The sequence below is a fragment of the Urtica dioica genome, chromosome 12, assembly GCF_054948205.1.
Source record: "Urtica dioica subsp. dioica isolate 48M chromosome 12, U.dioica_male_clone48M_v1_H2, whole genome shotgun sequence".
NCBI classification, from domain to species: Eukaryota; Viridiplantae; Streptophyta; class Magnoliopsida; order Rosales; family Urticaceae; genus Urtica; species Urtica dioica.
The window spans coordinates 19,807,283-19,929,178 of NC_142767.1; the positions used below are offsets into that span (position 1 = coordinate 19,807,283).

Sequence of the window (121,896 nt, forward strand, 5' to 3'; positions counted from 1 at the left end):
TCCGCCAAAAAAATTAAAATAATAAATTAACTGGCCAATAACTACCCACTCATATAATTCTATATTTAAAATACAACTTCAAAGTAATATTGGACTCGACCGGTTTATGATTATTTTCATTTGGTTTTATGCATGTTAAAATAAATGTGTGAGACTAATGACTTATTCATGGCGTGCTTAATATGGCGAATCATGGGACCAAGCTTAGCAACGTGACCTAGTCTCTAAAGACAAATTTGCTCATTGTCTTTTATTGGGACCATGGTAGTTTGGATTTTGAATGACTAAAAAGACTCCAGTACTATCAACGGTTAATAATATTACAACTTAATTGCATATCATATTCGAAGCAAATAAACTATACATGTATAATATCATTATGCTCTTTTGACCCATTTGAGGCTCCAGTCGTATACATGGCTTCATCTGATTGGGTATTGGAAATAATAAATGGAGTTAACTACGAGTCAAAAGTTAATGGTTTTTTTTTCCATCTTTTAAAGAAAATTAAGACCAAGTCTTGGAGTATTTGGAGGGTCCAACTACTGTGGCTGCATATAAATTATTTTTGGTATCCAAGTTTTTGTCTTTTTTTCACGACTATAGATTCTTCTATTATCTTTTTAGTGTTGTAATCCTATACGTTATCTACTTATCTTTACCGTGTTTAATATGTAAAAATTATAATATTGATAGAGAGTTTATAGATCTAATCAAGCTAATTGGTATTAATGGTTATGGCGTTTATTTCAATCAATATCATTAATCGTACCATGTTTTAGGAGTGTTGATGGACGATGTTAAACGTTAGTTCACGGATTAATTTATGAAACATATTGATTTAATAACGTTGATCATTTAGAGAAATATAATTTAAAAAAAACATATAGTGAAATGACTTTCTCAATTAATTATATTATAACTAATTATTCAAATATTAAAAAAATAGCTATCTCAATATTATTTAAATATTAATATCTCATTTAATATTATAACTATCTCAATTCATGTCTATGTCTTACATTGCATTTGCTTGTTTTAATTCTACTAGAATTTTAACACATAAAATCTATAAGATCTGAAGTGACCGCATAAATATTATCCCATTTAATATAAACTTTTAATAAAAGTAAAAAAATTTCCCAATAATAACTAGTCATTAACCATTTATTCTTCAATATTGATGCTGTTCACTTCAAATAAAAAGAGACTTTTCATTAGATAAACATAAAATATCCAAAAATACATATTTCAAACATCAATCCACAAAGAAAGGTTGATCTTTAAATGGAATGGGATTCAAAATTAGAATCGATGGATGACGCATTGTGTGTAAACAATCATAGACACTACATTTAGAGCAACTTCATGACTCGTTTAATAAATCCTGCAAAGTTAATTCAAACACCCAAGAGCCACCCACCACGAGAAAGGGTGTATGAACACCTGTGTGGTCAAACATCGAGTAGAAAAATCCGAAACAAAAAATCCAAACACAATAACATCAAAAAAATGATCAAAGAAAAAAAAATATAAATATTGTACTTGTTGAAGCTATTTTTGGCGACTCGGGTCGGGTGAAGAAAGCAATTGTGGGAACAAAATCACAATCTCATGACAGTCATGCATATCATAGGAAAAAAAAAAAAACAAAAAAAAAACCTTTTAAACTCCTTAAAAAAAAGAAGATCACAAACACAACCACAATAATACAACCAAATTAGTGGGTTACCAATCTTTTCAGGTGACAAGTATCACCATTTGTCGTCGATTGTGTTCTAGAAGAACTTGCACGACTGAGATCAACGCCCAACAAAATAAACCATATCTTAGATCTACAGTTAAAATATAAAGAACATAATTTAAAATCACACTGATCTAAGATCTGATGGTATCAAAGTCAAATTCATGTCTGAATTATTGAAATAAATAATAAAAATAAAACACTCCATTAGAGACATAGTCCACCGATGTTGGTGCGCACGACGGACGGGCCCGTAGTTGTGGGGATGACGGCGACTCCATTATTATTTAAATTGAATCCTGGCCCTTGTGGAATATAGGCACTATTGGAGAACCTGAGATACAAAAAAATGTGAAATTGTGTTAGAGTTGTTCAACTAAGTTGGTGTGACCACTTGTTGAACAACTTATTGATTTTACCAGTATTAATTAAATTAACAATCAATCAAATACTAAATTGAAAGTAATAAATGACACACGAAATTAGTAATCATGTTCGGTGAAATAACACACTCAGAGGGACTGATACGTCAGGAGTGGAAAACAATCTGCTAACTCAAATAGTCAAAGATACATAAATATTATGTTTGACGACTCTCTTCTGTAAATACCTTTGTCTTTGACTTTCTCCGATGGATTCTGCATCTAAGCTTCTCTTAGACTTGAGCTCCTTCTCATTTTCACCCGATCTTCTCCCGAAGATTGATAAGCACATCAATGCAAAAAATACGCTCTCAAACACTTAATACGATGGGACAAAAGTTGCAAGGATCCTTGAGTTCGTTGTCGATGATGATCTTCAAGGCAGATAGACGAACAAAGAATGGTTCCGTGAATTAATCAACAGAAAATAAGTGAATAAAAATAAAACTCTAGGTGAGTATTTATATGATTCACTGCTAATCTCTTCTAATCTCTCGCAAAATCTAGTAAGTCGGATTCTATAAACAAATTCGATCTTATTCGTCCATAAAAATCGAAACTAAACAACTTGTTTAGTTTCTTTTTCGCGCGGGAGAAAAAAAGACTTAAGTATCCCAAATCTTTAATTTGCTAGAACAATTTTTTGAAGTTTTGATTCAAACAATTGTTATAATTTGTTTTACCAAATAAAACCTATGCCACCGAAGATCTAATAATATGTATGTCATTGAAACGATTATGCCCTTTCAAAACAACCAATAAAAGAGAGAGAGAGAAGAAGAAAACGTTATTTAACTCTGATCAACATATTTTATGTTGGCAACGATGAAAACTTTTTGTCTTCATCCAAGTTATCCCGTTTCAGTCCTTTAGCTAAGCTCCAAACTTTACCAAATAATTTGATTCTGTTCACTTATTCTGATCAATAAGTCAAGCCACCATGTATATAAAATTATATTTATTAGGGTTAGCTATGGCCTCTTAGTTTCATCTTTTATGCATCTTTGACGTATTGACTCTTTTTTTTTTTTTTTTTTGGTCTATAAGCACATGCAGTTTTGAACTTGAAAATTTAGTAACCGTGACTCTGTTGTTAAATTTTTTTTTATCAATTTATTATCAGAATTTGAAGGGTCTGATTTATGTGATCTTATTTTTAATATAGAATGATCGGTCTATAGTTCATAAAACACTCCATTAGAGACATAGTCCACCGATGTTGGTGCGCACGACGGACGGGCCCGTAGTTGTGGGGATGACGGCGACTCCATTATTATTTAAATTGAATCCTGGCCCTTGTGGAATATAGGCACTATTGGAGAACCTGAGATACAAAAAAATGTGAAATTGTGTTAGAGTTGTTCAACTAAGTTGGTGTGACCACTTGTTGAACAACTTATTGATTTTACCAGTATTAATTAAATTAACAATCAATCAAATACTAAATTGAAAGTAATAAATGACACACGAAATTAGTAATCATGTTCGGTGAAATAACACACTCAGAGGGACTGATACGTCAGGAGTGGAAAACAATCTGCTAACTCAAATAGTCAAAGATACATAAATATTATGTTTGACGACTCTCTTCTGTAAATACCTTTGTCTTTGACTTTCTCCGATGGATTCTGCATCTAAGCTTCTCTTAGACTTGAGCTCCTTCTCATTTTCACCCGATCTTCTCCCGAAGATTGATAAGCACATCAATGCAAAAAATACGCTCTCAAACACTTAATACGATGGGACAAAAGTTGCAAGGATCCTTGAGTTCGTTGTCGATGATGATCTTCAAGGCAGATAGACGAACAAAGAATGGTTCCGTGAATTAATCAACAGAAAATAAGTGAATAAAAATAAAACTCTAGGTGAGTATTTATATGATTCACTGCTAATCTCTTCTAATCTCTCGCAAAATCTAGTAAGTCGGATTCTATAAACAAATTCGATCTTATTCGTCCATAAAAATCGAAACTAAACAACTTGTTTAGTTTCTTTTTCGCGCGGGAGAAAAAAAGACTTAAGTATCCCAAATCTTTAATTTGCTAGAACAATTTTTTGAAGTTTTGATTCAAACAATTGTTATAATTTGTTTTACCAAATAAAACCTATGCCACCGAAGATCTAATAATATGTATGTCATTGAAACGATTATGCCCTTTCAAAACAACCAATAAAAGAGAGAGAGAGAAGAAGAAAACGTTATTTAACTCTGATCAACATATTTTATGTTGGCAACGATGAAAACTTTTTGTCTTCATCCAAGTTATCCCGTTTCAGTCCTTTAGCTAAGCTCCAAACTTTACCAAATAATTTGATTCTGTTCACTTATTCTGATCAATAAGTCAAGCCACCATGTATATAAAATTATATTTATTAGGGTTAGCTATGGCCTCTTAGTTTCATCTTTTATGCATCTTTGACGTATTGACTCTTTTTTTTTTTTTTTTTTGGTCTATAAGCACATGCAGTTTTGAACTTGAAAATTTAGTAACCGTGACTCTGTTGTTAAATTTTTTTTTATCAATTTATTATCAGAATTTGAAGGGTCTGATTTATGTGATCTTATTTTTAATATAGAATGATCGGTCTATAGTTCATAAAACACTCCATTAGAGACATAGTCCACCGATGTTGGTGCGCACGACGGACGGGCCCGTAGTTGTGGGGATGACGGCGACTCCATTATTATTTAAATTGAATCCTGGCCCTTGTGGAATATAGGCACTATTGGAGAACCTGAGATACAAAAAAATGTGAAATTGTGTTAGAGTTGTTCAACTAAGTTGGTGTGACCACTTGTTGAACAACTTATTGATTTTACCAGTATTAATTAAATTAACAATCAATCAAATACTAAATTGAAAGTAATAAATGACACACGAAATTAGTAATCATGTTCGGTGAAATAACACACTCAGAGGGACTGATACGTCAGGAGTGGAAAACAATCTGCTAACTCAAATAGTCAAAGATACATAAATATTATGTTTGACGACTCTCTTCTGTAAATACCTTTGTCTTTGACTTTCTCCGATGGATTCTGCATCTAAGCTTCTCTTAGACTTGAGCTCCTTCTCATTTTCACCCGATCTTCTCCCGAAGATTGATAAGCACATCAATGCAAAAAATACGCTCTCAAACACTTAATACGATGGGACAAAAGTTGCAAGGATCCTTGAGTTCGTTGTCGATGATGATCTTCAAGGCAGATAGACGAACAAAGAATGGTTCCGTGAATTAATCAACAGAAAATAAGTGAATAAAAATAAAACTCTAGGTGAGTATTTATATGATTCACTGCTAATCTCTTCTAATCTCTCGCAAAATCTAGTAAGTCGGATTCTATAAACAAATTCGATCTTATTCGTCCATAAAAATCGAAACTAAACAACTTGTTTAGTTTCTTTTTCGCGCGGGAGAAAAAAAGACTTAAGTATCCCAAATCTTTAATTTGCTAGAACAATTTTTTGAAGTTTTGATTCAAACAATTGTTATAATTTGTTTTACCAAATAAAACCTATGCCACCGAAGATCTAATAATATGTATGTCATTGAAACGATTATGCCCTTTCAAAACAACCAATAAAAGAGAGAGAGAGAAGAAGAAAACGTTATTTAACTCTGATCAACATATTTTATGTTGGCAACGATGAAAACTTTTTGTCTTCATCCAAGTTATCCCGTTTCAGTCCTTTAGCTAAGCTCCAAACTTTACCAAATAATTTGATTCTGTTCACTTATTCTGATCAATAAGTCAAGCCACCATGTATATAAAATTATATTTATTAGGGTTAGCTATGGCCTCTTAGTTTCATCTTTTATGCATCTTTGACGTATTGACTCTTTTTTTTTTTTTTTTTTGGTCTATAAGCACATGCAGTTTTGAACTTGAAAATTTAGTAACCGTGACTCTGTTGTTAAATTTTTTTTTATCAATTTATTATCAGAATTTGAAGGGTCTGATTTATGTGATCTTATTTTTAATATAGAATGATCGGTCTATAGTTCATAAAACACTCCATTAGAGACATAGTCCACCGATGTTGGTGCGCACGACGGACGGGCCCGTAGTTGTGGGGATGACGGCGACTCCATTATTATTTAAATTGAATCCTGGCCCTTGTGGAATATAGGCACTATTGGAGAACCTGAGATACAAAAAAATGTGAAATTGTGTTAGAGTTGTTCAACTAAGTTGGTGTGACCACTTGTTGAACAACTTATTGATTTTACCAGTATTAATTAAATTAACAATCAATCAAATACTAAATTGAAAGTAATAAATGACACACGAAATTAGTAATCATGTTCGGTGAAATAACACACTCAGAGGGACTGATACGTCAGGAGTGGAAAACAATCTGCTAACTCAAATAGTCAAAGATACATAAATATTATGTTTGACGACTCTCTTCTGTAAATACCTTTGTCTTTGACTTTCTCCGATGGATTCTGCATCTAAGCTTCTCTTAGACTTGAGCTCCTTCTCATTTTCACCCGATCTTCTCCCGAAGATTGATAAGCACATCAATGCAAAAAATACGCTCTCAAACACTTAATACGATGGGACAAAAGTTGCAAGGATCCTTGAGTTCGTTGTCGATGATGATCTTCAAGGCAGATAGACGAACAAAGAATGGTTCCGTGAATTAATCAACAGAAAATAAGTGAATAAAAATAAAACTCTAGGTGAGTATTTATATGATTCACTGCTAATCTCTTCTAATCTCTCGCAAAATCTAGTAAGTCGGATTCTATAAACAAATTCGATCTTATTCGTCCATAAAAATCGAAACTAAACAACTTGTTTAGTTTCTTTTTCGCGCGGGAGAAAAAAAGACTTAAGTATCCCAAATCTTTAATTTGCTAGAACAATTTTTTGAAGTTTTGATTCAAACAATTGTTATAATTTGTTTTACCAAATAAAACCTATGCCACCGAAGATCTAATAATATGTATGTCATTGAAACGATTATGCCCTTTCAAAACAACCAATAAAAGAGAGAGAGAGAAGAAGAAAACGTTATTTAACTCTGATCAACATATTTTATGTTGGCAACGATGAAAACTTTTTGTCTTCATCCAAGTTATCCCGTTTCAGTCCTTTAGCTAAGCTCCAAACTTTACCAAATAATTTGATTCTGTTCACTTATTCTGATCAATAAGTCAAGCCACCATGTATATAAAATTATATTTATTAGGGTTAGCTATGGCCTCTTAGTTTCATCTTTTATGCATCTTTGACGTATTGACTCTTTTTTTTTTTTTTTTGGTCTATAAGCACATGTAGTTTTGAACTTGAAAATTTAGTAACCGTGACTCTGTTGTTAAATTTTTTTTTATCAATTTATTATCAGAATTTGAAGGGTCTGATTTATGTGATCTTATTTTTAATATAGAATGATCGGTCTATAGTTCATAAAACATCACAATATAAATTTTCAAACAAAATTTCAAATTTGCGAACTACAATTTTTGTTGTTGAAAATTTGATATTGACTTTTGAACACGAGCTAATTATATTTTACTTAAAAAAAATCACGTTAAGTGGCACACTTAAAGATTTTGTCAAAAAATAAAATAAAAAACAGTGCGAGGAATTCGACAAAAAGGCAACAATATCAAAATTTTAATGTTCATAGACTACTGATGCAAACAAAAATGTACGAGTCAAACGACTCAATATGCTAAACAAGTGCATTCAAGGACTACAAACATGATATCATACAGGATATTCATTATTTTCCACACAATAATAAACTATTTTGTCCGTGTATTTGGTCGAAAATATTGTTACAAAAATGCTAAATCATTTAACTAATTAAACGATTGGGTTTGATACCTTATCCCCACATCCATTAATAATAATCTTACAAATAATTTAAAAACAATAATAATTGGTTTTGTTTTAGAGTTTAAGACGTACAACTGAAATATAAATAATTCCATCGACGACTAAAAAGTACGATGGCTCAACGTACAACTGAGATCATAATATCTTTCTCTTAGAAGAACACAAGGTATACTTACTACGTGTACACATAATACATTCTTGTTAATAAATTTAGCCAACAAACTAAGCGATTGCAACAATCTAACTTGCTAGTTGTTATAGAACAGATATACTTACAAGCTAGAGGTCCTATAAATCGGATAATTAAACAAAATTTGTCAACGCCCAGACGATAGCGATGCTATTAATTAGGTAACTTGCTAGTTGCACTATCCAAAATCTTAATATAATATATAAAATATTTCTAGCTCCTCACCAGCTTAGGATTTATTTTTTCCACATCTGGTGATAATATATGGACAATAATATAACTGGATTTTTGTGTCTTGGTTCATAAGGTAAATTATTGATTAGTGCATATTTGTCAACAGGGACCGGCAAATTAATTACTGAATTGACAATTATAATATTGTTTGGCAGAGAGACTGGAAATATATATTTACAATAGTTAATTTCTCGTACTACTGCTACATGTATATGCCTATCCACCTAGCTTCAATGTTAGATAATTGTTACCTATTTTGTGAAAGCGATTACATATATATTTTATAAATGGCTCTTCAAAGATATATATGAATAAAAGTTAAAGAAAAAAAAAAAGCAAAAGAAATTAAAAAGTTGTACCAAATATAACAAAATAATCTGTGAATTATATATATATATATATATATATATATATATATATATATCCGTTTATGCAAGTAACAAGTCATTATCATATTACTACACGAATCACGAGCGGAACCGTCAGTCTTCGCCTGTTACAAATTGCGGTTTTAAGGGTTTTGCTTGACTAAGATCCAAGCCCAAATAAAATCATATCTTAGATCTTAGATTCATATATAAATAAATATTCAAAATCACTCCAATTAAAGATCGAGCGGTACAAAAATAAAATATAATTAGTCTAAATTATTGAAACATAATCAAAAGAAAAAGGCAAAACATGAAAAAGAAAATAAAAATAAAAAGTATTTTAACTTAGGTCAAGAGTCCTCCATTGGTGGAGATCACCGGAACCGGAGTCTCTGTATTTCAGGAGAGGCGACGACACTGGAAATTAAAAGTTCAAATCTTGATTTTTCGGGGAAAAGAGCGCGACGGCTAGGGTTTGAGAGAGAGCCGCCCGAATTGGAAAAAACGATTACAAATTAATGACATTTATTGATTTTATTTACTAATTACTATCAATTGCTCGGCAAACTCTTTCAGGTATTAGTTTCAAATATATTATCCTACATATTCTTTTAGAGTTTGGTGACCTGTATAGGTTTGGTCAGGTTCTAAAAATCCGCAACTCTAACAAATTTAATTTTCACCAAATTCAATTGCGAGTTGAAGAATTGGGCCAATAGGATATAAGTGGTCCTTGTGATAGCAGTTTATGTTCTCACCAATTATGATATTTAGTTTTAATATATCGAAATTCTTCTCACCTGTCTGTAGGGTTTTTTTTTTTTTTTCGCTTTGAATTTTTAAGTAAACATGTGTTATTGATCGTATTCCTTTTCATTTTTAATACGTCATCGATTGCACTTCTCAAGTAATTACGTGTCGTCGTCCATTTCATGATTTAGTTAACACAATTTCTTTTGGGCGTGAAATGGAAAAAAACAAGGACCATCTTGGCATTAAGGATTAGGAAGCACATCTCATTATTATTGGGTGATCAAAGTATATGTGGCCACGGATATATATAGATGTATGCCATTACATTTTCACTTCCACAATATATTTTGTTAGTGACCATACATGTATATGTTGTGGTCCACTAATATTCTCTCAACAACGGTAACCGATCATTGGCCAAATAAATTTCAAATCAAGCTATGATTAGTGCCAGCCCCTAATCCTATTATTTTTGGCTCTCCTTGGAATTGTTATTTTCAATATTCACATTAAAATTACGTGCGGTGTTACAATACTTGTTATGGTCCTTATGGATTGCAATACCGCTCGTTTGGTGATAGCAATGACCTATAACCAGTTGTAGCAAGAATAAAAAATTAATAAAATTATGAGCTATATATAGCCACTGTAATTCGTTCACCATGAAATGCTCACGTGTATGCACTAATACGCCCTAATCATATAAGTTCGAGCTCGAATTGATGCAAATTATCGAGTATTTTTTTTTTTTTTTATAAATTTTCATATGTTTATGATAATTTATAAATTTTGGGAAATATCTTGATGTTTATGATAATCACCACGCTCATTTTGTGCACTGGACAGAGTCGCTGTAACCGCAGGCCGCGAACATGGTAATGCAATAACGCAAATCAATATTAATTAATTCTCAATATTGACCTTTAGAAAGTGACCTATAAAAAAAAGGATGGGTTGAATTTTGAACTTGCGCAATAAGATCAATTGGATCAACCTCATCTAAATAGGACGATACTCAAACCCTTAGAAAAATAAAATATATATGCATTTAAATCTTTTTAATTACACAAAGACTGGGTCTGGTTCGAGCCTAGGCGAGAGCTGACGTAACGTTTCGAAGAGGAGGGCCTAGCCCACGCCTATTATAAAAAAAAACAAAGGGAAAGTTATAAAATAGTATTTTTTTAATATATAATGGTTATGTTTGACTCGGTTTATTAAGCTTTGTTTTAGTTTTTTTTTTTAAGTTAAATTATATTTAAGTGTTTGATAAAATTATTTTTTCTGAAAACTAAAAAGTGTTTTTGAATATTTTAACTAAAAAATTAAAAACTATATTTATAAAATAATTAGTATTCTAAATCCGTTCAAAATAGTATTTTTTTTTAACGGTAAATCATTATTTTCCTTATAATGAAATTGTAAACAATAATATAATTAAATAGAGTGTGAAGTTATAAAAAAAAAAAAAAAAACTGTAAATATATATTAAAAAAAAAAAGCCAAAATAAAGGCGTGGGAATCTCTTATTCTGTAGAGTCTGGAGACTCTTAACTGTAGATAATTTATTTATAAAAAAAAAAAAAAAAAAAAAAAAAAAAGTTTAGCACGTGGCCACGATCTTTAATGCATGAGTTTTTGGTGATGCAAAGAAATCAGAGTCTCTGAATGAAAGGCGTGAAAGAGCTTCACGCTCATCTCATCACATCAAACCGCCACAGAGACTCGCACTCGATCTCTCAAGTCATCAGAGCCTATGCACTTTCTCTGCCCAATCTCGGCAAAGCCCGTTCGGCTTTTGACCAAGTTGACCGACCCACACTGCTGCTTTTCAACCATTTGATCCGTGGACTGTCTCAGAGCGACCAACCCAGCGAAGCCATTCGTCTCTACCACCATATGATTGGCCAAACCACGCTTCTCGGTGATAACTCGACCTTCATTTTCGTTCTCAAGGCTGGCTCTCGAGTCCCCGATGTTTCAGTTGGACAGAGTGTTCACGTTCGTGCCTCGAAACTCGGGTTCGAGCGATATCTTTACGTCTCTAACGCGCTGGTTCATTTCTACGGCTGTTGTGGGGTTTTGAATATGGCGCGGAAGGTGTTCGACGAAATGCCCCACAGAGATTTGGTTTCTTGGAACTCCCTGATTTGTGGGTACACGAAGTGGAACATGTTTAAGGAAGTTTTGGGCCTCTTTGAGGCTATGCAAGAGAGTGGTGTGAGGGCAGATTCGGTGACACTCATGAAGGTCATCTTAGCCTGCAGTTATCTACGCGAGCATGAAAAAGCTGACTTGTTAGTCAAATACGTAGAGTCGAATCGGATCGAGCCGAATGTTTACTTGGGAAACACGATGATCGACATGTACGCTCGACGGGGTTTGGCGAATCTCGCTCGCGGAGTGTTCAACAAAATGCGAGAGAGAAATGTGGTTTCGTGGAACGCGATGATGATGGGATACGTGAACTCCGGCGATCTATCCGAGGCGAGATCGATCTTCAACGAGATGCCCAAAAGGGACGTGGTCTCTTGGACTTCCATGATCACCGCTTACTCTCAAGCTCACCGACACAGCGAGGCCGTGAAGCTTTTCCAAGAAATGATGGCGCGTAAAGTAAAACCCGACAAAGTCACGCTAGCCAGCGTTCTCTCGGCCTGTGCCCACTTGGGTTCCCTCGAGATCGGAGAAGCCATCCACGATTTCGTGACCAATCACCAAGGCGTGAAATCCGACATGTGCGTGGGAAACGCTCTGATCGACATGTATTTCAAATGCGGGTCGGCAGAGAAGGCTCTGAGGGTTTTCGGGGAGATGAAAGAGAAGGACGACGTGACTTGGACTTCGGCGATCTCGGGGTCGGCCGTGAACGGCTTTGCGAACTCCGCGATCGAACTCTTCTCTCGGATGCTGAGAGAAGGAACGAGGCCGAGCCACGGGAGCTTTGTCGGGATTTTACTCGCGTGTGCTCACACCGGTCTGGTCGAAAAAGGGCTGTCCTATTTCGAGAGCATGGAAAAGGTTTACGGACTTAAACCGGAGATGAAACACTACGGCTGCGTCGTGGATATGCTGGGCCGATCGGGAAATCTGAAGAAGGCGATCGAGTTCATAAACAACATGCCCGTGAAGCCGAACGCTGTAGTTTGGAGGACTTTGTTGAATGCTTGTAAGCTCCACGGGGACGTGGGTTTGGCCGAGTTCGTCACGAACAAGCTTCTCGAATTCGACGCGTGTAATAGCGGGGATTACGTTCTTTCCTCGAATGCTTACGCGGGCGTGAATAGATGGGACGACTCGGCGGAGATCAGAGACCGAATGCACGGCAGCGAAGTTCAGAAGCCGCTTGGTTTCAGCTTTACTCAAACCAAAGGCTGACATTGAATCAGATAAAAAAAAAAGCCATAATTTTTAACTGGTCGAATATCTGTGATTGAATCAGATAAAGCCGCAATAGATTGAGCCTGAATTTGTGCCGGAATATTCCAATCACGTTGACTTATATGTTGTCTTGTCTGTTTAGAGGAACGGCCATATTGCTCTGAGCTAGTCCGGTCAACTCAGAGCCGCACAGTTAAGCTCCACTTCCTTGCTCAGATCGTATCCAAGATCACAGTTTTAAATACCTGTCGATATTTCAGATCATAAACTGGTGAAATGAAATCTGTGTTGTTGAAGCCAAGACAGCCTTATCTGCAACGAGTCTCGGTAACCAACGCTCTCAAACATTGTGCCTTTCTTCAAGCTCGCGGTTTCTGGTAACTTGTAACACAAGCCTTCCAGGCGAACCACCTGAAATTTAAAAAAAAAAAAAAAAAAAAAAACTCATTAGTTAGAGGAGAGACGAAAAATCTCATCTTGGGGCAGAATTGTAGCGACTGCTTTCGCAAAGACTTCACATCGGTTTAGCTTTTATTTCTGATTTCTTACATATATTAATCATTGTAGTTAAAAAAAAACCTCTAAATTTTGTTTTCATTAATTTATAAAATCATTTATTCTTATTAACTATATTTTTACCCTTATATTTTCGACTAGAAAGGCAATATTTCCTCTCTAAATTTGACATCATAGAAAATGAGCATAAATTACGCAAAACGGTATATCTTGGAAGAAAAAAAAAAGTAAAAAAAAAAAAAAAAAACTGTTATACGATGCGAAAACGATGGGTATAAAATATAGAATTATAAAATCACCAGCAGAGGTGATAAGGATGGATAGTGATTGTATTTGGATAACAACAAACCACCTCAGCAACAGTCAGAAGAGAAGCTGCCAGATGTTTTACAAACACTCACTCCTTGTCACTATGGAAATATTTTTTTTTAAGGATAATCACAAACAACCAAATCTATGTTCAATATTTTTTCTTTATTTGATTGATACTCCTCAGTCCTCACATAGATAACACCGACAGAAATTAATATTTTTATATATATTGTTCAGCTATCCACAATAATTATTATTTAATAATAAAATAAAGAAAAAAATAAGGTGCTTGGCTGCTTGGCTGAAAGAATCAGATTTGGTGAAAAGGGTTTTGAATTGAAGAAGAAAGAATCGATGGGTAAGGGAGGGAAAGATGTGGGCGATTCTGAAGAGAACATGGCTGCTTGGCTTCTTGGTGTCAACAATCTCAAGATTCAACCTTTCAAACTCCCACCTCTTGGTACGGCATTTTTTAATTTAATTTCATTAATAGTATTATTATATGATCTCAATTCAATACATTTACGCATGTTGATGATGGTTTTTTAGGACCCCATGATGTTAAGGTGACGATGAAGGCCGTTGGCATTTGCGGCAGCGATGTTCATTACCTAAAGGTAACAAGTAAAAAAAAAAAAAAAACCAAAAATCAAAACATGGTGTGCGTGTGAATCAAGTATCAATTTTGTGTTTTTTTTTTTTTGGCAGACGATGAGATGTGCAGATTTTGTGGTGGAAGAGCCAATGGTGATAGGGCACGAGTGCGCTGGGATCGTAGCCGAAGTGGGTTCGGAGGTGAAGAGCTTAGTTGCCGGCGACAGGGTGGCGCTGGAGCCCGGAATCAGCTGCTGCCGGTGCCGCCTCTGCAGAGACGGGCGATACAATCTCTGCCCCGAAATGAAGTTCTTTGCCACGCCGCCCGTTCACGGCTCTCTCGCCAATCAGGTCAAATAACAATCTCGTGTCTTTTCGAATAACGAATTCGGAGAGAAGAAGTTGACAGATTGTAGTTTAGTTACAAGCTAAACTAGGATGTATGGTATCGTTCATTCAAGACTAGAGAGCAATGTCTCTGAATTGGCTGAGGTTTCTCTGTGCTTTTCTCAAAGAAGCTAGTTTGGCCATCCAAAATGACCGGCTGTCAAACAATGAATCCGCGGCTAGTTTAGTTATAAGCTAAACATATAGTACCAATTACCGTGTCGTTCATCATACTCGTTCAGTCGATACTACAGAGCATTGCCTCTGAATTGGCTGAGGTTTTCTCTGTTCTTTCTTTGTGTAAACGCTGTCGAGTCCCTTTTGATTAATTTGACAGATCGTACATCCGGCGGATCTATGCTTCAAGCTGCCCGAAAACGTGAGCCTTGAGGAAGGGGCAATGTGCGAGCCCCTGAGCGTCGGAGTGCACGCGTGCCGCCGGGCCGAGATCGGGCCGGAGACAAAGGCGCTGGTCATGGGGGCGGGCCCGATCGGGCTCGTCACCATGCTGGCGGCCCGGGCCTTCGGTGCGCCCAGGATCGTGGTGGTGGACGTGGACCAGGACCGCCTCTCCGTCGCCAAGGAGCTCGGCGCCGACGAGATCGTCAGGGTTTCTACACATCTTCGGGTACCTAACTAGCCATGTACAAACTCAAATTTTGATAAATAGCCAATATTTTGTTAATTTTTCAAAAATAGCCATTAACAAAAATTATCCGTATACAAATATCCAAAATATAATAGAAATTAACTTTGCCGCGTAGGATTTTGTGGCTATATTAGAAATTTATTTGAAACGTTGGTTAAATATCAATGTTAACGTTTCAAGTGGCCTAGTCTGTTATATAATATATATATATATATATATATATATATATATATATATATATTAAGGTCTTAGATGGTTTTGTGTGTGTGGCAGGACGTGGAGGAAGAAGTGGTGCAGATACGGGAGGCTGTTGGGGAAGTCGGAGCGGACGTGAGCTTCGACTGTGTCGGGTTCGATAAAACGATGACGACGGCTCTGAGCGCGACTCGGCCGGGAGGGAAGGTTTGCCTCGTCGGAATGGGTCACGGGGTCATGACCGTGCCTCTCACTCCCGCTGCTGCCAGGTATACATTTCTCGAAATTCAATCCCGAAGCCGCAATGAGAAACATTGTTGGACTCTATTCGACATGCCTTCGGGCACACTCATTTGAACTTTTGCGGCTCTATTACATCTCAAAAAAACCTTGTTTTGAGTCATTTGGGGTGTTTAGAGAAGGTGGACAAAGGTGATTTTTTGATATGTTATTTTGGTGGTTGGTTTGATTAGGGAGGTTGATGTGATTGGAATATTTCGATACAAGAACACATGGCCGATATGCCTGGATTTCTTGAGGAGCGGCAAGATCGACGTGAAGCCGCTGATAACGCACCGCTTCGGTTTCTCTCAGAAAGACGTCGAAGATGCCTTTGAGACCAGCGCTCGTGGCGGCACTGCCATCAAGGTCATGTTCAACCTCTAGGCTTCAACAGCTACTACAAAGTTTAATAAATATCTTAATAAGAATAGTGTGGTGGTTAATGAGAGTGTTTGTAAAATCACCCACTTTTGGAAGTGAACTTTTAGTATAAATTAATATATATATATATATATATATATATATATATATGTATATATGTATATGAGGAGTTTGGGGTTCAACTTTGAAGGAAAAACACAGATATCATGGAAGGGTATATGTATGCTGTGAGATCAACATACAAGTTTTTGTCGTGTTATCTTTCAATCGAGGTCAATGAGTAGATGAGATGACAAAGTTTCAATGTATGAATACAAGTCTGCCATATTTCTGACATAGACCAAGTCAAAAGTTGAAACAACTGAATGCTCAAAATCGAACAATTTTGAGAACCACTTAAAGAAGAAAAACCGCCAAGTATTTTGAAACCACCAAGCAGCAAAAGTATGCTACATTTATAAACGTATGATACAAGTCTTCTAAGTACAAGTCCTCAAAGACCATAATTTCAAATTTTACGTTCTAATCTAGAGTAATTTGTCAGTATTAAAATTTCCTTTTGAAGAAATGGACCAAATTTCAAAACTAGACCCAGTAATGTATCATTTACAAAATTAGACCTAACTTTATAATTTGAACCAAAATATCCATTAACTTTCAATATTTCATCTTCAATTCTATTTTTACCCACAATCTCACTTTTATGTACTCTCTTTTGTCTATCATTTACTTTAAAAATTAAATAATCCCATTGAAAATCCACTTTCAAACATTTTAAATTAACAATTAATTTTTTTTAAGTCCGTTGAAGATACATTGCCGAAGTTGAGGCTGAGGTCGAGGTTGCGAGCTTAGTTCCTGTGAGGATTTGAGTCCTTCGAGCTCGGGGAGAGCGACGAGCTGACTTTCAGTTTTGAGGCTTTCTATGAATATTTCAACTAATTTTTCGGTGTGTTTGAGATGTTTGTAGTGATCATAGTATGAGCGAGCTCAATGGAAACTTTTGTCGGTAGTGGCTCGAGCAGACTTTCTTCATTAGTGACGAGAGTTGATGGTTCCGAGATCAAGATTGGTGAACTTAATTTCTCCCATCATTATTTTACTTCCACTTTCTTCATGTTTGACCGTAACAAAGGCAACTCTAAGAGACGTTAGACGCTTCATATTCAGAATTCAACCTCAAACTTGTTTGAGCTCCGCGATCTTGGTCTCCACGATCTTGCAGTGGAGATTGACATCATCTAGGTAGCTACATTGATAATGATCATAGAAGTCTATTCTCAGTCGAACTTGTGTGAGTGTATTGAGTGAGTGAGAGTGATTGACGAGTCATCTTAAGTCGTGGTGGAGAGTACTTTCGGTCTTAAACAATTATGATGCATCGTTTGAGAAAATCTCTTTAGTTATTTAATTTATTGTTTTATCTGTAATCTTCTTATTTTATCTTTAAATATATAATTTATTTCATACCGTCCCTTATACAATTTTATCCTTAGTTGAACAGAATGCAAACAAAATTAAATAGTACCAACATAATAAATGTTTGAAGACAAAATTCAAGGATAAATCTGTTAAAATTTAAAGATTTTAATTAACACCCATTGTATTGTAAATTTGTTCCAACACAATTTGTAATTTGTATCCCCTAAAAAAAAAAAACCATTTTCACCAATTGTATATTGCGCAATGTTATTTAGATATTTAATTTTTTAATTGAAATAATATTTGTACGTGGAACTCATAAATAAATATTACCTCCGGTTAATTTTCCGTTTTCTTCTAAAATTTCCAAATAAAAAAAAATTGTATATATACAATTTTTTTTTTACCCCACCGAACACTTTTCCTTTCTCTTCCTTTCACTTCCAAAAAAAAAAAAAAAACTTTTATCTTTATATATATTATTCGACAGAATCCATGTTCCGAACCGGTGCTAAAAAGAACTAGGTTTCAAGATTTACCGAGCTTAGGGTTTTTCCGATCAGAACTCCACAATCTCAGGGCTTTCGATTCGTCACCGGAAAGAGCTCGACCGGATCGGCCATGGACGTCGACGGCGGTGCCGGAGGATCGGGGCACAGCAACAAGCGAGTCTTCCATCGCCTGACCGTACCGCCGAACGACTCTTCGTATTCCTCGTCGTCTTCGTCGAGAAATCAGAACCAGAGAGTCTGTTATCATTGGAGAGCCGGGAAGTGCAATCGGTTCCCTTGTCCTTTCCTCCACCGCGAGTTGAATCCACCTCCGCCGCAAAATCAACAACAGCCTAACGGAATGGCTTCGTCTTCCAAGCGCCACCACGCATTCACCAGCGGCGACGATCACCCCGGTCCTCAGCATCGTCGCGTCCCTGTGAATTCGAGTTGGGGACGGTCTCACGGCGATGGAGCGAATACCAGCGCTCACAAATTCGTGAGGAAGATGGATAAGGTCTGTCATTTCTGGACTCAAGGGAAATGCAGTTACGGCGATAAGTGCAAGTTCGTTCATACGTGGACCTCCGGGGAAGGGTTTTCGCTCCTGACGCAGCTCGAAGGCCATCAGAAGGTATTTTTTTATTTTTATTTTGGTTATTTCAGACTTGATTTTGATGCTGACTTTTTACGTGAATAGGCCGTTACTGGGATCGCATTGCCTCCTGGTTCTGATAAGCTATATACTGGAAGCAAAGACGAGAACGTGAGAGTTTGGGACTGTCAATCTGGTCAGGTTAGTTGTTTTTTTTTTTTTTTTCTTTCTGAGTTATGATTCTGAAAGAGTTCTTGTTTCGGTTTCGGACAATTGATAAACTATAATAGAGTACAAGAATTTTGTTAGTGAATTCAAATTGCAGTAGGTTTCGATAACCCGAACCGAACCAGAAAAAAGGTCAGCCCTTGCAAAATCTCGAGTTATTGTTACTTTCTGGTTTTGGAAATCGGTAGTTATTGTTTTGATTCTTGACGATTCCTAAAAACGTACAAGCTCCAAGTAGTAACTCCAATTGCAATAAGTGTCTTGATTACTAGAAGTTTAGAACCAGGTGAAAGTAAGTCCTTGGGTCGTGCATATATTGGGAATTCTCGAGATAATGTAACATTATATACTAGGAGAAAGTGGTGTATGAAGTGAAATCTGATAACTGTTTGCTCTTACAGCTGTTTTTCAATTTAACATAAACAACATCGAATAAGTGGTAATAAAGATCCTTATTTTAAGACACCGTATATTGTATTATGTGCGACTTTCTATGTGTTCCAGCTTCCAGTTTCGATGCCTAACTGTAACAGTTATTCTATGTCTGGATCTGGAAACTACTGTGAAGTGGCTGTCGAAATAGACCTTATTTTGATCCTAAAGCGAATTACTTGATGGTCTTTACCTGTGTTGTCAATGAAGATCAACCACCTGAAAATCTGTAGGGATTTCTCTAGCTTGAGATGATCTTCTTTGCTGCTTGAATATTATACTAGGTTGCATGTGAAAGAGAATGCACATACTCTAATTTAGATATAATAGCAGACTTTTGCCACATGGTGAAATGGATAGTACACAAATAAATTTAGTTTCATTATTTATCCATGTGTTGATTGATTGTGCTGTTCATTTTAATTCTGGCAGTGTACAGCAGTGATTAATCTTGGCGGTGAAGTTGGATGTATGCTCAGTGAAGGTCCTTGGATATTTGTTGGTATACAACATATGGTGAAGGTAAGTGGTACGAATGAATCTCCGGGCATTTGTTTTTACATGTACATGCCATGGTAAAGCTATATAAATGCGAATTAGGTCTGAGCAGTAAGAGTTGAATGAAATTCTGAGGTACTCGTCCTTTTTGTGACAGGCATGGAATATCCAAACTAACATGGAGCTCAGTCTTAGTGGGCCTGTTGGTCAAGTTTATGCTCTTGTAGTGGGAAACGATTTGCTTTTTGCTGGTACACAGGTAAATTCCTCTTCAAAGTTACTTCTTTTTTTAGTCTTATATAATACTTTGTGCATACTTATCATTTATTTTCTTCGGTTACAAAGTGAGTAAAATATCCAAAGGATAATTCAAAGATAAAACCTTTCATGGCTGGTTTTTGTTCATTAATTGGGCAAAATCTTGATCGCTGGCAGAATAACATTTTAATCTTATGATGTTTGTTATCATAGCATATGATCTGATCTCCGTATTAGCGCTAAGAAATTCCTCTTCTGCAGGATGGATCTATATTGGCATGGAAGTTTAACGCAGCTGCGAATTGCTTTGAACCGGTTACATCACTTAAGGGTCACACACACGCGGTGGTTACATTAGTAGTTGGGGCTAACAGACTTTACTCTGGCTCAATGGACAACTCTATAAAGGTAAGCTAAGTAGCAGTACTAAAAGCTTGCCATATTTGCGAGTCAGTCCATTGCTTTAGGTCTTTTGATGTCTGCCTCAACTTTCTTGTTTCTTACTATACTCAAATCTTCAGGTCTGGAGCCTTGAAACATTACAGTGTATACAGACTCTCAGCGACCATACGTCAGTTGTAATGTCTGTTCTTTGTTGGGATCAATTCCTTTTATCGAGTTCTTTAGACCAAACAATAAAGGTGCGTGCTTTTGCCCTTTGTTTTTCGTATAGTTCTAATATTTCAAAAAATTCAATTATCTTTGTATATGGTGTTTTATAACGGTGTCTTATTTTGTTTTGCAGGTGTGGGTTGCTTCGCAGAGTGGAAGCTTGGAAGTAACTTTTACACACAACGAAGAGCATGTAATTTTTTATTTTTCTTTTTCATCTTCACATATTAGTTAAAATGGTCTGGGAATCAAGAAAGAGCTGTTGTAGAAAGAATATATGATATTTAAGTAAAGTTCCTCGTCTGTATTTTTGCAGGGCGTGCTTGCTCTGTGTGGAATGCATGATCCGGAAGGCAAACCGGTGTTGTTATGCGCTTGTAATGACAACTCAGTTCGCATATATGATCTACCTTCGTAAGTTTCCGACAAAACCTTAATTTGTTAACGTGATACTGATGCTTCTACTTTGATACCCGTTGCGTTGTGTCAGATTCGCTGAAAGAGGAAAGGTTTACTCAAAACAGGAGGTACGGGCAATTCAAACGGGACCTGGGAGTCTATTTTTCACAGGCGACGGAACAGGTCAAGTGAGAGTTTGGAACATGTTAGCCGAACCAGCTTCCACAGCCTGATACAAAGAAACCCCAAAGCTAGCTATTGCTGCCCCACATTAATGTATCGTTGTTTTATTAGTTATATTTGTTTCTTCTCTACATTTTCTAGGATCCTTCGTGATGTGTAGTTTGCACAAGGATTTTTTTTCTTCTTTTTCTTTTTCCTTCACTGTTGAGTCTCGAGGTTTTGGGTATCTGAAGAGAGAGCACTTTGGCCATAGATTACAGACGAGCATATTTGCTCTGTCTCGAGAGCTGTTTCTCCAATACGCTTAAAGAATAAGCTAGTTGATTTGCTTTGAATCTCGCGTTCTGGTATGTAATTGTGTAGCAGGGATCGAATATACAGAGGGGTATTTTCAGTGATATTCACTTCCATATTGACATTCCTGTTCGAATTGTAGTTATTGCAGCAATAAAGAGAAAAAAATCCTGTTATTTATTTATTGTGGAAGTGTCACATTCATATCGTTTGATTTTGCGCTGGTGGTTTGCATTATAAAGGTGCCATCTTTATCTGCAATTTTTTATTGTTAATTTAAGGGAAAATATCACATTTATACCCTGTGTTTTAGTGAAATGTCGAGTTTAACCCTCGGTTTTCAAAAATGTCGAGTTCATACCCTCTGTTTAACTAAAATGACGAAATTATACTCTGAAATGAATAACAGCGTCACAAATCTCCCTTTCATTGATATTAACTCTTATATAAGAAAAACCAAATCAAATCTAAATCAGTGCCCTAACTTTCAAATTCTCAATTTTGAAATAAAAATAGCCTTAAATTGAAATTAAATAATAAAACTCATACCTCTTAAGAAATGACTTCATTCCGTGTTCGAATTGTAACTCTAAATTCTGGATTCTCTGTTCGAATATGCGATTTTGATGACTATCAACTATCGATGTTTACCCATTTGCCTCTTTCTGTGTTCTTCACGATTAAGATACTGTTGTTTATTTTTTAGTTTTTAAATAAATTACATATATGACGCGAATGAATAAAGATAATTGGTGTTTATATATACATATTATAGTCAACGTCAATGAAAAGTCAATAAAAAGAATATTCGTGACACTGTTGTCTATTTCAAGGTATAATTTCGTCATTTTAGTTAAACATGGGGTATAATTTCGTCATTTTAGTTAAACAGAGGGTATGAACTCGACATTTTTGAAAACTGAAGGTTAAACTCGACATTTCACTAAAATACACATAAGCCTTCATTAAAATTTGATGCAGACCCCAATCTACCTAAACAGCCTAGACGAAAATAAATCAAATTAAAGGGATAACACAAACTTGTATTCAATGTAATATGCTCTGTAAAAGCATTGTAGGTTTTAATATTGCTTCTTTCAGCTTTTTAACGGCTTTAAAGTTGTAGTGATGAATAAAAGATGTCCCTTAAAGGGAAGGTAAAAGAGCATACTTTGTAGGCGCTGGTGTTTGTTTGCCTGTGCTACGACGATTGACTTTTTATATTGAATTATGAAACTCTCTCTACGTTATATTTAGGACACGTTACTGAGGGAAAAAAAAAAAGATAAACTAGAATATTTCATATTATCTTAACTTGCGGAGTCGGCAATGTCTCTTTCTCATTCTCTCACGAGTTGGTCTTGTTTAGCAGCTAAGACATAAAGAGGATTGGTTTTTAAGATAAAAATTGGATGTTGAAAAAAGTTGTGTTTTTTTTTCTCTACACAATATTTTGAGCATAATTATTCTGGGGTGGCAATAAATGGGCATCACAAGCTTTTCAGATAGTCCTTGAGTGGAGAAATGTATGGTAGCGATTAGATCAATCTTGTTCTCTCGTTGACATTCTTTGCGCAACTTTATATTTTAAATTTACAGGGTCTTTGCCCTTGCTTTCTGCTTGGTCATTGGACTCTAATTTTAGGCACGTAGTTGGTGTAGAAATGAACATACATGCCTCTAGAAGCAATAAACAAATAAATCTTTGGTTTAATGCCATAGGATTCAATAACATGTAATCAATCTCTTCTCATTGATGAAAATCGGATGATCATATCATATACAAGACACAATTGCGAAAACCCCCCCAAAAATACAACTACCCCATTAGTTATCAGTGAAACCTCTTATGATTGCCATTATCACAACCCTAGATCTTTACAAGGCAAGCAAAAAAAGAAGGAAAAAAAAAACCCACCAAAGCCCATAACTTCGAGTCAAATCGGTAGGAATAGAGAGAGAAACAAACAAGAGTAGAAAACAAAAGTCCCGCAAAAAAAAAACGTGTGGTTTCAGAAGACAAGGGACGACTGACATGAAGTGGGAAAATGCGTACACGAAGACCATCGTATGATTGACTCCGACACGATGAGATCGATCGGCTCTCGTTCCCCGAGCCCGATCGTGCGGTTCCTCTTGCTGTGAATACCTGACGTCCTCGACCAAGTTGTTCCTCCGGATCGCTTGAACTCGCTTGCCTTGTCGTTGCTACTTAAATGCTCCGTAAAGCAAACCGATGAATCGTGAAGCAACATGTCCAAGCTCGTCTCTGCACACACAAAAAGAAAAGGATTCCGAGATAAATAAGACCGAGTTTAAAGTGTAAGAAGCGAAATGAAATCTCTTTGTTCTACCTTTGCCGACCGGCTCTACAAGTTTGGCGATCTCTGCTATACAATTTGTTTTCTCGGCGGAGAAGCTGGAGCTGAAGAAGGCAAAACTTGGCATTGATTGCACAGCGGAGGAACGTATTTCTGTGCCACCGATTGAGCCGCCGTTGCTACGAAATGAAAACCCAGCATATTCCGAGAAAGGAGTGAATGGTTCTCCTTGGAAGGAAGATGAAAATGACGATCTGCACGAGAACACGGGCGATTGGTTGTCGCAAGAAATCGCCGATGCGTTCCCGAAACTAATGTCCTGATTCCTCGACATAAAAGGAGTGGAAAACGAACTGCCGCGAGAATGGTCGCCCAGTTCTTTGCAACTTCGGTCTTCGCGTTGATTGAGTTGTTCGGGTTGCGATTCGCTTCTCGTCATCCATGAATGATCTGATAATAATAAATTAAAATTAAATTCATCGTCGTTCCCAAATGAGTACTAATGAGCCGAAACCTTCAAAAAGTCAACCTACCCAACACTTGCTGAGCGGTAAGCCTTTCAGAAGGATCCGTACAAAGCATTCTCCGAATCAAATCCAAAGCCGACTCAGAGACTCGGTCCCACGGGGAAGATGGGAACCTCAAGTCGGCCATCTTCACGGCATCGAATATCTTCGATTTCGTCTTTCCCCAGAAAGGAGGTGTACCGCTGAGAAGAATGTAGAGGATCACTCCCGCGCTCCAAACATCGGCCGCCTGGTTATACCCTCCCGCGAGCACCTCCGGAGCTATATAGAACGGACTCCCTACTAAACCCCGTAAACTCTCACCTGTTTTTTAAAGATTGAAATCGATCATTAAAAACCTTCCGAAGACAGTAAAAGCTATTACGAACTCGTATACTTTGTACTAACGAAAATATATACAAAAGGAAATACAAGGTAGATATCGGACGGACATTAGAGAGTTCCCACTAATCTCTCAAATAACCTACTAATCCCGCTTTTTTTTTTTTTTTTTTTTTTTTAACCTTGGTGTCCAAGTTAAACCCAACTCAGTATTCTATATCTAACCCCTATCTACTTGCTGTTATATTATTACCATACCTAAGTTCATAACACAGTGTTTTTTCAGGTAAATATTAAAACTATTACAGCATGAAAATTACCGGGCTTGATGTATGTGGCGAGCCCGAAATCGGCCACTTTGATGGGCGACGAGGAGGCTTTGGTAGCCAAGAGGATGTTCTCGGGCTTCAAGTCCCGATGAACGACCCCGTTTTCGTGGCAATAGAGGACAACCTGCATCAAATGCCTGAAGAGGACCCGAGCATCGGGCTCGGAGAATCTGCCGTGCTTCTCTAGCTTGTGGAAGAGCTCGCCTCCGGCGCAGAGCTCCATGACCAAGTGGACGTGATCTTCTTCCTCGTAGACCGCTTTGAGGTCGACGACGTTTGGGTGGCCCGATAACCTGGTCATGATCTCGATCTCGAGCCTGATGCTCCGAACATCGTCCGAGGTTACGAGCCTGTCTTTCGAGATCGACTTGCACGCCAAAACCTCGCCCGTGATCTTGTCGGTGCACGATCTGATCACGCCGAACTGTCCGAGACCCAATTGCTCTCCGAGGAAGTACTGATCTTTCAGGTTCGAAGTCCGGTCCGCTCCCACCAAAACGGTTTCGCTCAAGCTCGCGACTCTGTAGCATTTGCACGGCCTTTTCGAGGGTTCGGTGATGCTGTTGCTGAGGGCAACAACAGCCATAACAAGCTCTCTCTCTCTCTCTCTCTCTCTCCAAACGACCCAGAAAGCCTTCGATTTGAAAGTTGGTCTATGATGAAGACTTTTTACTCGGCGGAAGAGAAAGATGGGAGGCTTTTCTTCAAGTCAATATACTGACTATTTATTTTCTCAGAACCGAATTCACATAAATGGCCCAAAAACCAAACTAGGTCAAAGTTCAGAAATAGAGGCTTGTCTTCCTTGGTAGTTGTTCAAGTGGATAGCGGAATCAAATAGATCTCCTACAACATCAAGTTTTAACATTAAAAGGAGAAGCAATATATTTATATATAAAAAAGATAGGAACTTTCCTCAGTATACAAGTTCTTCTATGACTATAATGTAAATAGTAATATTTGGGAGTGGTTGAGCAAGTTGATTTCTTTTTACTCAAACAAAGTCGAAGTCGATTCAAAGTTTCACACACACTATTCTTTCTTGACGAATTCACACCAAAGCACAATTTGAAAAGGACTCTGAAACACGGATCAGCCGAAAATCTTAAGGAGAAGGACAAACCTTTGAGCAGAATATAGAAAACCCAGAATGCACTGGAATGGGATTTAAGAAGCAGTAACGAAAGACCCCATCAACTATAGGCTTCAAATTTGTGTGATAATTACTCAACTCCCGAGAAACCCATTAACTTTAAGAGAACACCCAGATCCAACGAAACAGAACAAAACAAAAAAGTTCCGGACCCCGATAAAGGAATAAAATTTGAACTGAAAAACGCGGAACGATCGAATTTCAAACACACTCAAAAGAGAGAGAGAGAGAGAGAGAGAGAGAGAGAGAGAGAGAGAGAGAGAGAGAGAGAGCAGTGAAAGGGAAGTTGAGCTCACCAAGGCAGAGTTTTCTGTGCCCTGAACTCTGCTTTGCCTCCTCTCCACTGTCTCTCTCTCTCCCCACTTCTAAGTTCTAATAAACCCACCAAATGCAAATGAAGAAAATGACTGGCTGGCTTTAGTTTCTCAAAAAAAAAATTAATAATAAATAAAGGACTGGCTTTTATTTCTTTTCTTTATCTTTCTGTTTAGGTTCTCTCTTTTTCGGTATTCTCCTAAATTGATATTTTAATAGAGGACAATGAGACGTCAATCCACAGTCTAATCCCGTTTAATTTCCAATACACTTCTTGGCGTTATTCCTACGCGCGGTAAAATCATACTCGCAGTCAATGTTTAAAATATCATATGATTTAAAAAAAAAAACGGTATCTCGACCTTATGTTTCAATATGCGCAAATGATAAATAATTTTCAATCGAATGACAGTATATAGGCGTTGGATAGCTTACTTTTTCAATATGCACAAATCATAAATATCTTTTAATTGAGCATCTCGAGGTTTGGGTTCGATTCACGAATGTGGTGGTATGGCATTTCAGCATGAATGAAGAATATTTCATATGTAGATGGAGTGGTTAAAGAAGATAAATTTCATAATATATTTTTTAATTGCAAAATGTTAAGGAATTAATTTTTTATCGAAAAACATACAAAAATATTTTTTCAAGACTTTTGAACTAATTTTACGATAAAACAAAAAAAAATTAAGATGAATAACAATGAGTTACGATGAAACAAAGAGTTACGATGAGCTATGATAAATTATAATAAGATACGATCATTTATAATAAGATTTGCTTTGAAGTTTGAATGGCATTTTTTATCTTTTTTTTTCAATTAAAAGTCAATTCCTAAATATTTGTAATTACGATGTCCATTATTGATATTTCTTTATTTAGGAGGTCTAGTTTATGAAATCTATCTTAGTGAATGGTGATAGAGTCATAATATGAGGTAGAAAAGATCAACAATGAATGCTTGGTGGTGCAAGCTTTGGTCGCTCTCGCTACTTCCCGAGAGAAGTTGCATGTGTGGAGTGTGCAAGGTTGGATTTCGATTCATGAAGCCCTTGCTTGTCGGAAAATTATCGTTTTGTGAATTTCATTCGTTGTTCAAATCCTTCGGGCTCAATTTCCTATGTGATAAGGGGATATCAAAAAATTCGGGAGATAGTTGGCGAGGTTCGGGGACATTTTTTCGAACATTCATACTTGAAAACGTAATCTAAGTGCTTGAATAACATGGGTTATAGTTTGTCATTACTTTGGTGTGCCATGTGTGGAACATTCAAAATAATGCGTGGATGGGTCATAAGGCGTGGAAATTCGCTAATTAAGTGGAGTGAGCAAAGATTTTCTTGAAAGAATTTAGAAATTCGACCAGAAAGTTGAAAAATTCGTGAAGTTGAATAGTGGAAAAAAGGCGAGAGTTTCGGTGCTGCCACCAATGGGAGTAGTGACAGTCAGTATCGATGCGACACTCGTCACAAATATAGTGTCATATGGTACGATGGGTGAGATCCGAGATCACATAGGGTGATACCACCTTTAGTGGAGGCCCCGACGATTCTTCACAGTGCAAAGTTGGGGTGGTAGCTTTGTTGGCAGAAGACTACTTTCCAATCAGACTTCTTGGAGGTTGTTACGTCTTGCTCTAATAACCCTAAACTCGAACTTATTATCGTAGAAATAAAAGTTATGACGGATTTTTCTTACTCATTTTGTTGTGGTTTTTTTGCCAAGTAATAAATGTGTTGCTTAAGATTTAGCCGAGTATGCTTTAAATTTTCGGGTGAATGCATGTTGGTTCGGAGTTGTCCCGCCATATGTGATTCATGAGGTTGTAAAAGACCAAATGTTTTCATGTTATCTGGACTGAACTGTTCCTAATTTTACTCAATTGTTTAAAAAGTCAAGAATAACTCATGATAAATAGATATGATTTGACTATTAATATTATTTTTAATTATATCTTTTTTATAAAATCTCACTGTGGTAAGTGGTAACCCTCAATATCTCAATACAATTTTTAAATTAATATGACTAATTTTTTTTTTTTTTTTAAATCGACGTCAATTTCCCGAAGTAGATGTTGCATGAAAGTGCGATGTTATCGGACATAAAATTCGTTGATATTCATTTTTATATATGTACATGCGGTTTAGCTACTTTAGACTTAACTTATTTTATATATTATGTCCGTTTCTTTGACACAACAATCCTCTTATTAGTATTTAAAGAAATTAAATTTCTACAACGTGAAAGCAACTAGTGGTTTACTAAAAAGCAACTAATGGGGTGGGATGATTATTACAATTTATATTCATACGTGTGATGTATTTATGATTGTCTTAAAATTGTATAAAGAACATTCAACACCCGTTAAATACTTTTATAAGCATATAAAATATATGAAATATCAAGTTATCCATTTGATAAGGTGCACAAGTAGAGGAGACGAAGCAAAAGACTTTGTGTACACCATAGTTAATATGCCATAATAAGGTCTGAAAGAATAACAACCCAAATTACGCCTATTGGCAATGATCGATGAGAAAAACTGGAACCATTTGTGTTGTTTTAGATTTCTTAATAGATAACGAAATATATATATACATATCTTGAAAAAAAAGATTTGTGGCTAGATTGTTAATTTTTACCAACCTCGATTTTAGTTAAAAATAAACATTTAATTTTGTTAAATGGAATGGACAATTATTATACATGTGTAGTCCTCGGTGGCATGTTTATTTGACACCTTTAGAGATATTTATATAGCACTGGTGACATGTAATAATGAGGACTGTGAACCCACTAATATTAAATCATCAGGTTTAAGTTCATACATATCGTTCCAGGTAAAAAGTAAAAACAAATAAATAAAGTTTCATACATACTGATCCGAACTTGTTTTTGGCTCAACTTGGCTAAATTTGATGTGGACTCGGCTAAACTATTTATAGAACTTACGAAGAAAATAAATAAATAAATATAAGGATAACATCTCAGGCTTTTTCAAGCTCTTTGATTTCACCGCCGCAAATTTGTTTGTGTGGACAAGTAATTCGGACCAATCATTTTCAAAACCTTCGAATAGGAACAACCTTAGATTTTCCATGCTGACGATCACTTCCGTGTTTGAAATGACACAATTTCCACAGATAGTCCAAAAAGATAAGGTTTTGAACTTGAAAACAGACCACAGCCACACATGCTTTGGCGTGGAATGTTGCAATATTCTCTTCTCATCACAACTCTGCTTCAGATACCCATTTTTCTATGCTCTAAAAATCTCGTTTTGAAAAGTTTCAGTAACAGGCTGTCACAAAATGGGGTCTAAGCTATTAAACCCCTCATCAAACCCTCTAACCCTCTGCAAACTCTCGACAAAAAGACGAAAGCTTTTCCCCAAAATCACAGCCTTCTCTTCAGCTTCAAAGAGCCAGAACACTCGAACCCAGCAGCTGAAATCTGAGGTTTACAGTGTCAAGTTCAAGTCTTTGAGTGATTGCAAGCTCGGAATCGCCAGATATCCAGACTTTGAGTACAATGCAGAAGGCGGGAACGGAACCGGGTCTGCTTCGAAAGCCACGGAAAGCGACTCGAGCGACGAAGTTTTCGTGTCCTTTGACATCGGCACGCTGTTTATTCCACCGTTGACGAGCTCGACAACTAAGTTCTTGGGCCTGCCTTTGCCGCCGTTTCTGAAGATCAGGATCGAGCCTGAAATCTTCAGAGGGAACATCAATCGAAGCTCCGGCAAAGTACGTGTAACGACAGACCATTTTGTAATGCCTTTCGAGATTAAACGCACCCGTGATAATGTATAGGTTTGTGTAGGTTGAGCTTGAATTTCAGGCCAAGTTTTGGTTTTCAGTGGGCTCGCTGTACAAGGCTCCGGCTCTGGCGGTGGCGACTGTGTTGACTTCGGAGGAGTCGGTGGGGAAGATGAGAAGCGGAAAAGGAGAGAGATTGGACGGACAAGGAAATTGCAGATTAGTGGGAGTGGCAATTGTTGATCCCATTGCTGATTTCCTCATGAATTCATTCCTCGGACTTCCCACTGAATGCCTTGCCAATCTCAATGCCGTTATCACCTTCTCCGAATCCTCTTAGACCTACTACAACATGTGTATATAACATTAGTTATGGGTCAAAGGGGAAGTTAAATTGCCTCTCAACAACAATCAACTGTTCGGTTTTTTATAGCCGGGAAACAAGATGGAAAAGAAATTGGAAGGCAAATGATTGACCAATTGTATGTATACTGGCATATGTGGCTTTATAAGCAATGTAAAGCAATTACAAATGACGACCGTTTCATTCATTTGAACTCGAACCACAAATTCAGTGGCTGCCACAGCCTTCGCTTGCGATTTGAAGTTGCGTTACTGACTGTACCTGTGTATAGCAAAGCGAAATACGAAAGTTAAAGTCGTAGCCCGATTTCAAGGGAATTACGGAACACAGAGATTTAAGGAATCGATTCGTGTATCTCACATGTATGCCAAATTTAATGGGGTTTTAAAAGCAATTGGGTTTTTGTAGAAAGCTTGGACATCACTCGAACGCCAGCCTTTGACTGCCAACAAGTGAAGCATATTGACCCCTCTTGGCCAGTAACTCGGAATGTGTTCCGAGTTCTGTGATCTTCCCATCGGAACAAAGCGCAATCTGATGGGCGTTTTGGACGGTGCTCAATCGATGTGCAATGACCAGTGTCGTCCTGCCCTTCATCAGGTGATTCAGAGCACCCTGAACCAGCCTCTCGCTCACCGTATCCAATGCACTTGTTGCCTGTACCGGTCACATTTATATCAGTGAACCGAATTCAATATTGACCACTTGGAGGTAAATAAATATTATAAACCCGACTAAATCCACGAGGCCCTGGCATTATCGACCGGGAGACTACCCCAGTGGCCCCGATTGCTTATCCTGGGGAATCAAACCGGGGACTGATAAGGTCCCAAGAATTGCCCTACTAGAGCAATCCCTTGGAGTTGAATATATATATATATATATATATATATATATATATATATATAGTATACTTGCCTCGTCGAGTATCAAAATGGGTGCATTCTTGAGCAGGGCTCTCGCAATAGCGATTCTCTGCAAAACGGGAATGTAAAGAAAAAAAGAGAGTAATAAATTGTCAAAAAATTGAAGTCTCGTTTGGATATTGTGTATCAAGTCCCATACCTGTCTCTGGCCTCCACTAAGAAGGCCTCCACGCTCACCAACTAGTGTGTCATAACCCTACGACAGTAGAAAAAATACTCGGTGAATAGGAATTATAATGAAATAATGCACACGTCAAAGCTTTCGAACCTGTGGCAAAGAAATTATGAAATCGTGAGCGTTTGCGGCTTTTGCTGCTTTTATCACATCATCCCTGGAAATGTTTTCATCTGGAAGCCCGTAAGCAATATTTTCTCCGACAGATACTGAGAAAAGAACTGGATCCTGTTGAGAAGAGCAAATACCAAAAAGTCAATATCAAGAGAGAGTACGCATTTGAGACATAGCGGGGATAAGAAAAAGTACTTGATTCACTATAGAGACAATGCGTGCCCATTCAGTCTTATCAAATGTTCGAATATCTTCCCCAGAGACTGTAATACGCCCATGGTTTGGCTGCAGTGCAAATTATACATATCACGATCATAGTAAGCATATATATAAACTTGTATTTCAAACCGGTATGTTGAATTAAAAAATTGCCTCATAGAAGCGCGCCAAAAGTTGAACTACTGTGCTCTTTCCTGCGCCACTTGACCCCACAAGAGCCGTTACGGTTCCGAACTTCAGAGTTAAGTTCAGACCTCTTAGAATTTCCACGTCGGGTCTCAAAGGGTAAGAAAAATAAACATCTGCAATGCACGATATCGTTGATTTAGATTATAAAAAAAAGAAGCCAACGTATACGTATTTTCATGAGGTAAATTGATGATTAGGGAGTTTGAGTGTCCCAAATAAGACAAATACCTTCAAGACAAATATCCCCAGACCTAGCCAAGCGATTGATATTAATAGCCGATTTGAGATTTGACATGTAATGTGCGTTCACGGACTTGTTTTTCTCATTGGAACTATCGACAAGGAAAAGTTCCTGGTTCTCGTCGAGCAATTTAGTTTGGGACATTTGTCTTTCCAGACCGTAAGCCAGGGATTCATCAATATCTACCCCGGACAACACAGAGTTAATCCTCTCAACAGCTGCAAAAGTTCCCCGGAGATCTCCAAATGAGTTGACAAGTCCTTGAACCTGACACAAAAACGCATTATAATTTAACAGCAAATAAAATGCGGTCCATAGAAATTTTATATAGCTGAAACAACAACTCACAGCAAATGTCAGTGTGAAAGTATATCCAATAAAAGAAGCCACAATTCCTACTGAGAGTTCGCCCTGCAAGCACATGATGAAACAAATGACCAACGTAAAAAAAATCCCCATATTGCCTGAATCTGCAATTTCTTGGGTCTCAAACTTAAATTTTGAAGCTTAATAATATATAGCTAATAGAATGTCCAGTGCTTTCACCAATATATCATATTTTGGAAGGCAGATATAGGTATACATACTGTCCTCGCCTGTTTTTTTTAATTTTTTTAATTTTTTTTAATCACTAATGCAGAAACAGTAAGTAAATTAATGAAAAGGTGATTCTATATGAGGGTTATTAAAATCAAAAGTAGTTTGGAAGAGTTGGGTTACAGTACCGCCTTCACTTTGCTCCCTCCAAGGCAATACAAAGAGAGCAGAGATATATAAACAGCAACTCTAGTCAAGGACTCGTTGATAGATTTAAAAGTTCCAAGCTTTATTCCACTGCCTTGGAAAGAAAGAACCTGCAAAACTTGATGCTATCAATGAGACACGCACTGAAAGAAATGCACATTTCTGTATACACAAACCAGTTTATTCTCTCTTACCTGGCGACCGAACATTAGCATTTGGCGCTTCTCACCACCAAATGATCTAACCTACATTGAAAAAAAAAAATACCACTGTTTCAATCATCAGCTGTTGAATACAAGATCGAACTTGAAAGGTTCCGCTCAGAATGACAAGATGCAATAATCTGTCTTAATAAACTTACAGTACGAATAGCAGAAAATGTTTCTGACACACAATCGGATATGGCTGCTTGTGCCAATCCATGAGCTTTAAAAACGGGCACAGTTGATCGCTTGTATATGGCTAGGGAAAGTATTGTCAGAAACAGGTATGAAACCATGAATCAAGAAACAAAATAAAACGCAATCAACTTATATTGGAGCCTTCATCCAGATTGCACACAAAGTTACAGGTAATTTCTTTCTACTAAGCCTGCACGTGAAATTGAAAATTTCCCAATTGTAGCGACTCAAAAATTATCCAAAGATAAAAACACTTACCAACTGAAATTGACACAGCCAGTATTAGCACGCCTAGAATCGGTGCAAGTTGAGGAGCCAAAGTAAAGAGTATGCAAACTGTCCCAACGACCTATTAGCACAAAGAAAGCAAGAAGCGATGATCACTGAATGATCAGACCGAAAAATGCAGCGGCGTGGAATTTTTTTTTTCCAGAAGACAGCTTGATTTCAGATAATTCATTTGGTATGCATGAAGCCATGAACTAGTATTTCTTAATGACTAAAATCCCAAACAACAATCAGTGAACATTGGTCCGACTTGTGGAATCTGAGTCTAACCCAAGAAAATCGAATCTATGTTGATGCTCAAATGTAGGCAAGGTAAAGCTCACTCGTCCTTATTGTAGAGTTTCTTGCCTCGGAAAGTGCTCGGAATCCACGGTCCCTTGACACATTTTCACTCACAACGTCTTTAAGGGAACCCAAATCGGACGTCAATAGACCCGTGAGTTCACCAACCTAAACAAAGATAGAATTCGGTAATTTTTTGGATCATCCTTAATCCCCTGAAGAACGTCAAGTCTTTGGGCGTACCTTATACCGGTCGAAAAATTCAACCTGCAATTCGGAAAAATCAAAATCAATGTCAAGTACTGCTAAGAAAATAAGAGACCAGATTTGTAAAAGACTGATCGTTTCATGTACAAGTGGAAGCACAGTCATATTATAAAGTAAAATAAGCACTACCAACTACCAAGTGACCAGTCCAATCACCTTCTGAATCAAAACCCTCCCGAAAATCTGAGCTCTGAGCGTCGACATGACTTTCTCCCAAACAGTGTTCATGTTGACGACGAATATGACAGTGAAAATCGGCTCCAATGCGTACAGAACCCCGACTTTGCTCAGTAACCGCCACAGAGGCTCCGGCCTCGCGCCGATCAGTACCTCGAAGAAGCGCCCTGGCCAAGAGAGAGAGAGAGAGAATTTCACAGCTTGACCTTCCGAGGAATCAAACAGTGAAATCGAAACCGGAATTTGGCTTCGTTACCTGAGAAAATAGGCATGGAGAGAGTGCACGTAGTGCCGCCGACGAGAGCCGCGGCGCAGAGAGCGAGTCTGAGCTTGTGCCTCGACAGAAGTCGCCACAGAAGCCCCGAGCTCACGGCGGCGGACGGCGGCGGAGGATCCGAGTCCGAATCTGTCTGTGGATTCGGGTCCGGTTCGGAGACGATCGGGTCAGAGGCCGGACCGGACACGTAAGCGAATGCGCTTGTGGTGCTGGGTTTGGGTTTGGGTTTGGGGGGTGTTTGGAAGCGGGGAAATGGCGGGAAAAGGGGGGTCGTTTGGGTGCGAATTTTAGGGAGTCGGAGAGAGTGTTTGGTTGAGAGGATACGACGGCGGCGAATCGGAGTTGGTTGAAAAGTGAAGAGAGTTGTGGCGACGGCGGCGGCGACGGCGGAGGAGCCCATCGCTGGTGGTGGTGACGTAATAATAACTATCCGGGAATGATAGGCCAATCAAAATATTTATTTATTTACCCTTTGTTTATTTAGGAATATAATATGAGGCTGAAATGTCTTTGCTTTTTTTTCCTTTCTTTTTTGGTTAAGTACGAATAATAACATAAATGTCACTATTTGTTGGAATTGGACCACATATCCTTATGGTTTTGGAAGTTAAAGATCATTATCATAACCAATATGAAGTCAGTAACTAGTCTATTGAAAGAGTGGAGATTCACAGTGATGGGAAGTGCAGGAGATAACTTCATCAACTCACACTTATTTATTTTTCCAGTGATGTTTTTGAAGTGTTTTTTTTTCTTTTAAATTGTTTTCGCGGATACAGGATAACTAATGTTTTTTTTTATATATATTAAATTTTGTCAACTTGTAAGACTAATATTTATTATTTTTATCATTTTATATATATATATATATATATATATATATTCCCTTAATATAAATTATTTTTTAATTTTTTTTATTATTAATAAAATTATACATACATGTAAACATACATAAAAAAATTTCTTGAGAAATTATCCAATAGTGATTAGACTTTCAAAAAAGATTAGAGTGAAAAAACTTATTTTCATATGATTATAGAAGATAATTTTTTTTCTTCGTATATTAAATGCCGTCAACTTGCAAGACTAATATTTATCCTTTTTTTTTTTTTTCATTTTACGTTTATTCTCTCAATAGAGATTTTACGTTTATTATTTTCGTATTCGTTTTTTTAGTATTATTATACATACATGTAAACATTGAGAAATGTTGCCTGTTTTCTTATTTTCTTCTTTTTGTTTAGTTTTAAGTTATAATAATTAATAAAAAAAAAGGTTACCATACAAAAATTATTTGTATTCTTATAAATATAAATGAATTAATTTTGTTTACATTTACTCACAAATATTTTCATCCAATTATATTAATTTATCGATTAGAAACACCCCTACGAAGAACATTGGGTTTTTTTCACAAAAGTATTAATATTTATTCCATCAAATAATTAAAATATTAATTATTCGTCACAACTTACATTTAAATAAGAAAAAAAATTTCCATATTGAGTCCTGACCTAACCCAAATCAAAATAATATATTGGAGAAATTTCATATCTTTAAAGTAAAAAAAAAAAAAAAACTAAAGAAGGCAAAGTAGTGGGGGCGAGCGAAGTAGAGAGAACGTCCACGCGTCATCACCTGGTGAACCACACGACTCGTCCATTCCTCAACTCACTCTCCTCTTCCGAGTCCACTCGTTCTGTTCTATTCTATTCTATTCCATGGAACCCAATCTTAAGTTTCCGTAGACCCTCACATATCCATTCCTCATTCCCTGGCCGTCGATTCCGTAAGCCGCGATGCCTCTGCTCCGTCGGATTCTCTTCTTATTGCTTCTCGCCGCCTTCGCTTCTCCTCTCGCCGTCGTCGCCACCACCGCCGGCGAAGCCGATCCCTTGTACAAGTCAGTAGTTTCAATTATTGATTATAGTTTTATTTTTTGTCACTTTCTTTTTTTATTTTTGTGTGAGGTTTGGCTATCGATTTGGATTTATTAGTAGTAAAACAAATTTGTAATTATTATTCGAAGGTGAACTCATTCATATGATTGAAATTTAATTTCGATTTGGTTAATTTTTGGAGAAGTTATTACACTCGTCTTAATCTTGCTTTTTTAGCATATATTCATCAGCTTTGGGTTTGCATAGACTTTAAGTACGGGATCGAATTTGACTTACTTATTTAGTGACTTCTGTCGTATCTATGGCTATAGTTTTTGGGAAGAAAAAAAATCTGTTTGAAAGATTGAACGGAATCTGTTAAGCTAAAGAATCTTAAGAGGACATCAAAAGGTATAAATCAGTAGAAGAGCTGAATTCTTTTTGGAAATATTTTTTTTAACAGAACAAAATAAAAAATGAACTGATTATTTTTTAAATCGGATTTCGGTTATCAACTAGCGATGGATAAAAGTAAATAAAAAAATTATCTTATATCGGTTTTTTCAGGTCTTGTGTTGAGCAGTGTGAAAAATCTGGGTGTGTTGGCGAGAGATGCTTTCAACACTGTAAATTCTCGTCGGATGGGAAGCCCATTGATGGGCCGTGGTATATGCAAGAACCGCTTTACTTGCGGTGGAAGCAATGGGATTGCCAAAGCGATTGCCGACACCACTGCATGCTAGCCAGGGAAGAACAGAGAAAGGAGCTTGGTGATAAGCCCGTCAAGTACCATGGAAAATGGCCGTTTCAGAGAGTTTACGGGATACAGGTCAAACAGTGTAAAAAATATAGCTGAGAATCTTGGATTTATGCTTGTTCTTATGCGCTCGTGTGGTGTGACATGGCTATCTGAAAAGAGTGATTTGTTGTTGATAGGAACCGGTGACCGTTGCTCTCTCTGCTCTCAATCTGGCCATGCAATTCCATGGCTGGATATCGTTTTTCATCCTCGCATACTACAAGTTGCCTTTGAGTTCGAATAAGAAACCGTACTACGAGTATACTGGTCTGTGGCATATATATGCAATCTTGTCGATGAATGCGTGGTTCTGGAGCGCTGTTTTTCATAGCCGGTATGATTTTCATTTGGAATAGCTTCATTGTTTCTTGTTAGGAAAGTTTGGTACTTGCAATCATCTGGGTGTTTATCTTATACACTTTTTGCAGAGACGTGGAATTAACCGAGAAGCTGGATTTATCTTCTTCTGTGGCACTTATTGGATGTTCACTCATTTTATCGATCATACGAGCTTTCAATGTGAAGGACGAAGCTGCCAGGGTCATGGTTTCTGCTCCGCTCGCTGCTTTTTTATTCACCCACATCTTGTACCTCAACTTCTACTTTCTCGATCACGGTACACATTTCTTTTATTAAAGGAAAAAAAAAAACCTCGACCACTCGTACTTGTGTTTTTATTTGCGCAATTCTCTTTGCATAATAAAGTAAAAAAATGAGTCAATCTAGTTTAACACCCTATTGAAAGCCAAGGTTGAATTTGATGGTCCTAAGTATGGCAGAAGATCATGTTTATAAACATACACATGGCGAGGCAATGGTTTATATATACCTTAAATACTTTATCGAGTTAGATCGAAGGGTCTGCTTGTTCTTGATTGTTTTTCGGTTTGATGGTCGCTTTTTATAAGCCAGCACATTGTGTGTCCATACCTAGGCTCATTCATTAACTTTTTGTGCAGGTTTGAACACGAAGGTGTGCACGGGTATGAACATTGCTCAGCTTCTCATCTGGGCCGTGTGGGCTAAAATCAGCCGCCACCCGTCCCGCTGGAAGCTCTGGGCCGTCGCTTTCGGCGGTGGGGTCGCGATGCTCCTCGAGGTCTACGATTTCCCGCCGTACCGAGGGTTCGTCGACGCTCACGCCATCTGGCACGCAACCACGATCCCGTTGACTTTCCTGTGGTGGAGCTTTGTGAGAGACGACACCGAGTTCAGAACGACGACTCTCATGAAGAAAGCCAAGTAAGCGCGAACTTCCCCGACCCGGACTTTGTTCGTTTTTGCCCTCATGTGTGCGTAGATCTCTTCTCTACCCATCGTGATGGGTTTGCCCTTGATTTTCTTCCGTGTTTATCGCTCGGTTTGCTGGCCGATTGTTTCCGGAATATATATTTTTTTTTATATTTGCTGCTTTCCATTTTAGTGTTGTTACTTTTCTGTTTTGGGTTTTTTTTTTTTTTTTCTTCTGAATAGATGTACTATGCTTTATGTAAGAATAACAGTACTTATATTATTCTGTAAATTTTTATGCGAAGTGATTGTCAGCATTTTTAAATTTGTTCTCTTATGCAGAAATTATGTTTTGGTATAAATGCCATGATTTGCTGATTAAACTTCAATGATCAAGAATGAGGGCTCTAATGAGTTTGACGATGGAAAGTAAAATCATCAATCTTTTGCAACCTGTTTTTTTTTCCCTCTTTAGATGGGGTATTTTTTGGTGCTCGAGGAAAAGTTGAGCTTTAACGCTTTACACTTTGCTTAACTTGTTACATTGTGATTTGGTATAGACACGATATTATATACATTACTGATACTTCTGCTCAACTCTGCTCTTGACTTTCCAATTCAGCCCAGATTAATTAGTGCATTATATGTTTTAGACTTGGAAGGTCAATTTCTCCAAAAAAAAAAAAAAAAAGATGAAGAAGAAGAATCGGGCACACACTCATATAATTATAGAGTGGGTTTTAAAAGAAATCTTTCATACTAAACTATCAATTCTCACTGCTCAAAAAAATAAAATAAAACACACACACACTTCCTTTGAACAAAGGTAGTTTACATAATTACGCAGTGGACCAATATCCATTACGTACAAACATACATACATATACAGATAGAAGTGAGAGGTTTAAATATAAACACTAAACCGTCTCAATTCTTATCATACGACTTATTTCATCTTTTATTTTTTCTTCTTCTCTACTTTACTTTTTCTCGGGGGGTACTGGGATAAGAGAAGAAGTGAATGACCTTTCGCCTATTCCCACATTACTCTCTTTCCATGCCCACCTTTGCCTTTTATATCATCTAATCCTCACTCTCTCTCACCATACTAGTTTATAGCATTCGCTTCCGTACACTGCCCTAAAATAAACCCCACACGAGTACGGAACCAAAAGCAAAAAACGCAAACACACACACGCACTTTTACACGTCATGAGCACGTCTGACACGTCAGCATGCGCCGACGAAAAGTGGGACCCACAGACCCGAAGCTAACCCGAGTAGTTCCACAACGCCACGTCAGCGTAAGCGTCGACCACGTCATTGCCGTAGTAGTCGACGGACTGCGGCGGCGGCGGCGGCGGAGGGATGAGCATCCCCTCCGCCATGTTGGCGAGCATCACCTCCTCCGGCACGCCGAACTCCTCCAAACCCGCGTCCTCCGGCCAAGCTCCGTCGCCGCCGCCGGAGCCTCCTCCTCCATCCTCCGGCGGCCGGAAGGCCTCGGCGGCCTCGGAAGCGGCCCTCTGAATGTCCTTGGCGTCGGAGGAGGCCGGGACGGGGAGGCTCCAGGCGGAGTCGGCGAAGTTGAGGCACGCCGACCTTCCCCGGAGCGCTAAGGCGGCGACGTCGTGAGCCCTGGCCGCCATCTCCGCCGTCTGAAACGTCCCCAGCCAGATTCTCGTCTTCTTGTTGGGCTCTCTGACCTCGCAGACCCATTTCCCGGAGTCCCTCCGGCGAACTCCGCGGTACACCGGGTGGCGAGTCTCCTTGAACTTCTTCCTCCCCGCTCTCTTCTTCGGGTTGCTCGCCGCCAGGTTCAACTCCTCGTCGGAGAATGTCATCCTCCGGCCACCCTCCGACGACGACGGCGAGCCCAACTCCCACGCCTGCAGGTTTTGGTGGTCGAGATAATCAAAGGGATCCATGTTTAGTGTAGTACGTGTGAGTGTGGTACTATTACTATATATAGTAGTGAAAGTGAGTTAGTTTTGTTCGTTGGGATACTTGTGTACAAATATATTTCGTGTTTATATTTGTATTTATATGTGAGGGAAAGTGGTGTTAAGGAAGTTTAGGTAAAGTGTAAGATATGGGAGTGAGTGAGACAAAGACAATAAGAGCCAGGCTGTGATACGGGGAATCTTGTATTTGGCACACGCTTTCCACCAAATTTTATTATTAATAATCATTTTTTTTACTCGGTTCTACTATTAGGAAAAGGTACTACTTCTTTGCCAGCTGGTGCTTTATTGGCCCATCTAGACAACTGGGTTTTCAAGTTAAGGTTATAGTTGTGGGCTTTTGACATGTTCGCAACTGTTTGACCTTTTCAATCACATATCTATTCGCTATCATGGGTGTGAAGTGTCTTAATACTTTCCATACTTGGATCGGAAATTTTGGAATTTGAATCTCTCTCTCTCTCTCGTTCTGCTAAGGGTCACCATCAATGGCTTCTTTGATTTCCTAACTTCTACTTCTCTTACTTATTTAGAGACTTGTGTCATTGTACGAGGAGACAAGTGTTCCTCCATAATCTTATTTCCATTCCTCTCTCTCAAACCTATCTCAAATGTAATACAATTTCTTCCTGCTACAAGCTAAAAAAAAATCCTCCACATATGTGATTTTTTTTTTATATTAACTTTTTTTTTTAGATCAACACTCAAGATCGAGCACCTAGTTCGACAAGGCTGTAGTCCTTATATGTATATCACACGTGTTTTTAGTAAATAATCAATTTCTCGAGTCCAACTTTTCCTTCCCTCCAAGAGTAGGTCTAATCCTCAAAATCAATTAAAAAAACAATGATAATGAGATATTGGGCTCATGCGTGCTCCAATGCGCTCAATATTAGTCTGGTTGAAATATTAGGCGTGTTACTTTTTCATCTCGACTATAGTGTGAAGAGAGAAAACAGAAAAATAGAGAAGGGATTTGAATGGGTCTATTAAGTATATAATCATATTTACAGTTTCACATTGCTATATAGTCAACGTTTCGTAAATCTTAAGTAAATAGATACGTCTATGTATTTACACGTGTAAATTTACGTAAATATCTCACCTTTTTATTTCAATGAAATGGGAAACCAGGAATGTCACGTCATCTTTATGACTATTTACTTAAAATTTACAAAACATTGACTATATAGCAATCCTAAACGTTTTAATTGGCTAATTACCTAATTTTTTGTTTTTGAATTCACATAATGATCATTGTGCCTGATTTCCATCATCCAAACTAGGGCTAGATGTGGCTTACGAGCCCAACTCCAAATTGGCTATACGCGTAATTATGTTCTATTCGCATGTCCTCACCATACATCTTAAAATAAACTATCCATCTTAACATCATATTGTCTTTCAGTTTGATCACTATGTCTTAATGTAGAATTTTGATGAATAATTTTAGAAATAAAGCTTACCTATCCTAAAATATATTTTTAATGAGTTAGATAAGAGTCGAGTCTGTTGGAATAATGTTCCATTGCCTATATTACATGCTAATGGGTCTTGAATGTGTATAGTCGCGTGGTTGCTTCAAAGGTTATATTTCGGGGCAGGATTTTCGGTTCGAGTGTATTTATTTCTAGGCTAGTACTATGAATTGTCCATGATAGGCTTGTATTAACATGAAAGTATGTATCGACATGCACATAACCAGATCTTTTGTCATCACTGAAAATAGGGTGGAGGATATAGAAAAAGACACACAAAGTGGATATAGGATTTTTTTTTTATGAAGCTCATTTTATATGCCCAATCAAGCATTGTAAGCCCATCTAAACATGTTTACCAATTGAGTCAAACCACTCTCAATCATAATCGGGTTCGTAAATTTTTAAAGCTTATCTTCTTCAAGCTTCTCGCTATGTGGGTGTGGTAGGTTCGTTCAGACTACAGAGCAGGCAAATCCTCGATGTGTGGGTCATCAAAGGGTTTTTAATGTATATAAGAATTTTTGGGTCAAATGGTCCCTAACCTTTTGCGTTGATTGAGGCTTTAAACTTTTTTTAGAAGTAAAATCATGCTATTAAGTTGATACGACTTAACAAAATTAGTCATTCCGTCAATTTATTTCACAGACTTCTCACGTGCCTAGCACATGTCACCTGATTTGTAAGGAAAAAAAAACTGATCTTTTAGAAATTTACGAAGTCTTATTGTTTTCAAATATGAAATGATTCCATGTAAATTAGAGTGAATTCGTTTGAAATCGAAGTATACTCTTTCTTTAGACTTGTTAGACTTTGTGTTTATTCCAACCCAGTGACTTGAACAGTTGAGCTAATCTCTTTTTTTTTCTTTTGGACTTAGATAAGAATCGTATGATAAGTAGTGAATCCCCAAAGTACTATCTTTCCATGCTTTATTTAGCTTTGCCTTTTTATTATTCCCACCGTTAGTCCGTTACGCTTACATCATCTGATTCTCACCATACTAGTTTTATTGCACTCGCTTCCGTACATTGCCTAAAAATATTACAAGCACGGAACCAAAGCCAAAAAGAAGAAAACCAAAAAAAAAAAAAAACGCCCCCGATATTTACACGTCAACACAAACCTGATTTATAAAATAACTATAATAATAACAAAAGATGAAGAAAGAGTGGGACCCAGACGAGGACTAAAGCGTCGCGTAGCTCCACAACGCCACGTCAGCATAAGCGTCGACCACGTCATCGCTGCGGTAATAATCGACCTCCGTTCCGTACTGCGGCGGCGGAGGGATGAGCATCCCCTCCGCCATGTTGGCGAGCATCACCTCCTCCGGCACACCGAACTCCTCCAAACCCCCGTCCTCCGGCCAAGCTCCGTCGCCGGAGCCGCCTCTTCTCTCCCTCGCCGCCACCTCCGGCGGCCGGAAGGCCTCGGCGGCCTCGGAAGCGGCCCTCTGAATATCCTTGGCGTCGGAGGAGGCCGGGGAGGGGAGGCTCCAGGCGGAGTCGGCGAAGTTGAGGCACGCCGACCTTCCCCGGAGCGCTATGGCGGCGACGTCGTGAGCCCTGGCCGCCATCTCCGCCGTCTGAAACGTCCCCAGCCAGATTCTCGTCTTCTTGTTGGGCTCTCTGACCTCGCAGACCCATTTCCCGGAGTCCCTCCGGCGAACTCCTCGGTACACCGGGTGGCGAGTCTCCCTGAACTTCTTCCTCCCTGCTTTCTTCTTAGGGTTGCTCGCCGCCAGGTTCACCTCCTCGTCGGAGAACGTAATTCTCCGGCAACCCTCCGACGACGACGGCGACTCGAACTCCCACGCCTGGTTATGATCGTGATCGAGATAGTCAAAGTGATCCATGCGGTTTTGGGTATTTTCGTTTGTAGTTGTAGAAGTACAGTGAAGAAGTAAGAGGTGAGGTTTTGAATAATAAGTTCGTTTTGTTTGTTGATTTACTTCGGATATTTAGTGGGTATATATATATATATGTATGAGCGAGGTGAAGTGAGATATGGGAGTGATGATAAGAAGCCAGGCTGTGATACGGGGAATTACATTTGTCAATCGCTTTCCACCATAGTTTTTTATTATTATTATTATTATATTAGTATATTATATGTGGCTTAGTACTACAAATGGCAATTATACTTTCCTCTTCTCTTCTAGACTCCTTGCCAGTTGGAGCTCATTGGCCCAGCCAGCCAACTGGATTACAATTTTAGTAGTGGGCTTTTGACACGTGTCTTACTATTTGACCATTTCAATCTCATTGATATTTTTTGGGCCACATACTTGTTTATTGATTTATTTATTATTTTTGTGTGAATGGTTACTTGATAGGACTGAAGTTTAAATATCTATCGCTCGTTCGGTCAAGTGTCCGTCTCAATCGTTTCTTTTATTTGTTCGCACTAGCTTTTCTTTACTTATTCATCATTTTGTTAATGTACGAGGAAACATGTATGTTTTATCACCCCATTCTTCTCCCCAATTCTTTCTCATATCTATTTTCTTTTCCTTCTCTACATTCTGTTACATAGCGTCATTTTTCCTTCCCAAAACAAGAGTACCCCCATTTAAAAAATAACTATAAAGGATCAAAATCAAGATCCAAGCCAAAAATTGAAGACCCCGAGTCCGGCTCACAAAGTCAAGCTACTCGGTCGCAGAGCCAAGTTCGAAGCAAAGAAAGGTCCGCGTCATGAGAATTCCTCGGCTGAGGTCCATGACATGGGAGGTCATCAGACACACAAATCTTAAATTCATGATGAGTCATAATCAAGTCCCGCGTATGGACCAGCAGTCATCTGCACCAAGTCCTCATCACCAACGTGAAGTTTAAAGACAATATTTAGACCTCCACCTCACATTCAATAATAGAACTGATATTGATCATCATAGAGCGCGTCTATCAAACATATTTTTGCGCCCATCTAGCTCACTATTTTTTTTCTTTTTTAAGTGACGAATGTCGAAAATTACTTTTCAAAGACGACCAAAATTGAGGACTTCGTCGTTATTAATCTCACATGCGGCTATTATGATGTCCAACCCTAGATCGAATCACGTATGATAGTCAATATAATTAGTAAAAACAAAAAGCGTTAGGCACCTCTAGATCTACCTCCTTTTATGTTCAATCTCACAAAACAACATATGCTCGTTTTTTAATTTATAATGTCTATTACATGTACAAAAATTATCATGTCTTAGCTTTATGCTCTATATGTTGGAATAAAGTGGAGAACATGGATGAAAAATAGTACATTATTATTTATGTTACATGTACATTATTATAATGTGAGTTGCTGATTTTTGGCAAATATTCGAGTGGGGTCAACTCAATAAAATTGTTTAATTTCAGCATATTATTATTTCTGGGGGAAAATGGGTGTAATATCGATTATTAGTTTGTTAAAATTGGAGCTATAATAAATGATAAATTGATACTTTAAGTATGCTTAAAAAACATTAATTTTATAAATACATTAGTTGTATGAAACAAGTGAAATACAAGAGTCCAACGTGGAGTGTGAATGAATAAATGTGTGAGCTTATATAACAATTTTTTTCAAAATGGTTTCAGTTCCCAAGGGTGACAAAGTTTTGTAGAGGACCAAGGGCTTAGGCAAGCCCACGTCCACCACGCACGCCGCTGTCCGTTGTGTTGTGCCGGGTTTGTTTGTGGTAATCCTTATGTTTTTATTGCTAAAATCACTTCTCAAATTTTTTGTTTCACAATAACTCTTTAGTTATGTTGGGAATTAAATTATAGAATGATGATATTACTTCTAAATTTTAAAAAAATTGAATTTGTTATCTTAATATTTTTATATTTTTTGTACTAAATTATATAATTTTTACATACTCTCAATATTTTTTTACATGCCCCTTAAAAAATTTAGAAGAAAAAGAATTTAATAAAATTTACCTTCTCTGGCTACAAATTCTAACTCCGCTCTTGGGTATGGGATGGGTTTTCACACATACATCTCTTGAGAAAGATAATATCAGATATGTTAATTCTTTTGGATCAATATGGACTAAAAAAATTGTTCACCGTGGTCGTAATTTATAATTTGCTTTTTTCTTTATTCGTTTACTTTTACGTCTTTTTCTTGTTAGTTAATTTTTTTAGGAAAAAAAACGATCCCATATAGAAGAAATAAAGAGAGTATTATAAATTGGTTTTGAGACGAAAAATTGTGATGTTTTTATCTGAAAAAAAAAAAAAAAAATTCGTGGGCCCAAATAATGACTTGTAATGGACAACCCAAATTAGTTAGTTTTGTGCATCTCCCCTGGAGATGGTATAAGGTATATATGGACCGGAAATTATGGACCTATCAACTCGAATTTGTAAGTAAAATATCTGAAAGTTGTACAATACAGCTACGAGTAAGAGGAAGATATGGCATATGGGAAAAATTAACGGATTAACCGACTTTTAGTGGTTAACGTCACAAAGGAAACACGTTTTTGGTTTCCGCGGTAACGCGTGGAGTCAGTCGTATGGTTCTTTTCCGCAAGACGACAAAATAAAAAAAAAATTAAGCAAAACAAAAACTAAATCGCGAATTTTCACGTGGGTCCTAGTATAGATTTTCAAGATACAAATTTTTTAATGAATTATTTGACTAGATATTTAGTGGCCATATCAATATTCTCTTCCTTTCTATCAAAGTGGGTCCCACGGCCCACAAATCCACCTCCTCTAGAGCCTTCTACGTGCCACGTATGCAAAACAGATAAACTCTATTAATATTACAGCTTTCCTATTTTGGTAATCGAATACGCGTAAGTAATTGGTTGGGTTGGAAGTGAATTCAGATCAGGCAATCGCAAAGCCATATATGTCAGAAAGAACAAAAAGACTGACTGTCTCTTGATTCAACTTTGATTCCCTGGAAATTTTTTATATATATACGACGGCATATAGTTTTTACACATGCGCTAATTATTTTTCGTAATTAGTAATTTTTTTTTCCCTTGCTTCTCATGAATCTTGCATTAACTTCTCATGATATCGAAGAATCTTTTTATGGGATATAAAATATATTCATATGACTCAGTCAACTCAAGCTCATGCGTATAGTACTTGGAAGAGAAAGTCCTTTTTGGTTCAAATAATTGAACTGTTTCCAGATTTATTGAAAGAGAAAGTAGTCTGGATTAAATGGATGTAGGTCTCTAAGTGCTTAAATATTAGGTTTTAAGGCCCATGTTTCCCAACTTTGATGTATATATATATAATGGTAGCCCTACATAATGGTCATGGCAACAATGGATGAAATTTATATAATATACCGAACAAATCATTTTTCAGGTCAAAATGCCAATCTATAAAAGTAGCTCACCTACAGCACAACTAAATAATGTGTGATAAAAGGTTCATCCTATGTATTTACATGATAAGAAACAAATTATTTTTTTCCCTTTATCGTAAACTTTTTATAGCAATTGTGATTGTAATATATCAAAATTCAAAGGTACTCTTCACCAAAATAAAATCAAAGAGATATATATATATATATATATATATATACACTGGTGGAAAGAACTGTTTTTTTTTTTTTTAGTTTTTTCATTTTGGGATTCAATAGTTTCGTTTGTTGTCGTATAAGAACAAGTTTCCTTAGAATTAAAGACATATTAACCGGCAACTGCAGTATATTATATCTCGTTTAGACTTGTTGTTTCGTTTTTTTTTTTTTTGGTATACATGATGCAACATGAGATTGCAGCGAGTGGAATAAACATCGTCGCGGTGTAAATGAATCCTAGAAATGCCTGGTCTCCCTACCTAATCATGTCGCGGCGAGATTGTAATTAAACTGTTTTAAATTTATTTCGTCGTAACGCGGAATTTCTCGTCACGACAAGACTATAAATAATTTATCGTCGCGACGTGAAAAATACTCGTCACGAAAGAACGCAAGGGAAACGTTATTTTTTATTTATCTTTTACAACAAAAGAAATATTTTCCATCATCAAATTACTTTGCGTCACGACATGAAATTTAAATGTCACGACGAAGTCATTATTAACCAAGCTTCTACCACGAGGAGGATAATTTACGTCGTGAAAACACTTTCCGTCGTAAATTTTTTGCGTCACGACGAAATCATTAAAAACCACACGTTTTCCACGACGGAAAATATTCCTGTCATGGAAACCAAATTTCATTGTGAAGAAACATATTATCATCGTGACGAAATACAACAAAAGTGTTATATTTTCGAACTGGGCTCATTCTCATCGTGGAAACTCCCGTTTTTCACGACGGAAGTAAAAAACCGTCATTGAAAGTAAAAAGATACAACACACTTTTCATGACGGAATAGATTTTGTCACAGGTTTTTGTACCAGTGGCAAGTATTGCCAACAGATCGAATTTAATACAAAATTAATAGCAACCCTCTTCTTTTTCTAAATCCAAAGTTAATTTAGATGTATTTGACTACGGATTACAAATTATTTATAATGTTGTGTATTTCGCAATCTTAAATCCAAAAATTTGAAGTGGCATGATTATAATTCGTGTCCCTCTTTATTTTACTTATAAAATACACACACACAAAAAAAAAAAAAAAAAAAAAAAAAAAAAAAAAAACTACGGTGTAGAAAGGCTGATTTCGCTGCGAATTCCGGTCAATTGGACTGTACTTTTAATGACCACTTGTGACATATTATAATAAAATGTCTCTCGAAACTTCTTTCTTCGTCATCATCATCTTCTTAGTTCGTCTTTTTATTATTATATTTCTCTCTAAAGACTAAAACTAGAAAGCTATATATTTGTTTATCCGTACCTGGAAACCCTACTATACTATAATTGTACATACACGGATGCAACATCAACCATCCCCATTGGGAAATTTATTAAAGCATCTTCCAATTAGAAAAACAAAAAAAATCAAACTCCACTATCGTATGATTTGTATGTATATTAAAAAGAAGAAATATAAGCTCAAAAAATTTTAAAATATGGGCAGTATCTCTTGGTATCGGTAGATGAAACTCACTTTTCGATATAAAAATAATATAAAAACAAAAGCAAAAAATTAGCGATAATGGTATCAAAGATGGTCTAATCTTGAATGTATAATTAGTTTTTGTTAATCGTTTGATAATTAACTTGTTTTGCTTATATAAACATTGAAATCAAAGTTATGCTTTTGTTTAAACGAAAGCAACGATTGCTTTAATTTGTATCATCGTTCTCCTCGTGTTATTTTTTGTTGTATTTTAATAAATTAATCGATCAAAATATTTACGTTGAGAATAATCAGTATATCCTTCGATTTTAATCGGTATTTTTAAAACTGTTAAATATATGTTGATAATAAATATCTCACTCAGTAAAATCAAACTTTCCGTACTTTTATAGGTATGGGTGTTTTAGACATAAGCTTTCTCTTGATGTGCTCCTTTCGTTTATACATATTATAATACATATTATAATATAGGAGCCGCTTTTTGAACAGTGTTCTTAAAACACATGAATTCATGAATCTGACTGGAAATTTCCATTATATATAATCCGACAGAATTTTTAGCTTTTAAGGAAATATCTTACCCAGTCAAAGCGCTTAAACTTATGATAATTTTCTTGTCCCCTCTTTATATGGTAATTAAGATTGTAATAATCTAGTGCTTTGTTAGCTTTAGACCACACTTTTCTTTGCTAACGATTATTTCCATCATTTTTTTAGCTATATATATATATATATATATATATATATATATATATATATATATCTTTCTTCCACTGTAATTTTATTCGCCTATGATGAGTGATATTTCAGTATTTCCACTGCTAATTTATGTCCATCTTTAATTATAGTTTTTTTTTTCTTATTCTTTAACTTACCGACCTTTTCCCACAAAAATCTCCATAAACGGCACTCCAAATTTGAGATATATATCCTTTCTTAAATATTAATACTCATTAAAAATAAATCACATTCACTTAACACATCAATGCAAAATGGTCTTTTGTTTTATCTTTTGTCAATAAAATTTAACGCCCACAAAAATGATAACATCCGAAGCTAAAAATCCTCGATAAATCAACAGAATAATTCTGCTTTATTTGAGTCCTGACAAACTCAAAGGGAAACTTGATAAACCAAGCTTAGTGTAGCATGTGATTTGAAAACCAAACCATATTTTGGTTCCTTTAAAGAAACCAAGCATCTGACCACATGAAATGTCCAAATTATCCTTAAATTAATTTTTTTTTTCAAAATCAATTCTTTATGTCTCTGCCTCCCTTTCCCTTCCCTCACGAGTGACTCCCTTCAAAAACATAAAAAAAAAAAAAAACAAAAAAAAACCCTGCTCAGCCCCAATGGGCAAAGGCTCTGTGATCATCTACATAGCTATTGCTCTTCTCATCCTCTTCCTAGTCTCTCGTTCGCCGCAGAAATCCCCCTCCTCTCTCCGCCACCGCCACCGCCGCCTCCGCCTCCACTCCAACTTCACCTCCTCCTTCGGCCACCACGCTCCCGCCACATTCGACCCCCTCGTCGCCGGCATCGAGCGCCGCCGCCAGTAACGCCAGTGGGAGCGCGAGTTCTTCGAGCACTCCCACCCGGAATCCGCCGCCAATTCCACCTCCGCCCCCGGCGACGAGGCCCAGCCGGAATGGGACAAGTACGTGGACGCCGAGGATTACCTCAACGACGAAGAGAGGTTCAACGTCATCGGAAGATTGGTTCAGCTTTTCCCGAAGATCGACATTGATCCGGCCGACGGGTTCGTCTCCGAGGACGAGCTCACGGAATGGAATCTCAGGCAGGCTCAGACCGAGGTGATCCACAGAACTAAGAGGGATATGAAGATTCATGATAAGAATCGCGACGAGCTTGTCTCTTTGGCTGAGTATGAGCCTCCAAGTTGGGCCAAACATACTGGTTCGTCCTTTCTTCTCTCTCAGATTCCGAATTCGATTTTGTTTTCTCTTGATTGGGTCAAAGCTAGGTCATACGATTCATGTCTTTGCAACAATGCCTATGCAACAGTCTTGTATTGAATTATTTCTCGATTGAGTGAAGATTTTTAGGTGTCTAGTTGAGATTTAGTTAGCCGTGCCAATGGGGATTTCCTTAGAATAGAATCTTCTACGCCAGTTAACATTTGGGTTAATTGTTTCTTTTTTCCTTTATAACATAAGACTCAAAACAGACTTAATTATCAATTATTTGCTAAGGTGACTTTTGAGTAAACATCTAATAAATTGCACTTAAGGCTTGTGACAATTAGCTAGAGAAAACAATAGAAGAAGATGCAAGGGAATTTATGACGTACAAAACAGTGTGTTTGATATGTTGAAACAAAAAAATGAAACTTTCTTCTTTCAGATGCCCAATATTCCAATTTATATTTACTTATTATGTACACTTACTTTGGTTCTTATGTTTAGTTTCCTAATTATGACGCGATTAGTTGGAAAAATATATTCTTTTTGTATTTGTTTCTTTAGAGTTTTAATTATTCTATGTTGGATTGTGTAGTTTCGAAGAGAAGGAGCAAGCGGCCCATAAAGAAGGAGCAAGCGGTTCTTATGTTGGATTGTGTAGTTTCAGAGTTTTCATTTCTTTTTGGTAATGGATTTCAGAGTTTTCAGTTATTTTTTGTAATGGATTTCAGAGTTTTCTGTTATTTTTTGTAATGGATTTCAGAGGTTTCTGTTATTTTTGGTAATGGATTTCAGAGTTTTCAGTTAGTTTATGTAATGGATTTCAGAGTTTTCACTTAGTTTGTGTTTGATTATGGATTTCAGAGTTTTCAGTTATTTTTGGTAATGGATTTCAGAGTTTTCAGTTAGTTTATGTAATGGATTTCAGAGTTTTCACTTAGTTTGTGTTTGATTATGGATTTCAGAGTTTTCAGTTATTTTTGGTAATAGATTTCAGAGTTTTCAGTTATTTTTTGTAATGGATTTCAAACGCTTCAGTTATTTTTTGTAATGGATTTCAGAGTTTTCAGTTATTTTTTGTAATGGATTTCAGAGTTTTCTGTTATTTTTTGTAATGGATTTCAGAGTTTTCTGTTATTTTTGGTAATGGATTTCAGAGTTTTCAGTTAGTTTATGTAATGGATTTCAGAGTTTTCACTTAGTTTGTGTTTGATTATGGATTTCAGAGTTTTCAGTTCTTTTTGGTAATGGATTTCAGAGTTTTCAGTTATTTTTTGTAATGGATTTCAAACGCTTCAGTTATTTTTTGTAATGGATTTCAGAGTTTTCAGTTATTTTTTGTAATGGATTTCAGAGTTTTCACTTAGTTTGTGTTTGATTATGGATTTCAGAGTTTTCTGTTCTTTTTTGTAATGGATTTCAGAGTTTTCAGTTCTTTTTTGTAATAGATTTCAGAGTTTTCAGTTAGTTTATGTAATGAATTTCAGAGTTTTCACTTAGTTTGTGTTTGATTATGGATTTCAGAGTTTTCAGTTCTTTTTGATAATGGATTTCAGAGTTTTCAGTTAGTTTATGTAATGGATTTCAGAGTTTTCACTTAGTTTTGTGTTTGATTATGGATTTCAGAGTTTTCAGTTCTTTTTGGTAATGGATTTCAGAGTTTTCAATTATTTTTTGTAATGGATTTCAGAGTTTTCTGTTATTTTTTGTAATGGATTTCAGAGTTTTCAGTTAGTTTATGTGTTTGAGTTCAGACGTTTCAATTTTTTTTGTGTAATGCATTTCAGAGTTTTCTGTTATTTTTTGTAATGGATTTCAGAGTTTGCAGTTAGTTTATGTTTTTTATTTCAGACATTTCAGACATATCAGTAAACATTACAAACCCAAATTTCCTCCAAAAAACTAGTCTCCAACACTACCAAAGTAGTTCTCAGTAAACATTACAAACCCAAAATTCCTCCAAAAAACTAGTCTCCCACACTACCAAAGTAATTATCAGTAAACATTACAAACCCAAATTTCCTCCAAAATACTAGTCTCCAACCCTACACAATCCAAATTCAACGGAGTGTAATCATCATGCTTTATGGGCCGCTTGCTCCTTCTCTTCGAAACTACACAATCCAACATAGAATAATTAAAACTCTGAAGAAACAAATACAAAAAGAATATATTTTTCCAACTAATCGCGTCATAATTAGGAAACTAAACATAAGAACCAAAGTAAGTGTACATAATAAGTAAATATAAATTGGAATATTGGGCATCTGAAAGAAGAAAGTTTCATTTTTTTGTTTCAACATATCAAACACACTGTTTTGTACGTCATAAATTCCCTTGCATCTTCTTCTATTGTTTTCTCTAGCTAATTGTCACAAGCCTTAAGTACAATTTATTAGATGTTTACTCAAAAGTCACCTTAGCAAATAATTGATAATTAAGTCTGTTTTGAGTCTTATGTTATAAAGGAAAAAAGAAACAATTAACCCAAATGTTAACTGGCGCAGAAGATTTTATTCTAAGGAAATCCCCATTGGCACGGCTAACTAAATCTCAACTAGACACCTAAAAATCTTCACTCAATCGAGAAATAATTCAATACAAGACTGTTGCATAGGCATTGTTGCAAAGACATGAATCGTATGACCTAGCTTTGACCCAATCAAGAGAAAACAAAATCGAATTCGGAATCTGAGAGAGAAGAAAGGACGAACCAGTATGTTTGGCCCAACTTGGAGGCTCATACTCAGCCAAAGAGACAAGCTCGTCGCGATTCTTATCATGAATCTCCATATCCCTCTTAGTTCTGTGGATCACCTCGGTCTGAGCTTGCCTAAGATTCCATTCCGTGAGCTCGTCCTCGGAGACGAACCCGTCGGCCGGATCAATGTCGATCTTCGGGAAAAGCTGAACCAATCTTCCGGTGACGTTGAACCTCTCTTCGTCGTTGAGGTAATCCTCGGCGTCCACGTACTTGTCCCATTCCGGCTGGGCCTCGTCGCCGGGGGCGGAGGTGGAATTGGCGGCGGATTCCGGGTGGGAGTGCTCGAAGAACTCGCGCTCCCACTGGCGGTCCTCGCGGCGGCGCTCGATGCCGGCGACGAGGGGGTCGAATGTGGCGGGAGCGTGGTGGCCGGAGGAGGAGGTGAAGCTGGAGTGGAGGCGGAGGCGGCGGCGGCGGTGGCGGAGAGAGGAGGGGGATTTCTGCGGCGAACGAGAGACTAGGAAGAGGATGAGAAGAGCAATAGCTATGTAGATGATCACAGAGCCTTTGCCCATTGGGGCTGAGCAGGGTTTTTTTTTGTTTTTTTTTTTTTTTATGTTTTTGAAGGGAGTCACTCGTGAGGGAAGGGAAAGGGAGGCAGAGACATAAAGAATTGATTTTGAAAAAAAAAATTAATTTAAGGGTAATTTGGACATTTCATGTGGTCAGATGCTTGGTTTCTTTAAAGGAACCAAAATATGGTTTGGTTTTCAAATCACATGCTACACTAAGCTTGGTTTATCAAGTTTCCCAACTCAAACGTTAACAACTTGCTTCTTGATAGTTTCAAAATAACATTTTAACTTTGTCACGAACAACTTGCTTCTTGGCCGGTTTTTCGCTTCCCGAAATGCCAGGTACTGTTGTTTTCTTTAAAGTTTAAACAATATCCAAGAAAGAGACAAGCTGCTAAAAAAACAGACACACGCACATATATATATATATATATATTATTGGGAAATTGCCCCATCTACTATCTATAGGATAATTTTTTTCTATTTTCCACCAAATGCATAATTTGGACACCAATGACATTAACACCTATGCAAAACTACTTATTTACCATTCACTTCTTACATTCTTACAATCTCACCAACACTTTATTTGGCTCTCTCTCTCTCTTCGCGTCACTCTTATCTCTCTTTTTTCTCGTTCTCTCTTCCCGTCAATCTATCTCTTTCTCTCACTCTCTCTTCTCTCTTCTCGTTCTCTCTGTCCCCTCGTCGGACTGTTTTTTTCCCGATCTCTCTCTCTTTCTCTTTCTCTTTCTCTTTATCTTTCGCTTTCTTTACCCCAAATCCACCAGACCCAAGAAACCCAGGAGCCCGAGGACCAGCTATCTTTCTCGCACCAGCTCTCTAAAACCCGAGGACCCAAACGCCCACGAGACCCAAACGCCGACGAGATCCAAACGCCAAACTCAAAACTCCAGATTTAGTCCAAGACCAAGTCGCGCACAAGGTTCGTTTCGCTTTTTCCCTAAATTTTGTGGTTAAAATTTTAGGATATTGTTTGGGTATGTTAAGAATCTTCAGAGTTCATCAGTTGTTGACATTAGATGTCAACAATGGACGTCAACTATTGGCATCTAATGTCAACAACTGATGAGAGAAATTGACTTCTAAACTCTACAGAGTTCATCAGTTGTTGACATTAGATGTCAACAATGGACGTCAACTGTTGACATCTAATGTCAACAACTTATGAGAGAAATTGACGTCTAAACTCTACAGAGTTCATCAATTGTTGACATTAGATGTCAACAATGGACGTCAACTGTTGACATCTAATGTCAACAACTGATGAACTATGTAGAGTTTATATGTCATTTTCTCTCATCAGTTATTGACATTAGACGTCAACAATGGACGTCAACTGTTGAGATCTGATGTCAACAACTAATGAACGTTGTTGACTCTAATATTGTAAAAAATATGCAGAAATGTCAGAAAAATACTCCATTGAATCTCCGGTGACAAGCTATTCCGACTTCGAGCCCCGAAAGAGAAAATGTTCTAAAAATGAGATACATTTTGATGCCAAGCAAAGCTGATTTTTGGTTATTATTTTTTATGATTGTAGACATTCATACCTAAAATTGTAGACAATTACTAAAATTGTAGTCAATTGATGTTAATAAGGCAAGCGGATCGGAACTCGCTGATGCACAACTCACGGAGTTTCAAATGAGCCAGACTGAGTACATATGATACTTGGATACTTTTTGTAGTGAGACTGAATCGGGTCCGATCATGTGTCTCGAAATGTTATGAAAGAAATCCTCGGAGACGACTGAGAGACTCAGTTGAAGAAAAAATGAGATTTTATGGAAGTCGTGCCCAATGGAACACGACTGTTTATGCGGAAAATCCAGAGAGAGGAATTCCTATACTATAGGAGGATGAAGATTAACAAGAAATGACTCTGACGATGAACTACCCACATCATTGGTCTAAACTTCGTAATATTTATGTATGGATTTTTGTATGACTTGAATGCCTGAAACTGCTTAATATGTATATTTACACTATGTTTTATATATGAACAAACTAGTCATTGACAACAGATGTTTGACATAAGAGTACATAATCTAGTACATGAACTACAAAAGATTGCTTACTCTATTATATGAACAAACTAGTACTTAAATCAAGAGAGTGCCATAATTTAACCAACCAAAATAAAAAGTTTCCTAATCATCATCCATTTCAAAGTCTGAACCCACTTTTGTTGCTATTTTAACCGCCCCGTGTTTGTATAGATCAATTGTGATCTTTTGTCGATACATGGCCATGTCGTCTTGTCGGATTTCCGATAGATCATACCCGTGAGTCAAAAACTCCATGGCCTTTATAACAAACATTCCACATTCGTCACTGTTTTTAAAAATTTGAAATTAGACATCTTGAATGTTCAATAATATGATATTATTCTATAATAGCAAGACGTACCCATTATTCTGTCGAGACATGTTCGTGTAAGTTCCGACTTTGAACTTCGACGAACTTGTGTCTTCAATCCCCAGCCCATCAAACGCACCAACAGAACAAAGAACTAACGGGAGGAATTCAGAAATTTTGTGTACGTGGGCCGTTACCATTTTTCGGTGATGCTTGCTCCCGGACAACGAGTCGTAGATCATGATAGAACGTTCCCGAATTGTCACAGCTTGAAGAAGCTAATGTTACCTATCTGTGAAGCATACGGGAAGGTAAACTACCCCGACGTCCACCCAGGGAGAAAAATGCTTCAAGGACTTGTTGGTGACTGTAATATAGTCATGGATTCGGGACTGGTTTGTCCAATCAAACCTATCTTTATCTTCACAGTTGAGCCATGCTTCGTACCCTTGGATGCAGTAGCTATGAAAGAAACTGTTCATAATTGTGAACGATTCTTTCAACAGACCTGTCATTCTCTTCTTCCTCTGGTAGTACGACACAACATATACATGCTGCAAAAACAATGTGAAATTCTGATTAGTCGCAAAGACAAGATGTCGCACACAATGTGTTGACGATGTGTCCGACAACTTGCTTGAACACAGATTATGGATAAACAACGAACAGTGCAATAAACAAAGTACACACGATATGGTTACCCAGTTAGGTGAAACACACCTACGTCTGGGCACTCTGCCAGTGGAAATGATTTCGCTATCTTGTAGTCAATAGTACACACAAGGTTTATATATGATTACAATCTTCAAATCAATAAAACCTAGAGACTATTACCACCAGTGAATACCTAGTCAGGGACTCCCCCTAAATTTGAGCTCCGTCTCAATTCCACCCTTCGAGCAACCGCCTGGCTCGGATGACTTTCAGTCTTCAGCTATTCGTGAATCTTCAATCACGCGAACACAAAACCCAACTCTCACAGACACTCAATCTTTGTGGAATAGTGTTTGAGAGAATACACCGCTATTAACAAAACACAAAGCCTCTCAGTCCGCCGGTCTTGCACGTCTAAGAGCTCTAAGTGTTTTTTATCAAAAATCGTCAAGGCTACTAAAGGGGAGCGCATGGCTTTTATAGCAGCTTCACAAGTCTGGAAGTAAATCTAGGATTTCCTTACCCAGCCTCAAACGAATATCACATAATCAAGTCACCAGCGAGACAAATATCTTGCAATGAAGACAGCAGCGAAGTAAATATCTTACAATGAAGTCAGCAGCGAGGCAATATCTCATAATCAAGTCACCGGCGAAGCAATCTGTCAATACTGGAAACCTTCCTGAAATAACGTCTGCACACAGGATGAAAGATGTCACACCAGAAGTAGAAGCATAACAACCGACATCTTTCCACACAACTTGCACTAAAAAATAAAGCCAACAAATAACGTATCAACACAATGAAAAGGTGATGGATATTGATATAATATAAGATCAATTGTAAAAAAAACATACAACAATAGAAATCAACAATAAACATCTATTGTTGACATCTAGATGTCAACAATTGACATCTATTGTTGACATCTAGATGTCAACAGTTGATATCAATGTTTGGGTGAAGACGGCGACTCTTCCGGCGCCTTCGTCTTTGTCCGGGCACTCTGTCTAACAACTTCATTTTATTTTTTTCTCGGGTTGTTTGGGTGATTGAAATTCGTTATCGTCGTCCATTTCCGGGACGGTTTAGGGTTAGGATTTGGGGGTTGGGTGAGAGAGGGAGATCGCGACAGAGGGAGAACGCGAGAATGAGAGAGAGCGCGAAGATGAGAAAGAGGAAGAGAGAACGCGACAGAGGCGAAGTGGGGATGACGATGGTTAGACGGGAAATGAAGAGAAGTGGACGATTTTAGGAAGAGAAGAGTGATCGTTTGAGGAGAGAGAGAATTTTGAGGAGAAAACAAGAGAGAGATATGAGCGTGAATGAGCGAAAATGATGAGTGAAATGGGATATGATTGAGAGTTGGTGTGGGTTGTAAGAAAAATTAAAAAGGGGGGGGGGGGGGGGAGTAAAATGGTAGTTGTACATTTGAGTTAGTGGTATTTGTGGCCAAATTATGACTTTAGTGGGAAATAGGAAAAAGTTAGTGATATGGTAATAGATGGGATAATTTCCCTATATTATTAGACTCTCAACATATATATACTCATATAAAAACTCACAATATAACTAATTTTTGGTAAGTTTTAAATAAATAATCATATGAGATTTTATTAACAAAAAAAAAGTTAATAATTATAAATGAAAAAAATGATACAAAATAATTATTTGAAATTAATTAATTAGTAAAATAGTCAAAATTTCAAATTTTTAGCAAAGTAGTCAAATTTACGTTGTCAAATATTTTTTGACACACAGATTAAATTTTTGACAATTAGTATAAGTAATTTATTACTAAACGTGGTCTCACGGTATATAGCCGTTGGTGGTAATTTCGGACCTTTTTTTTAAATTTTTTTTTACCCATTTATTTCTAAAATCTATAAATACCCCTAGTTTCATTCATTTTCTTCACACATTTCTCTCAAACTCTCTCAATATCAATCTCAAACTCTCAAGCTCTCAATATCAATTTTTCATGGCATTTCCATCCCACAACTGAAGAGGTCGAAGGGGAAGAGCTTCCCGAGGTCAACAAATGCACCGATTTGAAGAAAATTGGTTGCACTTGTCTCAAAACGCCCCCGACCTAAACACCGAATACAATTTCGATCCAAATTATGTTGCTCATACTTTCGCCCATTCTGAATTCACCGAAATTCCACACCCAAGTGCCATACTACCCTCAAATGGATCCCGAACAAGGCTATCAAGCTCAAATTCCGCAATCCTAAGTGGCTTATGAAGCATTTCAAGAATACGAGCAACGTATGCGTGAATCCCAAAATCCAAATGAAGAAGAAGATGACGATGAAACCCAAAATCCAAATGAAGAAGATGAGGAGGAGGAAGAAGAAGACCTACCACCACCTCAACCTCAACGTCGAAGTCAAAGTCAAAGCGATCGTGCCGTTAGTGTGCCACGACCTCGACAACGTGAACAACAAGAGGAGACACAACAACGACGACAACGACGAGCACGACAACAACAACAACAACCACCACCTCAACAACAACAACAACCACCTCAACAACAACAACAACCACCTCAACAATAATCACAACAACCACCACGACGTCAAAGTAGGTCCGCTGTGTGGACGTGGTTGAAGAGGTGATTGCGAACGGCAAAAAAAAAGCCGAAAAATGTCACGATTGTGGCAAAATCTTCAGCGCTCACAACACAAGAGTCGGGACGTCGCTCTTGTGGAGTCATCACAGGCACTGCCAGGGGACACAATCTGGAGCCTCGTCAAGCGCTGTAAGTAATATCGATCATGTACTCTTTAGACGTGATTTAGTATAATACTTTGTTTCCATCGATCAATCTTTTAGTCATATCGAATCTCAATGTTTTGTTAGATTCATGAGTTCTATAATTCCAAACGTTCAAATCATGTCTAGGAAAGCCTTGAGATCCGATATCCTAAAATGGTTTTTAGGAGAAAAGGAACAAATGAAAGCCACAATATCATCTGGTATGTATAGTGTAGCCTTAACCTCGGATATATGGACTGGTCAATCAAAGATGGATTTCATGAGTGTTGTAGTGCATAACATAGACGATGATTGGAACCTCAACAAACGTATCATAGCCTTTAAGAGGATAGAATGTTCTCATACTAGTTAAAAACATCTTAGATATCATAGTTAGTGTTATAGCTGAGTGGGGTTTGAGCAAAAGGATTATCTTCGTAACCTTAGATAATGCCACAAGCAACAACGCCATGGTTAGAGAGTTAAAAGATAGACTTCATTGTGACGATACCCTTTTACATCAACGATGCGCTACCCATATCATAAACCTTATAGTTCAAGCTGGAGCCGCTAGTTATGACCCTTCCATCAACAAAATTAGGTATTACATTAGTTGGATCAATAGTTCAACTTCTAGAGTAGACGAGCTTAAGAGACGCCTTAGACACAACGGTCTCCAAGAGCGTACCTTTCATCTAGATAACAAAATTAGGTGGAATTCTACATTTCTTATGTTGACCAACTTTTTATCCGAGCATTATGTCAATGTTATTGTTTCTAACATTAACAGTGAACATAGCGATGACGCTATTACCAGATATGATATTAAGATGGCTGAATCATTTGTTTCTTTTCTTGACGTTTTTTTACAAAGATACTTGTTATCTTTCCGCTGTTTACATTCCTACTTCTTTTCTCGGTCTTCATACTATGACCGCAATTGTTGTGCATTTTAATAAGTATAAAAACGAAACAATTTTTGAAGATTGTATTCAAGCAATGAGAGCCAAGTTTCTAAAATATTGTGGGGCTGGAAAGGTTCCATTATTATACGGTTTTGTAGCCATTCTAGACTGCCGATGTAAAATTGGTGGATTAAAAAAGTTTCTTAAGTACATTAGAAATCATTTCGAGGATCAAGATTACATTGCACTTGATCTTGCGAGGATTGTGCAAGCTTTTTATGATCTTTTCAAGGTTTACGAAGCGAAACTCCTACCGCAATATCGAACGCAGCCAAGTCAATCACAGACGCAATATCCAAGAAAACATCAGTACACGAATGTGTTCGTCAACGCGCCTGCTTATAGCCCATCTCCTCAACAACATGAAGGTGGGACAAGTCAACCGAGGTCGAGCCCAGCCGACACACGTTCCCTTCCCGAGATACAAGAGTACAATCGGAACGAGTGAGTCAAACCGGATAACGAAGCCATCGACCTCTTGGTTTGGTGGAGACAGAACGCAAGGAGGTTCCTGGTGTTGTCATCTATGGAACAAGACATCCTCACAATCCATGTTTCAACCGTGTCATCTGAGGCGGCTTTTAGTAGCGCGGGACGCATCCTCGACGATAGAAGATGTAGCTTTAAACCGGAGATGGTCGAAACATTGACATGTGGTAAAGATTGGATTCAACATAGAAATCGAGCACAAGAAACATTCATGTGCTTTGATATTCTTGACGATTTTGAAGTTGATTTTGTAAATGTAAACATCAATGCTTAGTCTAACTTGTATAACTAAGGGATATCCCGGTCCTTGTCCAAGATAATTTTTCAAATAATTCACGAGGTAAGGGGTGCTCGTTTTCCTCGCCGTCGCACATTTTTATGGGTCAGTGAGGTTTTTTATGAGGTACATTTTTAAATTGACATTCTTCTTTATTATTTGTTTCTACTCATTTAGTTTAAAATCCTTTCAAATAAATCCTTTTATATAATTATTTAAAATCTTTTAATTTTTTTTTGTAATTTTTTTTCTTTTTTTTTTTAACCTAACGGGGTCCGATCCCGTTAGGCGGTATCCCCGCTACCCTCCCGTTACTTAACGGGACGGGACTCCCGTTTGGTCAAATAACGGGAATCGAGGCGGGGGCGGTAGCGGGAGATGTGGTATCTCCCGATAAGCCACGTTTATTTATTACTTTCAAAAAATTAATCTTAATTTTTTTTTGCTATTTTCCTAATTTAGGCAAACTTTGACTATTTTACAAATCCAATAATTTAAATTGACTATTTAGCTAAATCACTCATTAGAAACAATCGTTAGTAGTTGTAAATATATTATCAAACTCCAAAAGTATAAACAGAATGCTAAAAAGTCCAAATAATGCTATTTACTTAAAATTTATAAAAAAAAAAATTGTTATTTAGTAAATCTCTAAATTTTAATGTGTTAGTTACTTATAAATTTGTATTATTATGGCTCAAATATATATATATATAAACAGACACGAAGCCACATAGTGCTTTGGGGGTGCTATAGCCCTTCAAAAAAAATTTGCACTCTTTTCAAAGTTTTTAATTTTTTTTTTAATTTATTCCAAATATTTACAAATTAGTCTTCTTTCAATTTTTTTTCGCATATTAACCCCTTAATTTGAATTCCTAGCTTCTGTCCCTGTATATAAAGTTTATAAACATATTCTTGTATATCTGCACCAACTGTCTAGATCCATTAGTTGATTGATAGGAATAAAAAACGTAAATATAACATTACATCAAGATTTGAAGATGAAAATTAGGCAGGTTCAGACATTCTGCTGAATTCGTAATACATTTATACACAACTTGAATGTATATGGATGATAAGCTATATGCTTTTTGTGTTGGATTATCCATCTTATTCCAAGTGTACATCGGAGATTCCACGAAGATAATGTTATATATATATGTTATATATATATATATATATATTGCTTTATGACGATAGAGAGAACATTATTTTTTCGCTACCAGACGAATATCATTATTACAGTTGATTTATAATTCGATTTTAAGACGTTTAAGGAAAGATTTAAGAATGAAAAACGGGGTATTGTAGTGCCGACCTCTTTTTCAACTTCTACTTCTTTTTTCTGCTTTTTCTTTTTGGCGATCAAATGATTCGTGACATTCTATATATGTAATCATTTCATAATTTGGACTTGTTTGAGTAAAGTGGAACGATTAATAAACTATACTTTTTTTTTAACGCAGTGTTTGGACCTTTGATTTGACGATATACACAGAAAATCGAAATTCTCATTTGAGGAAGAGAAGACAAAGTAAGAAGAGTGACACATCAACATCCCCAAATACAAATTTACTCAGACTCTCATTATTGGAGTAACTTCTCTAAAGAAAATAAATCCCAGTTATATAGTTGTATACTTTTCGTCATATTTTTCAACGAATTATCTTTTCCTATAATTTTTTTAATTAAAGCAAAACATATAAAATGTAATGAATTTTACTTTTTTGTTTTGTTTTGACTGAACACAGAAGTCGGCGTTAGCATATATGCAGTGCTGAACCTGGACCTCAATTTTTCATTACACATATACAAGTGACGAATGAACAGTAATTAGGTGATCCATTATAAAAGAATATATATAATCAAACACAAAAACAATCAAAGATACTGTCCACACTCGGGAAAAAAAAAATCTCTCGTCTCCCAGCCAGTCAAACATATTATGAAATGTATATCAAACAATAAATTTTTATATAAAAAAAATTAAGAAAATAGCCAATTCAAACGTTTGACATTGCTAAATAGCCAACGTTTGGTAAATTTTAGATAAATAACCACTTTCAGACGTAAATCTTAGATAAATAGTCAATGTTTGGTATATGAAAGTGACTATTTACCTAAGATTTACGTCTGAAAGTGTTTATTACCTAAGATTTAATAAACGTTGACTATTTAGCAATGTCAAACGTTTAAATTGACTATTTTCCTAATTGACCCTTTTTATATTAGTCATACATTACAGCCTCAAGTGGGACTAGCTAGGGACATATATATATTAGTTTCTTGATTGGTACTACGTAAAGTAAGCCTTATATATACACACACACATATATCACACATCAGTATAGCTGTGTTTTGTTGGGATTTTTTTTTCTTCTTCTGTTTAGATATTCTCATCATATCTTATATATGCGCGTATGAGTTTCTATTGGGATTTTATTTTCTTGTTTAGATATTTATCATCTCATATATATGCGCGTATGAACTTATTTCTGAGACAATACAAAAAAAAAAAAAAAAAAAAAATCTAAGAAACGTAGTACACAATGATTTAAAGGAAAAAAAAGTAACGAAGACGATATACATTGTGGTTGTGAACAGCGATACGTGTGTACCTACTATAAGCTGTAGAGGACCGTCATATTGCACACGGTTTTGATCATCATATCACGTAAAGATTTCTTTGTACATCTGTTGTACTAGTACTATAAAATATTGATGAACATACATGTTTTTCAACATTTTTTTATGTGACGCCTATCAATTAAGTGTTCCATGACTTCTAGGCAACGAACACCGTACTACTATAGCTAGTACTACAGCAATATATATATATATATATATATATATATATATATATATGTTTGAAATCTGCTGAAATCATTGATTGAATTGAGTATTCGAAAAGATATAATCATGGAATAACTAGGGTGATTTGATCACAGGTGAAACTATAGTTAGTTTGTGATATTAAGGATTAACTGATACTGTAAAGTAGATAGGTTACAAAATCACAGCCTTAAACCTCGGCAAGATTTGTGTCCCCTGTCTGGTCTATGTAACTAATTAAAGTAAGACGAAACGTGTGTAATTGGTGTGTGGGAGTTATATATCTATCTAAAGAGTCATATGTATATATAAAATTATAAATATATATATAATCAGATTATATATTTATTAGTCAATTGTGAAAATCTAAAGGGAAAAGGACAGGAGCAAAATTGCTTCCCTAGCCCCAGCAAAAAAAGATGTTATATGGCCATATCTTTTTGGAGATTTTTGTGTGTGTGTGTATTATATATATACATATGTACATGTATGTATGTATGTATGTATTAGCAAACATGTCGATCAACAACCACGAGAGCCGCTAAAGAAATAGTGCCCTCGAAAAAAAAAAAAAAATTATTTTCAGTTAATACATATGCTATGATTTTGTTTCTGATCATAGATATACCCAACTGATGTGTTTTTTGTACAGATACATCTGAATGTCTAAAAACAAAATCATGTACGAGACTCCGACAAAATGATTGTATAAATATTCATCATTCGTTCTCTACCTTCCTCTCCTTTGGGTTAACCACATAATGATATCATAAAGAGCCCTTAAAGATTTTTGCAAAGTTCTAATATCCTAAAAAAACCAGTCAAGTCGATGAACGATGATAAGGTATATATCTCCAAAGCCCCATAGCCCATAACAATACACAGAATAGTATAGAAGAGAACTAATTGCTAAATCGAGATTATTGAATCGGAAGATAAAAAAAAAAAAGCAGAACCATTTTCATTAATGTACAAATAAATAGAAACATCTCTTACATTATATATATGTATATATATTAAATTTCAAGTTTACCAATAGGATAACCCAAATGAGGATAAAATAAACCACCGAGAAGTTGGCAGATTCTCAATTGTTAAAAAAAACAAAAAAACAAAAAAAAAACTTACAGTATATATCGATAGACAGAGATATATAGAGATAGGCTATACATCTTGGACGACATATATATAGCTGCCCACTTCTCATGAGTATAATCCTGATCATAAATATATAATATACAGAAATCTAATAAAATAAAATAAAAAAACCAGCTGTTAGAGACTTGAGCAGCCAAAACAAAAATTTCGTGCACGTGTAATATATACGCCTAGAAATTCTTAGCTTCTCTATTTTTTTTTTTCTTACACGTACGATTCGACATAAATGTTGAATCTTAATCTGCTGCAAAAGCCCAAAACGCAGTTCCAAAAACAAAATTGTGAAAGAAGAAGAAGAAGAAGAAGTAGAAAGAAAAGCACACAATAATTGAAAACGACGAAGAAGAAGCAAATGAGGCCAATCCTTTTTTAAGTACCTGAATTTGTTTTTCTGTTTATAACTATCATACGAATCAATGCATATTGTTGTTGTGGCTACACGGTGATGAAGAAGAATCACAACAATAGACCTCATAATAATTCCGTCCTTCAAGTATAGCTCCAGAGACACTCTCCGTCGGAGTTCCCCGGCGACTCGTCGGAGGACGGCGTGTTGATTCTCGGCGGACTAACCAGCATTCCCTCCGCCATGTTCGCCAGCAGATTCGGCATGTTCAGAATCGCCTCTTCGTCAATAAACTCTCCGCCATTATTATTATTATTATTACTATTCTCATGATTATTACTTTCACTCTCATTACTCACCGCCGCCGTCGTTTGGTTGGTCCCGGCGGCTTCCTCGCTAAACGGCCATTCCATCGGAGCCGTCTCCGCCGCCTTGGGATCGTCCTCCGGCGGCGGAGGAGGCGCCGGCGCCTTTCTAGCCTCGGCGGCGCGGGCGGCGGCGGAGCGGATTTCGGAGGCTGACGTGGAGGGCGGGACGGGATAGGCGGCGGCGGAGGCGGGGAAGTTGAGAGCGGCGTCTGAGCCCTTGAGAGCCAGCGCGGCGGCGTCGTAGGCGGCGGCGGCCATCTCCGGCGTGGGGTAAGTGCCGAGCCATATCCGAGTGGTCTTCCTCGGCTCGCGAATCTCCGACACCCATTTCCCGCTCCGGCACCGGATCCCCCGGTACACCGGGTGCCTCCGGGGAGACCCCGCGCCGCCCCGGGGAGACCGCGACGGCGCTGATGACGTGGACTGCCCCGGCGCGTACTCCAGCGGCGGAGTACAGAAAAGCGGCGGCGGAGGATTTGGGTTTGGGTTTTGCTCAGTGGGTTTGTCGTTTGGAATGTCTGAAGGGAAAGGTGGATTGTTAGCCATGTACGACGGCCACCACATAGAACGGAGGTTATAATTTTGTTTATGTATTTATATATTTGTGTATATATATATATATGTATTTCGCACATGGGCTCTCTCTGGAGTCTGGGCCTCTTGCGATCTGCGTCTCTCTCTTTTTATACATTTCTGATTATTATCTCAATTGGGTTTGAGACCGAGAGAGAGAAAGAGAAAGAGAGCGTGGGAAACTCGCGGATCAGTGTTGTTTTTAATGATAATAAAGATATTAGTTTAATGTTTGAAAAAATGGTTTTGAGGGTTTCATTTCCTTTTTTTTTCTTTTTCTTTTTTCTTTCTCATTGCGTTTGATTTGACTGTGTTTCATTCATGGGTGTGGGTTTGTCCTTTTTATATATATATATATATATATATATATAAAAGTGGGGAGAGAGAGAGAGAGAGAGAGAGAGAGAAAGGGCTTTTTTTTTTTAATATAAGAGTGAGGCCACACAGAGCACACGTATTGGCCAAATAAGGCTCTCTCTCTCTCTCAGCTGAATACCCCATGTAGATAGCTAGCGATTAGCTGTAATTAAACGGTACACGAAGAAATAATTATAGACTTGGGTTCGTTACTTCCATTATATGAAGTCTTGTCAAATCTATATAAAAATAAAAAAATTGAATTAATTAGATATAGTACAATAGTGGCGCTTCTCTAATTCGATGCCGGATTCGGATCATGCTCACCACCACTCACCAACTTAATTTTTTTTTTTTTATTTCTTATTCTAGTTGATTCTACACTTGTGTAAAGGTTCAATGTCACTTGTATGTATATTTTTCTGATTTTTTTTATTTTATTTTATTTATGGTAAATATTTTATTCCATCAGTTTTACGTACCAAACTCGATTATAATAGGCATATTATAAGTGTAACTTCGCTGAATTCCTTTTTTAAGCCGATCGGCTTAATTCTTTTTTATTTTATTTTGAAAGATTGAGCTAGAAATCATTAGGTTTATAAATAGTATCACGCCCTGAGGCAAACGTACCTGGTCATCGATGTTTTATTTTTTATTATTATGTTTTTTTTGGTCAATTGAAGTTATATACACTGTAGAGACGAAATCATTAATGTACGTGTTTCAAGAGTAAATAATTACTATAGATCTATGATTCGAAGACGAGTAACTGTTTTTTTTTTAAAAAAAAAGAGATAACATGAGGATTTTATATGTAATATTTTATCCTAATATAGTATGTATGAGTAAACCAAAGTAGGCACGAAGCCAAGTGGTGGCCAGGGGGGGCTATAGCCCCCTCTCAAATTTTTTTTTTTTGCACTTTTTACCCAGTTTTTCATTTATTTTTACATTTTTTTACCTTCAAAATTTACAAATCAACCCCCCATGAACTTTTTGTTGTAAATTAGCCCCCCCTAATTTATATTCCTGGCTTCGTCCCTGAACCAAAGCACATATTATTTTTCTTAAAAAACTAAAATAGACTTTTTGTTGTTGCTGTTTGTAAGTGCTTATTTGAATTTGAATGTAAATTATTTGTATGGAATTTTATTTTTGTGATGTGGACATATGTCATTCTTTTGTTCAAAAATCCACTTTATTGATTTGTGTTAATACAAAATTTAAAACCTTTATTTTTATTTTCTGAAACCCTAATTAAAAAAAGGTCAAGTTGTCGGGGAAATAAAGCCCCGACCCATACATATCTAGCTTCGCGCATGGACATCGGAATTTCGTCAATACGAAACAATCTGTACTTTTCTTCTCATATGGAAGAGTTACAAAACTGTTCCGGCTAATGTTCATCGACAAAAAAAAAAACAAAAAAAAACAATTCATGTCAATTCTGAATATACTTGTATATATATACATATAAAATAACAGTCAAAGCACTTGCATCATATGTAACTTTATCAAACGTGACAGCTGAATTAATAATCCTCCAAATGTCAATTTCAATACTAAAATCTCTCTATTTTTTAAGATTATATGTTGAGGAAAGTACTTTGTCATTATTACTCTCTATTACTCTAACTAGCTAAACCAGAGTATTTACACACACATATAATACGTCAATATATGGTTCTATAGTATGGAACTTGGCTATTATGAAGTGCAGTTATATAAGAGCAGGAATATGGATTGCAGATTTTATGTTTTTTCTACAGTTTATCAATTTATGAAAGGGATGGGCATGATTCGTGCGTGCTAAATGTGTGCATCCCATTTATATATAGTTGAGCATTTTACAATAAAGTTAAATGATGCCCATATGCATTTATAATATGACCAAATAACAGCAGAAACGAACCCTTACATATAATATATTATAAATCCAATTGCAAATATTGTGCTTTATATACGCAAAAATTCAACGCCAAATTTAATTCGTTTATTTTGTTTTGATCTTTGGTACATTCCAATTAAAATTATTTTTAATTTCGTTCATTAAGTCACCAGTTAAGGTCATAAAAAAATATTTAATTTAGTTAGTCAAATTACGGAAAATTCAATATTTTATATTTGGTCTTTTTTTTGAAGATTTTTATATTTGGTCTTTAAATTAGGGCCATTGTTTGAATTTGCTACATAAAAAAATGGGGAAAACTAGTCCCTAAAGTCATATGTTATTATATATATATATATATATATATATATATTTGTATGAAGTTAATTTTTTTTAAAGAGAATGAAAGAACATAAAAAGGACACGTGAAAGACAGGAGTGGGGCGCAATTGTAATTTCAAATAAAATAATTAAAGTTATCCCCCAATATTATGTTACTGTTATTTTCTTAACTCTTTTCTCTCTTAGGTCATAATGTCACAACTACATGGAGAGTTTTATTTTTTGCGTTTAAATTCACTATTTTTTTTTTTTTTTTTGCAATTAAAGTAGATCTAATTGACATTAAGTTATATATTTGAAAAACAATCCCAAATATCAATGAAACTAACAAGGCAATTTAATAACTTCTGATATTTTTAATAGTCTTTTATGAAATATACTAAACAAAAATTTAAATAATATTGTTTGGTTTAAATAAAATTATATTTATTATACTACCAATTCATAATTTAGAATAGGCCTGTTTACTTCTGTAAACTGTAACGCCTCAATTAAAAACAAAATGCTACATTTCACTTTTCTATCTTTTTCCTGTGTACTTTATACATACTCTACAAATGCCTGTTCAAATGTTTGACCAATGAAACAAAGTACTTAATTATTTTCCTTTTCTAAATAGAGAAGACAAAGTTCGATATAGACAAATGATAGTACATAGATTGAATTGTGTCCCTACGGTATGTGGTTCTACTTCTATAATAGAGCGTTGTCAGTATAATATACACACGTATACAGTGTGTAATTTTTTTTCTTTCTGAAAAGACTCAATATGGATATATATATATATATATTGAAGATTATTTCATAAAAAAAAATATGTGGCGAAAGTAATTCTATTGGCTTATTTCTGCAAACCACATACTTGATGCTACAATAATGCAACAAGGAAGGAAAAAATTCTGTGACCAGAGCAGATATATAGAAATAGAAATGTATACAGTTCATTCTCTACAAATTTCAGAGAAATATTATTTCCGAAAATAAAAACACGGCTTTCTTGTAGAATCATAGTAATGACATGTGGAGGACCTTCGAAAGTCACCATCATCAATTCGTCTTAAAGGTTGCCCACATGTACCAAAAATTTAAGTGTCAAATCACTTTCTTGAATATATTATTATCCCCCCTTTTTTTTTTACCCATGTATAATAATATTATTATAAAAGTAAATAAACGACCCAAAGCAATGATTTGGGTTTAATACAGTAAACCACAACTTATCTTCTGTAAATAGAATGATCTGCTAACATACAAAATTCCATGGAACATAATACAATTTCCTAGTTAAGAAAAAAAAATCAATTGTTTTGAATGGTTTTTACTTGAAGATTTTGTTATCTGAAGGGGCTAACATACAAAATTTAAATATTGAACAAGAAGTTGAAAATGATATGTTAAAACGTCTTAGAGCAATCATATTGTAAAAAAATTTCAGTAGAAAAAAAAATGCGTATAGCTCTCATTGATTGAAAATAAAAAGATATTGAAAAATAATGACTAAAAAGATAAAAGTAATTGATAATATTTACATTTGAGAAATCATCAAGGAGGTCAAAGTTCATGAGTGACTTTTGGGCTCGATTTGAGTGTTAAATGCAATCTTTGCAAACTGCTAAAGCGTCAATATCTAGGAGTTAAGATAGAACGCCTCTTGTCAGAGGATCGAAACAGTGAAGACTAGAGATCGTAAGAATATCACGAGTCATACTTGATGAGAAACGTATTCTTTCGTGTTGCCTCCACCATGCCAAAATGTCAATATTCTCATTTACCAGTGATATAATTAAACTCGTGTATGTTGCAAAATGTGATGTCGTCATGTTCATATAGCTAGGTCTTGAGAATTCATGCGATGATTTTGCTCCTTCTCTTGGAGAGATGATTGAGGAGATACACTTGCTCTATACACAAACTGATGAAGAGCTCAAAAAATCTGGTGACTTTGTTGATTGCGTCTTGATGAAGGGTAAGTTTGAGAACTAGTGTATTAATCTCCGCTTTTTAAACACTGAAAAGCTCATGAAAACCATTCACGAGCCTCTTGTGATGGTGTGTAACGCAATCTTGTCGAACTAATAAACCTTTTAAGAATTGTAAGAAGATAATATCTCCTAAAATATAATACGGGGATAAAAATGCTAGCAAATTCACACAAATAAGAAATATTTCTTGACCCCATTACTTAAATTTTTTTGGTCTCATTAACTATCGTAATATACACTCTTGGAAAAATTGGATAGTAGTCATTTTGTGGAAAATGTTGCGCGATTGTGCATATATAAATTAAGAATTTATAAATAAGAAATGGGTATACATCGCATTTAAAGTACTACAAGCTTGAGAATAAAAACGACGTTCAAAAAGTAACAAAATTTTAGTCATTCAACTATCAATGGAGGGTTAGAGTATCATCACCACAAGAGTTTTTAAATGGCCTCTAAACAAAAAAGATTGTTAGTATTAAAAACATGGAGTTCGAACGGATCTCGTTCTCTAGATGAAAGATTCACTCATGGAGAGAGTTTGTGAGGACTAGAGAGAGAGAGTGGTGAATATTTTTTTTTTTTTTTTTTTAAGAATAGGAAGGGAGATTTCTGTTAGCAATATCAGTAAAATATTGTGCGGGAATAAGACAATTTGTGGAAATGAAATAAAATGATTTTCCAGAAAATAAATGAAACAAAATAAAAATACTATGGACACAAACGAAGTAAACCTTAACCAGTTTGAACAAAAACATTAAAGAAACAAAAAAGGATATCGAGGCCCGTTGAACAGTTTCTTTGAAACTTTTTATCGCTCTTCCACAAGTACTGGCAAAAAAGAGCGAAAGCCTTTCAGGATACAACGACAATTAGGCGAACTTAGCACCACTCGGCTCGACTATGGCGAACTTGAACTACAGTTTGAATACTACCACCTGACTACATAAAAACACACAATTTCGGAGGGAAATATGTGAGCAAGAAACTTGTTGGTTTCGGTGTGTTCGAATTAGAGGTCTCCTTATATAGGCCGAGCCAAGCATTTGGTTACAAAACATTCAACAAGCGTTTATAGATTGTTGACATACAAAAATGTCATAACAATTGTCCGACGAAGAACATTAGGCTCCGAGCACGCAGTCCCGAGCACATAAAAGTCCCAGGCAGAATTTTCTCTAAGTACAGATGAATCTAGTAAAAGAGAGAACGTAAATGAGGGTACTTTGTGATAGGTGAGATTTTTGGCGTGTACAAATCTTCTTTGTTGCTTTGTGATGCGTGTCGTTCCGCGATTAAAAATAAATTCCTTAAATGAATACCAAGTATAGCAACAAATAAGGGTCGAACCCACGAGAACCTAGATTAATTAAATGACTAACTAATTTCATAAAAAAATAAATGTAGTACAAAGAATTTGGGGTTTTGGTAGTCATAAAGTTAACAACAACAAAAAAAACCAAACAGGGAAAAAACACGGTTAAAGTTTCACTCGCACCCGCAACAATCCTATTCAATCTTTGTTCGACAATACTCGCACAACTCATATAAAATCAACGTCCACAGAAAATCGACACACGCGACCAATAATATCCGCAATCCTTTGATATTAGCTAATCATGACGTTACGCCGATAAAAAGCCCTAATTGCTAAACAACCTAGTGAACACGCGCCCTAAATTTAATCTAACAATAACAATGAGTTTTGAAAGAAAGACGAACATAATAATATAAATTCAATACGCGTGATTCAATTAATTCCGGTTATTCTTTTCATTGCGTTTAAAAGATCCTCGCGAAATCCGTAACCGTAGTCGCACCACTAATTGCTAACAATCTTAATAATTACGAATTAAAATTGCAAGTATGGCAATGAACGATAATATTCCTATCTAGATGATCAATCTAAACGGAATTATAACAATTTAATAACAATGAACAAATTGAAAAGAGATAACAACTTCAATATGAGAAATAAGAAGCAAAGTCTGCACCAAGATCTTCAATTCACGTTTTGGGATTGAAATTCCCTTTAACCGTTCAAAGCGTAACTAGAGTTAATTAAATAAAAAAAATACAAGCAATAGAAAAAAGAAAGAAAATAGAACGAGTTTGAGAGTCGGGACGGTCTCCATTGGGAAACTATATGTATCCTGGTTGTCGCCGAAAGTCCTCTTCTCTCTTCGTGGTCTGTACAACTCTTCTTTATCTCTGAAAATCATAGTCTAAGTGTGTTAGGTTAAAATCCCATAGTCCCATTTTAATTAGAATTCGAATGAGCTTTAATTGAGTTGAAAATGGCTTTTAACGAAGCTATACAGCGGTGCAACCACTGTTTTGTTCATCTTTATTGTGGTTGATCCGTTTTCTTCCAAAAAATTGATATTTAAGCTTCAAACTCGCCCGGAATCACCTAAATATATGTAAACACTCAAATAATAAGATGTTCAATTATAAACGTGATTTTAAGTGATTACAATGAATAATGTGGTTAAGAGTGATCATCAATTGAATCAGAATTATGCACTTATCACTTTGCTTCCCTTTTATAGTGGAGAGTTTGAAGATCATGGAGTGATCAGGTCCATGATGTGATAGTTACTTTGTAACTTCTCCTATTGTTCTATGCGAGTGAGTGGCTATTTTGCATAATCGCTTCATGCGTTATCTTTATAAGGTAACTGTTGAGCACGTGTTCTTAGATGATTATTATTTAAATTATGATATGGACACGTTTTCTTAGTTTTACTAGTGTTTAGACCTACTAGCTTATCTTCTCTTCGAAGTTTTGCTCGGTAGGGTTCGTTCTTACCTTATGAACGAGTCGTTCCTTAAACTTAATGAGCCATCGGGCCAATTTGACTCAGGCTCGGTGCTGGATTTTTACTGTTCTTCGAGGGTCCGAGGACATGATCGGAGGGTTCGAACACTGTGCTAATTATATGAGTAACATAGACAATGAATGCTATTAAATGCTCGCCCATTATTGCACATTTAAACACGAAATGTACAACTTCATTAGTGCACGATTACAAGGCTTTACCCACCACTTAGCGCACGGGTTCATATATAAAACCGTAGCTTTAATGGGCTATTATAATAACAATAAATTAAATATTTTATTTTATTTTAAAACTAAAATATAATTCAAAGGACAAATTTATGGATTAGGCACAACCCATCCCACCCGACCGATCGGCGGCGGCGCACGTGCATGGTAGACTTGGACTTCTCTAAGCCCCTCTCCCTGCCCCTATACAAAATTGGATCACCCTTGGAAATCCAAACTTTTGAGCACAAATTATTTGCATATATAATTAAGCACTAAAAAATGCACATATCTCTTCCATGTAAGCACACTAAAGTACAACACTTTCACTACTCTTTCACAATAATTAGTATTTTTCAACACACTTTGAGCATAAATTTCTCATTCAATATGACATTGATTTTGGTAAATAAATATTCAATCTTATACCCGTCGCAACTAGGAATTATAAAAAAAACGGTGGAATTAATCAATTCCGATGAGTGGACCTCACTCAAATTTGAGCCACAAATCAGTCACTCACATGTTAATAAATACCATTTATTAACAAAATCTCCAACAATTTCTAAATTTACATTTTCTTAAGGAATTTAGGCATCGAAAAGATGAAAACAGCTACATTAATTTTCGAGACCGTTTGATCTCAACGATATAATGAAAAATAAAACATTGGCGGAATTAACCGAAATGGACTACAATTTATATTTTATTCTAGCCCATTACAAGGATAATAACATAATTCCAAATCTGAATGGAGTTGGAAAAAAATTATGTTGGTTTTTGGATCGTCGGAATAGAATTTTATATTCTCCTTTGTTCCACGAGCTAAGGTTTAGCTATATCGTATTAATTTATCCGCCGGTGTGAGGCTATGACGTAGGAGCAGAATTTGCATAACCCATGAACAAAATATAATGTAGTGTTTATTTCATCATTTTATGTTTAGTTTTAACATTATCAACTTCAAATGCAACCACGTCAAACATTTGTATAACTCGTCACTTAAACTTCCTTTAAATTATTAAATTATCAAGTGTTCGTATTGTTACTCTTTATCATTTTTGTTAACGTTATGTATTCAACCAAATATTATTAATTATAAGATTTTATGTATCCATATTTTTTTTTAATAAGATTTTATGTCCATATTTATCAGACATATTTAGACGTTTATCCTTTTTTTAATATATTTGTTTCTAGATACTCGTTGATTTATCTATAAATTAAAAGTATACATTCCTCAATAAAGGATTTATACATCAATAAAGGTTATCCGGACGGTAAAGGTACCGTAGAGGGAAGTTTCTTCAAGAAAGCTTGAACTTTGCGCAAAGCATGTGATTGTGAACGACAATAACTTAACCCAAAAAAATAAGCATCAAGTTATTCACTTACAAATGAGTACAAAGTAAAAAGTTAAAAGAAAAAAGTAAGAGTTCCCTTATCCAAAACAATACAATCTCACTTGTACACATATACACAAAATAGACCACACGAAAAAAAAAAAGATTATCACATAATGATGTTTGGTTAAGCTCTCCGCCCATTCAATTTCCATGGAGGCTCTGAATTCCTTATTCAACTCGCTCAATCTTCCCGGAGCACTATCCGATGACCGCCCAAAGCCGCGGAGAGATCTGGTGAAGCCTCCGCCGCCGGAGTTCAATTTCCGGGAGGAGATATTGCGGGATTCAACGGCGGCGGTGGCGAGAACTCACCCGGAACTCCTCGATTTGGCAACCGACGGAAGATTGATTTTGGTCGAGAAGAGGCTCTTCGGACCAACTCCGCCGTGGCGGACCGAGTTCGTCGAGCCGGAGGCGATTTGGATCATCGGAACGAGCCACGTGTCCGCCGAGTCCGCCGCGGATGTCGAGCGAGTCGTCCGCCGAGTCAGCCCCGACAACGTCGTCGTCGAGCTCTGTAGAAGCAGGCAATTATTCCAATCTCGTAACCATTGCCTTCATATATATATGTATAGATATGCATTAGGTTATTTTGGAGTGTGAATTTTTCAGAGCGGGGATTATGTACGCGTCTGAGAAGAGGAACGAGGAGAGATTTTTACGGTCAAACATGTTTTCGTTGACCGGCGATGGGTTTTTGGGTGCAATTGGTCGTAGCATAGACTTAGGTAAAAAAAAAAAAAAAAAACCGACAATCGATAAGTGAAAAAAGAAATAACTGTTTTAATTTAATGCCTACAAACTGTTTGTCATTATGCCCAAGAGAAAATAAGAATTAAATTATTTGTCTGACAGGGGGTCAAACTGCCCTAGCGCTACGCCTGCTTTTGGCTCTTTTCTCCTCGAAGATCTCCTCCGGCATTGACCGCCCTTTCGGCGACGAGGTAATTAATTAGTATTATTATTATTAAACGGTAACTAAAGTAATTAATCATGTAATAAGTATTTTATTTACTGTTAATGAATGGAATGAAATGCAGTTTCGGGCGGCTCGAAGAACGGCCGAGGAAGTTGGGGCCCAAATAGTTTTGGGGGACAGGCCAATCGAAATAACTGTATGGAGTGAATGTCTGCAAATATTTACTCTTTCGGATTAATTAAAGTAAATTAATGTGTATATATTTATGTATGTATGACGTGGACGCAGCTAGAGAGGGCTTGGAATTCTCTGACATGGACTGAGAAAGTGAGCTTGGTGACATCAGTTGTTCGTGGGATAACCTCTTCTTCTGCTATGTCTCAGGAAAACATAAAGGTTTCACCTTTTACCCTAAGAAGGAAAAATAAAATCACCTTTAATGTAAAGTCATTTCTTAAAATAAAAATAAATAAATAAAGAATTGCCTCTCCGTCGTTTCTACTTTCTTTTATTTTTATTTGCAGTCACAGACTCACTGGTCAATAGTTTCGTGGACCTTTTTGTCCCTTATTTATTTTTATTTTTTGGAACTTTCCTTATTTTCTTCTTATTAAATATATTGAATAACTGTATTAACAATTAAAAGAAAAATAAAGAGAGGAGGATTTGTCAAACATTATCATTATATATTTTTATGTGGCTGGGCTGGGGTGTGGCGACTTAATTAGCAAGTCTTCTAAATATAAATATTCTCTATAAAACCTGTGTACCCTCATAACTGGGTTTCAATTAATCTCAGCATTAATATTTTAATTTTTTTTTTCTTAATTATCAAATTATGATGTTGAAGGAATCAAGTGGAGATGATAGCTCATTCCAGCTCTACGAGAAGCTCAGTTTATCTTATCCCTCTCTCCTTCCGCCTCTTATACACGAACGAGACACTGTAAGTAATTTCATTATAACATACGACAAAATAGTAATTTACAGCAATACATAACATATATGTGAAAGCTACGATGATATCTTATAACTCATAGCATTGTCACATCAATACACGACATTTAATTTTTTGCGCCAATGAACTTTTTAAGACTCACAAGTTGAAAGAGAAAACCCAGTGTTAACATAATCAAGGGGGAAAAAAAAGAAAGAAAAGGACACAGTACATCAATGCATTTCCTTTGATGAAAAAGAAAAAAGACACAGTACATGTAACTTCAATACATATGAAAGAAAAAAAAAATGCGTGTGACAGTAACTAAATGTGTAGCTTGTTTCTTTTTCTGTCCGAGAGATTTTTTCCTCTTTTCACCGAGTTTCTTTTGTCGTTGATGTTGAACATGAACTTCTGTGCATAGAAATCATTATGCCAATGCACACACACACATACACACACACACATATATACATATGATAAGGATATCTATATTGTGACGTGTCAGTACATAGCGTGGTCCCTGAAGCGAAGCAAAGCGGTGAACGAAGGCAAGAGGATTGTTGGGGTGATTGGAAAGGGACACATGAACGGTGTGATCTACGCTTTGGTGTCTGATCAGGGAAATCTCCGATTCAGAGACATCGCGGCCAGAGACAACGTTGACAATAACCCTTTTCTCGTCGGACTTTTCAAGGCCTTGCTTAGAGACACTCTCATTGGCCTCTTTCTCTGGGCCTTGTATGATCAACTACTCACAAATCACATTATAACTGCTTTCTAGGGTTATCACTGTACAGAGTTTTTCCCAAACGTGGAATAATGGAGTTTTCCATAATTCGTTCCGAAAGTTCGCTACCTTTTTTTTTTTTTTTTTTTTTTTTTTTTCAGCTAATGCTTTATATATGTATAAATACAGTTCATAATTTTTTCACGTTGTAATTCTTTGTTGTTAATTATATTTTCTTATACATGTAGTTTTTGTATGATAAAAAAAAATTTGTTTTCATTATTTTTGTTTACATGTTTAGTCTCTATTCATATTTCTTAATTTTTCTTTTTGTTTTGTTCGGAGTTTCTAAATATTGTGCATTATTAATAAAGGTGGAGATTTAGGTTAAAAAAATGATATATTTTACTCATTTTTTAATTTAATATTGTTTGGTTAAACAGTAAGCAAATTAGCATATTTTTTTTCGAAATTTTTGTAAATAGTGATAGATAATTATAAAAGTTACGGTTAACAGTACTTAACCAGTAATCGAAATATTCCAGTTGAAGTTAACCCAGGTTCATCCTAACTGTATCTTTATATTTATTTTTCTGGGACATGGAAACAGATTAATCTATAAATAAACAGTGATTTGTTATAAACTACCTAGTACAATTTTAATCAAACTTAGAGAGGTAAAAATATTATTTCTAAGTTTAACGGATTTGAATATATTATCTACACTGATTTAAAGGAAACTGATTATTCCATCCCATTTCACTGAATATTGGACTGAGGTCCTCATTGATATTGTATCTCCAGAAAAAGAAGAGAGAGAGAGAGAGAGAGAGAGAGAAGGTTCCAAAGCGTTTTTTTTTTTCCTTCTCAAATCTCAATTCGTTCTAATCTTGATTATTCATGCCCATTTTTAGAACCGAAAGTTCTGAAAGACAATATATTATTGACAATATATTATCCCTCTCAATTTTCTCAACTCCAAAAAGGAAAAAACAAAATCTAGAATACAAAAGCTTTCTAGTTTAATGGCCACCCTTTGGAATAGTACATGATTCATATCGTCTGTCTCATTCAGTAAAATCATACTTAAATAGTTTTTTTTTTTTTAAAGATTAACACAACTACATAAAAATAAAAATAAATATTAAATAACTTGAATTCTAAAATAAAATAAAAAACAGTTGGACTTTAAGACTACTTTAAGAACAATCATTCTCGCAAATTTTCTTACGTAATTGAACCATTTTCCCCCCCCTAAACTTTATGAATTAACATCTCTAACATCCTGACCTCAAAATAAAAGTTCTGAAAATCCATGCACATTTCAACGACGTGGCTGTATATATCAGCACTGAGTTTCTCTTCTTCTTATTATTCTCGCTTTATTTTTCCCCTTTCTTTGTCTCCATCATAAGAGAAACTCTTCTTGGCTCTTACCACTTGATCATCTTCGAATTCTCATACACGAAACATCAAACAATTTGTATAGACTTGACAGGTCAGAACATTAAATACACAGCGACAAGTCGATTCATAATTCTTCCCAAAAAAAAAAAAAAAAAAAAAAGTGGATTCATAATTTGGTCTGAGAAATTGGAGGCAAAAACATTAAATAGGGTATTCTTGGTGTAAAGAGAAAAACAAAATAGAAATAAAAGGCTCAACTTGAAGATGATATAACTGGACCGTGACAGAAATGTGGCAGCAAAAAAAAGTTGTGTTATAATATATAGTTGGGTCCACATAATTTAAACCACCATACGGAATATACAAAAACTACAACAATAATAATAAGATTAGAATGTGGATTGTTGCGATTTTTACGTGCGCAAGTGCACGTGTCGCTCAAGTAATATAGTGAATTAAGTACGAGTGTCGATCTCACGAGGAACAAGCTTAATTAACAAACAAATCAATTAGCCCGAATTGAACTAAAAGGAAAGATGGAAAGATGTCACAAATTATTGACAAGTTTTAAAACAATTAAATAACAAAATAATCAAATAAAAAGTGTAAGCAGAAAGAGAGGCTAAGGCTTCATGGGTTTATTCAACGGTTTGGATACACGAATTTCATGCACAATCAATAAACAACTCACTACTCTTTGCTAACCATACTCACAAAAATATTATTGCTAAATCTCTCTCGAGCATCTAACAACCTATGTCAAAATTAGGAAAATTTTCTCTCGATCTCAATCCCTAACAACAACATGCATTAATATCAAGAGCATTCACACGATTCTATGGCAACCTAACTATCTCTAGCCTAGGCATGCATCATAGTAATTCAAACCAAAACACTAACAACCTAATCTTTCTCAAGCATCAAGTTGAAGTATAAAATCATGAACAAGGTAGCTAATCTCGATCAAGCATTAAAAACGGATTTGAATTAAGCAAAGTAGTAGAGAATGAGAATTGAATTTCAATAAATTAAATTAAATCTATAACCGAATCCTAAACCCGCTACGCCATAGTCCTTAATGGAATTAGTTCATGGCATAGCGAGAAAACAAAAATAAAATAAAAGAATAGGAAGAAAAAGAAACCATAATTAAAAACTAAATTGAAAATTAAAATACGGGAGTTCAAGAGTAAAAGAGAAGAAGAAAACTGTAATTGGCGCGAATTGATGAAGAACGGCTCTCCTCTTTCTCTCTATCTCTCCCAAACACTAAGTGAAAACAATGAAAAAGTGCAAAAAGTCCTAAACAAGAGGTTGAGAAGTGTATTTATAGGCTTAGGTCGAAATTAGGGTGTTTCCTCTAATTTTCGGAGTAGACTGGGTAACAAAACTTGATCCGACGGCCCAGATTGCTCCAGAAAACGCGTTTCCTCTTTTGGATTCGCGCACCTCTCGGCGCGCGGTATAGGGTTCGCGGCGCGAGGTAGTTCTTCTCGGGAGGTCGCGTTCCGAGCTTGACGCTCAGGGATTTTCGACGCTAAAGTTCTTCAACCTCGTGGCGCGCGGTCTGGGGGTCGCGGCGCGAGGTTAACAATTCCATAACCTCACGAAACGCGCAAACTGCTCGGAGATAGCTCGGGATGATTTCCATACCTCGCGGCGCGCACTAGGAGGGTCGCGGCGCGAGGTCTAGATGTCTTCTTGACTCCTTCTTCGTTCTTGACTCGTTTTTTATCCCGAATGCCTCGATTTGTGCTCAGAGTATCATAGAAATTCCATTTTTGACCTGAAAACCTTCAAAACACACGAAAAAGCTCAAAACTACTCAAGAACAAGCTCGGATTTAGTTGAGATAATAGGAGTTTTCTACGTACGACACCTATTATTGATCATAATGCAATTTGAATGACTGAAATTCACTCTCTAGAAATTGAGCCGCCCTATAAGTATGGGAGAGCAGATTGCCACAGTTCACAAGAAGAGCTCAGAGACATCTCGAAAGGGACCATTAAACTTATTATCAACATAACTATATATATGAATTTTTCTCATCCTCCAAATACAAGCGTTACTATCACAAATGGTCCATTATTATTCACGCTTGTTATTTATTGATTGTTTGTTTATTTAACTATTTAGTTTTGATAGCGAGTCGGTATCCGTACTGTATATGTAACTCCCCAGTAGTCTAACTACATCTTCTTTTTTTTTTTTTTTTTTTTTTTTTGCAATGCTGTTATGATGTATACTTGTGGATGTAACATCATTAAATCCTCTTTACTATACAAATGTCAATTAGGATATGTCACCACATAAACAGTTATCATCCATTAGCCTAGCTGGTAGGTCACTTATTTCTAATTATCTCAATCACATATATGGACCATTGCCCATGAATAATTTGGTTAAAATAATATACATATATATATATATATATATATTTATATGTATAAGAGTCGTCTAAAATGTAGTTAACCACCACATCAATAATACGACAAGTCAAGCAGTCATTTTGTTTAATGGACCTATAATTAAGCTTTTAGGGCTAAGACCAAGTCAACTAGCTAGAAGATCTCTAGTGATGATCAGAGACTTAAAAGGGGCACTACAACCTAAAAAATCGCTGCTAAATTGGTTTCAGATGCGACTTTAGCCGCAACAAAAGTCGCGGCTGAAACCTCCTCACTATTTCAAATAGCCGTGATTTTTGTCGTGGTTATTAAGTGCGACTAGTTGCGGCTAAAACCTAAAATGTCGAATTATTGTGACTGTTGACCCAATTTGTTGTAATGGCGCCTTTCGAACTTGGGTCGAAATAGAGCTCGGATAAGTGGAGCTCGAATGATAATTAATCATAAAAGGAATATATTTTGAGGGTAAACTTGTAATAGAAAGAGAATTTGTTTAGCCCAATTTGTAAGCTAATAAAAAAATGGGACAATTCATTCTTTTGAAGGTTAAAATTCTAAACAAAATTAGAAAGAAAATACACTCGATTCATTGTTTGATATCGAGAGTCGAGTACATAATCAATTTTTTTAATCAATCCAAATTTATGCACAAACAATATAGATATATATATATATATCTATATATATATATATATATATATATATATATATATATTCTCACAACAGTTTTATTAAAATATATATTGACATATATATACCTAACCTATGGGCATGACATTAAACTCTATCTTTTAAGGTTGATCAGATGTCTGCTTGTGCCAACTGTAACAGGTCCCCAACTACAAAACTAAGCATGGTAAATTACATATGCACTTAAAAAGCAAAGAGTTAATTAATTAACTAATTAATTAAATAATCAATGAGCCAGAAAGAGATAGCTATGTCAATAAATTATAGTTTTGACTCTTCAAAAAGAAATGAACATCTTCTTGTAGTGTGAGCACATTGCACATGAAATTTAAGGCATATGTCTTCCAAGTGAAATATACACACCATAAGCCAAAAAAGCAATGCTATATCACTTTTTACTTTTCCGTAATTACTTCATACAAATTCATCCGAAAACAAATTCGTCACACATGCATGGCCTTATGAGTTAGGAATTACATGTGGCCTTACCTTTGGGGATGACTTTGTTATATCAGGGGTTTTTTTTTCTTTTTTTTTTTTTTGCATCACATTCATTCAATACAATGACTTCACTCAAACAGTGGGCAAAAAGCCTTTTGTAAATCTCCGGTTTTGGTTTGGTGTTGTATGAAATAGTAGTTTTGTTAAACTTGGATTTAGTGTGAAAATTAGAGGTGGTTCATGTTAGTTAGGCTAATAAATTTCAGATCTAGTGATTAATGATATAAGCAATTCCAAAGAGGATTATCGATCCCTTTTAATCTATGCACCCACAAGTGGTAGTCATGCTGTTGATGACTAAAAAAAGCGATCAAAATTTACTGTGCAAGTGTGAAAACATGTCAGTAAGTAATTTGATGAGAAAATAAAAAGGAAGATAATAAATGTAAAAAAAATGACATGCCTAAAAGAAAAAGGTTCAATGTATAATGATACGAATTGCTTACATATTGTATGATGTACAAACTTGTTCTACTTTCAATTATGGTTGACTTGCTTTTCCAGACTGTAACAAACATTGTCCCTTGAGAATTGTAGAAAAGCTAAAGGGAGGTAGTGTGTGAATGACGAAGAATTAGGCCATGTGAACGTAATTAAACGTTGATGACTTTTCATCATCTTTTATTTTATTCAGAGTAAAAGAGATAAATATATCAAAAGGTTGTGACGATGAAGTAATTGATTAAATTATTAGTAAAGCATGAAATGCCATGATGTAATAAAAGAAAACTATTTGGTTTATCAAGTTAAATGGTTCTTCAAACTGTGGGCATGCAATGCAGAACCCGGTTTTGGCTTTACTAACTGCAGATTACGCTCTAACTTTACAAATTAATTAGTGAAATCTTGATCAATGTGGTGACTAATATTTATGATGAGCATTATCTCTTTTTATTTCTTTTTTTTGGAGATAACTAGGCAGGCATAATCTGAAGACTATTTAGGTAATCACGTCCTGAATTAGTATCTTTATGAAAAAAGTTGAGTCAAATCATATCCTTTCTGCTCAGCCCAATAGTAGACATAAAGCCCAACAAGTGGTGCCAAGTAGTTGGTTAAACGTGTCTCCTCTTTTCAATTATGCTTATATTCCCTCCAAAACTTTAGTAACCGTTGCTCTCATGTAATTTTATTATTATTATTATTTTTGGCTTCATTTTCAAGTTAAATTAAAGATTAAGAAGAAAGATATCTGAATTGATCTCAATTCACTAAATATTTCACCTATTAGAACGATTTTCACGAAGTACAACGTATATATTTTAATATGGCAATGATATAAAGATTTTATTAACCTAGAAAACATTTTTTACGCCGCAACAAAAAAACACAGAATATTTTAGAAAGCGTGTTAGTTATGTATTGAAAGAGAATATTTGGCCGTTAAGCCGTTGTTTAGGTCATCCGTACTTGACAATAGTTCAAGTCGACGTACATATTATTATCTCTGCATGGTTTATAATAATATTAACGACAACATTTGATTAAAATTTATTCCTCGTATACGCACAAATTGGTGGTGTAGTTATATGTTAACTACTAAGAATTCGATTACATTAACTTGATCATACGCGTCTATTATTGCACAAATATACAATATTAAGACATCATTTTCATAATTAGAAGTGAAATCAATAATATATCATTCCTTAATTGCATGTTATCTGAGAATAAAATCACTTCAACAAAGGAACATAATTTTCTAGAAATAGAGATTAAAAAATAGAGATAATTTTAAGAAAGCTTATGGGAAAAACAAACTCATCTAGTAGATGCAATAATGTCAAGGCTTACAATACAAGATTTTCAACATTAATATGATGTAAAATTCATCATGCAATGTGGGTTTTTTTCCTTTTTTAAATCAAGGGGGAAATTAAGAAAACAAACAAGATAGGAATAATCGAAATTCTCAAGATAAAGAAGCCGGTGGTGTTCTCTCTCTCTCTCTCTCTCTCTCTCTCTCTCTCTCTCTCTCTCTCTCTCTCTCTCTCTCTCTCTACACAAAATCAGTTATATATGACAAGTGTAAACCTTTCTCTAATATATTTTGCTTGTTAGAATACCACCTTGGGCTATATAAACCACCTAATTTGTGTGGGATCAAACCACAATTTCACTCCTCCAACTTTCATAAACACAAGAAAAATATAGAGCTCTTTCAAAAAATCATATGGAAAACAATTTTGAGAGGGTTGCCATAGGGCAATCCTCTAATCCCGGGCCTCCACGCATTAATATTAGAGTTTTAGTTGTGGATGATGATGCTACAACCCTAGCTGTGGTCTCATCTATGCTTCAGATTTGCAGTTACAAAGGTACATATAGCTTCACAAGAAGGAAGGAAAAGGAAGAACCAAAAAGCCTTGTAATTTATTATGATTTAAGTTATTGTTTTTACAAAGAATTGGGAGGGATTCATGTTGTTAGGGTTTTTTTTTCATCTTTATTTTATCTTATATATGGGTGTGGTTTATAAATAAATGTATGAACTACCTCTACCTAAAAAAAATCCACATTGCATATTCAAGTTCTTTGCATCAGTTTTATGTTTTACAATTAGAAAATTGCACTTTTATCTTATTTTTACATCTAGCTAGTAGCTTTATAAAAGAAAGAAAAAAAAGCTAGGAAAAAAAAATTCATGAACTGAGTCATGCATGCCATTCAATACTTGTATTTCTTATGCTCCTTCGAAGAGTCAATCAGGTTGTTCATATTTTCTTAAATTTACTTTTTGCAAATACACAAGGACCATGGTCTATTAGAATAAAAACTTGGGCGTACATCACAAGATAAGTTTTTTTATTTGCATATAATTGGGAAATTACATATTTATCACAAGTTGATCAGCTTCTCTTATCTACATTTCCTGTACATAATATGGTCAAAGATTCATTCTTGATTTATTTATTTATTTCTACTCAAGTTCTAATTCTAATTAAATTACGATTAATCATTTTAGCTTAGTTTATTTTGTTTTTCCCCTTTGCTAGTGTGTTAATCAAATCTTCTTATTTTAGTAGTATAGTGCTCTTTTGTTACAAACATCTTTAGCCGTATTTTTTTGCACAGTATATAATGATTCTCTACCAATTAAGCCGCAACTCGATTAAATCTTTGATCTCAAGAGATCATTTACGCGTTTTACCCGGTTTTTAACAAATCATTTTGATTTTTTCCGCATAGTATCAACGATTCATTTCCCTAACACACCGACACAAACTTATCTCCGTATTTTTTCTTGCCTTAAATTGTTGATCAGTGGAGACTGCGAAAAATCCCCTGGATGCTTTGGCTACACTTCGTTTGTACAATGGCCTTTTTGATTTGGTGGTCACAGATCTTCACATGCCTTTCATGAACGGCTTTGAATTAACAAAACAAATTGGCAAAGAATTCAAGCTTCCGGTTATATGTGAGTACTACTTCCACTCTATAAGAAAATGAATTACGAATTGAACATATTTTTGTAGTACTAAAACGCCCAAAACCCTAGTAGGGTTTTCACTCACTAGTATTCATTGAACATAAACACTTGTTTTAAATTAAATCATTATTTTATGTGAATCAGTGATGTCCGCGGATGAGAAAGAGAACATCATGACCGAGATCGTTCGCTGTGGAATCGCGCACTACATTTCAAAACCCGTTACCCGGGATGACCTAAAAAATGTTTGGCAATTCGTCGATAGGACTAAAAAGGGAAAATCTGTTGTGATGATTGACGAAATTGGACATCCCACTCCGCTAACGAGACACAATAATGTAGGAGGTTTCGATAGATCTATTCAACCCTATGGTGGCAGTTTCGGTGGTGGTAGCACCGGGTTCGGATCATCACTTACGAGGAACCCAGGAAGCTACAAACGTTCCGGTGGTGATAGAGATCACGATCATGGCAACGGAGAAGGGTCGAATAATAAGAAGCCCTGCCACAGAAAAGAGCGCGAACATCGTGTGCAACGTCGCAAAAGATCGAAGAAAACTAAAATAGTTTGGACAAACTCGCTTCACAACCGGTTCTTGATGGCCATGAGGCACTTAGGCTACAATAGTGAGTGAATCTCATAATACCATATTGAATTTTGGATTTTTGGTTTATTTGCTTTCCTAATTTTCTTATTGTTTACTATACTTGTTTTTATCTTACAAGAAGCCGTTCCGAAGAAGATTCTAGATTTCATGAATGTGCCTGGCTTAACTAGGGAAAATGTTGCAAGTCATCTACAGGTTAGTTATTTTTCCTTTCTTTGTTTCTTTATAATATTTTTCATTTAATTTGATTTATTTTTTCAGTAAATTAATCTATTTAGTGTTCTCTACCTATAAGAATTTTTTTTTTTTTGAAATATTTTTGTTCTTATCTATATAATTGTCAACATCCGTAAGAAAAGAAAAAAATGATTAGAAGGGAAAGAAATACCAATTTGAGCTATTGATACTAAGATCAATTAAGATCACACTACTTAGTCCTTTCATTAATTATTATGATTTTTCTTTAGAACGAATATGAGTTATAATTACTCCAATATGAGTCTCAAATTATTGAAAGTAAAGTAGAAAACATGTTCTCTCAAGTTAGTCAACTAGAAGTTAATTATGTGGTGAAGGATATGACCATCCCTTTTTTTACTTAACACTTTGCCAAAATAAATAAATGGATAATTAAATAAACGTCTATTAATTTAATTTACTTCAATCTAGTGGTTTATTTTCTTAATAAAATGAAACTTCGACTATTTTTTTATAAAAATGGTGGGTTATTGGACTACTGACCTAATTGTCATTATAACTAATGCTTAAATCTAAAATTTATTACTTCTTAATTGAATAACTATATCTTTGGTTAATCATATGTTAAAAACACTTAGCAAATTGTATAAATAAAAATAACTCTAATCAACATATATCTTAAATTGATTTCTTCGACGGAGTTTAAATTTTCCAATTTTTACTAAAGATGAATGAATATTTGATTAAAAAAAATGTTCTATTTTCATTTTGTGACAGAAATACCGAATGTTTCTGAAGAGAGTGGCTGAGAACGGCGTACTTGACGCCACAAAGATGTTGACGGACCGGTTCATGAGGTCAAGCTTTGCCACTGGATATCCGGTGGATCTCATGTTGGAGCACGCTAAGCAAATGTACCCTCACCTCTTCCGCCGTAATCAGCACAAGCACAATTACCAAAACACCCCTATTCCGCTCCCCCGAATCATCAACCCTTCCTCTTCCTCCTCCCCCTTCCAATTGGGCTCCACGAGCCACGGGCCCGTCCTGGCCCACCAACCGTCGGCCCGGCCCGTCGGACTCTCCACCCTCTTGATGGACAATCGCCCCTCCTCCGCCGCCGCAGGAAGCACCATCACTAGTCCCGGAATCGTCTCTAGAACCTACTCACTACTCAATAACACCTTTGGGAATAATAATAATAATAATAATAATAATAATGACTACAATCTCCCAAGAAACCCTAGCACAACTACTAAGAATATTCCTACCGGGGCTGGACAAACCCTGACCCGGTTTGACTCGAGCGGGTTTCTCAATGGCCAGTCGAGCTTCTTCTCCAGCGGTGCTTCTTCTTCTTCTTCTTCTTCTTCGTCTTCTTCGCAGATAAATTCGATGGTTGGAGGGGGATATGGTAGTGTTGTTGGTGGTGCTAATAGCTTCGGAGACAATACCGGTTTTCTCAACCAATCCAACCAAGTTCCGATTCTTTCGGGGCCTGAGAATAACAACGAGGTTCGTGATCAAACGTATAATATTCAGTTGTCTACGTATTATCATGTGATACTCATCTCATAGCTAATTGATTTTGAGATGAAAACTCTCACATTAATAAATATTTCTAAAGTTATGAGTTATATATTCATCTCAAAACCAATTCGCAACGAGAAGAGTAATATATATATATGATCGGGACAGATCCAGATGAAAAAAAAGGCTCCTATTTTTCTTTTTGTTTTTTACTTTTAGCCCCTTTATTGATCTTTGTTTCTTTATTTATCTAATAAAATTAGAAATCAATCCCTCTAAATACCTTAATAAAAAGAAGTTTACAAAAATTTGGTAGGAAAAAAAAATGTTTTAACTCATTTTAAATCTTCTTTCGTCTCTCTCAAGTTTTATATCTGATATTTTCCTCCTAAACTTGTGACCTTGTAAATAAATACTAAGTTAATAATCCTTTTTAGTTCCTATTCTTTTCTTAATGTGGGATTTCTTATTGGTTATTTGTAAAACTCTTAATTTTGATTTTGATGTGTTGCGTAAACATAATTAGCTGCGAGTTGAGGACTACGCTTCGGATTTAAACGATATCGCATTCGAGGAAGCTCATGATCAGAGATCGCTGTTCGATCAGATTAATAACACTCTGACTAACCAGCCTGATGCTTTCACTGCTGTCCAAACCCGTACTCAGGCATGTCTCCTTCTCAATGACTACAATTGCATTATTATTTCTATTAATTTATTATTCATGACTTAATTGAGTTTCTAGAATAATTTTTTTTTTCCTTATAATTTTTTTTTTTAACGTTACTTTATTATTGGCTGAGATCTGTACATGTTTCATTTTTAGAATTAATAACTCAATATTTTGAGTCTATATATAGACGTTTCCGAAGTAATTATTTTTTTTCCATTGTTAAACCCTTTAGAAGTTAATTATATATATGGAAATAAATTATTATTGATAACAAGTTTTGGTTTTACAATAGTCCATGCAGATTCAAAGCAATGAAAGAGGCCTCTTGAACGCACTTGACAGCTTTTTGCCGCCAATTGATCCAATAATCCCTATTCAGGCAATTCCACATGATATTTTTACTCAACAAATATTATATATACACACAATAAATCTCAACATATTATTTATATGCAGCCTCAAGGCAATGAACAAACTCTGCAGAATGCATTTTCATCAGACTATTATCTTCCGAGCATTCATCTCCAGGCAAGTTCTCTTTTATAATCAATTTTCTGTATAAAAGGAAATTAATAATTGGAACCAACCTTTATTTTAGTACTAAATACTTTATTATAATAAATATTATGTACACGTCATGCAGTCTCAAGGCAACGAACAAGCAGTGCAAAACCCTGGTGGCTTTAATAATGTTATTACTGAGCCAATTCGGCTAAACCCGGGTATTAATAATAATAATAATAATAATAATGCTCAGCCCTTGGACCTTGACCAATTTCTACCGAATTCCGGCAACAATATTCCGCTTCCGTCGAGCAGCTATCTCTCAGCCATTGGTGAACAAAGCACTTTTCTTCAGGCAAGTGTTTATATCAATAAACTACGCTTAAAAAGATCAGTTTTAAACTGCCTAAAAATTTATATGCGCATCTAATTAAATCATATATATGTATGTATATGCAGACTCACCAGAATGATCTCGTTAATGATGCGTTTCAATCTGAGGGATATGTTCCGCTCCTTGGCGAAACCAACCTAATTCAGGCAAGTACTATTTGTACAATTATTATTATTAATTTTTTTTTTTTGCGATAATTATAATTGAATAAAGACTTATTTAGTCTGTAATATTGGTCTCAGCAACATGGCGGCTATGGATCGGCTCTTGACCCTTTTCAGCAAATAGATCTTGAAAATATGCAGTCTGAGGTGAGATAAATGTGATAACTTAAATAAATGTCCATTATTTATTTCTTTGAATTTTATTCTTAAAATTTTGACTGGCAATAAATGGGTTGGACATGTATCTTTCAGCTGGAATGGGACGAGTTCATGGGAAGCTTGTTGAATGATGGTCCAGCTCCAGATTTGAGGGAGTGATCGGAGAAGCTCGCTATCCAATTTGGCCCGAGAGAACTAAAAGATCAAAACTTGAGATGTTTAGGGTTTTGATCCATAGACTATAGTTATATATATACAATGCTTTTTTTTTCTTTTTCTTTTCATCTCTGAGTAATAGTAGACATAATGCTGTAATAATTAGCCTGAATCAGAACCTTTCAGTATGTAATTAAGGCGTCTTTTTCGAATATGTATTACCTGATGGACCTTTACTTTGAAGTTTGAATAACTATTTTATCATTTATGTCTTACTGGGTTCCTTATATATATATATATATATATATATATATATATATATATATATATCTCTCTCTCTCTCTCTCTCTCTTTGAGTTTTTATAAAATTGCAAATAATCTCTAATCTATAATTTTAGAGGAAAGTGGTACTTTTATCATTTCCACAATTTTTTATGACTAAATTTAACACTTCAATAAATTTCGTACTTACAAACTTTACTTAACTTGTTTATAACATAAAATAATTTCATTAAGCAAAATCTCAATCAAAGCATCCAAATTTGTTCAAAAACGGCTAAAAATTAGTGCCCTCGTTTAGGTCGGGCTGCTCGGCCCACTACTTGTTGAAGGTCTAACTTGGACTCGGTGTATAAGCCCTTGAGCCAAATCTAGTCCAAGCCCTCAAAAAAGCTCAATCCATGTCGATTCGGGCCCAACCTTTTAAAAATTAGATATATATTTTTAAAAATAATATACTATTTTTATTGATATAATATAGCCCTTTAATTGATGTAATATAGTCCGGCTCGTGTTTTTCAAGCTCGAGAGAAGTCTGGATCTGAGCCTAACCCAAATATTTTTATTGAAGGACCGGTCCGGGGCAGACCAAAAGAACAGAACAACGAGATCAATAATCATATTTGGTACACTATATTATTTGAGCTACACATATATTTGTGTGAGTAGGAATATCGCAACAATTTTCATAATCAAACTCGCAAAAACTTCAATAAATAACTATTTTTTAGATTGAACGGTGAACAACATTTATTTTGATAAAATTATACACAATATTAAAAAAAATTAAATGAATTGAAATAAAACATAAACATTAAAAAAAAATGTCACCAAACAACAATCTATATTGTATGAGACTAAAAGTTCCGTAGGCATTGGTTGAATAAAGTTTAAAAAGTCGTATATTCAGATAATTACTTCAAGTTAAGCCCAGTCCATTGTGGTTGGTGGTTTTCCCAATTCAAGCCCAGTCCATTACCTCTTGCGAAGAAAGCGCGCCAAATAGAGTCACTCGCACAGATATACATACATACATACATACATTACATAGCATATGATATGTATGTTGTATATAGTGTTCCAGTGACATATATATATATAGAGAGAGATATTCATATATAGTAGTAGTTCCAGTGATATAGGCAAAGCCAAGAAGGAATCGATGGGGAAGCAGAAACAACAGGTCATATCGCGATTCTTCGCTTCCAAACCCAAAACCGCTCAGACTCCATCGCCGGCGAACGCTCCTCCGTCGCCTAAAATCTCCGCCACCGTCACTTTCTCTCCCTCCAACAAACGCCGCCTCTCTCTCTCGCCTTCCTCTGCCCCCAAACCTCCCAAAATCCCCAAACCCACCACTCTCCCCCGAAAACTCCTCTTCGAACCCGCCGACTCGAATCCCTCGCCGTCACCGTCGTCGTCGCTGAAATACACTCCGCTCGAATTGCAGGTGATCGAGCTCAAGAAGTCTCACCCGGACGTGCTCCTCATGGTGGAGGTCGGGTACAAGTACCGATTCTTCGGCGGCGACGCGGAGAAGGCCGCGGCGGAGCTCGGAATCTACGCGCACGTTGACCGGAACTTCCTCACCGCCAGCGTCCCGACGTTCCGGCTCGGCGTCCACGTCCGGCGACTCGTGGCGGCCGGCCACAAGGTCGGCGTCGTGAAGCAGACCGAGACCGCCGCCGTCAAGGCCACCGGGCCCACCCGAGGAACGCCGTTTGAGCGCGGGCTCTCAGCGGTCTACACTCGCGCCACGCTGGCGGCGGCGGAGCTGGACGGAGACGGTGGTGGTGGCGGCGGAGATTATCTGGTGTGTGTTGCGGAGACTGAGGAAGAGAATGGTGACGGAGGGGTGAGAATCGGGGTTGTTGCGGTGGAGATTTCGACCGGAGATGTGGTTTATGGAGATTTCAGGGACGGGGTGATGAGGAATGGTCTCGAAGCTTTTCTTCTCAATCTGTCTCCTTCAGAGATTCTTCTCGCTTTGCCTCTCTCTAAACTCACTCACAAGGTAATTTATAACTTCCATTTCCATTGTTTGATTAGGTTAGTAAGTTATAATAAGCTCGGAAAGGTGTGATAATTTTGATGTCCCTGCTGTATATTCAATTCATTTTACGTACCAGAGGAAATTTCAAGATATGAAATCAGGGTTAGACTTTTGAGGTTTATGAGAGAGTGAAAATGATCATATCAGATATTAGCCTTCCAGCGAGAGGGATAGATAATTATGAGAGAGATTACTGATTTAATTTCTCATTTACATTAAAAATGTGCACTTATATAATATAGACGGTTGGGTAATTGATAATACTAAAGAACATACCGAATTCGTTAGGGATGCATCTTAAAGGTTGTGTATAGTTTGATTAGTTTAGTAACTTATAATAACTAATAAGCGCCGAAAGGTGTGAAATTTAATGTGTCTGCATATTCGAATCTCTTTACCTACTTAAGAGTGCATAAATATTTGACAATTTTTGGAACAGGTGTGTAGCTAAAGGAAACTCTTTGAAAAAGGTTAATCTTTTGAGGATTCTAATCTTTGTTTCAGTTGTTGGTGGGCTACGCCGGACCTGCATCGCAAGTTCGAATAGAACGGGTCTCGCGGGAGTGTTTCGACAATGGTGGTGCGCTCGCAGAAGTCACGACTTTGTATGAGAATATGGATGAAAGTAATAAGGGAAATCATCATTCAGCGATTGAGGTATGAAATTCGGACATTGATGATGAAAAGCCTCGAACGTTGTTTCCTTATGTTCCTTTCCTTTTTCCGTTTCTCTGTCCATGTTTTTTCATAGGTAATTATGGAAATGCCCAATTTGGTGGTCCAAGCTTTGGCCTTGACCATTCGCTATCTGAAACAATTCGGTCTCGAAAAAGTGCTTTGCATAGGAGCCTCTTTTAGGCCCTTCTCGAGCAACTTCGAGATGACCTTATCGGCAAATGCGCTTCAACAATTACAGGTATTATTAAATTTTTCATGTTTCTATTTCCTTGTAGTAGCCCATGTTCACGCTCTAGTACCATTTTTACCCATTCAGATTTTGCACAACAATAGTGATGGCTCGGAATCTGGTTCCTTGCTTCACACGATGAACCATACGATCACCCCATTTGGTTCAAGGCTTCTCCGCCATTGGGTATTTCTTTTCTTCATAATATATTGCACGTGTAAATGTTATGTATTGATTTATGGTGTTCGTGTGTGTAATAGTACTGTTGAATGATACAGGTTACTCAACCTTTACGTGACAGAAATATGATCATTGCTCGTCTCGATGCCGTTTCCGAAATCAGTGAAGCCATGGGATCTTTCCAAGCTTCTCAACATACCAAAGATAAACTAGATATTCACCGTGTACTCTCTTCAGTCTTGGCAGCTTTAGGAAGAGCTCCCGATATTCAACGCGGAATAACGAGAATTTTCCATCGGACCGCCTCTCCTTCTGAGGTTGCTTTGGCCACTAATCATCATTTTTTATGTCTCGTAGATTTATAAAAAAAAATATCTGAATTGACGGGCTATACAGTTTGTTGCAGTAATTCATGCTATTTTGGATGCTGGAAAACACCTTCAAAAACTTCACACCGAAGGACATCAAGAAAAAAACAGAGCAAGTACGTTGTGTTCCGAGCTATTAAAGAAGTTGATACTGAGTGCCTCTTCACATGGCGTGATAAGCAATTCTGCGCAATTGCTGTCCTCCTTAAACAAAGACGCAGCCGAACAACGGGACCTACAAAACCTAATAATTTGTAATGATAAATATCCCGAGGTACAAAGTCGTATTTGTTGCCAAGTTTATATTATTTATTACATGTTCTTCATGTACTTTGTGCTGGTGTATATATTGCTTAGGTTGCCGCGTCTAGAAAGAATCTCCAACTGGCAAAGGAAAAATTGGATTCTTTGATCGGCTTGTACCGCAAGCAGCTTCGTATGAGCAACCTTGAATTCACTAGTGTATCTGGAACAACACATTTGATTGAGGTGATATAAGCTCTCTTTTTTTTAGTGTAGATTCAAACTACCTCAATTGCTTGAAAAAGTAGGACTCAATACCTTTTTGTTTCTTTCATTGGATTCAGTTGTCCCTTGGTGTAAAGGTACCCTCGAATTGGGTAAAGATCAACAGCACTAAAAAAACAATTCGATATCATACACCAGAAGTGTTGGCTTCTCTGAACACACTTTCTCTTGCAACTGAAGAGCTCAATATCGTCTGTCAATCTGCTTGGAATACCTTTCTCGGGGAATTCGGTAAATATTATGTGGAATTCCAAGTCGCTGTTCAAGCGTTAGCCGCGTTAGATTGTCTGCACTCGCTTGCAGTTCTTTCGAGAAATAAGGTACAATTCTTCAAGACTGTTGTCGCTGTTTTTCGGACAACTATTTAGGAGCCAAAGACGGTTAGACCCGAGGCCGGACCAAGTGGTCTCGTCTTGACTCGAGCGTGTCGGACTTGGTATCCCAAGTCGTCCCTTAGCTGTGAATGTCCCTTGAGTTCGTGAGAGTACCTGAAAAGGAGTAGAGAACACGTGAACTACAAAGGGGAAACAGGGGGGGTGCCCCTGTTTACCTCTCCGACGCTCAACATTAGTGTGATTGAGGTGGAGTATAGAGGTCTTAGGGGTGTTTAGAGGCCAAAGCTTGAGAGAAACGAGCGAGGTACGAGTTCGGCAGCGTTTCAGTACTCAAGAATGGATTACCTGGGTCAAGGGAAGGACCCTTGTATTTATAGGCAGCCAAGGGGTGGTTTGAAGACCCCTTGGCCGAGTGAGCAAGGTTGGGCCGGCCTTGGAGGAGGGCCGGCCTTGGAGTGCCGGCCGTGGAGGGCCGGCCATGGAGGGAGGCCGGCCTTGGAGTGCCGGCCGGCCATGGAGGAGGGCCGGCCTTAGAGCGCCGGCCATGGAGGGAGGCCGGCCTTGGAGTGCCGGCCGGCCATGGAGGAGGGCCGGCCTTGGAGCGCCGGCCATGGAGGGAGGCCGGCCTTGGAGTGCCGGCCGTGGAGGGCCGGCCATGGAGGGAGGCCGGCCTTGGAGTGCCGGCCGGCCATGGAGGGAGTGCCGGCCTTGGAGTGCCGGCCGGCCATGGAGGAGGGCCGGCCTTGGAGCGCCGGCCATGGAGGAAGGCCGGCCTTGGAGCGCCGGCCATGGAGGGAGGCCGGCCTTGGAGTGCCGGCCGGCCATGGAGGAGGGCCGGCCTTGGAGCGCCGGCCATGGAGGAAGGCCGGCCTTGGAGCGCCGGCCATGGAGGGAGGCCGGCCGGCCTTGGAGTGCCGGCCGGCCATGGAGGGCCGGCCATGGAGGAAGGCCGGCCTTGGAGTGTCGGCCGGCCATGGAGGAGGGCCGGCCTTGGAGTGCCGGCCATGGAGGGAGGCCGGCCTTGGAGTGCCGGCCTTGGAGGAAGGCTGGGTCGGCCAATGGCCGAGTGAACATGGTGGTGAGGTTCACTCGGCCATTGGCCGAGTGAAGGTCTTGGGCCGGCTGAGGTTCACTCGGCCAATGGCCGAGTGAACTGCTGAGGCAGCAGGGAGGTTCACTCGGCCATTGGCCGAGTGAACTGCTGGAAGGTTCACTCGGCCAATGGCCGAGTGAACTGCCTTGGTGGCTGAAGGGTTCACTCGGCCATTGGCCGAGTGAACTGCCCAATGGCCGAGTGAGCCATTTGACCCGGCCAATGGCCGGGTGAGCCATTGACTCGGCCCATGGCTGGGTTTTGACTTGGCCATTGGTTTGGGCCGGCTCCTGGTTGAGTCAGGGTTTCGCCGCCCAAGATCTCGTACCAGCCATGTGGGTCGAAGAGATGACCTTGTTCCCGTTGGCCCTAGACGGGCCAACAACAAAGACCAAGCAAACTTCCGTCTTCCATATGATGCAATGTTTTTTTTATTTAACTCCGTCGGTTTATGTATTTCAGAACTTTGTTCGACCAGTATTTGTAAATGACGATGAACCTGTTCAGATTCATATCACCGCTGGTCGTCATCCGGTAATTCCAATAACTTCTCGTCTAGTCTATTAGCTTCAGTCTCCGTATTATTTTATTGGCCTACATATTTACGATTCGACGATTTTCTACAGGTTCTGGAGGGTATATTGCAGGAGAATTTCGTCCCAAACGAGACAGATTTACACGCTGAAAGAGAGCATTGCCAAATTGTTACTGGACCGAATATGGGTGGGAAGAGTTGCTACATTCGCCAAGTTGCTCTCATTGCCATCATGGCCCAGGTAAATAGCTAGTTTATTATCTGGGATTTAGCAAGCCTTATGTTATATGTCGCGGCAATAAAACAGCAAAATACAAAAAAAAGAATTGAAAAACAAGATCTACATGGAAAAATTCAAGACGAGGAAAAATAACCACGGGTAGATGAAAGGAATTCGCTATGTCCAAAAATAGGTTACAGTTGGAAAAAGGAAAGAACGTACGCAATAGTGACGAAACTCTAGAAGTAAATCCGAAACTTTCAATCGGGATTGAGCTGCGATTTTGTCCCACGAATGTTATATTTTGAGATACCGCGGCCTTACACATTTGTTCTGTCAATTACAAAGATTCAAGCACTAAGTCTCAATTTATACATATATTCATAATGTTTTCGCTTGTTGGTTTTTCGAAACTTACTTTTCAAAGCCACAGGCGTGGCCCCACAAGTCTTCCTTTGTTTCTGGTGCTATATACAAAAGATCATTTTTGCTCTAAATAAAAAATAAATTAATAATTAAACAGGCGGGTTCTTTCGTACCGGCATCATCGGCAAAACTTCATGTCCTCGACGGAATCTATACCCGAATGGGAGCCTCTGATAGCATCCAGCGAGGCAGAAGCACGTTCCTCGAGGAGCTGAGCGAGGCATCGAATATCCTCCGAGACTGCACGTCTTCGTCTCTGGTCATACTCGACGAGCTCGGCCGAGGCACGAGCACCCACGACGGCGTGGCCATCGCTCACGCCACGTTGCACCATCTCCTACGCGAAAAGAAATCCATGGTCCTCTTCGTCACTCACTACCCGGAAATCGCCGACATCAGATCCGAGTTCCCCGGCTCGGTCGAGGCCTACCACGTCTCGTATCTCACCTCATCCGATTCCGACCACGATGTCACTTACTTATACAAGCTTGTCCCTGGTGTTTCTGAGAAGAGTTTCGGGTTTAAGGTGGCTGAGCTTGCACAAGTAAAAAAACGAATCTCATCTCTCTATTTCGCTCGAAATTGTTGAATTTTAGTAGTTAGTGTTCAATCTCGGATATATATTTTTCTCTTTTGCAGATACCTTTGTCGTGTGTGCATAGAGCGAGCCTCATGGCTGCAAAGTTGGAGGCTTTGGTGAAAAACAGAGTAGTAAATAAGTGCGGAAACAGATTGCGGATTTCAGAAACAACATCGATAGATGCGGAGGAAGATCTGGAAATGGAGATGATCAAAGGTTACGAGAAATTCTTCTCCAACCTAAATGCCGCTATTTCTGCAGATCGCAATGAAAAGAGCTTTGAGTTGTTGAACCAAGCTAGAGACCTTGCAAAGGAATTAATTTACAAGCACAGAAATTGTTGGCCTCGAAAGTGTAATTGACTGTTCTAAAAAAAAACCCCAGTGAATGGACTGAGCTGCAAATTTTTTGATTTTGGGGTGTTAGCTTGATCGCTAGTTTTTGGATTCTTTCATCTGTAGTTAAGGATGACAAGAAAAGATTAACGGCTCTTTTTAGCCATTTGTTGACAAAATAGCATGTTGACTTGTCTGATTCAAACAATATAGTTAGCAGAAACCGCGTATGATCAAGAATTTCTACAGGAAAATATATAAAAGAAACATAAGGTGATTTGCTTCAAATGGTATAAAATAGATTTCATTTGCTTGTATTATATTTTTCCCTGTTAAGAGAGACAAATTGATCGACAGGTCCTCCACCCTCTCGTAGGCCTCTTTGGCCCCCCACGGGTCCCATCTGGCTCGCTCCATGTAAGCCACCACGCCAGCGCACCATCCTCGAAGACGAAGACTTGCGTCGGAGACTTCTTTGACACGTCAGCGAGGTTGAGCACGAAGTTTTTCGGGTTGGTTAGCATGGTTGACTTATTTGTGGCGAGAGTGGCGGTGAGAGGAAAACCGGCTGTTCCTCCGCGATGAGTACTCGTGATGTGTCACCACCGAAGCTGAGGTGGCCTCTTTCATGAATGAGTATGGACCTAAGAACTATTAGATGAAAATTAGAAGAATTCAAGTTGAAATGTGTGAAATTGAAAGAAAAAAAAAATCGAATTACATTAATAATCAATCAAAATTAGGTCAACGTAGGAAAAAAAAAAGTCAAATTTCTTCAAATAGTTCACCCGATCAAAACACTTAAAAAAAAAAAAAAAAAAAAAAAGTGAAACTAATTTGAATAATTTTTTTCTATGTGACGATCATATTTACTCCCAAGTCCTTGCGAGTTAGTTCATCTTCAAGTAACCCAAAAAAACGCCCAAGCCTTGCAACTAGAATCCACAACACCGTAATCGAATAAATGGTAAAAAAAATATGGGAGTGTAATAAAACTATGGATAAACTATAGCTTATATTAATTTCAATCCTAGCAACAAAAAATTCTTAATATTTTAATGTATTTTAATGCAAAAGGAAAAGAAAAGAAAATGTAGTAATTTCATTACGTTTTTGTTGATTAAAAAATTAGGTGTCATCAAGCAATGGCAGGGTGGCATATAGACATTTACGTATGGTTGAAAAATTATAAAAAGAATTTGGAAATTGCTCATGAAATGTCATGCAGTGTATTACTATTACAAACATTGGTGATGTATGTTTCATGAAGCTGATTTTTCAAGAGTAATATGATAACGAAAGAAGAGAATAGATAACGTTATATGGACGAGAGGACGAGTGAGAATGTGCTGAGCTACATTCTTGCGTGTAGTATGAAATGTGACAAAACGTGAAATAGACCCTTGTATTTTATGTACCCTCCTCCGGTAATAAATATTTTTGCGCGCTACATATGAAATGGAGTTCACGTGACAAAACGTGTAACAGGTGGAGGGTCTATTTTTCTAAGTAGAGTACCCCAAAAAACTATTTTTGTAATTCCCCTCTTGTATTGTTTTATTAAATACAAGGGTACATAAAAAATAAAAAAATTAAAGTATTTCTTTTACTTACCGATGACACATGATGAGTTTGACTCTTTTCCTACTCCTATCGCTCACGCTCTACATCTCCTTCGCTCACATGCATTGGCGAATAATCTAAATTTTCACGATTTGGGAACGATTCTAATTAAAGTACATTTTTAATTAGACACAAAAAGAACAAGTAAAGAACGATTTGGCTCGTCTCTGCATGCGCACACACCAGAGCTGTCTCCAATTGCTGACATGTCCAGTTATTAGGCAATCACATTAAATAGTTCGGGAAGGGTTCCTCTTTTCCAATTCATTTTCATAATATTTGTAGAACTAACGGTAACAATAGTTTGTTAATCCTTATACACAATGTTCGGGTTAGAATAATTTGTTTGTATACAATTTTTTTTATATCTTTTTGTTGTTTACTACTGTATTTCTTTTTAATTTATTACTTGCTCAAAGTTATATCCAATTGTTCAGTTATCCGTGTAAATATTTATATTCGCAGTGGGGATTTGGTGTGGAATTACCACTAGGCTATCTTAGGTACCACGAAAGTCATTTGATTTAAAAACTAGTAATTATAAAAAAAGTGAAAAAAAATTAAAATCTCTAATTCATACCATACATAAAACAATAAAAATAAAACCAAAGTGTGTAAGCAAACATTCAAACAAACTATTTATAGTTTTCAGTTCGACGGAAAACTCCATGTGAACCCCTCATTAATAATAATAAAAAATAAATAAAACATAGGAACATCAGCATTAACAGACTCAGGTCTCTGTCAAATTTGTCCAGTTTAACGGAAAATTCCATGTAAACCCCTTATTAACAAATCATTTATAATCTTTATAAACCAAAAAAAAAAAAAAATAGAACATTCAAAAAGTTTTCTTCAAAACCAAAAGGTCACTTCTTACTCATCAAGCTGAAAACCATAGTCTTGGGCTTGTGATTGTGCAGGAACATCAGGTTCGAGGTTAAAATACATCATTTATTTACTCAGGTCTCAGTCAAGTTTTTCCAGTTTGACGGAAGACTTAATGTGAAATAAGAGTAAATCCCCATGTTCAACGAACTCTGAAACTTCTTTACTTTAGAAGAGATCAGCTCCATTTTTTATGTGCCATGTACGAAACAATAATGATATGGGGAGTAAATAGAGTGAAGTAAAGAAAACCGTTGCTTCATAACTTGGATGAATCACACAATCTTCAAAATCAAATCAATATTTGTACCTCCTCCGTGACAATCCCAAGAGAACTTCCTCCAGCGGTTTTAACAGAATTGAAAGGTTCAACCTAAAAAAAAAAGAATGATATGGAGAGTTAAATAGAGTGAAGTAAAGAAACTATTTTTTTTTATAACTTGGATGAATCACACAATCTTCAAAGTCAAATCATTATTTGTACCTCCTCCGTGACAAGAAAAGATTAACGTCTCTTTTTAGCCATTTGTTGACAATAACATGTTGACTTGCCTGATTCAGAAAATATAGTTAGCAGAAACCGTGAGCACTTGATGAAGAGGCGATGTCTACAGCCGGAGCGCTTGAAACATTTGCATCCTTCAGCATGGAACGGAGAAAGTCCATGTCGTTTTCGTTCATCGTTAATGACAAGGACTCGGGTCGGAGACCTGATCTTTGGTCATATAGCCGTGTGAAAAATCTGGTACTCTATTAAGAAGCAACGCCTGTCATATGCGCTGCCCATATCCTGCACTCATAACTCATTTGTTAACTTCGGAAAGCTCATACATTAATATCTCATGTTAGAGGATTTCATTGGATCACGGTATTTATAGGAGTTCTGAATAAAATAATGTTGGGTTTCTGCCAACATTATTTTAAAAGAAACATAAGGTTCATCACAGTTATGAGAAAACCATGTGGGAATGGCAAGAAAAACTAGCAACGCCGTATAATAAGGTAGTGCTTGAAGCTTTATTCACCTGACTTCAAAGTTGTACTCTCATTTCATCCTGGCTATTGGAAGGAAATGAAAATTCCATTTCCAATAAGCCACCTTCCATTGTTTATTGGAAATGGTATTTCCATTTCCAATTTTGGTGCCTTCCATTACTTATTGGAAATGGAATTTCCGTTAACCTTAATGGAAATCCATATTTCCATTAACTTCCAATAAAGAATAAAAAAAAAATAAAAAATCAAACACCACCCAATAGTCTAGAGCCAAGTCGGCCAACGTTTACTTTTTGCAATTTATTTCCTCAGACTGCTACAAATATATACGCTGACACACACACACATCCAAGCATTTTGTGGTTCTCTTCTCAGAAGCTCCTTCAACGGCATTAATGCCTTCCGACATCATCCGACCGCGCCTGCCACTTCCGTATGCCACTCGGAAGAAACTGCCAGCTTCCGTGCCATGCGGCAGACGGCACTTCCGCGAGGTCCACTTCACGTACGGAACTTGTTCCTTCCGTGGTTCTCCCATCCGAGAAGCCAGGATGACTCTCATTTAACTATCTATTTTTTAGATAATTCAAAGTTGTACTCTCATTAAACTTTATTCACTTTGTTTGTTCAAATTGAAATGACTGAACAAAGTGAACAAGGTTTTTTCCAAAAAAAAAAAAATGTAAATAGAGTTAAACTGATTTGTTATATAAAATTCTCATCGAGAAGATTGAGTCAAAGAAGTACACCCTAAAAAAAAAAAAAAAAAAAAAATGACAAAGCTCGAAGCCATGACATGGAAGAATAAAAAATGTTGCAATTGTGTCCTCAATTAACGCTCACCCTTTCTTTACATAAATAATACATATTAGCCTAATTCCTAATGCAAGCTAAGAACTTCCTCAACTCTCTAGCCTTCTTTGCATGATCGGGTGACATATCATTTTCCGATTCGCTCAATTCGACCACGACTCGATGGACGTCGTTCTCTCGTCGCTTTGCTTCAAGTCCACGTCGTGGTCTCGGCGGGGACGGACTCAGCAGATCGATCACCTCTCTCACTTCCTTGCTATTACTTTGATTTTTCTTTTCTTTTCCCTCCGAAATAGGATTGCTCTTCTCCGATATCGTCACAGGTGACGAAGAGCCAAAAGGATTAGTAATGGTAGTGCTTTCATATTCAATGTCGAGCAAGAGCTTTTGGAGCCTCCGGTCAATATCAGCCAGCGAAGATTCTTCTTGGTCCAATTTCTTGGCCTTAGGTTTGCGGTGATTCTGTACCTTCTTTTGAGCCTTTTCCTCGTCAAACTCCACAACCTTCTCTGGACAGGCACTGACGATAGACAAACAGATAAGTTGTAGTTTAAGCGTTTAATTTAATAAATAAGTAAATATAAAAACAATTATGAAAAGGAATAAAATGTTACAAAGACAATAGTTTGAGGACCATTCCGCTCAAAAATGCCAGTCGAATAGAGAACTTAAGTTGTTACCTTCGTACGAGATCTCCAGGGACTATAGAGGCTTTAAGGCCATGTAAATAATCGTCCCATGAAACTTCGAAGCACTCTTTTCCTTGAATTGATCTCTGTTTGATGATTTTAGACACTGGACACTTGATTGGCATCTGTGAGTAGAGGAGATAAATTTCTGGTCCCATTATTGTAACTATGTTGAAGAGAAGAGACAGAAGGATTTAACACATCGGAGTTTCGACGCACACCTCGTCCAAGGGAGGATTTGCCCCGAATTCCGAGGAGGTCGATCGTAAATTATTAAATCTCCGTAATTCCCTTTCAGCTATCTTTGGAAGAATCAATTCATCTGAAACACAGCTCATGAGTGGAGCCAAAAAAATTATATTTCTTTCTTTGCGTAAAGACTTGGAAGTGACGCAATGTGTTTTATTATGTCCACACTAAGATTTCACGTACTAAAAAATCCATATTTTAGTGTTACAGCTTATTGACTACCCCGCAAAATTATAACTTGAAAGAGTTTATGTATATACTCTCATATTAAATCAATCTCTCAAAAATTAGAGTATATGCTAGTAGCTCTGATATGCACAAACTAAGCTAGCTAACAATTAACCATGTACTACAAACTAGGAATGATAAAACATATGTCTGATAATTAATATAGCTAGCAAAAAAATAACGGTTAAAGTTAGATATATGAAACAAGTATACAAGTACTCAAAGAGTGAAGAGAAAAGATTGTATACCCGTTTTTTGGGTGGTCCACTGGAAAAACTGACCACAAACCTGCTGAACTTTGACATGTTGATATGGATGTTGCACAAGAACCCTTTAATAAACAATAGAAAAAGCATGTGTCACTATCACTACAAGGCTTGATTCTTCATTGTTTCGGAATTCGGATTTCTCAATTCTTCTCAACTACCATGAACTATAGAGGGTGTGACTGGAACCCGGAAAATATGATGGAAATGAAAATAAGAGTCCTCATATTTTTCTTGTGTTAGTTTGGATCGAGGAAAGTTTGAAAGGAAGAAAATGTTAGCGAAAATGTATAACTAAAAGAGGGATTCCTTTTTTTTCGGAAAATCAAGTGGAAAATGAAAGTTAACGAAAATTGTACATGTAAGGCCCACACGTCCCTGAAGTTTCTCTTGAGTTCCAAAAAAAAATTAAAGAATTTTGATTTTCCCTCACATTTTCAGTTCAATTTTCCAAACATAGCATGTAGCATGGGGTTCCATCTCATAACCAATTGGTAATGAGATGAATAACCCATGATTTTAATAATCCTTATTAGCTTCCGTTCTATTTTCCATGTAGGAATCCTAACAGACAAAAATTTGAAGTTGTTACCTATACACAGCTTCAGAATCTGCCGAGTGACATTTCGGCTTTAGATATGCGTCGATCACATCCATATACGAATACTCTGTCGCTGAACGATGTTCGCTTCCTACACAGCCAGATACGTAAATCACAATCATACCAAGACATGAGATGAGAATCACATCATTCTCTAGATCATACCTTTCACATCCACAACACGAGACACTGTATTTTCTTTGTTTTCATTCACAATTTGTGCCGATTTCTTTGACCGTGTCGTTTTCTTAGGCTTTGCAAAGGAGAGTCCTGATGATGCTACTTCTTGGAGGATAGCGTGATCTCCTATTGACTTCACAGCTTCAAAAGCCGCTTTCTGCAAGCATTTTCAAAAGGTTTAAGTCCTTGACATTGTGATAATCAATATATGATAAGGGGTTAAAGCTTACGTGGCGTAGACGTGGAATTCCTGGATTGTAGTCACTTCCGAGAAGTAGTGCAAGAGCGATCTACAGGTACAACACAATAAAATCAAACTTCCAACTTGCTTGAGGAATAGAAGGAAACTGAAGCACTGAAATCACTTCAGGGAAAGAAAAAAATAAAAGTTCACAATATGGTCCATTCTTCTACCAATCCTTATATTCCAAAACCATTTCAGAATCAGTATTCATTGACTAGGTAAAGCTAGGAGAAAGTTCCTCCTAATTGTGTTAAGAGATTGGAAAGCAGCATTTGACATCCAGCTTGATAAAGATCACCGAATTCAATTTCTCAGGTAAAACAAAATAGGGAAAAGTCAGTTCTTGTGGTATATGATCAAACACCTAATTACTAGTTCAATATCAATATGAATATTACCCACAAATACCGTTTCTCAAACTCTTAACATTCACAACTATGAGGCCAGCTATAGTATTACCAATGAGCTCCTTCCAAGTCCAAGTTTTGTTTCTATGTCTGACATTTCATAGCAAACAACATAACCACCATCTCCTGCTGATTTTTCACATGATTGGCATGATTAGTTCACAAGCGCAAGTAATTTATCATTAATGATTCAAAACTTTGATTAGTTCATAGCAAACAACATAACCACCATTGGCAGAAAATAGCCAAACCACACACCGAGACAGATATCTCTGTACACTGTTCTTGCACCAAAAAGGAAGATATCTGAATCTGGACTGAAACAACCGTCCTGGTGATCACATAGCTTTGGTTAATGAAAATCATTATTCATAAGACCAAAGTCCTTATTCATAAGACAATGTATCGATTATGATAATTAAGGTAATGTAATAAGAACTTACACAAAGTCTTTCCGAGTTTAATAATGCGCATTGTGCTTCGGCTTCCTCAATTCTAAATATAAGTAAACACATGTGAAATAAGTTCGACTAGCCAATTCAATCTCTAATAAAGTTCAGAATATCAGGCCATCTCTCCTCTACTTATGAAACTAAGAAGACGAATGATCAAAAGCATACCCATCTAAGCAAGGAATACCAAGTGACATGCCCAAGATTTTTGTTTCCTTTGTCATGCGTGAGAACTCGGAGCCTTTATTTCTTTTCAGAGATATCTTTTCCGAGTTCGATACACCTTGATTTATCTGCCTTCATTCTATGTTTGTCAAGAGGCAAGTCAAAAAATAAAAAATACATACTAATATATACTTAAATTACTAGTATTCAAAACCAAGGCTTATCAGGTTCCAATCCAAACCTCAGTTGTTTTATTTAAACGTCGCATGTAAGCTGGAATCTTGATTGCAGGAATTGATCCATCTAAAATAAATCACGTACAACCGGTCGATCAGCTAAGCAAAGAATTATTTGAATTTCTCATTAGGTCAATAATGTTTGTGTAATTGAACCGAAAAACACAGCTTCAAGACAACCCCTGAGTTCTGTTATCCCAAATTTAAAAATGGACGGACTCGAAGCTCGAGAAGAAAAGGAAAACATCTTTTGTGCATAGAATTCACTACAACTCTCAAACCTAAACAAACAAACAAAAAAATTATAGGAACCCTAAGGAAAATAGAGCGTACCGGAAACGAGTATAATAGCGCAATTCAAAGCGATGAGAGCTCGGAGACGGTGGAAAATTCCTCTGAGATACAGCTTATCTCCCGGACAACTCTTCCCATTCGTCACAGTTTCGAGTCGGATTATCCAACACGACAGATCTATGCATATTCGCTTGTTCCTTTATTAAAAAAAAATTATAATAATATCGGACCGAAAAAGAGATCAGTAATTTGCAAGAAGCAACAAAACAGAAAGAAAGAAGAACAGAAAAGGGAAACTCACTGGAGATGGTGTAGTGGAAGAGTTTTCTTGCACGATTCTAAAACGTCCCACAAATTCCTAACGCCCATTTTTTTTTTTTCTCAGTGATCTTTGAGAGTAAAATCTCGAGGATTTAGCTTGACAAAACTGAACATCTGAGTGCGTAACGGTAATCTAAAAACTTTGTCAGAAATCCTTAAATTCAAATTTGGGAGGGAACAAATGTGTCTATCTATGTTCTTTTTGCTAATTGGGCCTTTGCGTAGTGAAATCTAACAATACAGGCTCACCCAAACTATAACTAATTACATGAGCCCAATCCATCAGCGGTCAAATAATTTTCGGAAAACATTTAAAAAGTGAAAATTACATCTAGTAGCATTTTTTTTATATTTTTTTAAAAAAAAATTACAGGTGAATGTTTAACATTACGAAAACAACGGATTTAAATCTGAATGATCATTTTTATACTCATACTTCGATTATTTCTCAGTTGCTCTTAGGTTTTGCTTCGACCGTGACTTATTTTGTCGACTGATTATCGTTATCCAATAAGTTTAACGTATACAGTACACGGTTAACATACAATATAGATTAATAATTTAATCAGTAGCGCGTATATATATATATATATATATATATATTATTTTATTGCATACTTGTTATTGTATACAATATACTGATTATGTGATATTATATACAATATACAGTATAGATAAACGTATATAGTGTACGGTTTACAACAAACTTAACGTATATAGCGTATGATTAACATACAGTGTAGATTAATAATTTAATTAGTAGTATATATATCATATATATTTTCTTTAATCACATATTGGTTATTGTATACAATATACTGATTATGTGATATTGTATTCAATATACTAATAATGTGATTATTGTATATTGTTAGCGTCGTAGCTATGATGACATCGGAGACGGCATCCCACGTGCGTTCGAGCTCTGACGCAGTGGCGCAGAGCTTGGCACGTTTCGCATCTCGTAGATTTGATTTGTATGTAATATACTGATACCACATGTCAAATCATCGGGGCGTTGAAATTGATTGGCGTGGACGGAGAAGATCGTTGGAGCCACGACGATTACCTCCCACGAGCATTTGAGCTGCTCGTCGACAGGGACGGAGAGGAGTATCGGAGCCACGACGATGATAGAGAATGCCTCCCATCGGCATTCGAGTTTCGACATGGCGGCGCAGAGTTCGGTGTGTTTTTACATCTCGTAGATCTGATTTGCATACTAAACGCGTTAAATAAGAGCATTTTGGTCCTAAAAAGGTAAAATCCGTTATTTTCGTAAGATTTTGTTTTCGTAAAGTGACAACTAATATCCATTGTTTCCATAATTTTCTTTTTTAAAAATAGTGATGGAAAAAAATTATAAATAAAACGGTAAATAATAAACAAAGTTAAATAAAACCTAAAACAAAAGCAAATTTCATTTAAAAAAAAAATATTGTTTATAAGTTGAATTTTTTTTTTTCGTAATAGTCCTTTTTAAAAATAGTGACGGTTTTAAATCACTATTTTTTAAAAATATAAATAGTTATTTGGGATAAATTTTATTATAAATGAAACTATTAAAAGTAAACATAGTATAATAAACCTCAAAACAATAAATAAGCAAACTTCATTACAAAAAAAAAAAAAAAAAAAAAAAAGAAAAAAAGAAGAAGAAGAAGGTAAACATGAAGAAAAATGGCTTTACAAATTAAAGAAAATTTCCAGACACGCTATTTTATGATCACTCTAATATTCATATACAATTTTCACAATTCATAAATGAATTGATCTTTTCTTTGTATGTGATAGTTTATGTTGCTGGCATACTTGCTGACATCATTCTTGGCTCCCACTAATTTAATTTAATTGGTTTTATTAGAGCATCTTTAATGGTACATTAACTTAATTTGTCAAATCAATTTTTTAAGGTATAATTTTTTTAAGCAACATTGCTCTTTAATGGTAAGCCAATCTCCATCTTATTGCTTAAACATTAACCATATTTTTTTTTACATTTTATTGCATTCTCATTGGTTGAAAAATAAGTGGGACCCATTAGCTTAGTTTAGAGCCAATTTGCTTAATAGAGCTAATTTGCTCTACCAAGCAAATAGCTAAAATGTGCAACAATGGTTAAGCTAATAGCTTAAACTTTTCAAAATTGCTAGCAAGTCCCTCTTTTTGCACCATTAAAGATGCTCTTAGTTCGTTGCTGGTGATTTGGTGAAGATACGCACATTAGATAAATTTAATATGTTTACGATATATAATAATATGCTTTAATATCTTCCTTACCTATAATTAAAAGGAATTCTCGCAGTCTTTTAAAAAAATATATATATAATACAAGTAATATATGTCTCGCGCGTGTTGCTGCGGAATAATTAATATAATTAATATGAAAGAAAAAATATATAGAAATATGTTCATAAATATTTAAGTATGAAAAAAATATATTTAAAATTTTATGAAAATATTTTTATCTTTTTGAAAAAAAATCGATACGAATGAACACTATTATTTGTGTTTAGGGTCCAATTTCTTGGTGAATAGTTTCGTGAAACAAGATCCCCTCTACTTTATAAAGTTTATATATATATAAAATAATGTACAACATTTCATTTATTGATTATACAATTTAACCTTCCCTCACCGCATAGTAAAAAAGTTGTATAATGATTACATATTGAAGTCATCTCAGACAAGTAGACAACATTTCATTTATTGATTATTATACAATTTAACCTTCCCTCACCGCATAGTAAAAAGTTGTATAATGATTACATACTGAAGTCATCTCAGACGAAGTAGCCACATGATTACATTTATTTTTTGGATGTCACATCATAGACCGTAATTTCGAATGTTATCGTATATATAAAGCATGTTTTGTCTTATAAATACTATATGTCATATACATTTGGAGCACAAATATTATATTATGTACATTATTATTATTATTATTATTATTATTATTATTATTATTATTATTATTATTATTTATATTAATAAATACACGATATTTATTAAAATCTACAAATAATTCCCTTACAACTCTGATTTGTTCATACATTTTTTGGCTTTGACACAAATATAAATTATTATAGTTATAAACATATTATATATCGGTTGAAATTTAATTTAGATAATAATATAAAAGAATATATAAACAAAGGCTTATATATGCACAATAGATAAAAAAAAAGAATATGAATATATTCACATATTATAATATATATATATATATATATACATATTAACAAAAATTTAGACACATGCATTATCTTTTATATTGAGATTTATACTCTGACACAAATGTATATGTATATATTATCACATGATTCACTATTATAATCTTTTACTACTATAAACTTTCAGGGTTTAATTTTTTTTTTATAATTTTACTAGCTTAATTTAAAAGTCACTACTATTTTCTTTTGTAACTTAACTTTTTTCAGATTATAATAAAAGAAATTATCTTGCGGCAATTAACTCGTTATTATCTAAAAATTATATCAACATAAATGATTTTAACTATTTAACATTTCTCAGTGATTTTTTTTTTTTTTTTTTATCTCTGTGATAAAAAAGAAGCCAAAGAAACATGTGCAATATCAATTTTTTGTTTAATTTTGTCCTAGACATAATTTGTGAAAGGATCATAAAAAAGCTGTTGCAGATATACACAATTTTTTGTTTTTTTTCGCTTCATATCACGTGCGCTTCTGTATCTTCAATAAATACTTTTATTTAATTTATCTGAAGGTAGTTGTGTATTTTATTTCGCTATTTTTTTTAAAATCAACCAGTCAACAGGCACATTGACTTTTGTCGGAACCAATCTAGAGCTGTACTGTGCAGAGTGAAGACTGAAGAGTTCTGAATGAGAGAGAGATAAAACAACAAGAGTTTAAGTTAAAATCACGAAAAAGTGAAGGGTACTTTCGTAAATTCATATGACGGAATCTAATTCTCTTTTTCAGGCTCTCGTTGGTTTTGAGCTTTGAGAGGAAGGCAAAAATAAAAAATAAAACAAAACATGAAAACAAAAACGAAATCGTGATAATTTAAATATGTTCTCGCCCTACTCTATTCCATCCAAAGATTTCAGCTTTCAAACTGAATTCGAGAATTTGTTTCTTTGAGGTATTCGTTTCGCTCTACAGTTTTGGTTATCAACTACACTTTTTTTTTTTTTTTCAAAATCATTTTTCATGTTCTGTTTGAGTGAAAACTGGATCAAATGGATAGATCTGGTTTAGAATTAGAATTGAAGAATTTTTAAGGTTGTTTATCTACTTTATGGTTTACAGTTGGAGCATTATTGTTCGTCTGCTCTATGATTTATTTCAATATAGAATTCCATTCAATGTTTTTTTCTTGGGGTACCAGATCTCGATTTGAAATATGATTTTTCACTCTGGTTTGGTAAGAAAGTTTGATTGTTTTCTGCTTAATGAAACTAAAATTGAAAAAGAATAAAATTCCTATTATATCCCATTACATGTAATTGACATAGTTTTTTTTTTTGGCTTGCATATGCTTTAGTGATGGGTTTATATATAAACCTCACGAGTTTCTTATAATTTCATCATCAGAGCGTTTTGTGTTCTGTACATAGTCACATTCCGGCTATGACCTAATAAAAGTCTGCAAAATTGGATACACTAGTTTTTCTTTATGTACCATTTCCTTTGTTCTTAATCCAACTGCATAATATTTACAAGCTATGTTAAAGATCATATTCAATGAAAGTCTTCCATTTCAAATTCAGGGTTCTGACTCTGTTCCACAATAAATTTTATTAAAGGCCGAGACTTTACACCGATTAATAAACCGTTACTGAGTGATTTTCCTCTCTGTCTCTTCGCAGCTATCACCGTCATGGAAGAGAACTGTAGTTCGGGTAGAAGATGGGAAGATTTGGACACGGACATATTAGTGAGGATATTCCAGTCATTTACCATCTTCGAGCTGACCTCGGGGATCGCCCACGTGTGTAGCACTTGGAGACTCGCTTGCTGCGATCCTCTGCTTTGGAAAACGCTGGACTTGTCGATGCTGAAATCGAATTTCATAAAGATCCCGTTGGACCCGTACGTCTACGTGGACGGCCGGTCCGACAAGATGTTGACTCGGATTCTCAAGCTCTCGCTGAGTCTCAGCCGAGGCCACATCAGGACCCTCGTCTTCCATTTCAACTTGTACGTCAGCGACGAACAGTTGACTTACACCGCCGAGAGGTAATAATTGGCCCGCGAACCCTGTGTCTTTCTTCGGATTGCTTCATTTTATGATGTCTATGTGCTACTTAATGAAATTTCGGATTTCGGATTTCGTACCGACTGAATTCCTTAAGGCTCGGTTTAGCTTCATTGACTCTATTTCCCAAATTGCCCAACAACCAATCCCTTTTGTATTTGTGAAGTTGTCCTAGCGAAATCTAAACAAGAATCAGTGACAGCCTAGAGGCCTAGATCCATGGTTTGTTTCCACGAGGTCTAGATAAAACCGAAATCAAGGACGTGTCTTTAGTGAGAAATGGGTAGTAATGAGCGAAAACCGCCCGGTAGCGTTATATCATTGATATCTTCGGTTCAGTATTCGCGAGTTGAACCATTCCCTCCATCGATTACACTGCTTCTTTCTAACATACCAAGGAAACTGAAGTAATAAATCAACAACACTGCTCAGAACTTGAATCACCCACCCTGATCAGGGAGGCATGAACTTTTAAAAATTGTTTTTTTAACCGTTTTTTTTTTTTACACTGTTAGCCCAACATTATATGATTTTTTTTTCGCTTCATATTTTCCCCTCTGGGAAAAAAAATTCTTACACATGTTTTTAATATTATATTTTTATCAGATATGCCTTCCTAAGTTCGAATTCTGGCTCCGCTAGGCACGAAGCCAGTAAGGAGCCAGAGGGGGTTATAGCTCCCCCGTCAAATTTTTTTTTTTGTTGTTGCATTTTTTGCCTGTTTTTGATTTTTTTTTTTTACATTTTTTTACCCTAAATATTTACAAATCAGCCCCCCTCAACTTTTTTTTTTCCGCATATTAGCCCCCTAACTTGAATTCCTGGTTTCGTCCTGGGCTCCGCCACTGACAATTATACGTAAATATAGCTAATTAAGTACTAACATAAGAGTGTTGGTCTGAAACCCTAGTATTTTTTTTAAGAAAAGAAAAGATAAGATAAATTAAATAGGTAAATTACTGATGTACCCTTGCAGGGCTGGCTGGCCTAATAGGTGTCCGCAGCTGCGGCAACTTGTTCAAATTCTTACATTACACGTTTGTTTAATGTTACATTTTGATTAGACATGCCTTCCCGAGTCCAAATTCTGGCTCCGCCACTGACCCCGATAACAACTTTATACGCAAATATAGCTTATGGCTGCTGGTAAATTACCGATATACCCTCACGGGGCTGGTCTGGATGTAAATTTCCTCCGTTCAAATTCTGGCTCCGCCACAGACCCTGTTAATGTTTTAGTTATACGCAAATATAGCTGATTAAGTACTTAAAGAGTGTTGGTCTGATGCGGGTGTTTCCAGTCACCCAAATAGGTAAATTACTGATATACCCTTGACGGGGCTCGCCTGACAGGTGTCCGCAGCTGAGGCGGCTGGTTCTCCCGGCGTTCAACCGGATTAAAAAGTCGGGGATATGCAAGGCGATCCAGTCGTGGAAGCATCTGGAGTCTCTGACGATGCCGAGCATAGCGAACCCGCCGTACCTCATGGAGGCGATCTCGGCCAACTGTCGGAACTTCCGGGAGCTCAAGATCATGGGACCGTGCGACATGCTCTGCGCGACGACCCTCTCGGCGTGCCTCCCGAACCTGAGGGCTCTGAGCCTCCGGTGCGCCGTGTTGAACCGAGACGTCCTCATCGCGATCCTCGACGGCCTGACCCGCCTCGAGGCCCTCAACATCTCGCACTGCCTCCTCTTCGAGGCTCTCCCGCACCCGCCCACGGCCAAGCGCGTCCTCCGGACGCTCGACCAGGCCATCGTCGAGCGAGCCGCGAGGCTGCGCTCGTTCCTGGTCTGCATGGACGAGACGTGCGAGATGTGCCAGAGGACGAGGAACGACGAGGGTTTGCTCAGGTGGTACAAGTACGGCGAGGATCTCTGGAAGGCCGACGAGATCGAGTCCCTCGCTCTTTGATTTTTAACTTTTAGGTAGCGAGTTGTTGTAACTTTAAGAAATCGTTTTCGAATCATAAATAAATTTTGAGCTTTTTTTTCTTTGTTGTTGTTGTTGTTGTTGTTGTAGTTAATTGTAAAATTTTGTATTTTTCGAGTCGTGTGTATTTTTGTGGCTGTTAAGATTTGGATACATGCCAGTCAGCCATGGAGTGTATTATGAGTTTGGGATGTACTGTTTACGTTGTAATGTTTAAAATAATGATGAATAATATGATATGAGGTCTTGTAGGCATGAATTTGATTAGAGGAAATCTATATTCTTTTTGTTTGAAGTCTTTGGAAGGCAAGGTTGAAGCCTTTAAGGTGGTTCGAAGAGCAGGCTTCAGGTTGAAATATATAGCTTTAAAAATTAAGAAGAGGAAGAAGTCAGAAATATAGTCAACATTATGTCAGTCAGCATATTAATTTAATTTGAAAATAGACGATAGGAAAATAAAGTGACACCGTACTAATGATGGTCAAATTTCCAATCAATGCGGATTCATGCTAAACTTTAATAAGCTAACTGCTCCAAAAAATAATAATTTAATCTTTCTTCTCTTTTCTATCCAAATTGTCTATAATTTCTATTAGAATAAGGGAAAATTACAAGGGAATATCATCTTAAAATAAATAACAATAAAGATCGAGATTAGAATAAATTGTATCTTGTGCGTCCTTATGACATAGACCACTTTAAAATTTGAATTCATCTGGCAATTTAATATACCCACAAGATTTCAATGAAAAGATTCAAATAGTCCTAGTGCAATAATCATGAAGAATATGATCACTCAACATGTATAGATAAAAATCTTGCAGAATCACACATCGTGACGGTAAGATGTAACTTATATGTCGCTAATCGAAAAAAAAAAAGTCCTAAAACAATGACAACATACAAAATAACAAAATAAACTTCAAAAGTAAAAAATAATACAAGAAGGTATATCATCGTTTTTTGAAAAGTATGTAAGTTGGAGACTGACATACCATAAGAGATCTGTCACTTCGAAAGTTTTTATCATTCCAAAGGACAGTTAAACCCTAGACAGTTAGACTCCAACATCATCGACGATGCCAACCAAATATACGACAACGCAAGGCAAACTATATACTCCGGTTACGTCACGCCAAAAGCCTCGTCGTCGCACTTTTTGTCTCCCTCTCTAACCGCACAATAAATACCATACTCAACTGCTCGAAGTCCGTTAATAGATCTTTGTTGCGAATCGATGAGAAGACTATGTTGTGCAGAATGTTTAGGGTGGTAAGAGAGGGGAATTCTATGGAGTCTCGCTACTAATGTCATTGTTCAAGAACTATGTTGTGCAAAATGTTTAGAACGGTAAGAGAGTTGGGAGTCCTTTTGAGCCTCGCTACTAATGTCATTGCTCAAGGTCAACAAGGACTTTCATGCTGAAGGAGGAGCAAATAATTAATCAATTTATAGAAAATTAGCGATGATCGACATGATTCTTCAAGATTTTCGGATTTTCGGAGTTCGGTGGAGTGGGTATGAATAAATTTACCTTTTGAAACATAGGTGTCTATCTCGCTATGAAGACTAAAATTATTAGAAAATGCATAGTATGGTTGAGGTTGACAACAAATCATAGCCTTGAGCATCATATCCAAAATTAATGGGTTATTCCCTTATATGACTTGATTATCTCTCTTATCAATCCGTCCTTGAGCTTTGATTTCATATGTGATGGAAATCCCTCATATTCATCACAATCAACTCCCATACAAGGGTCTCTTAAGGCTTTATCCTTGACTTAATTTTTAGGACTTTGTAGGGATTATCAAAAACTAAATTTCTAATATTGTTTCATTTAACCTAGTTTCATCTCCTTTCAAAAGTTGCAAACTAAATATTGCTTTATTGTGACACATCGATCTTGCAAAAATTACATAAGCTCTCCCTAAAAGAAAATTATGTCTTCTCGTCCCTACACTTCTAATCATGAATTTTGTACTCTAAAAAAGGTTATGCCTTTGTCCAAAATTTCATTTTTATGAGGCAAGTCTCTAAATAAAAGTTTCAAAAAATAAATACAATATTGACAAGCAGTATTTTTTGTTCCTTTTTTTTTTTAATTTTTTATTATGACCAATAGTGTCTTAAATCTTAGAGAAATTGCCCAATTTGCCACCAATTTCATAACATTTTTCCACTTTCCACCATAACACTAATTTGTCCCAAAATGCCACCGAGATGTCAACATTGTTGACATCTCATAGTGAAGGGAAAAAATAGATGTCAACATTGTTGACATAGATGGTGATATTTTGGGACAAATTAGTGTTTTGGTGGAAAGTAGGAAAATGTTATGAAATTGGTGGCAAATGAGGCAATTTCTCTAAATCTTAAGGGATGAAATCAAATAAAATTTAAGTTTTAAGGATGAAATTATTAAGCTTGTAAAGTTTAAGGACTTCTCATGCCAATTGTTCAATCAAATAATCGAATGATATGATTAATAACAAAATATGAAAAATATCTTTACTCATTTTTTCCCCTAAAAGGAATAGGCTTTTCATCGAAAAGGCTTAAAAGCAGTTGAAAAGAGAGAGAAATATCCCAAGTCCCAACTTCACACAACACCGAAACCAAAACCCAACACCGCACAGCGAAGAAGAAGAAGGAAGGGTTGAAGATGGCTCTGGAACTATGGGAGACGCTGAAAGAGGCAATCGTTGCCTACACCGGTCTCTCTCCGACGACGTTCTTCACCGTCGTAGCCATCGCTTTGGCCATTTACTACCTCATCTCTGGAATGTTTGGCTCGTCCTCAGACAACTTCCACGAGAGAACCAGATCCATGGAGGAGGTTGAGCCTCTTCCTCCGCCGGTCCAGCTCGGCGAGATCTCCGAGGAGGACCTCAAGGAATACGACGGCTCCGATCCTAAGAAGCCCTTGCTCATGGCCATCAAAGGCCAGATCTACGACGTCTCTCTGAGCAGGTATTATGAACTTCAATTATATCTATTTTAGGGTTTTTATCTGTCTGTTAATTTCCTGGAACTAGGTTTAGGTTAGGTCAAATCTGCTGATTTTGATTTTGGAATCGGAAATCTATCGCGATTGCAATTCTGTTCCTGGTTTGTGTTGTCTCTATATATGTGTTTGGCTTTAGATTGGAGATGTGGTGTTGACTAAAATTGAATAAAGTTGTTTGCTTTGCAGTGTCTTATGATCAAAGCCGTGTACGACTGTAATACACAAACTAAGTAGGTTTCTTCATGGAATCTAATGCCTATGATTTCGCTTCACAGTATTTCATTTTAGATTACTATTTTTTTGGGCTTTTTTAACATCTTCATATCCAGTGTTTTAGTGTCTATTGGGAATTTGATTGTGTAAAACTAGTTTCAACTTTAAAAGGAATATCTGATTCCCAGAATCTGGTTGCTTTAATGGTCAAAAAGGGGAAATAAGATCATTTTACTTTCAAGTACACTATTCCTGACAATTTGAAATTATTATTTGTTTATCATTGGACAGGATGTTTTACGGGCCTGGCGGGCCTTATGCTCTGTTCGCCGGAAAAGACGCGAGCCGGGCTTTGGCGAAGATGTCTTTCGAGGAAAGCGATCTGACCGGAGATATCTCCGGCCTCGGTCCTTTCGAGCTCGAGGCGTTGCAGGACTGGGAATACAAGTTCATGAGCAAGTACACCAAGGTCGGGACCCTGAAGAAGATCGTCTCCACGGAAGAGATCGCCGCCGAGGAAGCCGGATCTGAATCCGCCGAGCCAAAGCCGGCCGAGGCTGCTCCGTCAGATGTGGAGGAGCCGAAAAAGTCGGAGGATGTCACGAAAGATTGAAGCTTTTTCGAGTAACGGTGGCAATCGGGATATACTACAGATCAACCAATGATACTTTGGGAGTGTTTAGGGCAGTTTTTCCATGATCAGGTTTTCTTGGAGTAATTTAGATTAATTTAAATAATAACCTCCTTGATGGGGGAAAAATGTGGGGTTTGGTTTGGGGAGCTGCGAGTTTATGTAATTTTTTTTTTTTTAGTGAACGCAATGGAGTTAAATTGAACGTGTGTAATTGTTTACTCCATGGCAAAATTAAATCCTTTTTCTTGAGATAAGTCCGGTGGAAATTGTAGCAGTATGAGGCTAAATATTAAGTCACAAAAAGGTCTTGACAAAGTTGATGCGTTGGAAAGAACATTTTGTTATTGCTTTAGAAGTCATGCATGTAAAATGCTAAACCAGATGTTCAATTTTCTAAAGCATGCCTTTTAATCACTCTCTCTCTCTGTACTCATCACCAACTTTTTTTTTTCTCCTTTCCTATTATATAACGGTGTGTTTTTGTATGTAGTCTGATTGTGGTCTTTGGTCAGAGGAGGCTATTTAGGGAATCGTAGTATTTAAATCACATTCAATGTCTCTTAATTATTATTTGCACAAGTCCCATAGGGGATTTTAAAATATAAGATCAAACGAGAATTGAGTTAATCTTTTTTTGGGGGAAGAATTGACTGAATCTCTTGAGTAATAGATTAGATTAATCCTATTATATAACGTGGAGATTCGATGCGTTAATTTGTGACCTCGAATGATTAAAAGTTTCAATCCCTAGAAGACCAAGCTCCTGAAAGATTTCATGTGGGGTGATTTTATTGTTCGAGCCGAGGAGGATATGGGTCTTATACGCATTGCGTACGACATTCTGAGAGAGATCGAAATGCTCGTGTCCAGGTCAAACGACGCGACTGAAATGTATAATATCGACTTCTGTGTACACAAGATGTTATTCAAGAGCCGTGGGCTAAGAGTTACTATCCCTAATTTCTCTATGAAGTATATCGATATTCTTGGGATCACCCTATCCTAGCTCACCCCATAATTTGTGAGGACGATCACCAGGCTGATTGCCCTCGCCATCGAGTAGGATTTGAACTGAAGTCAAGAGACCTTATTCGTTTGGTTTCAGCCAGGGGCTGAACCAGAAATTGAAGTCGAGGGTGACCGAAAATGAATTAATTGTATAAAATATCTAAACTAAATTCATAAAAATATATATCAAAATGTATCCTTCATTTAATTAAATCATAATATAAAACAACTTGGTTTAATATAAAAACAAGTATAAGAGGCAAGTTGTGACAAGTGCAGAAGTTCCGGGAAATAATATGTAATCAATCCAAAAAAAATACTAAGTAGATCCCTAAATAAATATTTAAATTATCTCTAAATACTAAATTTATTTGAAACCAAATTCTTCAACACAAATCAAAGTAATTACAAAAAATCTTTGTATAAATTAATTTATATTCTAAACTTATCCTTATATGCAATGCACTATACATATATAGATCCATATATAATTAGCTCAAAAATATTATTTAAATAAATAAATAAAATTGAATGACTCAATAGAACAGGGTAACCATGTAATAAACACACCAATAACAAAGCAATTCCAAAAATGAGTACTTTTTTTACAGTTTTTTTTTAGAATTTATTAATATTTATTAGTATTCTATTTAGGCAAAATTATTTTAAAATAAAAACAAATGAAATATTTGTGGAATTTTATAAAAAAATAAATAAGTTAGCTATGAAATTTTATAAAATTAAAAGTATTTAAGAAATTACCATTTAAAATAAGGTATTTATGGAAGTTTTCCAAAAAGTAGGTCCGCTCCTGGTTTCAGCTTAGATTAAACGCGAAAAGCTCGAGGAATTGTCATGTCCAACTTGCCTGAGAAGGATGACAAATGATCGGATAGATACTTCTTTTTCAAGTAATCCGAGCTCACAATCTATTCGTACCACGAGTCACCGAACACCTCGTAGTTTGATGATTTATGAAGATCTCGTGTCCGAGCTTGTGACCTTAGTCAATATCCAAATATCTAACAATGGTTGTATGTTTCTGCGTCTGGACTCGAGACCATTCCAACTTCGAAGTAGTTAGTACAACTACTACCCATTTATTTTGGAGAAAAATTAGGTCTTTTTTAGGCCTCAAATTTTGGTAAAAAAAATCCAATTTTTCGTACCAATCCAGCGAAGTATTAGGACAAACAAATAAGTCAGTTTTTTTTTTTTTTTTTTTTTTTTTTTGCTTATGACGTTGCTAATCAACAAGCTTGTTATAATTAGGATTTCAATGTTTTAGCCTGTCATTCACACATACCATTTGGAATTTTATAATAAGCCATAATTTTAACCATATTATACAATACTCATTTTTTCATCTCACTCATGCTCCAATAATCTTGAAGGCAAGTTTTTGTTTGTTTGTGTTTTTTTTTTCCCATGCAAGCTTATAGTTGTAAGGTAGGATTTGAGTTTGATTTTTTTTTTTTTTTTTTACTTTACC

The 121,896-nt window shown here is 36.5% G+C and overlaps 13 protein-coding genes and 3 pseudogenes across 15 annotated transcripts; 9 read left to right on the forward strand and 7 right to left on the reverse strand.

Moving 5' to 3' along the window:
- The first annotated feature begins 11,184 nt into the window (after positions 1-11,184).
- On the forward strand, positions 11,185-13,689 carry LOC149380052 (pentatricopeptide repeat-containing protein At2g29760, chloroplastic pseudogene; annotated as a pseudogene).
- A 199-nt stretch (positions 13,690-13,888) lies between these two features.
- On the forward strand, positions 13,889-16,520 carry LOC149380053 (GroES-like zinc-binding alcohol dehydrogenase family protein). The gene is made up of 6 exons (XM_089602947.1): positions 13,889-14,237; positions 14,327-14,394; positions 14,486-14,722; positions 15,096-15,386; positions 15,681-15,871; positions 16,076-16,520. The coding sequence occupies exons 1-6, from the start codon at positions 14,132-14,134 to the stop codon at positions 16,266-16,268; spliced, it is 1,086 nt and encodes a 361-aa protein (XP_089459073.1). The 5' UTR covers positions 13,889-14,131; the 3' UTR covers positions 16,269-16,520.
- A 1,618-nt stretch (positions 16,521-18,138) lies between these two features.
- Positions 18,139-21,861, forward strand: LOC149380054 (zinc finger CCCH domain-containing protein 48-like). The gene is made up of 9 exons (XM_089603355.1): positions 18,139-18,812; positions 18,879-18,974; positions 19,866-19,955; positions 20,089-20,190; positions 20,451-20,597; positions 20,711-20,830; positions 20,935-20,994; positions 21,118-21,215; positions 21,292-21,861. The coding sequence occupies exons 1-9, from the start codon at positions 18,309-18,311 to the stop codon at positions 21,431-21,433; spliced, it is 1,359 nt and encodes a 452-aa protein (XP_089459481.1). The 5' UTR covers positions 18,139-18,308; the 3' UTR covers positions 21,434-21,861.
- A 1,540-nt stretch (positions 21,862-23,401) lies between these two features.
- PEPKR1 (phosphoenolpyruvate carboxylase-related kinase 1) lies at positions 23,402-26,828 on the reverse strand. 2 transcript variants are annotated; one of them, XM_089603204.1, is made up of 5 exons: positions 26,625-26,828; positions 25,167-26,021; positions 24,532-24,828; positions 24,032-24,448; positions 23,402-23,946 (listed from the first exon to the last, which is right to left on the reverse strand). In XM_089603204.1, exons 2-5 carry the CDS (start codon positions 25,759-25,761, stop codon positions 23,690-23,692), a joined length of 1,566 nt encoding a protein of 521 aa, XP_089459330.1. In that variant the 5' UTR covers positions 25,762-26,021; positions 26,625-26,828; the 3' UTR covers positions 23,402-23,689. The 2 variants fall into 2 exon arrangements, with proteins under 2 accessions (XP_089459330.1, XP_089459329.1); XM_089603203.1 differs by lacking the exon at positions 26,625-26,828 and adding an exon at positions 26,299-26,576.
- A 2,597-nt stretch (positions 26,829-29,425) lies between these two features.
- Positions 29,426-35,554, reverse strand: ABCB28 (non-intrinsic ABC protein 8). The gene is made up of 17 exons (XM_089604419.1): positions 35,048-35,554; positions 34,771-34,958; positions 34,591-34,614; positions 34,414-34,515; positions 34,036-34,126; positions 33,738-33,838; positions 33,571-33,621; positions 33,358-33,486; positions 32,981-33,043; positions 32,620-32,899; positions 32,356-32,504; positions 32,179-32,268; positions 31,963-32,097; positions 31,834-31,890; positions 31,687-31,743; positions 31,129-31,425; positions 29,426-31,029 (listed from the first exon to the last, which is right to left on the reverse strand). The coding sequence occupies exons 1-16, from the start codon at positions 35,466-35,468 to the stop codon at positions 31,189-31,191; spliced, it is 2,175 nt and encodes a 724-aa protein (XP_089460545.1). The 5' UTR covers positions 35,469-35,554; the 3' UTR covers positions 29,426-31,029; positions 31,129-31,188.
- On the forward strand, positions 29,958-30,744 carry LOC149380057 (ATP-dependent Clp protease ATP-binding subunit). Its single transcript, XM_089604423.1, has 2 exons — positions 29,958-30,392; positions 30,469-30,744. The coding sequence occupies exons 1-2, from the start codon at positions 29,958-29,960 to the stop codon at positions 30,742-30,744; spliced, it is 711 nt and encodes a 236-aa protein (XP_089460549.1).
- A 1,085-nt stretch (positions 35,555-36,639) lies between the features above and the next one.
- On the forward strand, positions 36,640-39,528 carry LOC149380058 (uncharacterized). The gene is made up of 5 exons (XM_089604421.1): positions 36,640-36,971; positions 37,516-37,777; positions 37,885-38,081; positions 38,176-38,363; positions 38,707-39,528. The coding sequence occupies exons 1-5, from the start codon at positions 36,868-36,870 to the stop codon at positions 38,991-38,993; spliced, it is 1,038 nt and encodes a 345-aa protein (XP_089460547.1). The 5' UTR covers positions 36,640-36,867; the 3' UTR covers positions 38,994-39,528.
- A 142-nt stretch (positions 39,529-39,670) lies between these two features.
- On the reverse strand, positions 39,671-40,986 carry LOC149380059 (dehydration-responsive element-binding protein 1E pseudogene; annotated as a pseudogene).
- A 2,335-nt stretch (positions 40,987-43,321) lies between these two features.
- Positions 43,322-44,365, reverse strand: LOC149380060 (dehydration-responsive element-binding protein 1E pseudogene; annotated as a pseudogene).
- Positions 44,366-53,936: 9,571 nt separating this feature from the next.
- Positions 53,937-54,620, reverse strand: LOC149380061 (uncharacterized). The gene has a single exon (XM_089604098.1). It carries the CDS (start codon positions 54,618-54,620, stop codon positions 53,937-53,939), a length of 684 nt encoding a protein of 227 aa, XP_089460224.1.
- An 11,905-nt stretch (positions 54,621-66,525) lies between these two features.
- LOC149380062 (ethylene-responsive transcription factor ERF027-like) lies at positions 66,526-67,695 on the reverse strand. The gene has a single exon (XM_089604422.1). It carries the CDS (start codon positions 67,419-67,421, stop codon positions 66,633-66,635), a length of 789 nt encoding a protein of 262 aa, XP_089460548.1. The 5' UTR covers positions 67,422-67,695; the 3' UTR covers positions 66,526-66,632.
- Positions 67,696-76,369: 8,674 nt separating this feature from the next.
- LOC149380063 (TraB family protein) lies at positions 76,370-79,456 on the forward strand. The gene is made up of 7 exons (XM_089604420.1): positions 76,370-76,984; positions 77,070-77,185; positions 77,313-77,401; positions 77,498-77,572; positions 77,665-77,772; positions 78,227-78,322; positions 78,822-79,456. Exons 1-7 carry the CDS (start codon positions 76,608-76,610, stop codon positions 79,095-79,097), a joined length of 1,137 nt encoding a protein of 378 aa, XP_089460546.1. The 5' UTR covers positions 76,370-76,607; the 3' UTR covers positions 79,098-79,456.
- A 13,804-nt stretch (positions 79,457-93,260) lies between these two features.
- Positions 93,261-99,995, forward strand: MSH3 (homolog of DNA mismatch repair protein MSH3). 2 transcript variants are annotated; one of them, XM_089604283.1, is made up of 12 exons: positions 93,261-94,161; positions 94,705-94,857; positions 94,952-95,116; positions 95,195-95,293; positions 95,386-95,604; positions 95,684-95,929; positions 96,013-96,144; positions 96,243-96,503; positions 98,074-98,145; positions 98,238-98,387; positions 98,890-99,336; positions 99,432-99,995. In XM_089604283.1, the coding sequence occupies exons 1-12, from the start codon at positions 93,310-93,312 to the stop codon at positions 99,732-99,734; spliced, it is 3,099 nt and encodes a 1,032-aa protein (XP_089460409.1). In that variant the 5' UTR covers positions 93,261-93,309; the 3' UTR covers positions 99,735-99,995. The 2 variants fall into 2 exon arrangements, with proteins under 2 accessions (XP_089460409.1, XP_089460408.1); XM_089604282.1 differs by having other exon boundaries at positions 94,952-95,293.
- Positions 99,996-103,976: 3,981 nt separating this feature from the next.
- Positions 103,977-108,489, reverse strand: LOC149380065 (single-stranded DNA endonuclease family protein). The gene is made up of 14 exons (XM_089602358.1): positions 108,340-108,489; positions 108,078-108,235; positions 107,750-107,811; positions 107,512-107,636; positions 107,335-107,386; positions 107,150-107,222; positions 106,944-107,017; positions 106,471-106,530; positions 106,226-106,397; positions 106,052-106,151; positions 105,442-105,524; positions 104,938-105,038; positions 104,708-104,841; positions 103,977-104,547 (listed from the first exon to the last, which is right to left on the reverse strand). Exons 1-14 carry the CDS (start codon positions 108,405-108,407, stop codon positions 104,088-104,090), a joined length of 1,722 nt encoding a protein of 573 aa, XP_089458484.1. The 5' UTR covers positions 108,408-108,489; the 3' UTR covers positions 103,977-104,087.
- Positions 108,490-112,309: 3,820 nt separating this feature from the next.
- On the forward strand, positions 112,310-115,771 carry LOC149380066 (RNI-like superfamily protein). The gene is made up of 3 exons (XM_089604531.1): positions 112,310-112,490; positions 113,218-113,587; positions 114,960-115,771. Exons 2-3 carry the CDS (start codon positions 113,229-113,231, stop codon positions 115,519-115,521), a joined length of 921 nt encoding a protein of 306 aa, XP_089460657.1. The 5' UTR covers positions 112,310-112,490; positions 113,218-113,228; the 3' UTR covers positions 115,522-115,771.
- A 2,284-nt stretch (positions 115,772-118,055) lies between these two features.
- Positions 118,056-119,648, forward strand: LOC149380067 (membrane steroid-binding protein 1-like). Its single transcript, XM_089604191.1, has 2 exons — positions 118,056-118,512; positions 119,054-119,648. Exons 1-2 carry the CDS (start codon positions 118,205-118,207, stop codon positions 119,373-119,375), a joined length of 630 nt encoding a protein of 209 aa, XP_089460317.1. The 5' UTR covers positions 118,056-118,204; the 3' UTR covers positions 119,376-119,648.
- Positions 119,649-121,896: the final 2,248 nt, after the last annotated feature.

Bases quoted from the DNA above. Each gene is read 5' to 3' on its own strand.
- LOC149380063 (XM_089604420.1), top strand. From the start codon at position 76,608: ATGGAGGCTCTGAATTCCTTATTCAACTCGCTCAATCTTCCCGGAGCA. The intron at 77,573-77,664 runs GTATGGAGTGAA...ACGTGGACGCAG, and splicing joins ACAGGCCAATCGAAATAACT to CTAGAGAGGGCTTGGAATTC. The intron at 77,773-78,226 runs GTTTCACCTTTT...ATGATGTTGAAG, and splicing joins TGTCTCAGGAAAACATAAAG to GAATCAAGTGGAGATGATAG.
- LOC149380061 (XM_089604098.1), bottom strand. From the start codon at position 54,620: ATGGGCAAAGGCTCTGTGATCATCTACATAGCTATTGCTCTTCTCATC.
- LOC149380066 (XM_089604531.1), top strand. From the start codon at position 113,229: ATGGAAGAGAACTGTAGTTCGGGTAGAAGATGGGAAGATTTGGACACG. The intron at 113,588-114,959 runs GTAATAATTGGC...CTCGCCTGACAG, and splicing joins TTGACTTACACCGCCGAGAG to GTGTCCGCAGCTGAGGCGGC.
- LOC149380062 (XM_089604422.1), bottom strand. From the start codon at position 67,421: ATGTGGTGGCCGTCGTACATGGCTAACAATCCACCTTTCCCTTCAGAC.
- LOC149380065 (XM_089602358.1), bottom strand. From the start codon at position 108,407: ATGGGCGTTAGGAATTTGTGGGACGTTTTAGAATCGTGCAAGAAAACT. The intron at 107,018-107,149 runs GTGTGTGGTTTG...AAAAATCAGCAG, and splicing joins GTACAGAGATATCTGTCTCG to GAGATGGTGGTTATGTTGTT. The intron at 104,842-104,937 runs GTGTGCGTCGAA...CTCTACTCACAG, and splicing joins CAAATCCTCCCTTGGACGAG to ATGCCAATCAAGTGTCCAGT.
- PEPKR1 (XM_089603204.1), bottom strand. From the start codon at position 25,761: ATGGCTGTTGTTGCCCTCAGCAACAGCATCACCGAACCCTCGAAAAGG. The intron at 24,829-25,166 runs GTAATTTTCATG...TTTAAAAAACAG, and splicing joins CGCCACATACATCAAGCCCG to GTGAGAGTTTACGGGGTTTA. The intron at 24,449-24,531 runs GTAGGTTGACTT...TATTATTATCAG, and splicing joins TACCGCTCAGCAAGTGTTGG to ATCATTCATGGATGACGAGA.
- LOC149380053 (XM_089602947.1), top strand. From the start codon at position 14,132: ATGGGTAAGGGAGGGAAAGATGTGGGCGATTCTGAAGAGAACATGGCT. The intron at 14,238-14,326 runs GTACGGCATTTT...ATGGTTTTTTAG, and splicing joins TTTCAAACTCCCACCTCTTG to GACCCCATGATGTTAAGGTG. The intron at 15,872-16,075 runs GTATACATTTCT...TGGTTTGATTAG, and splicing joins CTCACTCCCGCTGCTGCCAG to GGAGGTTGATGTGATTGGAA.
- LOC149380058 (XM_089604421.1), top strand. From the start codon at position 36,868: ATGCCTCTGCTCCGTCGGATTCTCTTCTTATTGCTTCTCGCCGCCTTC. The intron at 37,778-37,884 runs GTCAAACAGTGT...TGTTGTTGATAG, and splicing joins AGAGAGTTTACGGGATACAG to GAACCGGTGACCGTTGCTCT. The intron at 38,082-38,175 runs GTATGATTTTCA...CACTTTTTGCAG, and splicing joins AGCGCTGTTTTTCATAGCCG to AGACGTGGAATTAACCGAGA.
- MSH3 (XM_089604282.1), top strand. From the start codon at position 93,310: ATGGGGAAGCAGAAACAACAGGTCATATCGCGATTCTTCGCTTCCAAA. The intron at 94,858-94,951 runs GTATGAAATTCG...GTTTTTTCATAG, and splicing joins ATCATCATTCAGCGATTGAG to GTAATTATGGAAATGCCCAA. The intron at 98,146-98,237 runs GTAATTCCAATA...GATTTTCTACAG, and splicing joins TCACCGCTGGTCGTCATCCG to GTTCTGGAGGGTATATTGCA.
- LOC149380067 (XM_089604191.1), top strand. From the start codon at position 118,205: ATGGCTCTGGAACTATGGGAGACGCTGAAAGAGGCAATCGTTGCCTAC. The intron at 118,513-119,053 runs GTATTATGAACT...ATCATTGGACAG, and splicing joins TACGACGTCTCTCTGAGCAG to GATGTTTTACGGGCCTGGCG.
- ABCB28 (XM_089604419.1), bottom strand. From the start codon at position 35,468: ATGGGCTCCTCCGCCGTCGCCGCCGCCGTCGCCACAACTCTCTTCACT. The intron at 34,615-34,770 runs GTGATTGGACTG...TCCGAATTGCAG, and splicing joins GGAGGGTTTTGATTCAGAAG to GTTGAATTTTTCGACCGGTA. The intron at 33,487-33,570 runs GTAAGAGAGAAT...CAAGTTTTGCAG, and splicing joins TGCTAATGTTCGGTCGCCAG to GTTCTTTCTTTCCAAGGCAG.
- LOC149380054 (XM_089603355.1), top strand. From the start codon at position 18,309: ATGGACGTCGACGGCGGTGCCGGAGGATCGGGGCACAGCAACAAGCGA. The intron at 20,598-20,710 runs GTAAGCTAAGTA...TCAAATCTTCAG, and splicing joins CAATGGACAACTCTATAAAG to GTCTGGAGCCTTGAAACATT. The intron at 21,216-21,291 runs GTAAGTTTCCGA...GCGTTGTGTCAG, and splicing joins CGCATATATGATCTACCTTC to ATTCGCTGAAAGAGGAAAGG.
- LOC149380057 (XM_089604423.1), top strand. From the start codon at position 29,958: ATGGGGTCTAAGCTATTAAACCCCTCATCAAACCCTCTAACCCTCTGC. The intron at 30,393-30,468 runs GTACGTGTAACG...AGGTTTGTGTAG, and splicing joins TCAATCGAAGCTCCGGCAAA to GTTGAGCTTGAATTTCAGGC.